Consider the following 117,660-nt stretch of genomic DNA (forward strand, 5'->3'; position numbering starts at 1 on the left):
GTGGGGAATCAAACCCGGTTCTCCAGATCAGAGTCCATCACTCCAAACCACCACTCTTAACCATGCTGGCTGTGGGGGGGGGGGGGGAAGCTTTGCGGGAAATAGCCTTACATAGGGCTTGGAGACTGCTGATAAGAGAGGTTGAATTTCCTTATTGCAGAGAAGCTGGTCAATTTTGCGTATGGAAGATCCCTGCCTGTAACATGGGTGACTTTTTACAATGCATATAATTCAATTTAGCTTGAAAATAGGGAGTTCCTTACTAAGGCAGGAATTTACTAAGACCATGTAACTCAGTATTGTCTATCTATTTTGACTGGCAGCAACTCTCTGGGGACCAGCAGATAGCAGCAAACAAAAGTCTTTCACCAACACCTGCAACCCAAGATTCTTTTAAACAGACATCCCAAGGATAGAATCTGGAATCTTTGATATATATTTTGTTTACTTTATTTATATCTCACTTTTCTCCTCAGTGGGGACCGAAAGTGACTTACATTGTTCTCTTCTCCTCCATTTTATCCTCACAATAACCCTGTGAGGTGGGTTAGGCTGAGAGTGTGTGACTGGCCTAAGGCCACCCAGTGAGCTTCCCTGGCACAAGTGAGGATTCGAACCTAGGTCTCCCAGATCCTAGTCCGACATTTTAACCACTACACCACACTAGCTCTTTACCATATGTTATACCACTGAATATATCCACCTCTCCAGGTTGATAAGGACAGGCATAACTAATTGCTATTTAATTATTTTTAAACCTATACTGTTACAACCCATAACAAATATTTATATCATATCAATGTAGAAACAACTCAGGCTTCCAGTCATTATTAAAGATTAACCTTAATTAACAAAAGTGCTCAATTAGGGGTGAGTCAGACAAATGAAGATTAAAAAGGAATACAAAACTATTCAATGAACTAGCCTGGCAGAACTAATAGCAATTTGGAACAAGAAACAATTACAAGGGGCATTCTGGCTTAGATCAGCTTCTTTTCCTCCACTTTTAGCTCTTTTAACCAATGCTGCAAAACCTGCTGGTGAGAAAAGAGCCATTTCCACAATCCAGAACGCGTTTCAGTTGGTTTAGGAGAGGGAAAATCAACTAGCATCCATTCTGCTGAAGAATGGTGCTACTTGCATTTTCCTGAGGCAGTTACAAGGTAAACTCAAAGGGAGGTAGAATGTCTCACTTGGGATTAATTTAAAAGCACGCTTTCTTCCCCGGTGATAAAGGACTTTTGCTTTGTGTGTGTTTTCAATCACTTGGCTACAGTCATATTCTCGGATTCCGCTCCCCTCTCAAACACTTATCCAGGTTGTTCCCAGAATATTGTGCCCACTAACTCAGCTGTAAATTCTACAAGCGTGCATGAAAATAATGCTAGACTTCATTGTTCAACACCCTCCCACAAAAATGTGGAATGTAAACTGCCCACTCCTGAATATTTGTTTGAGAGACTTGGGCTACTATGAACAATTCTTACGTGGTCACAGTGCAGCAAACTCATAATGACTGCATTCACATATCGCTGCAGTAATGTTGTGCCATAGCAATCTTCATAACTTGGCTATTTGTGCAGACAAGCCGATCCAGTTGTGAATGATTGCTGTAGTGTAAAGACAGCACAGTAACTGATGATGTGTGGCTGCAGTTAATGTCATAAAGGGAAAATAGCATCAGACTCAGATCTAAGGGAAGTCATTCCAGTTTGACCTCAGTTGTCAATCTGTAACATGACAATAGTAGGTATACTGATCTTACCAAAATCCCTTGATTTCAGTTTTCTTTGGCATGTCTAGTTCTGCGCTGGACCAGGCTATTACCAGAGTTACCTCTGAATGGAGCCTGCCACATATGCAAGAGAATGAGATGGGAATGGTGGTGAGATCCTGAGGTGGAAGAATTGTATAGGGGTCTATAAAATTAAGCATGATATGGACAGATTGGACACGGAGAAACTTTTCTCCCTCTCTCGTAATACCAGAATGCGGGGTCATCTGCTGAAGCTGGAGGGTGAGAGATTCAAAACAGATAAAAGGAAGTATTCTTTCACACAACGCATAGTTAAATTGTGGAACTCCCTGCTCCAGGATGTCGTGATGACTGCCAACTTGGAAGGCTTTAAGAGGGGAGTGGACATGTTCATGGAGGAGAGGGCAACTAGTTAAAATGGATACTAGTCATGATGCATACCTATTCTCTCCAGGGTCAGAGGAGCATGCCTATTATATTAGGTGCTTTGGAACACAGGCAGGACAATGCTGCTGCAGTTGTCTTGTTTGTGGGCACCTGGTTGGGCCACTGTGTGAACAGACTGCTGGACTTGATGGACTTTGGTCTGATCCAGCATGGCCTTTCTTATGTTCTTAAAAATGGACTGTGCCATGTGAGACTAGAAATGAAGGGTCATATTTTGGAAGGTTCTCCTGCAATATTAGAATCTGTAACAGAAAAACAGCACAGAATGCAAACTGAAGGAGGCAGAAGCTTTTTCCATGCAGAGCTTGTTCTCTACTTGAATGGAGATTTTTATGAAAAGGAGCATTCAAAACTGGGATCCACTAGTTGCAGCTGGAGGTGGCGCAGGTCCTTCCGCCATCTCATTCTCTTGCATGTGTAAGCCAAACCACAGAATCAGGCTGTTACTTGAGTTTAAATCCCACTGAACTCACTGGGGCCTCTTCATAGAATAGGCATAAAAGCAGCCCTTACAATGCTATAGATATTAAAATATATACGTCTAACAACTATTTTACATTGTACATAGTAAAAATAAACATGAATCCAGCGGCACGTTGAGGCAGGGTTGCCATATGCCTACTGGCAGGTAGGAGGAAGAAAACTTTTTTTAAAAAAATTGCTGGCTGTGGTGGTGTGATATCACTTCTGGGTAGGGTTGCCAGGTCCCTCTTTGCTACCGACAGGTTTTTGGGGCGGAGCCTGAGGGCGGGGTTTGGGGAGGGACTTCAGTGCCATAGAGTCCATTTGCCAAAGCGGCCATTTTCTCCAGGTGAACTGATCTCTTCCTGACAGAAGTCGGTTTCAGGTAGCCGGCTCAGGGTTGACTTAGCCTTCCCTCCTTCCGAGGTCGGCAAAATGAGTACCCAGCTTGCTGGAGGTAAAGTGTAGATGACTGGGGAAGGCAACGGCAGACCGCCTCATAAACATAGTTCCTCCTAGTAAACATCGTGATGTGACGTCACCCCATGGGTCAGTAATGACCCAGTAACTGCACAGGGGACTACCTTTACCTTTTAGAAATATGGACTTAGAAGAGCACCAGAAATGAAGCTATCAGGTAAGCAGCAGAAAAGTTAATAAAATTAACACTTTAAAAATGCTTAGAGCAGATCTTTGTGTGATCGTTTGCTCCGGGAAATGTAACTCTTCAGCAGCCAGTGAGCTACTTGTTGGAGGCCCTTACCGAATGGATATACACTGCAGGCAGTGTATACGATGCTCTGAGTCTCAAAGGCTGGTGTTGGGAGTAAATTTTTCTAAGCTTTTAAGGTGCCACTGGGTTTCTGCTTTGTTTCCACCCTGGAAGAGGTGTCTGGGCGTTCAGTGTGGGTCCCTGTTATAAAAAGTGTGGTCCACTGCTCTATGGTGGCGTACTGCCGCTTATGGTGGAATAAACTGCACTAATTGTAAGGGGTCACAAGATTCCTGTTTAATATTTGCTGTAATAAGTTAGTATGGCTATTCCTCTGGAATTATCAGGAAAGATACTCTCTCTCGGATATATGATGCCCTTCCCTAATTTTACATATTAACCTTGGGGTACTGTATTACAATATGTGTGTGTGTGTGTGTATTCAGTGCCGTCAAGTCGCTTCCAACTCATGGCGACCCTATGAATCAATGTCCTCCAAAACATCCTATCTTTAACAGCCTTGTTCAGGTCTTGCAAACTGAGGGCTGTGGCTTCCTTGTTGGAGTCAATCCATCTTTTGTTGGGTCTTCCTCTTTTCCTGCTGCCCTCAACTTTTCCTAGCATGATTGCCTTTTCCAGTGACTCTTGCCTTCTCATAATGTGACCAAAGTCAGACTCAGTTTAGTCATTTTAGCTTTTAGGGTCAGTTCAGGCTTGATTTGATCTATAACCCACTGTTGTTGTTGTGTGTGTGCGCACGCGCGTTTTGGCAGTCCACTGTATCCCTATCACTCTCCTACCAACAATACATTTCGAAGGCATCTATTTTCTTCCCGTCAGCTTTTTTCATTGCCCAGCTTTCACACCCATACATAGCAACTGGGAACACTATGGCATGAATTAACTTGATCTTGGTTGCCAGTGACACATATACATATTACAACATGTATATGGGTCACTGGCAACCAAGATCAAGTGAATTCATGCCATAGCGTTCCCTGTACCATAGTATTCCCTGTTAATTCATGCCATAGTATTCAGTTTATATATATATATGTGTGTGTGTGTGTGTGTGTATACACATACACACATAATTTATATATATATATATATATATAATAAAATATATAAAAATTCATTATAATGTACATATACATATAATATATTGTAATGTGTATATATTGTAATATACATATTACAATATGTATATGGGTCACTGACAACCAAGATCAAGTTAATTCATGCCATAGTATTCCCTGTTTATTTATATATATAAATATATATTCAATATAAAATATATATTTTATATTATAATATATAATATATACACACATCTCTCTCTCACTCTCTCACCCGGCCCGCGGCCGCAGGCAGCAGCTCGGGGTCGCGTGAGGTATTCCTGGCCCCGCCCACACCGCAGCAGCTGCCGCCGCCTCCGCCGCTCTGATCCGCTCTGCGGGCCAAGCTCGGCGAGGCCGGGGGGGGGGGGGAAGGGGTTGGGGGGCGGAGCCAAGCGCGCGGGGCGTGTCCTGAGCGCCCGCCTGTGCAGCGCGAAGCCCCGGGCCGGACGAATTCCACCTGCAGCCATTTGTCAGAGGCTTCGGCGGCGGCGGCGGCCAGGCGGCGACGCGACCGGAGCCCCGCGCGCGCGCGAGAGAGAGAGAGAGCGGCCACGGCAGCCGAGCGCCTCGCTCTGCCCGGGGGGGACGCACCAATGAGCGGCGACGCCAGCGGCGAAGGCGGGATGGAGGAGGGTAAAAAAAACAACCACAAAGACGGAAAAATAAACTTGAAACGCCTCCGCAAAGCCCCTGGAGCGTTTGCTGCCTCCTCCCCCGAGGCGCGGGGCCGAAAGCGGGTGAACCTGGTCATGTTGTTGCAGGATGGATGAGCGGGTGGCGCGCTTCCGCCGGGTGGCTGGTGCTGAGCGGCTCCAGGGAAGCAGCTCCTCTCCGGAGGGGTGGCCGGATGGCCGCTTCTTTGTTCTTGCTGGGACTTGGGAGAACCTCCCTCCCCCCCCTCCTCCTCCGCCCCTTTCCAGTTTTGCTGGGCTCCCCCTCGGATGCTGCTTTACCTGGCCAGGATTGCACCTGGCCTGCCTCTCTCTCGGGTTCTCTCTATAGGCAGCATCTGCCATTTATGCACGGAAGGTTTGGCCTTGGCTTTGTCGCTCTCGGGATGCACATTTCCCCTCACCCAAATCCTCAAAACTCTGCATGGGGGGCTTATTGATGAGTTTTGAGAATCTGGATGGGGGAAATGCGCATCTAGAGAGCAGCAAGTCCAAGGCAAAACCTTCCATGCATATATGGCCTATAGTTTCTCCTCCTTTTTTATAAGTAGACCAGCAAGGTGAGTTGGGACAGGCGTTTTCTTCCCTTGCACTCTCAGAGGGAAGCAGGGGTGAGTCAAGGATCTTTCCCTTCCAGTGAAGTGACTAATGTCCCCCCCCCCCTGTTTTGGTATGCTTATCAGTTATGAGCACTGGCAGTGCATTTAGGTCCCTTGCTTGGGGGGGGGGCGGGGAATGCCCTTATTTATACATATAGTCACAACAACAACATAAAGCCTTTGGTGCATTTCCACTCTGTTTCTAATGATTTTTACAAGGGGATGTGTGGCCTCAAACCAATTGCAGCAGCAATAAAACAGTGGCACTTTAAAGACTAACAGAATTTATCCCAGCATAAAGCATTACGCTATAATAAACGTTGTTAGTCTTTAAGGTGCCACTGGACTCCTATTTTTGTTGCTATAGCCTAATGCAGCGATTCCTCTGAAATTCTCATTTGGATTTGTCAGTGTCCTCTAAGCGCTTAAAAAAGGAACCAAGGTGATGTGCGTAGGAAAATAGTGTTATTGAGGCAAAGCTCCAGAGGATGGTAAACAAGATGTCTTTGGAGTATCTGTTGCTTTATTTTAATTTTTTTTAAAGCCTGGCTGCTCTGAATTTTTTGTTCTTGAGCTGCAGCAAAGTCCATGGGAGCAGCAGTACCTCCCTACACTTACTTGCAAGCAAATCCCTTTGAGCTTGGTAGGCCTTACTTCTGGATAAATGTGTAGCGTGCGGTTCCATGGTTACTGAAATCAGACTCGTAAATATGACTGACTCAGAATAAATTATTGTGTGGGGCAGAATGAAAATTCAAACGGGCTTCTTCCTGAGCTTAGTCAGGCACTCTAACCCCTACATCACCCTGGCTCTACTTGACTTTGCCATTGACTTTCTTTGCTTTCTACATCTACCATCTTTGCAAGCCTTCACACTAACATAAGGGTTTTTCTGTTTATAGTATTTATATTGTGCTTCATAACCCAAGGTCTCAAGGTGACCCAGTTTAATGCATGAAACTACAATAAAATCTGTGGAATAGTTAAAATAAAAACTGGTCACAAGACAAATATGATGGGATTATATCCAAGCAGGGCCCATTCTTTGTAAAACAAAACAAACCTTCCTTTAAGACATTTATATGATGCCCAAGGTGGCTTCCAATTTTCATATGAAAACAATATGAAAACAATCAACAAACAATTATAACTGCCAGCAGTAAACTATTTAAATATTTTAAAAAGCAGCAGTAAAATGATAGTGACAGTAAACAATGGATCAGCAAACATTTTTTAAAAAAACCCTGCAGTAGTATAGAAATGGTTTTAAAAACCCAGTAAGCAGCGGTGAAAGATGTTAAAAGGAAAAATAGATTTTAGGGTTTTGAATTTTTCTTCTGTGGAAATTATGAACATGTTCATCATTTGTGATCTGCAGCTTGAAAAGTTCATATGTTGGTATCTCTTATTTCATGTTCAACATTTGTATTTTGGGTTGTTGTGAGACCAAAGAGCTGTAGCAGTTAGTTAAAGCATCAGTGTAGGCTGTAATCCTGTGTACACTTAAATGGGAATAAGATCATGTAAACATCCTTACTGTTGTGCTACATACAGCACATGCACAGAAGTTTTTTAAATGAGAGGCCTTCACACCAGAGTCTAAAGAGCTACTTAGGTGAATGAAAAGAATTTATTCTAATTGGACTATAATTTCTGTCGTTCCCACTCAATTAGAGGGTGACTGACTAAATACTAAAAGCAATTAAAACCACATATTCACATACTTTCAAATTAAATTTACAAATCATAAAAGCATTGGATAGAAAGTTAAATAACTGTAGTTTAAATGCAGTTTAAAATTAGTGAAAATTAAAATTAGCTGGTATTCATCAGGAGTTAAAGCAGCATAGCTACAACGTAGATTAAAACTAGCACGAACATCAACAGATAAAGACAAAATCATCACCAGAGAAGTGGGGGTGGGGGGTGAGGGTAGACAGGGCATAAAAGGAGAGAGGTCTCCTAAATGCTTGGCCAAATAAATCTCCCAGCACCAAATTGATGGAAAATCTGATGTTGGGCAAGCAGCAATCCAGAGTCTGGGTACCCCAGTGAAAAGACCCTGCTTCTAGTCACTGCATGCCTTACCCCTGAAAATGGAGGAAGATGCATGAGATGATGATCTCATTGGATAGGCAGGAACATATGTATGTATGTTGTGATCAGTATAAAAGTAATGTTGTTAATTGGTTCTTGTTGGTTATCCGGGCTGTGTAACCGTGGTCTTGGAATTTTCTTTCCTGACGTTTCGCCAGCAACTGTGGCAGGCATCTTCAGAGTAGTAACACTGAAGGACAGTCAGGAAAGAAAATTCCAAGACCACGGTTACACAGCCCGGATAACCAACAAGAACCAATGAACTCTGACCGTGAAAGCCTTCGACAATAATGTTGTTAATGTTTGCTGTAATTCTGTGTACCCACTATGAATGTAGAAGGTTCATTTCCTGGCACAACGTTTCTTTGATATTTCACAGTTGGGTCACATGCATCAGTTGGTGGTGGTCTACTTGATGGTAGCCTTCCTGGACAGAGAATCTGAAATTGATATTTTATAAAAAAAAATTATACACTTCAGTTCCAGTCTGGCTCTGATGGTGACTGAGGTACTGCTGCTAGTACTCTTAGTTGACTAGATTAACCGGGCAGTAATATCTCACCTACAAAATGTGTTTCCACTTGGGAGCACATTTTAAAAAAGAAAGAAAACAACTTTCTCTGAAAGGGTGATTGACAGTGCAATTCTGTACATAGTTACTTCAGCCTAATCCCATTAAAATCAATTGGTTTAGACTGGAGTAACTCTACACAGGATTGCACTGCACAGATCTTCAGTGAAACATACTAACTACTAGGCAGATGGCACATTAATCACTGTTGCCCTGTATTTCAGTGCTGCCTTGTGTATCTATTTTTACCTGGAAAAAAAATTGAATGTTCTATACTGGCCATGTGCATACTGGCCATATGAAAAATGTATGTGTGTAATCAAAAGTGCTGCATTTTAGCTGGGATTCAGCTAGAAATTAATTTGTGTTGGAGATGGCCCTTCTCTACTTCGTTTTCTCGTGATGGCGAAGGAAAGCAATGTCTTTGAAACAACGAAGAAAAAGAAGGCAGTCAAACACTGATTATTTTGTGGGAGGAAGGGTTGGTTCTCTCTAGCTGCTCTGGTATAAATTGCCTACAGAAGTGTCTGGTCATGAACGTGTCTGAACTGGTGAGATCCAGTGTGGTATAATGCAGCTTCCTTACATGGGTCAGGAACCTCAGATGGGTCTTATAGCCCAACTGCAGGGTCACAAACCATTGTGTATCTACCATAAATTTTAGCCGCTTTTCGGAGGATCTGTAGCTAGTGCGCTTGTAGAGAGCAAAGGTGCCATACGCCCTGCCTCTCTTCGCACTCAGGCTGAGAGAAGCAGCAAGATGGCAAAGTGAAGTCACTCAGTGATAGAGGCATTTCTCCATGGTATGATACACCTTCTGGCTCTTAGTTTGTGTTTCCTGTCTTTGGCTTTCTTTGTGTGTTGCCCATAGCCCAGGCCTTGATTTCAGAGAGGTAATAACTCTGACACTCCTCATCCTGTCATGTAACTGATGTCATGTGACTGTGTCACAAAACTTCCTATCATAGGCTTGCAGCTTAATGGGTCTCATGCTTTTCTTGGAATTAAAGGTCTCTCTCATTCTGTCTATCTCCCTCAGGCTTTTCTACATCTCAGGGTTGTTTTGATCATGAAACAGCAGCAACATTTAATGCTAATCTGAGCTCCTGAGTGAAGAAGTGGAATAGGATGTAATAAAAAAGAGGGTCTACTGCTGAGAACTTCCTAATGGAATTAAGTAGACCTTGCAAGAGTGTTCCTTGTAGGGGAATTTTACAGTAGCCTAAAAGTTATGTTATCAAACTTACATTAGGTAACTGTATCTGTGCAGGAATTTAATATCTCTTCCTGGAAGGTCAATCTTGCGAGGTGCTAAGCATTTCACTCTATTCAAGGATACCTTTAACTTCAGCACAAGAGTTTAAATTGTGCACTGAGTCTGATAGGAGACCTTTCATGAGACAAGTTATATTTTATTCACACAAAGCTTGTGCTTGAAGCTTGTACTTAAGGGCAAATGTGGATCAGGTTATAGAAGTGACCTTTTCCATGAAAGCTTAATATAGATACCAGCAAAACAGGGATTTGCTCCATCTCTTCCTAGAGAGATGCTACTGTTGTCTGAAATTCACTTATCTGTCTTTAAAGGACAAATTGGTGGCTATGGAAGCTCCTGGCTCTTTATTTTCCTCTTTTCACCCCCAACCCCCATCATTTTAATTCTGAATGCTCAATGGAAATAACTTCCTAGATTGTAGTAAGTGTGGATTTATAGGGTGTTGCACATGTGAATGAAAATTAGCAGGTAGTGGCTTCCGTTTGGTGACTATGGGAAGGAGAACTTGGACTGTTGCACTAATTAGCCACTGATTCTCCACTGAGAAACTGCTACTGTGGACAGATTATAGAGCACTGTGAGCACTCTGGACTACAGACGTCTCTGAATGTGATGCTTCTAAAGTAGGAATCAGCAACTGGAGAGGCAGGGCCAAAACCACCTGCCTGAGCCAACGCTTCCAGTTTCCAATCCCGAAGCAAGAGATGAGGGTTGGGTCTTCTGTCAGGATTTGTTACTTTGGTGAATAGTTGGGACTGTCTCTTCATCCTCTATCCGTGCCTTCCTGTTAAGCTACTTGCTGACCCAGGTCCTACGGAAACTACATTTTTTCTGGATGGAACTGTGGTTACTACTTACCATGAATGTCGGATCCAAATAAGCTGAAAGACAGGCATGCACACCTGAATCCCTCTTCTTTTTACAGGTTATGTGAGATTGCAAAAACAGGATGGGTTTGGGCTTATCAAATCCTGATGGTGGTCTGTATTTGGCTTTGTGAATTGGCCATCTCTCCCTTATTATGTATGGCGTAAGATGTTTTATTAGTATAAATTGATCAGTTAGGGGAGGAGCTGTGGCTCAGTGGTAGAGCATCTGCTTGGCATGCAGAAGGTCCCAGGTTCAGTCCCTGGCATCTCCAGTTAAAGGGACTAGGCAAGTAGGTGATGTGAAAGACCTCTGCCTGAGACCCTGGAGAGCTGCTGCTGGTCTGACAATACCGACTTTGATGGACCAAGGGTCTGATTCAGTGTAAGGCAGCTTCATGTGTTCATCAGTGGACAAGGAAGCCTGTGAAAGAAATCAGGGATTGTGTCTTATTTTCTCAAGGTAAATAAATCCTACTTGATTTCATGTTTTCTAAGCATTGTGGCAATGGTTAGTAAAATAGTGTTCAGTAAGCCTTATGATGAATGACAAATTAACATCTTATACTTCATTAAACCAACTTGTCAATTAAACTTCTAAAGTAGCTTTCATATTAATGCATTATGAACATTATTTCGCACTAACTCATTTTTTTCATGCTTATTAGACAAGCTATATTTTACGTGCCAGGATTTTCCCCCCTGCCTGAATTAATTTAAGCTAAATTCTTCCCTTTGCACCGGATTTGTGTCTCAATCAAAGTTTGCATTGTGCATGACATACAGTAAACTCCAGTATAGCATGTAAGACTTTTGTTCTTCCATGTTCCAGAAAAGATTCCTTCTAAATATCTTGTGGGTGGAAAACAAATACTGTATTTTTCGCTCCATAGCACACACCTGACCATAACACGCGCCCCCCCCAGCTGGCCATCAGGGCGGAGAAAGCCGGTGCGCCCTGCCCGCCTCCCAGCTGGGAGGCGGGCGGGGAAAGCTGGCTCGCTGTTCCAGCGCGTCCAGCCGGCTCTGTGCTGGGAGGCGGGCAGGGAAAGCCGGCTCGCTGTTCCAGTGCGCCCAGCCGGCTCTGTGCGCCCGGGGTGCACAGAATCGGCTGGGCGCGCTGGAACGACGCAAGCCGGCTCTGTTAGCCCCTCCCGCCTCTCAGCTGGGAGGTGGGCGGGGAAAGCCGGCTCGCTGTTCCAGCGTGCCCAGCCAACACTGTGCACCCCCGCCCGCCTCCCAGGTGGGAGGTGGGTGGGGCGCACAGAACCAGCTGGGCGCGCTGGAACGGGGTGCACAGAGCCGGCTCGCATCATTCCAGCGCGCCCAGCCGGCTCTGTGCGCACATTCGCTCCATAACACGCACAGACATTTCCCCTCACTTTTGAGGAGGAAAAAAGTGCGTGTCATGGAGCGAAAAATACGGTAATAACAGCCAGAATAAAGCTGAGGGGTTCCCATCCTTGTTGAGCCTGTGGGTACTTTTGAAATTTTGAGAATAGATAATGGGCAATGGGGGTAAAAGGTTACCGTGGGGGCTGAATCCAGTCACAAAACACTGGGAGCTTCTACAGATATTTGGAGGTTGCAAGCCAAGTGTCCTTCTAAGATGGAGGCAGCTTTTTCAGAATGGGTACTCCCTGCAGACACAAAGCTGATTCCTCCTGGGCTTTTCTGAAGCACCTTCTGCTTCAGTACAGTGGAGGAAAGCCATAATTGGCTCTTTGCTTTTGGAAAGATGCTAGGGGGCACCAGACATGACATTCATAGGTACCATGGTGCCCACAAGCCCCATGTTAGAGATCACTGGGCTAGATGAACTCCACAGACCATATGTTGCCCACCTCAATCTAGAAGAAAAAGAAGAAGAGTTGGTTTTTATATGCCAACTTTCTCTACCACTCAAGGGAGAATCAAACCGGCTTACAATCACCTTCCCCTCCCCTCCCCACAACAGACACCCTGTGAGGTAGGTGGGGCTGAGAGAGCTGTGACTAGCCCAAGGTCACCCAGGTGGCTTCATGTGTAGGAGTGGGGAAACCAACCCAGTTCACCAGATTAGCATCCGCCACTTATGTGGAGGAGTGGGGAGTCAAACCCGGTTCTCTAGATTAGAGTCCACCTCTCCAAACCACCATTCTTAACCACTACACCACACTGGCTCTCCAGCACTGGAAACTGATGCTACTGTTTTTTTAAAAAGGCAATACTTTTGACAGTAGGCATACTTACATAATAAGATTTTTAAAGCACAGAAATAATGTGTTGTGAAAACAGAATGCATACAGAGATCATAAAATTATACCTTTTTATTAGTACAAACCCAAAATCACAAAGTATGCAAGTTTTTGAGTTTATAAGAACTATACCTCAGACTGGATATGAAATGAAAGAAAAGGAATGAGGAAAAAATATTGCTGGATGTGATGGAAGCCCCAGTCTGCAGTTGTCAATTTTTAAAATGGAATGGATGAGGCATTTCACAGATTGAATTAAGTTAGATTGATGGACGAAGATCTTGGTTTGTAGCAAAGTATGCTGGAACGAAGAAATAATGGCCACTGCCCTTTCGAAAATGAGAATGCCATTGCTTGTTTACATTTATCACTGATTTGGAACTCATAAGCCTCTTGTAAGGAGAAGAACAAGAGTTCAGAAAATGTGATTAATAGATTACACCAATGAAAACTTTTATAGATGTTAACATTTATATTTTTGCTAAATAAATAAAATTAAATTAAATGGGGGAGTAATTTCCAAGGACCCTGTATGTCATTTAAAAAGCTCTCAATTCTACATACTCATCAACCTTGCCAATTCACAAATCTTAGACTGCAATTCTTTCAAATGATGGAATATTAGCTTTATGCTACTTAATGGTTTGTCACTAATATTTCTGTTTTGAGTACCATCCAAAACTAAATGCTTATTCATGAACAGCTTCTCTCAGATGACCAACAATGCCATCATAAGCAGAGTTTTATCCTTCTAAGTCCATTGCAGTCAGTTAGCTTAGAAGGGTGTAACTGTACTTAGGGTGGAACTGTAAGTAATATGTTAATTGAGTTAAGAAGCAAGTTATCTTTAAGCAGCATTTGGAAAACATATAACATTAGTTTTCCAAAATACCTCCATCTTTGGGACTTCTGCATTAAACGCGTATGTAGGAAATCTGTTTTATGCTGGTAACATCTCCAGCACTTATCTCTTCTATTTTATGTTTTGCTTAATTAACTTGTGCACAGTTTTGAAACAGACGTACAAAATGTTGTGCTTTTTTAAATGTTAACTGAAATGCAGACTGGTGGACCTCTTGTTGTTGTTTTTAAAAAGTTGCCTGACCTGAATCGATATATCTATTTCCCCCCCTCTGCAGTTAGCATTACAATGGGCTCCCTTGAAACCATCAAGATCTAATATTAAATAATTTATTGTTATATTTTCTTGTTGGTCATTAAAGTTTCAAAAGGAATCATTGTTTTATTTATCCATTGGTGTTGTTTAATATACCGTTTTATAATGACAGTAGTGAAAACATGGAAACGATTCGTTTGCCGTTTGCTATCTCTGGTTGGCTCAAGCATGTTCCCTCTTACATTTGTCTTGGTATCTAATTGTTTCATCTTCAGGTAACTCTTTTCCCATTGATTTTCTTGCTGAAGAATCTCAACCCATCTGCCGCAACGCTTTTGTGTATTTAGGGGAGTTATGGGAAAGCTATAGGGTGCCAAGATTCTTGGCCTTACTGTTGTTACATATGACTGTGAAGACACTGTTACTTCATGGAAAGATATACAGTGGTGGGCAAGTTGTGTTGAAGACCATGATTGTTCTTCTCATTCAGGAACTCATGAGAAACATGAGATTCTCTGCAACATAATTTTTAAATGATTTTAAGTGAAGATTCAGAGTGATTTTTCACCTCGGCTTTGCCTTCCTGGTGCATGATGTGTTTGTGCAAGTAATGACAGCTCTTTGAATATCCCATTGATCAGGAGGAAAATGGGACAAAATATTTAAAATAAATTAAATATTATAAAATAATTAATAATTATTTTATAATATAAAATATTATAAATAAATTAATAATACATAGCATCTTTGTTTGTGAAAATATTATATTGAACTCCTGGTTCACAGTATTATGGCTGCTCCCAGGACTCTAGCACAATTTATTTTTTAAAAAAATCTTGGTTACAGAAGCCTTCAGACTATATTGATACTGCGAAGCTGAGCAGTATTTTCAGTTTTTCCTTGAGCAATTTCTGTGTTATGATTTGTAAGTTATGAAGTATGAGCAGCATGAAATTTCATTATTCAATGGATATTTAAAGATTGATCAACGTTTATTTAAACTCATTAGTAAGTGGCAAAGTATAATAATCTCAGCAGAAATTGTTTGTTTATCTTGCAATTTTACAATTTCCTTCTAGGATCTTAGGTTCCCCCCACCCTAAATTTCTAAAAAATGAAAGGCTGATAAGTGTTTGATGATGGTACATTGTGAAAGTGCGGGTATGGTTCAATGTGGTCATAAGATCTTGATCACATACAGCAAGAATAGCCACAATTGAGCTCTAATTATTTGAAAGCGTAGAAGGATTAGGGTTCCCATCTTCTCAGTAATGGTGGGCAATTGCCAGCCAGTTGACCAAACTGCCCACTGACCCTCAGCTGGTCAGCAGGTGGAAGCAGTCCAGCTGAAGGGGAGCTTCAATGACACACTTACCCAGAAGCGCCGGCATCATGCTGGTGACACTCTAGCACGCTCCTCCAAAAACTCTATGATTTCCATAGAGTTTTTTGGGGAAAGTACTAGAGCATCGCCAGTGCTTCAGGGTAAACCTGGAAGTGAGGCCATCACACTGGGTGCATGGATTGCTGCGCCCAGCCCCACCCCCTTCAAGCTCCCGCTGGTTGCCAAGAGGGCTACCTGGGGACCCTAAGAAGGATATTTAATGTTTGGATGAGTTATTGTTACTCTTGACTCCCTGGAATCAGGGAGTCTTTTGAAATGTTCCATTTGAGATAAGCTGGTCAAATTTGCTCTTACCCCTTGTATGCTTAGGTATGATCACCTCTGAAAAGCTCTCCATTAGCAAATTCACCCAAAAGCATTTCAGTAAAAGTGACCACTTTCCTGCACTTCTATGACAGGAGAGACTTCAGTAAGATGAGATTCAGCTTGCCTTAATTGTTCTAAAGGAGATACACTGGACTTTCATTTTCCCATACTCAGGATGAGCTGATAAATTGGAATTCTTGCATAACTTAGCTATCAACTGCAAATAACCTATGTAATGTACTTTTGTTTTGAATATTTGCAGCAATTTAATATTTTGGGATTGCAAACGCTAGTCATTACTGTTAATCCTTACACTAGTGTTTAGAAGCTTTCTGCTAGCACAGAAATCTTGTAAGTTTGCAGTAAAAATAAATGAAATATTACAGGAGTTTTACCCCAAAATAGGAAACTAGTAGCTTACATTCTGAATAAAATAATAATTAAAGTAAATTATAAATTAAAATTCTTTGTGTCTCTTCCCTTTTTATTTGTCATCTTTAAAATGTCTTGTTTCCTGCTGTGTTCAATTAAAGAGATATGATCACTTAGGTTCAGAACTCTGAGTGGACATAGAAGAGAACTTGTTTTCATGGTGTTGCTTTTGAGCAGTTCTGTTCCTATAGACTTTTGCAGAGCTTCTTAAAAGCTTGCCTAAGGATTTCATAGTGCTGAGAAATTCTGGTGCCAGTATGATAAATAATACCAAAGTTCAAATCACAGATACATGGTAGAGGGAAAAGGTGGAATGAAAAATTGCAGTAACTCTTGCTTTGTTCAAATAAACTATTACAGTGCCATTCTAAGCAGAGTTACATTCTTCAAAGTCCATGAAGTCTGTGGGTTAGAAAGGTTTTATTAGGATTTTATTGATTTATTTTTATTTATCTAAAACATTTCAAACCACCTCTTTACCCAGCTGAGGGTCACCAAGGTGGCATACAATAAAACATTAAAATAAGTTAACATATACACTTTTTTTTTGCAGTCAAGTCACAGCCGACTTATTGAGACCCCATGGGGTTTTCAAAGCGAGAGACATTCAGAGGTTGTTTGCCCTTGCTTGCCATTGTGTTGTGACTTCCTTAGTGGTCTCCCATGCCAAGACTAACCAGGGCTGACGCTGCTTAGCTTCCGAGATCCAACGAGGTTGAGCTGGCTTGGGCTATCCAGGTCAAGGCACACACACATATAGATCAATTAAAACAAAACACATAGCCACATGGAAGGAAAGAAGGGTCAATGAGAATGCCAGACAAAATGGAAAAGTCTTCATCCACTGGCAGAAGACAATTATAGAATGGGACAGACAAATCTCCCTAGAGAGGGAATTTTATAGTTTTGGTGCCACCTGTCTAGCCTCAGATGGCAGAGACATCTGAAGTAAGCCCCCAGAAAATGAGTATCAAGATTGGATAGGATCATAGGGGGTTGCACTGTTATGGTGGCGACTTTCAGTTCCTCTCTCTGTCAGGCTCAATGTAGCACTAAAATCCCCAATGTTTTAATTTTTATACACGTAGTTTGCAGAGTGCATGTACATTCAGTGCATACATTTGTATTCATTGTGATCATTCATCCCAAACCTCCAATTTCATCTTTCTTCCACAGCAACTTTTTTCACTATTGGATTGCTAGATTTTATGGGCTCGAAGAAGAGATCTCCAGTATATATAATTATTGAAGGAATGGCTGTGTACCACTTTCTTTCCCAGAAGCTTTACCGTTTAGTTTTAAAAACATGATTTGGAGCACAGTGCTTGATTACTAAGTCTTTCATCAGCTATGGGTTATGTCCCAAACTGGGTCACCAGAAAGATAAAATGATCTCGAAGTAAGATATAGCCCTAGGATATGAAGATGGGACCCCCCACACATGTTGCCCAAGGGTGCCATGGTGCCCACCTATCACTTTCCTGGTGCCTACCAAGTGTTTGCAGAAAGTGGGTAGGGCCTGGTGGGTCTCTTGCCCAGCACAGCTTCTGATTGTCCATCAGAAACCCACTTTGTAGATTAAAATAAAGTTGCTTTGGCAGCCGATGCCACCACAATGTTGGTTTTATTCTCACTAATATTTCCCCGTGTATTTTTAAAATTACACCTCTCTTCCCCTGCACTTCCTCTGGAGGTGTGTGTGGCTCCACCTCCCATTTCAGCCATTTTGTGGTTGGCTGTGCCTCCCACAGCATCCGTTTTGTGGTTGCCCCCATCACCCTGTGTCCGATTTCCAAAGGTGCCCACAGGCTCAAACAGGTTGGGGATCCCTGATCAGAAGGGTACAGGGCTTTTCAGTCGTCTCTTCCTACAGCTCAACCCTGGGAAAACGTCCCTCCTACATGAATGGTAAGGATGGCTGCTTAAGTTGGTGGTGCACCAGAAAACGTTCTACTGTACCGGGGCTCCAAAACATACAAAAAAACATGGGGTGTGCAGTGCCTTATGAGTCCATCCCTACTGATGTGGCTACCACCAATGAGCACATGGATATGAAATTTAGAGCGGAGTTTGGATGCTGTGAGAATGAACTCAGAGATAGAAATACCGGACTAGGGTAGAACAATTCCCTTCGTTTCCAGTTTAAATGCCAAAATACTCTCTGCCTGATCTGCCTCTTGGGTGCCCCCCCCCCCCGTGGCACCATGTGGTGGGTGGAAACAGCCATGATTGGTGGTATACTCTGTAAAGTTGAGTAATACAAGGGCATGGCTATGTGCTAAATACTATACCTGTGTCCTCAGAGGGGGGAGAGACTTTCTGCAGTTGTGCCCCAAGAGATATTAGGAATGGCTGGAAAGGGGGAATGAACAGAATACCCTCTTCTCTTTTGCATGTGCAGGTGCTTTGGGACTCTTCAGATCCTGGCCACAGTTTAAAAAATAAAACATTTTTTTCTGGGCTACATGAGATTGCCGTGGTTTATATACTGATTTTTGAGTCCAGTTTTGTTTTTGAAATGTTGACATCCACACAGTTAAAGCATTCCTTAGCTGCCATACCGGTTTTTGCTTGTGTTGGCTTGGACCCCATATGGTGACAGAAGGCAGATAATGTAATCTAGTGCAGATCTATGTCAACTGCTGAATCGAATTCCTGATCACCACTAGTCCGGCCAAGTGGATACTGTGTGGGCCCCAGTGGCTCCCTGGGAATTCGACCAGAACAACTCCATTATTCATTCGTTTAGAATATTTCTGTGCCATTTCTTTAGAGTTCTGGTCAAAGCAGTTTACAATTAAAAACAGAAGTATTTAAATACAAGCCATTACAAAATGTACAAGTAAGTTGTTTGCCACGCAGAGGCTATACGCGACTGTGTAGAAAAGTAGAGCTTCTGTTTATGGTGAAGAGCTGCTTGGTTGAGCAGGCAGTCACCAAAATCTGAAGAAAATAGCATCTCTCATGAGCATGGTGGTTGTATGAGTCAGTATTTGGAAGTATTTCCCACAATTTCTATTGGCTCAAGTCCAAGTAAATGTATTTAGGGCAGAGCTATATTTAGTACAATTGTGAAGTAGACTACAGGATCTTGAATTTAGTGACTCTCCCACACCAATGAGGCCGATTCAAATATACACTAATAGGACATGGTGCTATTCTGGACTCTACTATCTCATGTAGCCTGTGAGAGTCTGTGCATTTGAATGTTGTCATTTAAAAAACAAAACTTCTTCCCCCATGGAAAGCTAGCACATCAGGGCAAAGCTCAGGGCTTGACTATGAAGCCTCCAAGAATGCTTTATCAAGGAGGAGAATGATGTGGGGAAGAAAGGGAAACCTTTCCTCCCAAGTAGACGTCCTACCTGAGAACTGTTTTTAGACACACACACACACCATGGGGGTATGATATGGGGACTTGCAAGTTTTTCCCTGCAGGAGTAAAAGCAGTGTGTTTGCATGGGGGCTTTTTTCAGTGAAAAAATGGTGGGGAAGGAAATAGCTGAGGTTTCCCTCTCTCCCCTCACCATTGTCTTTCTCACAAACCAATGCCAGCGGCTGCATTTGTAAAAGAAAAAACAGAGTAATAGAACTTTTACACATCCTGAATAATGCACTTTCAATACACTTTGCAGCTGGATTTTACTGTGTGAAATGGCAAAAGCCACTTGCAAAAGATCGTTAAAGTGCATTGAAAGTGGATTTTTCACACAACGCATAGTTAAATTGTGGAACTCCCTGCCCCAAAATGGTGATGGCTGCCAACTTGGAAGGCTTTAAGAGGGGAGTGGACATGTTCATGGAGGAAAGGGGTATTCATGGCTACTAGTTAAAATGGATACTAGTCATGATGCATACCTATTCTCTCCAGGATCAGAGGAGCATGCCTATTATATTAGGTGCTGAGGAACACAGGCAGGACAATGCTGCTGCAGTTGTCTTGTTTGGGGGCTTCCTGGAGGCACCTTGTTGGCCACTTTGTGAACAGACTGCTGGACTTGATGGGCCTTGGTCTGATCCAGCAGGGCTTTTCTTATGTTCTTAAAGTGCATTATTCAGGATGTATGAGAGCACTGAAAGTAAACATGGAAGAAACTTTCAGAGGGTAGCCATGTTAGTCTGCAGAAGAACAGTTAGATTTGAGTCCATCAGCACCTTAGACATCAACAAGAATTTCAGAGTGTAAGCTTTGAGAAACTGGAATGTGTCTTTGAGCGTTTAGTATGAAGTCCTTGGTTTCCATTTAATGGGAACCCTCTCTTAACTTGGCAGAACATTTAAATCCTTACCCGAATCCTGGAGTAATGGAGTGCAGATAAGTGTTTCTGGGTGTTCTATCTCGGCATGTTTGGAATTGACTCTTGTTGTGTCACAGCATTCTCAACACACAGGGACAACCTAAGCACCTGTGTGCTATAATTAACACAATTTTCATTTTGCTTTTGCATTTGTGACTTAGCAGGTACAGCAAATGGTTTTACTACAGTGAATCATATTTACTCCAAATCTGGACTGACCATTATTTCTGTGGAGCCCATTCACAGAGTGATGATTACATACAATCAGTACGAAAAGTGAATTCTCTGTCATCCATAAATAATGATATAATATAGAGCATGGGTTTGTTTTTGAACACGGTGCACAGCGTGATGGCAATGAAGCAGTGTCCCTTGTAGGTGCGTAAAATCATTATGGCTTGTTTCTAAAATTTAATTTGCTACAGCGGGAGTTCTGTTCGGTCTATTTTGGCTGTTACAGTGACTAATAAGTGTTGCTGGATGAAAATGTTTTGAGAGGCTTTGGATTTGAGAAATGGTAATACCACTGTGGATATTGATTTGTTACCATTTGCTTTTTTTTTTTTTTTTTGCATTGGATCGCTGTGTATTTGAGCAAACTGTGCAGGGTTTGTCTATTATAGTGAGAGGTAGTCTGTCCTATGCCAAGTTAGTAAATCTTCCTGAGATCATGTTTTCTATTTTCACTGCTGAACAGACAACATAAGCTTTTTGCAGAACAGATCTCTCTCTCTCTCTCCCCCCTCTCTCTCTCACACACACATGCTGATGTTAATATACTAGAATTGGTCACCCCACCCCATACCTTTGATTTCAAAATGACATGCCTGCATTATGGATCCTGTTGATTTCCATGAAAGCTGATTCAGGTCCTTTCTGTAAGCTATTTTGTGCCATCAATAATCCATAATCTCAGATTTAGAGCACTTCCATTGGGTGATATTAAATGCTGCTACGAGCTCAAAGTCATGTTCCAGAAATCTGGGTTTGTCCTAAGATGCACTTAGACCAAATTCACACTGTGGCACGTCAAGTGCATTTCAGCCTCCTCCCACCGTTGGTGTGCATGCGTGAAAAACAGAAAGGCGCTTTTATACGCATGTGATGTGCATCAGATTTATGACCTGCAGAGAACAGGCAGTTTTTAATGTGCTTGTGGGTTTCTGAGTTGATCGGTGTCTGACCAGGAAGGTTAATTTCAACCGTCTTACACTTTACAATGCATGTGCAGTTTAGGTCTTAGTGTGCATATTCTGCAGGGCAGTCACATATGACTGCTCTGGTGTATTGAGAGTGTAAGTTAAAGCAGATAAGGCAGAGTTTGGCACGAGTTTTGGCAAAAAGCCCAGCTTTGCAACTCCGTCTATGTGTGCAGTGGTGCAGTAAATGTATATACAACCATGTGAGGCCAATCAATGCTTGGATCCCCTTGCCCCACATTCTCAATGCGCTAAATTAATTAGGTCTGGTTCTCGCCATCCTCAGAATAAAGGCTTTAGACAGTAGTAGTTCTAGAAGGAAACAAGCATTGCTATTTCAGAGCATCACATCCCTGAAGTCCAGACGTGTAGGTGCTTCAGCTTGTACCTGTTGGTGTCACTCTACACTCTACCCACCAGGGTCATCTAGTCCAGCCCCCTGCACAATGCAGGAAATTAACAACTACCTCCCCCCACACATCCCCAGTGACCCCAACCCTCCCCCTGCCATGCAGGATCTCACAATCAAAGCACTCCCGACAGATGGCCATCCAGCCTCTGCTTAAAAACCTCCAAAGACGGGGACTCCACCACCCTCCGAGGCAGTGCATCCCACCATCGAACCTCCCTCACCATCAGAAAGTTCTTCCTAATGTTTAGGTGGAATCGCTTTTCTATTAGTTTAAATCCATTACTCCGTGTCCTAGATCTGTAGGATTCTTCCTGCTGTGGCTGTGGGGAATATGGCCCATTCGCCTTGTTGGCAGCACAGTTGTATGTTCTGCTTCTCATGTTCTATGAGCCTCGTGTATTCATGTTACTGGGCTGGGATGTTTAAATGGATTTTTTGGGGGAAAGTTCTATGCAGAATATCTAACAATATTAAGGAGCGCCTCTAATGTAGGCCATCATGGTGGAAAGTAGCTATATATGTATATACATATTTCTTTTTTAGGTTTAATAATATTAAATTTGTATAATCATTTATTTTTTAGATGTTATAATTGATGATATGGTAATTGATATAAGGCAATAACTATTGCGTTTTGCATGGTTGTTAATTTTGCTGGAGGGGGGAGGATAATTATATATAGCCCCTGCTTGGTTTAAACGATTTATTTACTTGTAAGATTTAAAGATTAATGCTAGATAATACAGATTAATGTATCTCCACTCATAGATGAAGACCCTGTTTTAGGCATTGAGCATTGACTATATATGGCGTGTGTGTGGTATGTTGTATGTGTTGTTTTTATGTTGTTTGAAAAATAAAAATAATAAAAAAAGAAAAGTTCTATGCAGAATAGTTAGCAAGCACCTTCTGCATTTGAGCTTTCTTATAGTGGTTTAGATATTACAGAAATCCCTTCATGGAGATTTCTGCATTGTGCAAATTACATAGCATAAAATTGTGGGGTTTTCATACTTATTCCCAGCGTGGTTAAGAGTGGCAGACTGTAATCTGGATTTGATTCCCCTCTCCTCCACTTGCAGCCTGCTGGGTGACCTTGGGCTAGTCACAGTTCTCTCCGAACTCTCTCAGCCCCATTTACTTCACAAGGTGTCTGTTGTGGGGAGGGGAAGGGAAAGTGACCGAAAGCCCCTTTGAGACCCCATAAAGGCAGAGAAAGACACCGAAAGGCAGAGAAAGACACTTGCTGCGAAGACACCGAAAGCGCCTTTGATCGTTGATTGTTGCAATTGTGTCGTTTGTTTGGGCAAAACACGGTAAAATCATAAAACGACATTAGCCATTAATAATTTTAAAACTAGCCAGAGCATGAAACAGCATTCGGCATTCATTTTTGGAAGAGGGTGGGGTTTGAGGTTTTATTTTGTTTGTTTTCAGTTGGGATTTTCTCCCCCATTGTGCTTTGTAAGCTGCCTTGAGCCGCAAGGAAAGGCAAGATATAAGCATTTAAAGGAAGAAAGGAAGATAGACAGACAGACAGACAGACAGACCTAAAAGAGTAGTCATAAAACAGTCCTCAGGCTAGAAGCAGCCTGAACTTTTTAAAAAGATTAAAAACCCTTAGTTAAACTCCTGGGTAACAAGTAATGATAACATGAGCCTGTCGTGCTGCAATGGGACTTTGGTCCCTGGGGCTGAAAGGTTTGTTTATTGTGGTTCCACCCTTTCTCCATTAGCTCTGGGCAGGATGCATAGTTTTCCATCACCCTTTTATCCTAACAAAAGCTCTGTGAGGTGTAGAACATGCTGAAAGGCCCGACCCTCCGTGCGCTTTTCATAGCAGAGTTGTGTGTTTCCAATCTGGGCCTTTCCTCATACTCACACTGACTACTACACCACACAGGATTTCAGCTGTTGGCTCCAAAGTTTTTGTGTCCAGCTTTGGATGGCTCATAGGATCAGGCTACTAGGCAATGACTAATGCTGAGTATAGGAACTTTATGATTAGGGTTGCCAGCTCCTGGTTGGGAAATACCTGGATATTTTGGGGGTGGAGCCTGAGGAGGGTGGGGTTTAGGGAGGGGAGGAACTTCAGTGCCATAGAGTCCAATTGCTAAAGTGGCCATTTTCTCCAGGTGAACTGATCTCTTGTTGGCTGGAGATCTCCAGCTATACCTGGAGGTTGGGAACCCTATTTAGGATAGAATCAGGTGATGGAACACATATAACCGAACCATGTATATATTCTAGACTCTCTACTTTACAGTATGATTGTTCAGTCTGAAATCCCTTTGTCGGTTTCCGGTTGTGTTACATTTCCTGGCATTTAGTTGCAGCTGTAATTTAAAAAATAAACCCACAAGAGGAGCATTGAGAAAATTAAGAATTACTAAACCTCTGAAAAATTCCAGGATGTAAATGACTTTGTGACTCCATTGGCAGCTTGGGAAAAAAATTAGGTGTGACAACCCAGATTTGTCTTTGTAAAAACTCCCTATTTTGCAAATTGTATTGCACTTCAGTAACAGCGTAATAGGGCTGTGAAGTTTTAGGTGAGAATAGATGAGAAAACAACTATATCATTATTTAAATGTCTGTTTTCAAGCCCATCATTTTTCAAAGATCTGGTATGAAAAGCAAAAATGTAATTTTAAATAAAGGGTCAGTGCAATAAAGCTCTCAATAGATAAGCATAATCATGTTCTCGTCTTGGCATAACATGCTGAACCTGCTAAAGTTCTGACTGCTTTAAGTCCAGCAATTCTTGTCACCCTATATTTACTGTGCATTCCTTTCTAATTTAGCCCTGCCCATAAAAGTTAGACTTAACTTTAAAAATTACAACGCTTCTCTAAGATGCTTGGAATTTGGAAAGTCATTAGGAAAGGGACAACCTGAAGAGATTGCTTCTCTGTGTGTCCTTTGCTATTTGAACTTGGTACATGGATATGTTCCCCACTGATTAGGGTGGTGGTGGTATTGGAACATATGAGTATGGGTGGTCTCTTTGGTGGGTGGTATTTAATTTGTTCAGAACTTTATCATTCACAAACAGCCTCTTGAGTTCTATAACCAGCAGAGATGCTTGAGGACTTGTATCATGGGTCCCTTGCAAAGTGGTCTCCATGGCAGATGAATTACGGAAACTTCAAAACAGTCCTTAAAGGCCTTTTCAGATTAAGCACATTTCAGAGGTATGGTGTCAAGGTAACAAATGCATGGATAAGTGTGCCAGTGGTCAAAATGCATACAGATGCATGCATTTATAGAGAGGAGAAATTTCCCTGCTAGCTCCTCCTGTCCTTTATCATGAACACATGAGGCTTCCTTATACTAGCTGGGTTCACACATTACTTTGAACACTCTTAAATCCATGAACAGTGTGCACTTGATTTTTCTTTGGATGTGAGCTGAATAATTCTTAAGTTATAGTGAAAGCATGAACAGTTTGAAAGTGTAATTTAAACCCCACATTTATCCAGGTACTGGTCCCCAGTTTGATTTTTAAAGAGTATGTGCAATGCATTCTCTTTCTTACAAAGCAGACATATGTATGTGCATGCAGGATTTATACGTGTTCACTGTAACATATGAACAGGGTTACTGACTAAGCCCATATCAAGGGTAATATTGTCTATTGGCGGTGGCTTTCCAGGGTCTCAGGCAGAGATCTTTCATATCACTTACTAGCTTATAATTTAATTGGAGATGCCAGGTATTGAATTTAGGACCTTCTGCATGCAAAGCAGATGCTCTAACAAATCTGTGCACTGTGACTAGGCTCAGATTCAGTTCAGGCACCTCTCTTAATTAAACTAAGTTCCATGTTAATCCTCGCTGCAGTTAACTGGATTTACAAGCATGTGCTTTTCAGACTGGAAATATGGAAAGTGGTATTCCCTTTTTAGCATTCCAGATTTCCTTAAGAGAGAGTCACTCTGTGATTTCATCTGAGAACTTGTCACAACATTCAGTATCTATCTGAGCTTAACGAGACCATTCTTCAATGCAACAGTCATGTGCACACTCACACACTACCATCACCAGCAGCAGCATCCTTTCTTTACTTTTTAACATATGAGAGAAACAATTGTTCATCTTCGTGGCTTCTGTGCAGTCCCGCATGGGAATGCGCTTGCGCAGGCCAGCCACGGAGAACTGACTAGGAGCTTCAGAGCGCCTGGAGCGCTCCCCCTCCCCTCCGTCCCAGGCCAAGAGTAAGAGAACTAGCTTTGTTTCAGAGCGTCTTTTCTGTTACCTCAGAGAAAATTTCTCTTCAGGATTTTATTTCTTTTTTGCCAATATGATCGAAAGGCTGCATAGGAAGCCGTTTTACTGTGGCACTAGGGGCTCTGGCCCCCATGACGTGCATGGATGATGCTCCATGGGAAGCCTGCTAGTCTACAGCACTAGGGGGTCAGTCCCCCATGACGTGCAGAGAGGAGGTCTCGAGGTCGAGCAGTTCCAAGGAGGTGGGAACGCCTACTCCTCCGGGTGTTAAAGCCTCGATGCTGGCTCGCCTCTGTCGCACCAATACAACAGCCACCGGGCTCTTGTCGACGTCATACACCGATTCCTACTCGGTGCTGAGACCAGCGGGTTTGAGTTGCCTCCATGCCGACCGTCTATTGCTGCCGAGGCGGCATCTGTTCAGAGAAGGGGAGGAGTCTCGGCATTGCAGCCCCCCAACCTGCTTCCCTCGACGTCAGAAATCTCCGTCGCTGGTGGGGTAAGCAAGCTTGGGCTGAAATATTGTGCAGCATGTGGGGAAGGCTTCTCAGCCATGTTCCGTTACCCCCCTTTATGTTCCCAGAGCCTCTTGGGGCTCCTACTGGAATGCATGCACCCCCAGGGGTGTATAGACACTCATCCTCTCTATGACAAGTGTCTTCCCACCGACCTCGAAGTCGATTTACATGGCCACCTCAGCATCAAGGAGGGAGGGCTCATGGGACATTCCATCTCATATGCAACCCATGAGAGTTCCTGCCTGTCTCACCCACGGGGTTGTTCAGCTGTATTTAAAACAGTTAATCTGGATGGCATAGGCTTGGAAGATTCGATATTCTCCTGCAGATTCGAACTCGGATCTGACAAGGAGTTGTGGTATGCGAAGCCTATGTGGTATACATTTGGCTTACTTCTTTTTATAGCCAAGCTTTCACCTAGAAGGTGGAAAATCTATATAAAGCTGAAAGGAGGATGCTGGATTCCTCTTACAGTATCCCTCACCTAGTTGATGGTTGCTGAGACACTTCTATCTCAATATGGGTCAGGTTCCCATTTTTTTCTGGGGGTTGGTGGGGCTACCCCTTTGACTCTGGGCAGGAGCACTGAATCTCCCATTAAGGGAAGAATACTTTTCAGTGTTAGGGCTGTAATTAGCCTAAGCAACTTATGTACATTTTCTGATAAGTCCTGTGCATTCTGCGTTTACCCTGTGCATACTGCGTTTACCCAACATCAGGGGAAAATTTCCTCAACTCACAGGTTGTTTGACCTCCCGAGGACTTTTCAGGTGGCATGACTGCAGATTAATAAATGCTAACTCCGGGATATGTTAGTGCTAGGTGCTGAGTGGGGCTCTTAACCATCCAAGGCACTAGGTTCCCTCCATATTGAGTTAATTGCTGCTGAGGTCTTTATATTGCACTGCAAATGAACCCCTTTATTTAAGAACACACAAGTTTTTACTCTAAGTATTTTTCTCTTTGATAAGGGAAAATGTTGATAAGGGACCCTGACAGGGCCTCAGACTCCTTAATATGGATCCACAGGTGCCCAGTTTTCAGGAAACTTCCCTTTTCAAAAGTCCTTCCTCTATTGCTTGGGAGGCCTTTTTGGTTGTAGTCCTGTACCTAAGGACAATTATGTTAATTGGCCCTAGCATGTTACAGGCTTGTTGCACTTGTTTTCCTGCCATCAGCAGGTGGTGCTGTAGATCCGTAATTGGATTATTAGCTATTGGACAATTAATTTTACCAGTCCTGCCGTTTTGCCTGTCGGTTGCGTCCTAATCCCTGTGGGTCATTGAGTTTGCTAGTTGTTCTTCTGTAATCCCAATTGCTACCTACTCAAAGAATAGCATTCTCGGCAGCTATTTTGAATGATTTTTCTCCAAACCCTTAGTGACTCAATGGCTGGTGGCCTTTCGGTCTCTGGTAGCTGCACGATTTATCTACAAGTGTAGATCAGTTCTTAAAAAGAATCTTTTTGATCACCATAGTTACTGCACTGGATCCTAGGGTATCTACCTTGTGGCTTCAAAATAAAATGAAGTAATATTAAAATTAAACAAACAAACTCACTAATGGGTTTCAGCTTGGTTCTAAGACTGGCAAATATACCCCTCTGTGTTAATTGTGGATCATCAGCCTAAGACCATTAGACCTCTGGTAGCTGACTTTACAAAACAAGGGTTTTCAAGAAGACATTAAAAACCATACCCCCCCCCCAAAAAAAAAATGTTTCCAGTTGTTGTCCCCTAGTACAATTGAGATTATTGCATACTCCTTTGGTTCCTGCTCCCTCCCAAACTAGTGGTACAGATCCTGTCTGACAGGGCAACTGTTACGCTGATACCACCTGAAGACATAGTCTTCCTATATCCAGAACTGTGCTGTATTCACTCCAGTACTAAGGTTCTCGCAAGCACTTGTTCAAAGGTGTTTACCTAAATATTTCCCTTCATGAGATCACATTCTTCTGGAAGTCAGGACGATCCAGTACCATTTTGTACCTTTTTTCTGCCGCTGCTATGAGGGCATACAGCATGGCAACATAAATATCTATAGCATGAAGGAGGGTTCCCTGTCCTGCTGTCCCAGGTTCTTCCAGTTGCGGCAAAGGACCAAACAACACATTTTCTTCCCGGTAGTCCAGGTGGTGGGAGAAGTCTACTCTTACAGATTTCCTGAGCAGACAGGTTTCATCAACCCACAAGTAGTCCCTCACTCTATGTTCCCTGCTTTCCCTTTTTAGGGAATACGGTTTTTCCCTGGTTGGTAGAGTCCTATTATCTCAAGTGCTGATGCAAAATGTCCCTACTTTCTCCGAGACACTGGCTGCCATGAGGCCTTCAGGGAGATTTTCCAGTTCCACTGGTCATGTTTCTTTTGATGCTGCGTTTTTGTTCCCTGGCTCTACAGACCCAGGACACCAGTGATGCTCTTAGGTCCCTATTGGCCACAATGTTTTCTGTTTCCCAATCTGTAGATTACTTCTGATGGGGTTTTGGGGTACTTTCTCAAGAAGACAGCCCCTTCTGTGCCACAATGTCCCTTCACTACATTGGGTGGCATGGTCATCTCAACCATCGATTGGGACCAACCTAGAGTTACAATGTTGTGAATAGCATTATTCATATTGCACGTATGATCATCTTATGCTGCCAAGTGGGCTTAATTTTTTGGATGATCGAGGTCAGACAGTTTGCAACCTCTTACTTCACCTTTATGTGGGGTGTCATTACTCATGCTTATTAAATTATACTGCCCTGGCTGTTATTCCTGTCAAGCACATCTGACGGTCATCTCAGCCCTCTGTTCCTGATTAATTCTTATTCAATATTTGTAGCACCAGTTTGCTAATGGTTTTGAGGGGCTTGGCTAGTCTATTTTTTCCATATGCTAATACCCCTATTATTCATTGCAGTTTAGATAGTATAGTGTCAGTTATACATAAAACTTTTGGTATAATGGCAACGTCTAACCTGTTTTTTTCTTTTATCCACTAAGGTGGTGTTCTGGTTGCTATCATTTTAACCAAAATGAGGGGGGAGTTATTGCTCTGTTTTCACTTTCCATCTGGTTAAGGTAGTATTACCTAACCTGGAGTTCGACCTAGGGTAAGGTCCCATTGCCTAACCTGTTTTCTTCCAAATCCTCAGTCGCTAACTGGGCAATCTCTTCATGCACTCAGTGCCAGAGGACCATGTCTTCAGGTTCATTACAGCACATAAACAACCTATTGGTTTGGTGCATGGAAGGTTTGAAGCAACAGCTTCTTTGGAAATCGCTTCTGGTTGGGTGGACGCTGCAAGACTTTGTGTTTATAGCAATGCTGAATTAAACTGTCCACTCCAGGTGGAGGCCCCTTGCAACAGGGCTCACTCCTTTTTCACTGCTTTCCTTGCCACGATGGATCCCCAAGACTTCTGTAAAGTGGCAACCTGGTCCTTCTGTCCAGATTCCTCCGGCATTGCCCTGTAGATGTGGATTCCAGGGGGGAAGCAGCTGTTGGGAGAGTTGTCTTTTAATTTGGTGACAAGCCCACCCCCACCTCCATGGTAAGTGAGCTTGCTATTCTCCCATGCGGGACTGCACTAAAGCCACGAAGATGAAAAACAGTGTTGCACTTACCTGTAACTGTTGTTCATCGAGTGGTCTTCTGTGCAGGCACGCATCCCTCCCTCCTTTCCCTGCTGTGTGCTACTGTTTAGTGGCTATTGTGTTCTTCCATGGCGGCGAAGGGAGAACTGAGGAAGGAGCGCTCCTCCCCCCTCTGTCACATGACCATTGGGTGGGAAGCCGGCTCACTCTTGGCCTGGGACGGAGGGGAGGGGGAGCGCTCCAGGCACTCTGAAGCTCCTAAAAGCTTTCTAGTCAGTTCTCTGCGGCTGGCCTGCGCAAGCGCAGTCCCATGCGTGTCTACACAGAAGACCACTCGATGAACAACAGTTACAGGTAAGTGCAACACTGTTTTTCCATTGGGATAAGCTTGAGATAGTTTCTTAGTCCATGGAATGCACAATCCTTAGGTCCCAGTTGAGAGATGTGTTTAACGTGCAGCTATTGCACATGAGGGAAATAACCCAAACATCACCCCCAAATTTCTGTTATTTTTTCATAGTGTGTTTTGCCACAGTAGTTGTTCCTATTAAAATTAGCTACTGGAGCGCAATAGAATTGACAGCTGTAGGCGCTATAGCTGCAGGAGTGGAAATAAGCATTTGCTCAGTGACTCGTTTGGACAGCTTTAAAGTCAGGTCTCTCTTAGTGACTGAAAACATTATAAAAGGCAGCCAGCACAAGTGCATGGGGTATGATGCTCATGGACAAGCTTACCTGGCTTTTAATTTTTTTTAACATAGAGAAATATCAGTGCACAATAGCGTTGTAATCTATTTGCATTTTTGCTTACTCGTTTACAGCCGAAACTTGCAACCAACGGGAAGCGCTGCAGAGGAAGAAGAATGCAATCTTAGTGGATGGGGTAATTTTAAATGGCCCGGTAGCAGATTCCAAAGCAGGAGAAAAATTTGTGGAGGAGGCCAGTAAGATCATCATGGAGGAGGTGATCAAGAAAGCCGCTGATGTAACAGAAAAGGTAGAAATCTCCGTTGAAATATTTTCTATATATAATTAGTAGTAGCCTTGATGCTTCCATTTTATTGTACTAAACTGGTAGCTACTTTGCTTTTTGTATGTGCACTTCCTCCAACAAACGGATCTTTTAAAAATGTGATTTGATCATTTATAACGGTGTGTAGGTGAGAGAGTTGCTGCTGGGAGCTGTGGACAAGCCGCAATCCTAAAGAGACTTTCCTGGGTGTAAGCCATGGGACCTACTTCCCAGTAGACCTGCTGCCAAAGTGAACTTGTTTCAATGTTTGGTTTTTTTATAATTTTTTTATTATTTTTATAACAAAACATATAAACACAATAAAAAAACAAAAAAACAAAAAATATAAAATACACATACATAAGGGGGAAAAAAGAAAAAATTACATGTTCAGCGCACTACTTATCCACTAATACAATATTCAATTCACTGTATAAATCCCATCGTGCCCTGAATCCAAATCCCACCCCCCCACCACAGTGCCCTTCACCATTGGACTTCCGATGGAGTGTTATGACATTACAAAAGAAAATATATATTATTATATCATATTTAACATATTATACTATAATTCGTTAACTATACTTTTAAAATCCGTTTTTGCCGCTTTATCCCAATATGCGGTGGCCTTGGACCATGTACATTTAAATTCCTCCATATCTTTACCATGTAAAAAAGCTGTAATTTTGGCCAACCGCATATACATCCATAATTTTTCTCTCCACTCTTTAAATGAAGGTTTATTTGTTTGCTTCCATTTTTTTGCAATTATAATTCTTGCTGCAGCAAAACTATATTGACATATGACTCTGTCACCTTTATCTAAATCTTTTTTTGGAATACCCAGTAAACAAAAGGCGGGATCTCTCTTAATTTTTAATTTAATCAAGTTATTAGTTTCATTCAAAACTAATCTCCAAAACCTCCTTATTTTTTTACAAAACCACCAGACGTGCATAAATGTACCTATTTCCGTACCACATTTCCAACATAAAGCTTCATCTTCTTTCTTCATTTTACTTAATAATACTGGGGTTATATGCCATCTATAAAACATTTTATATAAATTCTCTCTTATTTCATTTGAAATGGTAAACTTGAACTCCTTTTTCCATAACTTTTCCCATATTTCCAAATCTATATTATAACCTAAATCTCTCATCCATTTCAACATCACTGACTTAATCCTTTCTTGTTCTAAATTTGCTTCTATAAGTAATTTATAAACCCTACCTATCAATCCTTTATTACCCTTAGATAATATAATCTCAAATTTCGATTTGGTTTGGTTAAAACCCAACTTATTGTCTTTATTAAAAACATCCCTTAATTTATAATACATAAACCAGTCTTTAATCTGGAGTTCTTCTCGTGATTTCAATGCCCAAATCCCATCTTTATATTCTATCATTTCTCTATAATTATTACAATCCAAATTTAAATGTACACCTCTTCTCATAAATGCTTCTATGGGATTAATCCAGCCGGGAGTTTTACTTTCAAAAACAACCTTATATTTATTCCATATTTGTAATAAATTTTTCCTAATAATATGAGAATTAAATTCTTTATTTACCTTCTCCTTTTCATACCACAAGTAAGCATGCCACCCAAATCTCAACTTAAATCCTTCTAATTCTAATAATTTCGGATTCTCTAAGAGAATCCAATTTTTGATCCAAGTGAAGCATGCTGCTTGATAATACATTTTCAAGTCTGTTTCAATGTTTGAAGATGCTTAATCCACTTCTGAATAATTTGCAGTGCATTCCTGAGGTGGGGGGGACGAAAGTTCTCTGGAGGTGGCGCCACCTCTTATCACGGAATAAGGCGCAGTTCCGTCGGCGCCTGGGAGCCGCGGAGTGGCACTCCTCCGATGCCACAGTCTCTCCGGGACCTAAATCCTGGAAGAGAAATGCGACGCCAGCGTGAGGGGGGCCTTCCCAGGGGCGGAGCTGACAGAAGTCTGCTTCCAAAGCCCCTCCAGCCTGGGAACACCCCCTCCAGTAACAGTGTTGCTGTTTTTCTTGGCGCTGCATCGCTGTTTTCAGTGGGGCTTCCCCCCCCCATTTTTGGATTTTTAGTTTTAGAAAGGGGGTTCTAAGCCTTGCAGCAGCCGGGAAACTCTTTGGAGGTGCTGCCGCAGTGCCTTGGCCACGCTGTCCCCGGCTGCTGCAAGGCTCAGGAATGAGCTCTTAGAGAGGAGGAATTCAGAATTATAAAGTGTGACTTCAGAATCTTCAGTTTGAATACTTTAATTCATATCCATTTTGGTTTTAATTGAAACAACAAATCAAAGCAGTTTATGCTGGAATGTTCTAGAAGATTCTGGAACGTTAAAAATAACCAGAATTAATTTTATTTACATCAATATTAAAAAAAATTGCATGTATTTTACAGGGGATATTGCAAGCCCTATAGGTAATTTCATGGTGATTTATGCTTTGTTGTCATTAATTTTTTCTCTTAATCCAAAGTTTCATAACTGACATTTTTCATAACTAGGTGTGTGAATGGCAGCCTCCTGAAAAACTGAAAACACTGCTTGATCTGGATTTGAAAGACACTGGAGAGACCCATCAGAGACTCTTACAACTTTGCCAGGATGTTATACGATTCAGCGTCAAAACCAGTATGAATCTTATCCCTGTATTGGTGGTTTTCTTTCCTTTGATTCTATGAAGGGTCTTCAAGTAGTTGGGTGGGATGGTATCTTATTGTTCTTATTGTTATCTTTGAGAAACAAGATGACAAATTGTGTGTTCTGTTGGGTTGGATGCAGCACTAAATTTCCACTTGCACTAGAGCTTATGTGCAAGTGCCAACACACACACACACAAAAACTGCAGTAGCCACTTGCATTAAGAAAGACTTATTGTATTCCCTTTCGCATTTTTCTTGCACAAAATCATCCAATTTCTGGGCACTATAATACATAAGGAACCAGAGGAACCATTTAGATAATGTAAAACCCAGTACTTACAGTGCATTACTGAGCTTTAAGGGAAAAGCCCTTAGGAGGCCAAGAACGCTCTGCGCTGGCGTTAGGGCCTCCCGCACCAGTATCAAGGCTACTTACGCTGGCATTAGTGGCCCCAACGCCGGTGGGGAAGCCTGGACGCCGGTCTCCGGGTGCTGCCATGGCAGTACTGCCCCAGGACGCTGATGGGGCCTTCCGCCACCAACGTAAAGGCCTGCGCTGGTGCTCCGGGAGGCGTTCCTGGGGTTGGCTGGGGGAGGAGCTGCCGTTAGGCAGCCTCCTGTCCCTTTCATCCCAGGTACGCTGGTGGTGAGAAGAGCAAGCATCGCGTTTCTCTATGGGGAGAAGAGCCCCATTTAAAATTTAAAAAGGCTTTTAAAGGCTTTTTTTTTAGTTTTTGGCACCGGGGAAACAAGTTAGGATGCGCCACAGCAGCGCCTCCTCCCCCACCGTTCCCCCATGCCAAACGTGCAGGAATGCAGTGTTAGTGTTGCACAAGATCATGTGCAAGTGAAACTGTGCTAAGTAGAAGTGTGCAGTTGGCTAAAGTTGAACCGAAAAAACCTGAAAAATATTGGGGGAGGGGTTACTGGAAAAAAAACGGCAGCAATTAAAGGGAGCCAAAAAAGCGATCCCAAATATTGGTGATTTTTTCAGCATGATTCTGGGCTACAGTGGGAATAAGCATCCTCCCCACTGTTTTCCTGATCTGAAAAGGTGGTTCTAAATGTGGATTTGAGCCCAGGTCTCGCCAGTCCTAGGTCGACATTCTGAGTACTAAACCATAGTGATTAACTTATGCATCTCTTTCCTGGAGTTATAACATATCATTTACGTTAACTAGAACTCTGTCTCATTTTCTTTAATTTACAGATCATCCAAGATTTTTTAATCAATTGTATGCTGGTATTGATTACTACTCTTTAGTGGCCCGTTTCATTACAGAAGCATTAAATCCAAGTGTGTAAGTGCTTTTTGTTTTTTAAATCAATTTGTGGAGGCTGGATTGCTATTTCATTGGGGCACGTCCTATTTACATCAGGTTAACATCTAAATTAACATGGATGCTGCTGCATATTTTCCAGTCTTCAGGCAAATTTTAGCTTGCCTATCCCTGAGAAATAATCTCTATGGGTACTTAGGTAAAGATACAGAGAGAACCTTTTTGTCTTAAACCTGATATGTCAGTAATGTTCTGTGTTAATAAAATGTCTTTGATTCCGCTTTGGGCCCGGTTGAATGACTCCAACTGTCTCTCTCTAACACTGCTTTCTGCTCCAGCAACTGAGATTTTTTCCTATTGAATATCTGTGCGTAAAATCCAATGCACAGAGGCCTGAGAAGCACAACTGACAGGAATGCCATTGAGGAATGCTAGTACCTTTGGGAGAGTAACAGCATCAAAAGACCTGTGAGGGGTTTTCTTTTTAATATGTCCAGGGCACAGTGCTAAAATAGCAACTGATTTTCTGGATTTGTAGGACTGTGATATAAAGGCTGATAATGTGGAGCTCTCTTAAGTCGATCATGTGAAAGACCTTTGTTGTGTGGGTCCTTGTGTATTAAGGACCCCTAAAAATGTCTAGGGACCTGGTGGAGACATTCAGGCCTTGGGTCACACGGCATATATTCTGTGTCACTCCCTAGATCCCCTCCAATTTTTCTCCCCCTCCCAATTTATTATAAATTGTGGGATGGAGTAGCCTGCAGCTATCCAGGATAGTGTCTGTGATCAGGGAATAGATCCATCATAAAATCACAACATTGTTAGATTCCTCTTATTTATAGAGCCATTTGTGCTGCCTACTCTGCTTTCCTTTCATTCTGTTTCCCTTGTTGCACTTTGTCAAAACGTTGCTTAGATGGTTGCCTTTTATTTCCTGTTTATTCAGGTATACTTATGAAGTTTCTCCAGTGTTTTTGTTAGTGGAAGAAGCAGTCCTAAAGAAAATGATTGAATTCATAGGGTGGGAAGAAGGTGACGGCATATTTAATCCAGGTAAGAACATGTTTTTAACATTCCATTTTAGTTTAAGAGGATGTCTCACAACACATACCAGTAGTATGTACTGGAGTAAAACCTTGGTTGATACAATACTGGCCCTTTTGTTGTGTGTGTACAACCTCTGTTGTGCTTTAATTGAAGTACTTTTCCCAGTTAAGCAACTTCATTGTGTGTGCTTTTCCTAAACATATTCTCGCAAAACGTTTTCAGTAAAGATACTATTGAACACTCAAAATAATCAAAAGCTCAGATCTGTTCTTTATGTTTTTAGTTTGCAGAAAGCCATACTTATAAATACCTCCTTGCAAGTAGTTATCACGTACAGCTGCAGCTTGAAGCAAATTTTTCCCCAAGTGATCCTTTCCTATTGTTGTGATATGTAGTATAGACTTTTGAGCCAAAACGTTGATTACCTCTACAATTACATTTTGTAAACCTGAAATATTAATAGATATGCATATTATATGTGGTCTTTTTTGTTTTTGTTTTTTCAGGTGGCTCTGTTTCTAATATGTATGCTATGAATTTGGCTAGATACAAATACTGTCCTGACATAAAGGAAAAGGGGCTTTCAGGGATGCCAAGACTGGTCTTGTTCACATCAGAAGAGGTAATAATTAATTTTCTATTGGTATTTTAGAAAAACGTAACAATATTGACAAAATAAAGTAATCTCTTTTGTGCTTGAAGAAGCTTTCTTCTCCTCAATTTTAGTGGCTATTGAATCGATAATAAAAGATGGCTTTTCTTTCTTTGAAAAAAAAGTCATGGTAAAAGCCACAAACTTGTTTTTAATTGTTTGTCAAGGGGGAACAGGCCACTTGAGAAACAAATGGAAACATTTTTATTAGAATGAGTTGTTTTATGTTGCTGAAAAGGTGCACTTTGGAGTTTAAATACCACCATCAAAATACAATCTGTTTGCACTTTATCCACATTTTTTTCATGGTAGAGCAGTTTTTAACTATCTGCTTCAATACCCATGGTAATCATCAAGAGCAACTCTTTTTTACCTCTTATTGTCAGTAAATTTGGAAGACTTAAACTTTGTAGTGTGGTTAAAATTACTGTAAAACAATGACTATACAATTATTCTATTACAAATTGCTAGTTACAAATGATAACTTTTACTTATTAGTTTAACTTCTATTAATACTGAGAGACACTGTGTTCATGGGGTCATAGAAACAGAAGTGACTTTACAGCATAGTTCAGCCTATTGCTAAAGTTAGGAACAACTAAACTCTGAAATGTATTCGTATCCTAAAGAAAACCTTTTATGAAAACACACCTATTCAGGTGTGTGTATCCTCGAATGGCTGCCTAAGGGTTCCAGTTCAGACTACTGGGGTGTGAAACTCAACTGCATATTGGAACCAGTGGTATTTAATGTATCCATTGTTTATGTAGTGTTTTGTTGGTGGTGGAAAGTACTGTCAAGTCGCAGTCAACTTACAGCAACCCTGTAGGGTTTTCAAGACAAGAGACGAACAGAGGTGGTTTGCCATTGCCTGCCTCCACATAGCAACCCTGGATTTCCATGGTGGTCTCCCATCCATGTACTAATCAAGGCCAACCCTACTTAGCATCTGAGATCTTACAAAATTGAGCTAGCCTGGACCATCCAGATCAGGAAAGTTGCTTCGTTAAAAAAGGGGAGTGGCTTGTTCCCAGTTAAGAGCAATGGTCAGGATTTCTTTCTTTTCACTGACAACATAAAATTGCAGGCTCAAAATAAAGTTGAGTTCTGTTATTTGCAAGATAAATCGATTGTGAATTATTGTATACCAAGACTAAGATCATGGTTTTTGGCCACAATAATTGGCCACCAGATTGACCAAGTGGCTTCTTTTAAATATTTGAACATATATTTTTTGGTCAACAAGTGTTGAGAAGCCTGCTCATTCAGAAGCTTTTGTGAATACTTAAGAAACATTATGTTATAGTCTATGGAATCATAGACTATAGAGGCAGACATAACTTCAAAGCATGATTCAGCCTAAAGCAAAAGTTAGGAGCAACCAATCTTTAAAAATGTATGCTTATTCCTAATGAAAGCATTTTATCAAGACACTCTCATCAACACAGTCTGCAACTTAGAAGCAGAAGGGGCATCCATGACACATGCCACCTTGAAATTTTTTGAAGTCGGCATTTCCTTTCTAACTTGCGTGTGGTGATGGACCATACTGAAGTCAGTGTGGTGTACTGGCTAAGAGTGTCAGGCCAGTATCTGGAAGACCGTGATGTGTCTGATGTGGGCAGGGGAAGGGAAGGCAATTGTAAGCTGGTTTGATACTTCCTTAAGTGGTAGAGAAAGTCGGCATATAAAAACCAACTCTTCTTCTTCTTCTTCTTCTTCTTCTTCTTCTTCTTTTACCATTAAAACGGAGTGAATCCATAATAACAGGAACACAAAGTTTAAAAGTATCTTTTGGATAGCATTAAAGTTATCTGGGAGAGTAATTTTTGAGTCAAGAGTCTACTTTGTATAATTTACAGAGGCAATTAAAAAAAAATTACTTTGGAGTGACTTGTGAAAATATTCCCACCTGTCATATATCCCATGGAAGAACTCTCTAAACTTTCAACATTGATTGGGCAAAACTTCCCCAGAACTCATTAATGTCTCAATTAATGAAGTAATTTCCGGTACAAAGTATATTTGTGGTTACATGGCAGTGAGTGCAGGGTGGGAGGAAATGGAACCAAGCACCTGCGTACGTACATTGCATCTGTGTTCAAGACCCCATGTTCAAGACTCTACTTCTCCCTTTCCCCAAAAATACATGGTTTGTGAATAAAGCAATGATTCAGTAGTCTGCCTTCGTTTCTCAACATGTAGATTTTTGCTGATATGTTATTTTTTGAACCGGAAGGGGTTTGACATTTTCGATGGAACCTAATAGGTGACCGTTAGTGTACTAATAAGGAGGTATTTTGTGAGAGTGACTTGCAATTCAAATAAAACTCCACTGCCAGAATCCAACTCTCTAGTGAATGGTATGTTGCCGCTCTGCAGACACATTTTGAATTAGTGATGTATTTCAGTATAACAGAAGATTGATTATCTACCTATGTATGTTATTATTCCCGTTACATTCTGAATGAATAAATTCTAAAGGCTTTGTGAATGTGTCATGTTAGAACAGATTGGCTGATGGTACCTGATAGTATATTCCGAGCATTAAGATTAAAAAATGAGGAAACAAACCTTTCTTGTCAAAGGGGGAGGGGGGACTCCTTTTGAGGTGATGCATCTCATCCAAAAATAAAAAGCACGACAGGCTTGAATACCCTTAATATATTCATGCCCACACATTATAATGCTGTAGATATTTCATAATTATGTTTCTCTGTAACTGCATTTGTGTGAACTCTCTGGAAGAAAACTGAATTAATTAACCACCTGGTTTCACCTGCTGTAATGCAAAGGAACAATTTAAGGCATTTTCAGGGTTGTTGGCAAGTATATTAATTTAACTCTTAAATAACATTGAGTATTCTCCTCTTCTTTTCTTGAGAAGAATATTTGAATTTTCTACTGAAGTCAGTCCGTTCATATGGCTTCTTTTGACAGGCACTGAGAATTCAGGAGCATCTTCTCTGTTAAATTGCACAGAGCTTTTCAGGATTGACTCCGAAGACAGAGATAAACATTAGAAACTTATCAGAAAATGAAAAGTTGCCAGCTGATTTCATGCATTACATTATTCAGATGCCGTTTTTAGGTGTAGCTGAATGTAACCTGAACATCTGAAATTGCTGCAGATGGGTCTAATCAACAGGTTGCACTTTGCCACACAGGATCACCCACTGAACCAAGCTGCTTTTGTACATATGAAAACATAGCATATTGATCATATGGATTTTTCTCCTGTATACTCCAGAACCTATCAAGAGACCTATCATTGTTAGCAATCCAGGCGCATTACACATTTGCATCCTGGACAGCCAGTGTGGTGTAGTGGTTAAGAGCGGTGGATTGGAGCAGTGGCCTCTGATCTGGAGAACCGAGTTTGATTCCCCACTCCTCCACATGTGCGACAGAGGCTACTCTGGTGAACTGGATTTGTTTCCCCACTCCTACACACGAAGCCAGCTGGGTGACCTTGGGCTAGTCACACACACTCTCTCAGCTCCACCTACCTCACAGGGTATTTATTGTGGGAAGGGAAGGTGATTGTAAGCCAGTTTGATCCTTCCTTAAGTGGTAGAGAAAGTCGGCATATAAAAACCAACTCTTCTGTGACTTTTTAGCAGAGGGATCTCTGCTAATAAGTGTATGGTACATTTCTGATATTACAGTTCCATATTCTTATTTTTCAATATGCAAAAATGGCTACAAGTGCCCGCACTTATGTCTTTCAGTTATCATGTATGGTTAGGGACATATCTTCTGTGTGGGCATGTTTTCAGTTGGAGCCCACACCTTTGCACAGTGTGAAAAACAGACGTTCCTCCCCATAGCTCTTCAAACCTTGCCTAAGTAGAAGGTGAGCTGGTTTTTGTTACTTGTTGTATCCAGAACAACAGCCACACATATCAGTAATAAGAAATATGTGACTCGGTGATGAAGGTGCTACTGTGAACCTGGAGGAATTACTGAGAACTCGGGTAGGCTTGAGCATCAGAAACAGCAACAAAAAAAAAGGCTAATGCGATCTTGGGATGCATCAACAGAGGCATAACATCCAAATCGCAAGATTTCATAGTCCCTCTGTACACTGCATTGGTCAGGCCGTACCTGGAGTGTTGTGTGCAGTTCTGGAGGCCCCACTTCAAAAAGGATGTGGACAGAATCGAACGGGTGCAGAGGAGGGTGACGAGGATGATCAGGGGCCTGGAGACCAAGCCCTATGAGGAAAGGCTGAGGGAGTTGGGAAAGTTTAGTCTGGAGAAGAGGAGGTTGAGGGGGGACAAGATTGCTCTCTTTAAGTATTTGAAGGGCTGTCACTTAAACAAATCAGTGGGTTTTAGAACAAATCAAGCCTGAGCTGACCCTAGAAGCTAAAATGACTAAACTGAAGCTGTCGTACTTTGGTCACATTATGAAAGACAAGAGTCACTGTAAAAGACAGTCATACTAGGAAAAGTTGAAGGCAGCAGGAAAAGAGGAAGACCCAACAAGAGATGGATTGACTCTATAAAGAAAGCCATGGCCCTCAGTTTGCAAGATCTGAGCAAGGTTGTTAAGGATAGGACACTTTGGAGGACATTGATTCATAGGGTCGCCATGAGTCAGAAACGACTTGACGGCACTTAACACACGCACACAATTAGAGGAGGGCAGGGAGCTGTTCCTGTTGGCAGCAGAGGATAGGATTCGCAATAATGGGTTTAAATTGCAGGCAGAAAGGTACTGGCTGGATATTAGGAATTTTTTTTTTTTTTACAGTAAGGGTTATTTGACAATGGAATCAGCGACCTAGGAAGGTGGTGAGTAGGGCTGTTGAAAATTTTTTTTGGTAAAATTCGGATTTGGCAAAATTCAGCCCGTTTTTATTCAGGAAATGCCGAAGTCCGAACTCCCCCTTTTTGGATTCATGGAATTTGGCTTGAAATTTGGTGTTCCCAAATAAATTCGGTTGAATAAAGCCCTTTAAAGCACATCTGTGGCTCCGGGGGGTGGGCCTTGTGGGAGGTAGAGGTCCCAAACTTTCAGGGTAGCTTGGAGGGACCCTACTTGCAAGAACCCCCAAGTTTGGTGCAGATTGGGTCAGGGGGTCCCCCATGTTATGGGGTCTGGAAGGGGTCCCCCATCTGCCCATTGGAATGAATGGGAGCCGGCAGTCCTTAATGTGCATCTAGAGACTGGCAAATCCAAGGCAAAACCTCCCATTGTTTCTGGGGCAGCCAAAGAGAAACTCACCGACCCACACTGACCTCCAGGCGAAGGTGGCAACCAGTGAAAACAGCAACAATCACACTCGCAAAGAGGAGATCAAGCCCCCCTCACTAGGACAGGTCACCCTCCCCTTTGGCTACCCCCCCACACACAGTAGAAGCCAGTCCGTGGCTTCTAAGAGCCGATGTAACTATGCCAAAAGTGCACCCAACAACGCTCAAAGCATAAGTAAACAGCGTAACTAGCATGGGTAACGTATCTTTTCATTTCAACACAGCCAAAGTGCATCTTATAAGACTACTAGCGTAAGTGCGACCTGCGCAAATTGCGTAACTTCAGTATTGATAGATTTCATGCTGCTAGATTCAAATCTTCCACAGCAACAATCACACTCGCAAAGAGGAGATCAAGCCCCCCCCCAACCAGGACAGGTCATTCCCCCCTTTGGCTTCCCCCCCCCACACACACACACAGTAGAAGCAAGTCCATGGCTTCTAAGAGCCAATGTAACTACGCCGAAAGTGCATCCAACAACGCTCAAAGCGTAAGTAAACAGCTTAACTAGCGTGGGTAACGTATCTTTTCATTTCAACACAGCCAAAGTACATCTTATAACGCTACTAGCGACTAGCGTAGGTGCGTATCTTCAGGATTGATAGATTTCACTCGCAAAGAGGCAATCAGCCCCCCCCCCCAGCAGAACAGCCCCTCACTGGCAGTCTTTAAGCAGAGGCTAGACCAGCACTTGTCAGAGATGCTCTAGGCGGATCCTGCACTAAGCAGGGGATTTGACAAGAGGAACTGTGTGGCCCCTTCCAACTGTTTGATTCTATTATTCTAAACCAGGTTTATTAGAGAGGAATCCTACACTACATCAGCTTATATAATAAGTGGTTTGGAGAAGGCACGAGGAATGCACTGGGGAAAGATTGCCCTAATTGCAGGACAAAGGGGCAGTACTTGGGAATTGAAACAGACAGAGGTGGGGGGCCAGGTATACGTTTGGGAAATTTGTGAGCTTATATATATTGAAACTGGGAATAATGTTTCCAGAAGAAGGGAGGTTCCCAGGGTCAAAATTCAAATGTGGGCAAAGATGGAAACAGAATGGAGATGGCTGAACCAGATATGAGGATGGATTCTTGGTGCAGTAATTGGACATGGCAATAGCAGACAGTCTGTACTTCCAGAAGGCCCATGGATAAGTTTTGGAAGTCCTTGATTAATCATCTGAATGTCATTTATGGGTGAGAGGTTTCCTAGCCTGGAACTTCCTGATGCTGCCTTTTCTTTCAGCTGGTATGATTGATTCAGGAGTGATCTCGCTTTGTTCCTTCCATCTCTGTGTTTTGTTCTTTGTTGGCCTGAGCCTGGTTTGTAGCTTTTAATGCAAAACATAGAGGAACAAAAGTCTTGGGCACCAAGTTAGAGAAGACAGGGACAAAACTGAGGCTATGTGGTAACATTTTAAATAGCATAAAGGTTATATGTGTAGTGACTTCTCCACAGTTCATCCACCTGATATTCATTCCTGACCTATAAAGATATGTATTTGCATCTATTTCCCGGTTAGCTCCTTGGACAAGTTTTCAAAATGGGAATAAGGGATGTATAATAACAGATGTTTCCTAGTGGCTGAAAAATGTAAGATTAAATCAGCCTTCAGCCAATGCTTTCATGTGGAAATGTGAAGAATTTTCTTTCTTGATCACACCAAGATCCATTTGTTATAGCAACCACCAGCAAGGTGCCTTTGGAAGGTCACAAGCAAGGGATGATGCTGAAGTCCATCCCCTGACAATTGTCCCCACTAAGTGTATGGTGCTCAGAAGTATCGTACATATTTATGTGGGTTCCGTTTAGCTATCATGGTTAATATCTGTTGGAGACAACTTTATGCTTAGACTGCAGCATTTTTCCAGGTTGGATTACTGGAATGGTATCCTAGATGTTCAGCTCATTCTCATTCATTTAGCATCAGAAAGCATTGTGTAGATGCGTAAACCCAATGCAACGCTTCCAATTTTAGGAAGTCTGTCAGTGAGCATGCAACATCAGGACAGTAGCAGCCATCTTATCTCAGGAAAATACCTAACATTTTTAACCAGTGGGTGAGCGGATTATTTATTAATTATTTCAACTTACTACCCAGCTCTCCCTGGCCGAGGCCGGGCTCAGAGCAGCTAATAAGCCAATCATGAGCTGTTGTTCTAGGCCACTTCTGATATTTCTTTTCCCCATTCTTAATTGTTATTGGAGTCCCCAAGACAATAAGTGGAATATAAATTTTGGAATAAGACTTGAACAGTAGGGAAAACTAGTAGGAAGTATGATGTGCCATTGAACAAATGGTTTAACAAGTGGTTTAACTAGTGTATTCAGCATTTTTATGTTTGTTTCTGTAGCTCGACCACTCTGTTTAGCAATAACTTAGACTTGGGATACCTATTTTATGCCACAGTGAAGACCTCATGTTTGAAAAGCAGCTCCATCTTCCCTCTTCAGAGAGGAGGATTCCTCTGTTTTGCTATTCTGACATTGCAGTCAGGCTCCTGAGGACTTGTTTCTGATCAGGATTTGTAACATTTGACTCAGGAAACCATCTCTAATGAAATGTCCATTGTTAACTGCCTGCTTAATGTACTTTTTCACATCTCTTGCATTTACTTAGTGTCATTACTCCGTGAAGAAGGCAGCGTCTTTCCTGGGAATTGGCACACAGAATGTTTACTTCATCAAAAGCGATGAAAGGTAAGAGCAAAAGCCACTCAAGTGATCTGATTGTTTTTAAAATGCAGTAGTGCTGTAAGAGAGTAACCTATTTAAAACATAACTGAAAAGTTTTAAATCTGTGTCCCATAGAGGTAAGATGATACCTGAGGAACTGGAGAAACAAGTCCAGCGGGCCAGGAAAGAGGTGAGAGGGGGAGAGAGATTGAGAGGGAGCAAGAGTCCGCATTCATGTGCGCGCCTGTGCAAGGTGTACAGTTGTGGATTTGTATGAGGAAATGTATGGGGCAGTCCATATATATATATATTCAAATGTTTTTCTAGGTGCACCTTGTTTACTGCTTTTCCAGTAGGGTAACTGAGTTCAGTGATTGCTGCGAAAACAGAGATGCATGTTTAATTGAATCTGTTACTATTTAATGTGCCACAAGACTAATTTTTAATTTGACTACGAATTGCGGAGCGAGGTATGACTATCAGTCAATTAGGTTTCTACAATTTCATTTTGTTATTATTCAAAATGAGAATGTGGCCCTGGAATGTTTTCAGTTCGTCTCCTCTGTCTTTTAACAGCCAATGTGATGTAGTGGTTAGAGTGTCAGACTGGGATGTGGGAGATCCAGGATCCAGTCCCTACTCTGCCAGGGAAACCTGCTGGGTAACTTTGGGCCAGTCACAAAACTCTCAGCCTAACCTACCTCCCAGGAGAGTTGTGAGAATAAAATGGAGGAGAGGAGAACAATGTCAGCTGCCCATCGGGGAGAAATGTGGGATATACATGAAGTAAATAAGCTACTGTATGTTTAGTGATTTTATAGTGATCTTATGCCAATAAAGGACTGACTGACTGACCGACCGAATGAAGTAAATAAATAGATAAATTTAATTTTTTTAAAAAAAAAAATCTAGATAGTGACAAATTACTCTTGTACTATAATTAGGCTTGCCCTCTTCCTAGAATTACAACTCAACTCCAGGACACCGAGATCAGTTCCCCTGACAGGGTTGCCAACCTCCAGGTACTGGCTGGAGATCTCCTGATATTACAACTGATCTCCAGCCGACAGAGATCTGTTCACCTGGAGAAAATGGCCATTTTGACAATTGGACTCTATGGCATTGACGTCCCTCCCCAAACCCCGCCCTCCTCAGGCTCCGCCCCAAAAACCTCCCACCGATGGTGAAGAGGGACCTGGCAACCCTATCCCCTAAAGAAAATGGCTGGTTCGGAGGGTGGACTTTTTAGCATTATACCCTGCCCTTCCCAGGCTCCACCCACAAATCGCCAGGAATTTCCCAAACTGGAATTGACCACCCTAGCAACGATCCTAAGCCTATTGCCTTAGAAGGAAATATTATTCCAATTACTAAGATTATACCTATCGCTAAAGCCAAAATTGAGAAATATATTGCGGTGTACCACATTTTATGAAAGAGTACACTACTGATGGTATATACTTCATGGCAATAGCAGTTTGTCACTTCAATCATTTGGAACAGATAGGAGAAACGGGGAGTGAAAATAGAACTAGCCCATTCATGAACAATAGATGAGCCCTGTGTGGGGTGAAACAGTTGTTTGCAAGACAAGAGTAGCGTTCTCATAATCCAAAAAGGCCTTGGATAAAATCTTGTTTTATGTTAATGAAAGTGTTTTGTGGCTAAAACAGTACTTCTGTTCTACGCTCTTTTTAAAAATCATTGTCATTGAAATATAGATACACTTGTCTGTTCTTTTGGTTTCATTTCCTTGAAATGGATACTGTAAGCATTTGAAAGGTTCTCTTATCTCACTTCAATGTAAGTATTCTTCCAAAATGCCGTTTTATAATTTTCAGCAATTTGTTTATACAGATTGCATTACAGGTTTATATGTTTGCTGCATGCTTGGTAGAGATGAACCTGTTTATGCGTTTATTCCAGTTTCTAGCTGGTGCGGTTCAACACATTACAGGAAAATATGGGCATCCATATTTCCACAGCTTTGAAATAACAGTTTTGTAATGCTTGAAAGGGAACTGTATGTATGGAAACATATGGGAAACAGGTGCCTCGGATCTTCTGCCCATCTGTGGCAGGTGTTTGGATACATATATCTGCCTCTTCAAACAGTACAGTCTTTTTAAAAATGTACATTATGTGAGAATGTCTTCTCTTTGGTTACTTTTATGCACCGAAAAGAGATACTTTTAAAAACAATTGGAAGGAGCCCCATGCAGAAGCATGCTTCTGTTGGCTTCACTGCAGCATTTCTTTGGAAACTGTTGTGTCTCTGCTTGTAAATTTGGTTGGGATGCAGCTATATCATGCATATCTTCATGAATTAGAAAGAATAGAAGTCTTTAACTGGGGATTTATTTATTTTTACTGTGATGTGATGCTCTAGTGTGCATACAGAGCTCCTGCACATAGAAGCCTTTCTCATTGATTTCAGTCGAGGAACAGCTTTATGTGCACATCTCTGTCTGCATGAAGCTGCATTCTCCAGTGAAGTCAACTTTATCCACAAGAAATCATTGGACTGAAACAAAGTATGTTTTTGTATTAAATGGATACTCATACAGGCTTTTGTTTTGCCACAAATTTACATGATTTACTCAACTGTTGTGAGTGAAAAGACGATATGATCATATTACTTTATGTAGAAATCATGCAGTGCAATACAAAGGGTTACTAGACTCCAGGTGGTGGCTGGAGATCTCCTGCTATTACAACTGATCTCCAAGCGATAGAGATATGTTCCCCTGGAGAAAATGGCCGCTTTGGCAATTGGACATTGAAGTCCCTCCCCTCTCTAAACCCTGCCCTCCTCAGGGTCCATCCCCAAAATCTCCAGGTATTTCCCTACCCAGAGTTGGCAACCCTAGCAATGCAGTGCATTTTTCCCCGTGATACATTCCGATAGAAGGTTTTAAAAATATTTCCGTATGGCAACCATTTCAACTAGCTTTTGTATAGTATGGTAAAGTTTAAAAAAGGCCATTTTTAAAATTTAGTTGTCATCCTCCCCTTTTATCCAAGTGTAGTGGGATTTGTCAGGCTATTCCATTGTCAGTAGGACATGTTACTTTGTATGGTGTTTTGATATTTTAAGTTAATAACAGGAATGCATTTTACGTTAATAACAGGAAAGGCACTTTAATCAATACTTTGGTGTAATAAAAACTTACAGCTGTTGTGCTGCGAGGAAATCTTGTTTTACTTAGTATTTGTCTTCAGGCTGCTAGGGAGAGAGTGTTTCTCGCAAGTTTATTTTGTAGCGAGAGAAATTTTATAGCCAGACATGAATATTAAAGATAGATATGTTGTTATTCCTGTAACTTCAGTATACCTATGAACATAAATGGCCATTTTTTCCTGCTAAAATATAGCTAGGTATAACTAAACGAATGTGACGTGTTAAACCTGGCTAAGAAACAGCACTTTGAGGCAGCTGGGGTTTGTGCTGTAGCAAAAATAAATCCAACTTTTTGTCCTAAATTTAACACTTTGTGTGGAAAGCTGCGTCTAGCAAAAATAATAGCGGCTTTCATGGATGTGTCGATAAAAGTCTTAGACGTGGTTTAGAATGTGTGACTGGCCCAAGATTATCCAGCAAACTTCCATGGTGTGAGTGTGGATTTGAACCTGGGTTTCCCAGGTCCTAATCCAAAACCTTAACCACTACCCCATGCTGGCTTAGACGGGTATAATTCTGCTTGCAATTTGCACTGTCATTTCTGCACACCATGGAAGGTTTCAGGCAAAATCAAAAGAGGACATATACTTTACGTGCAGGTCTCCACCACATCCTGTCGCTACCCTGCTACTAGCGCAGGCAGTCTTCCAGCAGTTGCAGCCAGTACATCTGACGTGTCACCCAGCAAGTTAGGACAATTAGAACAACGGCAACGTCAGTCACACTCGCACCAGTCTTAGCACGTGCCATTGAGACTTCCCAGGCTTCCTTTCCAACTGCAGTTTTAAATGCTACGTCATCACACCGCTGCTCCTGGAAGTCCTCAGGAATTTGGATGGCAGCAGACTGATCAGAAAGTGGTGAAACCCCTCAAAGCCTTGCTGCACAGGGTGGTCTTCGGACTATAGGATTGTACTACCGGTTGCCGACACATCTTTTTTCTTGTCACTGCTTGGGACTGGGCTCTTGCTTTCTCAAGACTGCAGTTAACCGTGATCACTAGGGTTGCCAACCTCCAGGTGCTAGCTGGAGATCTCCTTCTATTACAACTGATCTCCAGCCGATAGAGATCAGTTCACCTGGAGAAAATGGCTGCTTTGGCAATTGGACTTTATGGCATTGAAGTCCTTCCCCTCTCCAAACCTTGCCCTTCTCAGGCTCCGCTCCCAAAATCTCCAGGTGTTTTTCAACCTGGAGCTCCAGGTATTTTCCAACCTGGCAACCTTAGTGATCACACTTTGCTGGGCTAGTCATGCATCACCTCTCCCTGAAGTTGACACATGCTGGTCACTTCAGGTTACAGGGTTTTGCCATCTACACCAGCTGGAGCGATTAAGTTACACCTATAAACTTTAGACCCAGGGGTTTGTCCGCTTTGTGGGTTCACTGTTTTCTGCTATTAAATGGAAAGCTGCCTTATAGACTTCTTTTCTTTCCGGCTTGGCAGATAAGCAGCGATCATTCATACACTGCTGTTCCCTTGTATGTTAAACGGGCAATAAAATGTTATGGAAATACAAATTATGTAATGCAGGTTGGGTCTCCTAAGGATGAGGAAATTCTTCCTCCCACGGGTAACCTGCTGAATGAACTAATTAGCTTTAGAATCAACAGCAATGTTTGTATTAGCATTATTCCCCTATCTCATGCCTGAAAACATAATTTGGGAGGGATAAATAAATGTAGCTATGTTGTGGAAAGACATGGTTATTGCAAATAAGTTGTGGTCTCTCATCTGTTCCACATGATGATCTCTCCAGCTAAGGAAGGCCTAGTAGGAATATCACTCTGTCTTTAAGGTATGACGTGAACTGGTCCGTGTGTGTGTGTGAAGTGCCGTCAAGTCACAGCCGACTTATGGCGACCCCTTTTTTTCATGGCAAGAGACTAACAGAGGTGGTTTGCCAGTGCCTTCCTCTGCACAGCAACCCTGGTATTCCTTGGTGGTCCCCCATTCAAATACTAACCAGGGCTGACCCTGCTTAGCTTCTGAGATCTGACAAGATCAGGCTAGCCTGGGCCATCCAGGTCAGGGCGAACTGGTCCATAGGCAAAGCTTAAAATTGCCCTGGAATCACAAATGGGTGGCTGGGCCACAACACCGCTTAAAAGCAGCACACTTAAACTTCCTCCCCTTCGCTTAGTATGGGTGTGTGTTTGCGCGCTGGTGCTACGGTCTGAATTTTCCAGTTCAGTTGCCAAAATGTCTCAGGCTGTCCTTGGGGGGAAAAAATCCAGTCAGAATTTAATCAGTTTCCTTTCAGCATGTGTGTGAAGATCTCAGCACCCAGAACCTGTAGTACTGCAAGAGCGTTTCAATTGACAGGTGGTTGACATCCCATGGCTCAAGTAACAATTGTGTTTCAAACAGAGTACACTTCAAGGCATATGGCATATGCTCTGTATTTTTCTGCTGAGAATGTAAAATGTAGACTTCGTTAGTCGTGTCCAAGATTCCCAGACCTTGCTTTACTGAGTATGTCACAATTACTGGAAAATTTGAACAGTGCAAACTCACTCTCTTTTGTTTTGGATAATTCTACAGGGAGCCGCGCCGTTTTTTGTCAGTGCCACATCTGGCACCACAGTATTGGGAGCGTTCGATCCTCTGGATGAAATAGCTGACATATGTGGAAGACATGACCTTTGGCTGCATGTGGATGTAAGTTTAGTTTTAATAAAATTTATTCTTATGCTACACTTTGTCCAACCTTCTCTTAGCAGGGAAATTGTTTTCATACAGATGGAAAATAAAGAGAATTGAACAAGCACTTCCAGGATCATAAGCCGCTATACACAGTTTTGAGAATTCGGATGGGGAAAATGTACATCTAAAGAAGAGCAAATCCAAGGAAAAATCTCCCATGCATAAATGACCTTTATAATTTCTACTAATGGGGTTCGGGAAACCTATTTTTTATTAGGTTTTCATCCTCTCTTCCTCTAGGTGTAGTATCCTCTGGGTTCTGGTGTGTAGGATTAAGCTTATCTGTCGAGTTACTACACAGGAGACTCTGTCAGCTTCAGGAACAGGCTTCATTGCTTCACACACACTTGGAACTTCACAGCTACACACACGGAACTAGAACTAAGTGAGACCCCTCGCATACAGATGTCAATGGAGGAAACAGGAACTAGCTTGTGACGGCTCACTTAAAGGCATATACATGCATTCTTCACACTAGGTATCCCAGCACAGTATTTTTGCTTTGAAATGGGTATGGCTGATAGATCTATCTATACATTTTTCTCTCACCATTTCCTCTGAGGAGCTCAGGGTAGAGCACATCATTCTCCCCTCCATCTTTTCTTTTGTCCATAAAACAACCCTGTAGAATAGATTAGATTGAGAGAGAAAGTAACTGGCCAAAGGTTGGCCTGTGAGCTTTATGGCCGGATGGGGATTTGAACCTGTATTTCTTAAGTTTGCTACATCATGCTGGCTGTCATAGATACTGGTTCCCTCCGAGGTAGTGACTTTACTCAGCTAAACATGGAAGTGAAAGGACCCAATCCTTGCTCTGTTAGCACTGCACCACACACATACCCCTTTTGTTAGATTAGAGCTTGTTTGTATGGTTTTAAATACCTGGGATTTTGTTAAAGTTATTACTGAAATATTAATACTTATCCCATCCTTCTTCCAAGGTATACAGGACAGCATACATGGTTTCCTCTCTCCCCGTTTTATCCTCACAGCAACCCTATGAAATAGATTAGACTGAGAGAGACAGAAATTGGCTTGAGGTCACACAGAGAGCTTCATACCTGAGCAGGGATTTGAACCTGAATCTGGTCGATCCATTATAACCACTCTTCCACATTTGCTCTTATTTGGGCTTTGACAGTGCTGAACCTTTGTTTTATTATTCCTTTCAGAAGCTTAGAGCTGTCCTAAAAGCTCTTCATAAAAGAATACTTTTGGGGAGTTGCAAAGTGATCTAAGCCAGGGTTCCCCAATGTGGTGCCTGTGAGCATCATGGTGCCCATGGGCACCTTTCCTGGTGCTCACCAAGTATTTTTAGAAATTGGATGGGATCAGGCAGGACTTTTATCTAGCTGGGCTTCTAATTGGCTACTGGAGATTTGATTGGCTGTGCAAATTAAAATAAAGTTGCTTGAGCCGCAGCTGCTGCCACAACACAAGGCTCTTCACTGTATGACTGAAGATAAGCTGTGTATGCAAGAAAATATATTTAAACAATGTGTTCATTTTAAAAGGCATCCTGTTACACTGAGCTTCTGCCTGAAAGTTGAAGAGTTACTATTATGCATGACCTTACTTCCTGAGGTTTTGTGATTGGCTGCATCCCTTGTGGCAGCCATTTGGGGGTTGCCCCCACCATCCTGTATCAGAATTCCAAAGGTGCCCACATGCTCAAAAATTTTGGGGACCCAGAATTGCTTTCCCCTCCCATCTCAAACTGATGCTGCAAAAACGGAACCATTTGTTAAGTAGGGGTGTCCCTTGCATGCAGCTATTTCGATGCTGAAGGTGGAGATCTTTGGTTTGGTGTCAGTTCTCTTTATAGCAAAGTAGAGTCAACCCTCACTCTTATAACGGCAGTATATGTAGTGATAGTTCCATGGCCTCTCATGTTTTTTGAATAAACACTATTCTGGAAGGCTGAAGTCTAGAAATTGTTGATTTCTCCAATCCCATATGGAGATTGTTGGCATTTATCCTGTGCTCATCTGTGAGATTGCTCTAGATTTGTGTTGTTCTTCAGAAATGCAGTGCTTTTTCAGGTGTGGGTGGGAAATTCATTCATATCCATGCTTGTTTAACATTGGAATGATCTAAACTGACCCCTTGTCTATGACTTGCAGAAATGTATTTATGACAAACGACTGAGTGGTTTTAGTGTTGTCTGAACAATATTCCCACAGAACTTATTTTAAAAAAAACCAAACTAAGGAGTATTAATATAAAAGATAGTTTTGTTACCTTAGTTCCCTTCTGTTTGGTAGGCTTTGCAATTTTTCTGTCTTCTTGTGGGTGGGCTATTACACATAATATGTGAATTGGCTCATTGTTATAAGCCCCTTGTGATCAGTTGATTGCTTGGCAGTAACTCTAAGTCTCTTCATTTCGTCTGCTTAAATTTTTCAGAGAAGCTAAAAATAAATGGCTTCCCTAGTATTCCCTAGTATTGTGTTTCAGGTCTGCTACTGATGTAGCTGTCATAGGGATGCTATTTGCATACTGTTGGAAGAGGAAGTACCAGCAACAACCATAGGTAGAAGGATTTCTCTCTGGCGGTTGGCCTATGTAATATCTTTATGTATTTAAGTATGTGGAAAATGCCTTGCAGGTATGCAGTGATCTCAGGTGGATGGATGCACAATTCTGCAATTGCTGCAATTTATTACTCTCCCTTGTTCAAGTCCTTTGAGAAAAGGCTATATATAAAATGTGCTAAATTTGTAATTGCTTGGGACAGATTCAGATCACCAAATATAGGGTGTTATTTATGACCTAAACTCGGAGCAAAATGTCAGGATGGTGTATTAATTCTCTATGAAATCTACTTTGTGGAGCCCATATATTTTATTGGTTAGCAAGAATACTAACTGGCCATTTTGGATGGTGCTAATATGTCAGAATATCCATGCTTGTCATTTTGCCCATGAGCCCAAAGAAAGTTGCTAGCTTTGGACGTATTCTGGGAGTCTCCCAGAAAAAATGAGAACCACGCTCCCAAATTTGGCTGTTTGTTTCACATTAGTAGGTGAAACTCATGCTCTTCTTTTCCAGCCACTCCTTGCCCTTCCTATTTCATAGCTGTCTGATCTCCAGAGTTCTCTTGCCTACCAAACCCCCTTCATATCAACAGCAGGCAGCCCTCTGTGGCCCTGCTTAGGGCCCTTTGTGAGCTTTCCCCCTAGCTTGTGTTCCTCTTTTCCTGAGGTGGCATCTCTTTTTTGTTGTTGCTGTTGTTCAGCCTTCACCCATCTTCTTTCAGGCTTCTGGCCTCTGGGCACTCTTCCCCTGCCCCTTTATGTAAACTATACACATTCTCATCCTTAGAACCTGTGTGAGATTTTCTCCCTATTCCTGCAACTACTTCTTTCCTCAGGAGTCTCTTTCCCCCACTGTTCTTTCTCCAAGATGTCTACTTCCTTCACAGATCTTTGCAGCTCAACCAATTATCTACCAATTCCCCCTTTTCATCCACCATCCTGTGTGTCTTACTCTCTGCTCACCTAGCTTCTTAGACCTTGCTGTCTTGCTTCTGTCTCCCAGAAGTTATATCCCTAAGCCTTTTCATTCCTTTCATATAGGTTTGTGCATAGAGATTTATCAGTGTTCCGTTGCTGACAGCTTCTCCTTGTGTAGCTAGAATGCTTGTAAATACTCTGTGGCAGTATAGCAGTATGGCTAGGTATGGAATTTATGGGCAGTAGGACATTGCTAGCTTTTAACATATATGTTGTGTGCTCATGCCCGCATGAATGTTTATAAGATGAAGCCAGTGGTTTGTCTGAATTTATTGTAGTCCTTCAATTGACAGTAATAGAAGGTTACAAAGAGTAATGGAAGGATTTCTTTCTGCACAAATACAGGAATCTAATAAGGGGATGATAAAATAAAATTTACATAATTCACTTGGAGGCTACTCTGTGATTATGAGTAATCTCCATTTTATTTAAAGAAATATCTGTGAGTTTATTCAGCTTGTCATAGATCCAGTGTCACATACTCATTGCTAGCTTAGTTTTTGCCCATTATGTGCACACGATGAAAGGGCTATCATAACTGAACACTTGGACAACTCAGCTATCATAATTATGGTCACCCTATGAGATACCTTCATATGTGAATCGACCAGTTAAGATGCTAATTTTTAAGTCCTGAATACTTATCGGCCCTGTCAACCAACCTAAATGCCACTGCGCAACCTAAATGCCACTCCAACCTAAATGCCAAGCAACATGATGAGCTGGAGAGTCATCCTCTGTTTATATTGCTGCAATAGTACCTATGCCTTAATTCTACAAGATGGAGTCACAGTCTGTATCTGTGCAGTTTATTGACTCCCTGTATTCCTCCCCAACCCCTTACAACATTTCTAAAATTTTCAGTGCACATTGTTAGTTGAAGGGTCCTTTCATATGAATTGTATACATTGCACAATTAAAACTAGCTACTTATCATGGCAGCCCTAATAGACCGAACTCATCAGAGCTTGGAAGCTAAGCTGGGTCAGTACTTGGATGGAAGTCCACCAAGGAAGACTGGGGCTGCTGTGCAGAGCAAGGCAATGGCAGACCACCTCTGCTCACTTCTTGCCTTGAAAACCCCATGAGGTGGAACTTAATGGGGATCACCATGAGCTTATTGTGACTCGATGGCATACTTTACCTGTCTTATAGTGGCATCATAGATTTGATGGTTTATTTGATTGTTGGAGCAGCATTTGTGGCTGTGGTGCAGAGCCCTGGCCAAGGGAGTTCACTTGTGTCATGGGACACTCCCTTCTGCCAGTGGTGACAAAGGGACAGCGTTTATTTTTCTGTAGCATGGTATAGTGGTTAAGAGGGGCTGTTTGGAGCGGTGGACTCTAATCTGGAGAACTGGGTTAGATTCCCCACTACTCCACATGAGTGGTGGACGCTAATCTAATGAACCGGGTTGGTTTCCCCATTCCTCCACATGAAGCCAGCTGGGTGACCTTGGGCTAGTCACAGCTCCCTTAGAGCTTTCTCAGCCCCACCTACCTTACAGGGTGTCTGTTGTGGGGAGGGGGAAGGGAAGGTGATTGTAAGCTGGTTTGATTCTTCCTTAAGTGGTAGAGAAAGTCAGCATATAAAAACCAACTCTTTCTCTTCCTCCTCCTCCTCCTCCTATATTGCTAAATCCCAGCTAGTATACACGTGTATTCTTTGGATGGCATGGTCAGCAGAATCATCAGGGAGTCATCAGTACCCATTGCCCTGGGGAAACATTTAAAATCATCTATACAATGATTAAAATGTACATTGCTAGACTCATTTTCTACCTGTCACTCAATATCTACACAGGCATCCTGGGGAGGCTCAGCACTGCTGTCAAGGAAGCATCGCAAGCTTTTGCATGGTGTCCACAGGTAGATAACATTTAATCTGGAAGGCTTGCTCGTTTTTATTAATTTATGTATTTATTTTACTTACTGATTTCATTGATAGTTCGCTGGTCCTGCTGAGACTCCAGGCAGATGGGACAATCTTCTTAAAAAATGCAATAAAAACAGTATTGTACATACAACAAATGAGCCAATGAAATGGGATTATGAAATTGAAGAACAATGCAATAAACTGATAAATTGAAACATAAGCCAACCAAATGTAAACACTTCAAAGTTGTTTTTAATTAATTGAATACAAGTTGAAAGGCAATGAGGAAATATTAAGTTTATCATATGGATGTTTCAGCTACCCAACACTGTCTACAAGATAATTATCTGTTTTCTTCTAGAGCCGATTCTGTGGCATGGAATCCTCATAAGATGCTAATGGCAGGGATCCAGTGCTGTGCTCTTCTGGTGAAAGACAGTTCTGTAAGTTTTTCCCCCTCATTTTCCATAATGAAATTGGGATTTTCCAATGCTGTACTCTGAAAGTACAGAATGCAACTTGGTGCTGCTTCTTCATAATATTTTCAATGCAGAGTTTCACATAGCAGAAAATATTGACTCTGTATGAGATTTTGACAAGAAATAGATCATGTCTGATCTGTGTGGATTTTAAAACAAGCTGTAGGGTAATGTTCAGTTATAGGTTTTGTGCTCATTGTTAGGGATGACTATTTGAATCTTTTTTTTTAATGGAAGCATTCCCTTCTTCAATGCCCATTGGTGATCCAAAGTCACTTGAAAACAGTAGCAAGGTTTCAGTTGTTCTTGGATCACAATTAAATTACATACATACATAGAGGGGGATAGAGATATATGAAAATGCAGATATATATCTATAGATACAGGTATATATCTGAGTCTGCATTTTCTTTTGAAAGTATAAAGATATAGATGTTATATTTGGTGACCTGCTAAAAAACTGTCTATACTTTTTTGAATTTGTGGGTCTAGTTTATTAGGTGATTTTATTTTATATAGGCTAGAAAATGTTGCAAGGCATGTTTTGAATGTCATAGAGCTAACAAAGGAGAAATGTAATGTTCTCAGCTGGCGGGGGAGTGTTTAACTTTATTGGAATGGGAAAGCATTTGGACTACAGAGACAGGGAAATGGAGAGATTAGTAAACCAACTGTAAAAGCACAGATCAATCACAGGAACTGTTGGGTGTCCTCTGTGTTGACACGATGCACGGGGAAAAATGCATAATAGCTCCCTCACTTCCCAATTAAAATAAACCTTTTCCTTGTATGAACCCTGTCACCCCAATCTTTAGTTAAAGGGCCTGTCTTTCTTCTTAGTAAAAGAAGCCGTTATACTTTGGATAGATTTTTTTAAAATTCAAGCAGAAATGTTTTGTTTCTGAAAATGACCAAAATCTTAATCTGACATGTGAGGATCATAAGAATATAAGAACATAAGAAAGGCCCTGCTGGATCAGACCAAGGCCCATCAAGTCCAGAGGTCTGTTCACACAGTGGCCAACCTGGTGCCTCTAGGAAGCCACAAACAAGACAACTGCAGCAGCACCATCCTGCCTGCATTCCACCGCACTCAAAACAATAGGCATGCTCCTCCGATACTAGAGAGAACAGGCACGCAGCATGACTAGCAGCAGCACCATCCTGCCTGTGTTCCACCGCACCCAAAATAATAGGCATGCTCCTCTGATACTAGAGAGAATAGGTATGCAGCATGACTAGTATCCATTCTAACTAATAGCCATGAATACCCCTTTCCTCCATGAATATGTCCACTCCCCTCTTAAAGCCCTCCAAGCTGGCAGCCATCACCACATCCTAGGGCAGGGAGTTCCACAATTTAACTATGTGTTGTGTGAAAAAATACTTCCTTTTATCTGTTTTGAATCTCTCAGTATAGCTGTGTTTTTTTTCCTAATATGTAAATGTTCCAGATACACAGAAATGTGATTACAAGCTAATTGTCAACCAGTTGTCGTGGCACAGTGGTACAGTGAACAAGATGTTCTAATTGACACTTGTGCAATTATTTACTTCAGAGTTTGGATGCTCCATGTATGCAGTCCATTATTCAGATGGATTGTTCCTTAGCATTGCAGCTCCTCGTTGCCTAGTTTTCTGGGAATACCTCTGACTCAGTAAGCTTTGGCTGGCATCCCAAGAAAATTTTTAAAGGGGATATCTTGCTGTAAAAAAAAAAGGAAAAAGGAAAAAGATTTCTTTGTGGTACAGCAGTGTCAGAAATATCATTAGAAAATCTGTTCCCCCTCCCCAGAAAGTAATGGTTATAGAGGCAAGTGACACGTCAGCAGCACTAGCCCTGGAAGAATAAGAGCATCTGTGTGGGGCATTAAAGTTACATTTCCCCCCAGCTACATCTAGTTAGGAAACTGCCTCTTTGCAGGCATCTGATCTGGCCATGCTGATCCAAGCTTTGGTAACCTCGAGGCTAGATTACTTCTACATAGACCTGCCCTTGAAGCTGATCTGAAAACTTCACCTGGTGTCAAATGCAGCAGCTCATCTGTTATCTGGGACTAGTCAATAGGATCATATTAGAAGAAGAAGAGGAGAAGGAGGCGGCAGAGGAGTTGGTTTTTATATGCCAACTTTCTCTACCGCTTAAGGAAGAATCAAACCGGCTTACAATCACTTTCGCTTCCCCTCCCCAAAACAGACACCCTGTGAGGTAGGTGGGGCTGAGAGAGCTCTGAGTCTGGCCCAAGGTCACCCAGCTGGCTTCATGAGTAGAAGGGGGGAAACAAATCCAGTTCACCAGATTAGCGTCCGCTTCTCATGTGGAGGAGTGCGGAATCAAACCCGGTTCTCCACATCAGAGTCCACCGCTCCAAACTACCGTTCTTAACCATTACACCTCGCTGGCTCCTCTTCTGAGGTCCCTTCACTGGCTGATGAATAATTTCCAGGTCCATTTCAAAGTGTTGGTGATCGCCATTAAAGACCTTTATGACCTGCGGTCCACAAGCTGGAAGATTGCCTCTCCCCTCCCTGTTCTCACATGGCAGTTCCAATAATTCCAGCAAGGCCTGTTATCAGCCCCCGCCCCCAATTGTCTAAGACATATTCTACCCTGTTCCCGATTCAAGTATATTCAGTGGCTGCCCCATACCTCTGGAATTGCCTCTTAGAAAAGGTCAAGAGGGCTCCTAACCTTCTGGCTTTCGGATAAACCTCCAAAACAGAGATAGGGAGAGTTCTTGGGGGCAGCCTGAGCCTGAACAAAGAGGGAGGATCTTGCTGGTAGAGCATAAATTGTTTTAGTTTTTTTTAAAAAATATTGGTTTTATTAAATTGCTTATGTTGTTTTACATTGTGGTTACCCACCTTGGGTCCCAGGTGAACTAAAAAAAAAAAAGAAAGACAAGGGAAGTTGTATTGATGTCTGCCCTTTTCCCCTGTAAGTAGCCGCTTGAAAGGGAATTGTGCAGATGCTGTTTCTCATTATAATCAGTGTGATAATCTGATCAGCATTCCAACACAATTCTTTTTCAGGTGGCCACAGTGGTTGTGTTGGCATGGTTAGCACCACTGAACTGTTTGGGGAGCTAGTCTTATAAATGGCTGATCATGGAGAGCTGTGCCCACGCACACTGCCCAGCAGCCCGTTTGGCTTCCTCTTATCAGTTTTCAATATAAGAACATAAGAAAAACCATGCTGGATCAGACCAAGGTCCATCAAATCCAGCAGTCTGTTCACACAGTGGCCAACCAGGTGCCTCTAGGAAGCCCACAAACAAGATGACTGCCACATCATTGTCCTTCCTGTGTTCCACAACACGTAAGATAATAGGCATGCTCCTCTGATCCTGGAGAGAATAGGTATGCATCATGACTGTTGTTCATTTTTACTAGTAGCTATGAATAGCCCTCTCCTCCATGAACATGTCCACTCTCTTCTTAAAGCCTTCCAACTTGGCAGCCATCACCACATCCTGGGGCAGGGAGTTCCACAATTTAACTATGTGTTGTGTGAAGAAATACTTAGAAATATAATTGTCACTGGGTCAAATCCTGCAGACCTGTTCTGTTAGCAGAGGCTGTTACCTCCAGTGGAAGGTTCCTTTCGCCTGAAAAGAGTGCCTATGCAAGCAGAAAGGATCTGCAGGGTCCAACACTTTGTATCCATACTGGGACTTTTTATTCTCATTGCCGTATAAGGTGTACTACGCTCCCTCAATAATATATATATGTATTGAAATAACATACATATTGAAAAGGTCAGAGAAACTAATAGGAGGACTCTGTTCCAACTTCCCAGGAGCCATATAAGGACATAAGATGGGAAACTTGGCTCCTGTTTGATACAAAATTTATTCTGTAAATAATGTTAGATAGCTCATGTCAGATTCACCTGTTTCTCCTTTGACATATTTTTCCTCTGACAGAGTTATCTATGCTGCAGTGTAATGCAGATTAAACTCTGTACCTGTAGTTACAGAAATATGGACACTTTCATTAAGGGTATTGTCAGCCTCTTTGCGCCAGTTCTTCTATCAGCCAGGCAAGAGATGCAGAAAGAAGTGGCATGAAATACTGAGCTTATTTTCTGTCAGCTCAACCTGGCATCTTATAGTCAATTTAGAAATAGATTGTGTTCTCCATATGAGATGATACATGGTGATCTTTTGAACTGCTGTGTGCTTCTGTAACCTTCATGCTCTGGAAGAAATGGCACAGAGTGTCTTTAACCTGAGCGCTCAGCAGACCAATTATATCTCTGAGAGCATTTGATGGAATTGAATCAGGAATGTCTTTTCTTCCCATCCTGTGTTTGACTTCTCAACTGAGTACCTACCACTAGTTGCCATTCCCTTTCCCCTATTCCATTCTTCCCTCTAATCCAGAACAGATTGGTCAAAGTAAATAAGTATAATTATCGTAGTTTGACCTTCCTTGATACTAAATTTTAATTTATTAGATGGGGACTACAAAGAGCTTTGGTACTTCTCATCCTTGCATTGTTCAAGGGCTTCTACATAGCCATTGTCATTTTCTCATTTTATAACTTTGAACTGAGCGACCTACTCAGCTGTAACAATAAAAAAGTCTTGTGGCCACTCAAAGACCAGTGCATTCATTGTGGCGTAAGCAGCTGTGAGCTTTATCAAATGCATGAAGTGTCATGCTCAGCTGGAAGATAAATACTCTTATTACAAAATGAGGCCAGAAGATCCAGCATTTCAAGATGGTACATTACATTATAAAATACCGATGAGAGGACCACACTGGAAAGGAATTACAATCCAAAGGTCTCCAGTAGGTTTTCACATTTTAATTACACAAAAATTACACATAACCAGAACTGGTGTAGTATGGGGTGAAGATGTGAGCTATGACCCTGGAAGTCCTTTTATCATGTTTCAGATCATCCATGAATTAAATCCTGTCACGATTGCCCTCCACAGTGCCCCAGGGGGCAGGAGTGCACGGTTCCCCCTTTTATTCACTCTCATCATCAGATGCTGTGAGTCCTTTATTTACTCTTCTTTACATGGTCACCTAGAGTGCTGTCCCTTTCATTTGGCTTTACAGTTTGGGTTTACAGGTTTGGACCCTGTCTGCTGGCCTCTCCTGACTAGGGTTGCCAGGTCCCTCTTGCCACTGGTGGGAGGTTTTTGCGGCAGGGCCTGAGGAGGGCGGGGTTTGGAGAGGGGAGGGACTTCAATGCCATAGAGTCAAATTGCCAAAGTGGCCATTTTCTCCAGGTGAACTGATTTCTATCGGCTAGAGATCAGTTGTAATAGCAGGAGATCTCCAGGTACTACCAGGAGGTTGGCAACCCTACTCCTGACCCAGGGAGCAACACTCGCCATTGTTGCTCTCTGCTGCCTGATCCCCTTGGTCTCCAGTCCCAAGGCCTATCCGTTCCTTAAGAGCTGTCTCTGCTACTCTCTTGAACGAGCTGCCTGAAAATAAGTCTTCCCTTGGCAGCTTCCTTTCCTTGCAGTCCTTCCTCTCCTCTCTAAGTTGGGCCTGCCTTTTTATGAGGCTCCAGCCTGGGGAAGAGGAAACTGCCCAACCTGCTGCAGCCCCACCTCCACACTGGCTGTTTTAAAACTCAGGGCCCATGTACAGCTCTTGTGGTCCTCCTCCCTCACAATTAGGTTGCCCAGGAAAGTTTTCCTAGCTTCAGGCCCAGGTCTTTATCTACCATAGAAGGAAAATACTCTACCATATAGTGAGGGCAGCAGGAAAAGAGGAAGACCCAACATGAGATGGATTGACTCAATAAGGGAAGCCACAGCCCTCAATTTGCAAGATCTGAGCAAGGCTGTCAGAGATAGGACATTTGGGAGGACATTGATTCATAGGGTCGCCATGAGTCGGAAGTGACTTGACGACACTTAACACACACACACACAGAGTGAGCTGTATTCTGCCAGTTTTTCCAGTGAAAACTATGCCATGGGTCAAGGGACCCATGCTGACAAAAACCAAATGGGATGGTGGCTATAGTGAAGACCGGAATAGGAAGAGATTGAATGGAAAAGCTGGTAGAATTCAACCTAGTCTTTATTTATGTATGATTTAGGAGATTTCTATGCAATCTCATCAGAATGCGGCTCAAGGCAGATTATAATTAAAGTAGTAAATTAACACTATCAAAACAATAAGCCATTAAAACAAGAAATGGGCCCTACAAAGCATAAAACTATCCATAAAACAGACCTCAGCAAACCATTAAAAATGCTGGAAAGATAGAAGCCTGGGTAATTAAAAGCCTGGGTAAAAAGATAGGTTTTGTTCTGGTGACTTAAAAGACAGTAAAGTAGGTACCAGGTGGGTCTCAAGGGGGAAAGGATCCCAAAGGAGAGCTGCCACAATAATCTGCCACCCTCCTCACCTCTGAGGTGCTTGAGCACTGATGAACATTTTGAACATTCAGCCAGCACTGTGGGTTAAGCCCAACAACGTTCTTCCACTAAGGGACAGGAGCAGTTTCCAACTTGGCGGAAGGGAGCCATTGGATCCAACCCTATATGAACAAGTATTATTAACATAGCCAGCCTCAGGTTGGTGACCACATTGCACAGTTTCAGCAGTGTGATTTGTGCATTTTTTTGTCAGTATGTCAGAAGTGGCAGAATATTTTGGCATTGATGTTTTGGTGTTGAAAACGTTTGTCCGCATCAGCAAAGAAGTATCTCAATGCATGGCGCTCTCTAACGTTACATATTTCAATTTGTTTAGGAATTTTAGCGGCCTCATAGCAGACCACTGGGTGATCAAAGAAGTGACATTGCTAAACAAAATTGTTGAAATCATGAGGTGGTCTTAGAAGTCAAGGATTTTGAAAATGTAATTTGTGTGGTGTAATAGACTGCTTCTGAATCTTCAGGATCTAGGACAAACTCTTCTATAATTATGTGTAGCCATGAGTTCTAGAAACTTCAAAGAAAATGAAAATTGAGACTGACAGGATTCGAACAACAAAATTCAAGAAAAATGCATAGTTGGTGCCAGCAACCCATAGATTTTACGTTCCCTGACCCTATTGACCCCTCTTCACTCTAGCAGCCTTAGTTTTGATTGCTGAATTGTAACCTTGTGCCTCACACTCTTTCAAAATTCTCTTTACACATGTATCATATGACTTTGCTCTTCTTGAAATCCATTTTCAAGACACATTCGTTTTGGTTTAATATTCCAGGGCTCATCACCAATCTGATGTTTTGTAATGGCATTTTCTATGGAATTAATTTTGGAAGTAAAAAAGTCTATGAATCACTGAGTGAAATAATTTCATTTTAGAACGGGAATTATTGTGTCATAAAATGGTTTCTCTGCTGTCTGGTTTTAAATGCAAAGACTTTTCAAAAGAGATCAAAGTTGATGCTTTCCTATGTGTGTCTTTATGATGTGGAATGTGCAAGTTATATGATAACATTTAGAGCTGGACATGAATACAATGAAACGTTTCATTGCCTGGTAGGGCTTGTGCCAGTAGAATAACCTTGCAAATGCATTTGACTCCAGAAACCGCTGACCTTTTGGGAGGGGAGACTTAATGTAAGCTAGAAACTGCTTCAGTAATAATCTACTAAAAATTGTAATGGGGTGAATATGAAATATGAACTCCCCAATTTCCCCTACAGGCCTTTCTGTGTTGCCTTTCTTAGTGTCCAATTTGTGACCATTAGTTTGTCCTGTGCACATGGGCAGATCCTAAACATGAATTTCAAATTCAGGACACAGCAGGAGATCGCTGAGATACCACTATAACCTCTGGCCAACTCCCACCTTTTCCTAGGTTTGGCCCAGCCCTGGGGTGTTGTTAGGGGGGTGACCAGGGGTGCCCGGGCACCTCTAAATTTCCGGGGAGCCCCTCCCTAAGTCCCCCATGGCCCTGTCTCCATAGATAGTGGCAATGGAGGCTCCTCCCTGTGATGTCACTGGATCTTCCCTATGATGTCATAGGAGTGCCTCTGGCCCAGCCCCTCCCCAGGAAATTGGAAAGTCTATGCTCCTGTTTCCGGCAAAGATTGGGACTTCTCTAAGACCTTCTCTAGCAAGCCCTACCCGTCACCAAGTTACCCTTCTTCCTCCTCCTCCTCATAAGAACATAAGAAAAGCCCTGCTGGATCAGACCAAGGCCCATCAAGTCCAGAAGTCTGTTCACAGGGTGAACCAGGTGCCTCTAGTAAGCCCCCAAGCAAGACGACTGCAGCAGCACCATCCTGCCTGTGTTCCACAGCACCTAAGATAATAGGCATGCTCCTCTGATCCTGGAGAGAATAGGTATGCATCATTACTAGTATCCATTTTAGCTAGTAGCCATGAATACCCCTTTCCTCCTATTCCTCTGGGTCAAATTTGGTTTAAAAATGGGCAAAGTGACAGAGAGAGGGTTATGAGAGGGTTTTGTGTATGTGTGAGTGTGTGTGTGTGTGTGTGTGTGTGTGTGTGTGTGTGAGGATACTTTGGAAAAGCTTGTAAACAGAATCTCAAAAACACATGGAACTGTCAGTAAGACAAATAGCAAAAGCACGTTGGGTGGAAGGGAGCCAAAGATTCTCTTCTGCTGTTGTGCATGCTTGGGAGCCTTTTTCCTTCACTCACACACACTATTCTGAAGTTCAGTGCCGGTCACACTTTAAACACGAGTTGGGGGGGGGGGTTTCCTCTAACCCAACTCGCGTTTAACATATCCTCTAATCAGACCCTAATCACCATTTGTCATTTTCCAGCACTGCATACTGGGCTCATCCAGAGGGCAAGATTCTTAGTCTTGTTTTTCCATCTATAGGGCAGACAAAAAATCTCATCTTTGAATGCATCTGATTTGCACAGATTGAATGTGCTGGAAAAACAATTCTGTAGGCATGCTCAGAATTAAAATTAACTTCCTTTAGATCTCTTTTGTTAAACAAAATTACACATCTAATGAGAGTAGACAAATGTTAGCCTCCAAAAATACTGAGTCATACAATTTTTCGTGAAGCTACCGTTCAATCTCCCATCACTTCCTAAGTTGGTTTTTGGAGTGGATGATCTTATTGTTCAGCCAACATCTTTTTAACCAAGTGTGCTATTTTGAAACTGTGGCTTCTGGTAATACTAGCTTTTAAGGGCTATGCATATATAATCACTGGCTGTGTTGTACTCCTCAATGCCAGCGATGCGTTTTTTTGCTCATAATGAAAATATTAAAAGCTTCTAAAGCGGTTTCACTTTGTGTTGTATCTAAAACAGGGCTTGCTTAAGAGATGCTACTCTGCCAAGGCTTCATACCTTTTCCAGCAAGACAAGTTCTATGACGTCAGCTACGACACAGGTGACAAATCGATCCAGTGTAGCAGAAGAGCAGATGCCTTCAAATTCTGGATGACGTGGAAAGCTCTGGGAACAGCTGGTTTGGAGGAGAGAGTAAACCGAGCCCTTGCACTAGCCAGGTACTGCCCTTTAACTCTGGAAGTTGCCGTGTGTGTGTTAAGTGCCATCAAGTCGCTTCTGACTAATGGCGACCCTATGGATCAATGTCCTCCAAAACGTCCTACCTTTGACAGTCTTGCTTAGGTCTTGCAAATTGAGGGCCGTGGCTTCCATTATTGAGTCAATCCATCTCTTGTTGGGTCTTCCTCTTTTCCTGCTGCCTTCAACTTTTCCTAGCATGACTGTCTTTTCTAATGACTCTTGTCTTCTCATAATGTGACCAAAATACGATAGCCTCAGTTTAGTCATTTTAGCTTCTAGGGTCAGTTCAGGCTTGATTTGATCTATAACCCTCTTATTTGCTTTTTTGGCAGTTGCCATACTATGTCTAGAAACCGTGAAATAACACCAAGTGAATTAATGACTTGTTATGGAGAGCCAGCATGGTGTAGTGGTTAAGAGTGGTGGACTCTAATCTGGAGAACTGGGTTTGTTTCCGCACTCCTACACATGAAGCCTGCTGGGGGACCTTGGGCTAGTCACAGTTCTCTCCTCTCAGCCCCACCTACCTCTCAAGGTGTCTGTTGTGGAGAGAGGAAGGGAAGGCAATTAATTGTAAGCCGGTTTGAGTTTCCTTAAAGGTAGAGAAAATTGGGATATAAAAACCAACTCCTTCTAATATTGCTCTACTGAAATGCTCAGGAGAAAAATGGGAGATATAAATATTTTGAAGAAAGAAAGAAGAAATATTAAGCTCTAGCTACTTCACTTTTTGCCCAAGATGCAAGCATATGTGGAAGAAAATTACATGTCTATTCTTTTTGGATCCTATGGTTTTTCTGTTGACATATCTGAAAGATATTTCTAAAGAATCTAGGACATCACCATATTGTGCCAGCCAGATTTTTTGTACATGCCGGATAATTCCACATTATTTGGAGCAGAACAGTTTTCTTACTGTTGAAAACTTTAATGAATAAAATGTGGGATTTAGCAGATTATATCTAAACTAACCGGGTCTCATGAAGGTGAGCCTCTAAAGCCACTTTGGTGAAAAATGGATATTACCGCAATATAGGAGACAACAGAATTTTACCAAAAGTTCCTCTTCTGCAAGCTTAAGGGTATTTCCTTTTTCACTTGGGGACAATTTTTGCCAGTCCCCCTTTCCAGTGCTGCTTATCATGTTGCTCATGGTACTATTCCTAACGATAACCCAGCTACCAGGAATCACTCTTTGGGGAGCACAGTGGGGGGTTATAGGAGAGGGAGGCAAGGAAGATTCTTTCTGCCAGTTGATCTCCAGAAGTGATCCTTTGTTTCATTGGTGTCATTCCATTCAGTAGTCCCCACTTAACAATTTCACAGAGATGTTCCTATTTAGATAATGTGGCAGATGGGCAGAGGTCCTACCTTTTTCTGTCAGTCACCAATCCCCTGTATGCCTGTTTGGAGTGAGTGCACAGCAACTAACAACCAGTCAGGGCGGGATCCTGTCTTAGAGCCTGGCTTTGAGTGTAAGCAGTTAAAATAGTTCATGGTTTGTGATGGTGGTTGTACCTCCAGAGGAGTAGGCTAGAAGAAATCCTGTCTCAGGGACTTTGTATGTCTCAAAGCCTGGTTTTCTGGGGAAAGCTGGTCAAAGATTTGGAGATTTCAGAAGGAGCTCACAATTGTACTGTGACAATACTAAGGTGGTGGAAAGGCCATAGATTCGGGAATAAAAGTGTGGCTGCTCTCTGCACTCCTGAATTGTCTCCTGAAAACATATAACAGTGATAGCCCAGCAAATGCTGTGTGTTATACTTATATGTAGTTTCAAGCCTCTTTATTGAACAACCTTATTTCATCCAAGGAAGTGAATAAAAGTTACTTTCCCCCTGTTTACCTCAAGCCTCATCTGGACTTACTGTTTTCAGAAGCCACTCCGGACCTGTCTGTCAGGTGGAGGTTGGGATGGAGACCATATTGGTCAAACAACACAGCATGCTTCCTCTTTTTGAATGGCATTTAAAAGGCCAACCTTTGCTGATAAAATACACTTGACTTCCTTTAAGCATATGGAAGGATTACACTGAAAGAACAGGCTTGGAAAGAATGTTACCCCTCTGAGACAAAACTAGATCTCTAGAGGCAAACATGCTGGAGTGCTGGAGAGAAACCCCCAGTCATGCTGAGTCCCTGAGTAAAATGGGTGGTCTGTTATTATTTTACTTTATTATTCTGTCTGTATATGGCGTAGAGTACTGCAGTACTGCAGTCCAAGCTCTGCTCACGACCTGAGTTTGATCCCAACGGAAGTTGGTTTCAGGTAGCTGGCTCAAGGTTGACTCAGCCTTCCATCCTTCCGAGGTTGGTAAAATGAGTACCCAGTTTGCTGGGGGTAAAGGGAAGAGACTGGGGAAGGCACTGGCAAACCACCCCGTAAACAAAGTCTGCCTAGTAAACATCAAGATGTGACGTCACCCCATGGGTCAAGAATGACCCGGTGCTTGCACAGGGGACCTTTACCTTTATATGGCGTTTATTACTTGAATCACCTCTCAGTAAAAGAACTGTTCCTCATCAAGGTTCACTTTGCTAAGAATATACAGTTTAATTATCCTGTTCAGGATCAATACATCCCTTTGATGTCTTAGGATTTAGCCGGTTTTGTAGCTAAGTTAAAGTGGCCCTGTTTTCCAGAGAACAAAATTGCCTTCATCTGATAATGACCGGGAGTGATATTCAGCACACTACTTCTAGCTAGCTGGAGTATTAGGCACTCGGACTTTGTAGCTGAGGCATCAGTTTCTCTAGGCAATAATCCAGGTTTGCTAACTATTTGGCTAACTGCACAGCATGTTTTCTCGTACGTTACAGTAAGGTTAACTCTGATGCTGCACAGATAATATTTCAGGGGTTCCTGAATATAGCCGTGTCTGTATTCTGGTGGTAGCCTACTGACCTTATAACTTAAGGGCGAGACTTTTTCCTCCCGCTGCCAAGCAAAGGTTGTACTCAGGTTGCATTTCGCTTCAGCTGTTGTACATTCACCATTTATCTGTCTGCTTCCTGCTTGCTGGGAATATTGCATTTTCCTGTCTTTGTATTAGATTACAACTGATCCCAACCCCTTTATTTATTTATTTATTTGTTTGTTTGTTTATTGTTTGCTTGCTGGGGCTCACCCGTATTTTAAAATAATTGCAATAGAGCCCTCAGCTGATTCCTTAGGAAATGTAATGTATGCGTTGCTCTGGCATTGTCACAATCATATTGTTAATTTTTGCTCCACTGATGTTCCAAGGCACTGTTTGCCCCCGTCCTTGTGTCACAGCACCACCAATGTGCACTCCTTAGATTACCCTTGGATAATCTCTCATCCTTTCTTTGTCTGTAAAATGTGAATAATAGTGACTTACCACATAGAGTGCTTTGAAGAGGAAGGAATAAAGAACTTTAAAGTACTCCTCACTTTAAGATCAGTAATTGTATTCTACAAGAGCTGAAATGATAATCTTTTATTACAGGAACTCATTCATCCGTTCCAAGAACGTTGGTGCTCGTGGCAACTGTTTGCCATGGAGATCTGGTTGCATGGAAAGAAGTCACATGTGCAAGACTTGATTGACACTCTCTGGGCTCTGACATAAATACTCTCCAGTGTTCTGTTTAGTACAAATTCCTAGACAAAATTCAGTCTTGGCAAAATGTCATGGGGTACATGGGCAGTATGTGTAGGTGCGGACCAATGAAAAGAAACCAAGTTTCGTTTTGAATTCATACCCTTATTTTTGTAAATTCCTTGACTTCCTCTCCTGCTTAGGGTGTGTAATACGGGCCAGATGACAAAAGTCACTGGAAAAGTGGAAGTGCGCCCACCCTGGTTTGTTCAGACATAAACATTTTATTCCCAGGATTATGCTCAGGGAAAACTGTTCTGGGCGCTTACAGAAAAGCAGGCAATATACAGTGCTGACTGGCTGGTATCTGTACCATCAATGTCACCATTGCCCTCCCCAGAGCAGTTAAAACTGTTTGAAAATTGTACTTCATTATATAAAAAGCAGACACATTTAACTGAATACTCATACATGCTTCTTTTAAAAATAAAAAATAGACTGACTGAAATATGGCTAGACAGACAACTGAATAAGCATCCAAATCACTGGTATGCACAGTTGTGATTTGCATTGCAAAGGCAGGGAAGCTGGATTTCCTCTGTGATGGGTGAATGTCCTGCATCTCCTGGTATTATGGTGCTTTTGTAGGCAGCCTTAATTAACACAAAACTAGGTAGCACACAGGAATGCTGCCATGACTGACAGATCAAATAGCAATAGCACAGTGGATCAGAAAGAATGTCATTTCTTTTAATAGCACACAGTTTCAAGAAACCATTGCCTGACATTTGTTTGATTCCACTTTCACGGATGCACCAATGAGAGCTTCATCAGATACACAACCTCTCTCCCTTCTGACTCTTCCCCTTCCTGTGCTTCACCAAATGTAACTTAAATAATTATTTTCTGTTGCCCCAGAAGGTTGGACCAGAACCAACGGGTTGAAATTAAATTTAAAAAGTTTCCGTCTAGACATTAGGAAGAATTTTCTAACAGTTAGAGCGGTTCCTCAGTGGAACAGGCTTCCTCGGGAGGTTGTAAGCTCTCCTTCCCTGAAGGTTTTTAAGCAGAGGCTAGATGGCCATCTGTCAACAATGCTGATTCTATGACCTTAAGCAGATGATGAGAGGGAAGGCATCTTGGCCATCTTCTGGGCAAGGAGTAGGGGTCACTGGGGGTGTTAAATGTCCTGCATTTAATTTAAGAAGGATGTTGACAAGTTGGAGCAAGTCCAGAGGAGGGCAACCAGAATGGTCAAAGGTCTGGAATACATGCCCTATGAGGAGAGACTTAAGGAGCTAGGTTTGTTTAGTCTGGAGAAGAGAAGGTTAAGGGGTGACATGATAGCCATGTTTAAATATTTGAAGGGATGCCATGTTGATGAGGGAACTAGCTTGTTCTCTGTTGCTCCAGAGACTAGGACACGGAGTAATGGATTTAAACTAAGAGGAAAGCGATTCCTCCTAAACATTAGGAAGAACTTTCTAATGGTGAGGGCTGTTCGACGGTGGAAGGCGCTGCCTCGGAGGGTGGTGGAGTCCCCATCTTTGGAGGTCTTTAAGCAGAGGGTGGATGGCTATCTGTCGGGAGTGCTTTGATTGTGGGATCCTTCATGGCCGGGGGTTGGACTGGATGGCCCTTGTGGTCTCTTCCAACCTTGTGAACTTTCCTGTAATGGATTAGAACCTCCGGTGACCCTCCCAGCATACTTAAACTCTTTGACTATTCTCAGATACTGTAATTTTTTTTGGCTGCCAGATTAAATGCCGTACCATCACCTGAACTAAAATAAAAGGCCACTTTGCTGGAGCCCCTTTTCCAGAACGTTGGTGCTTTCGTAACATGGGAAGACAAGTACCTTGGCTTACTCTTAGTCCTTGAATGTCCTTTATTTGGTGGAAAGAGAGAGAGATGGATAACTCCGTTGTTAGAGGAGGATGAGTTTATGAGTGATGATCAAAGCATTTCCTTTCTTTGGGATAAGGATCCAAATGTTTCTAAATCCTTGGCCTGTTATCTTTTAGTAATTCAGCACAAAATAAAAATTAAGAACCTTTTCTAATTAGGATGCACTTAGAAGGGAAAAGGGAGCTTAAAATGTATGTGTGTGTTTATATTAGTGTGGTTAGGCTAAAGGCTTTGGCCAATAAAGTCGTACCATTAAAGGTGGAAGGAGAGGACCATGGGCAATTCACATACTTTTATCCAATTCACTCACTCCAGTATTCTAGTCATGCAGCCATAGTATGTACAGTGTACTCCTTAACAGAGTTACACCCTTCCATTGAAGGCTTAGAAAAGTATTACTCTGCTTGCAATTGCACTGTTAAAATAAGAAAACGCCATTCAGAGGCTGCTGACAGTTCAAGTTTAATCCAAATGTTTGTTCTTTTTTATGTTTCTCTTTCCAGTTTTTGTTGTAGAAAATATGCCTACTGACACTTCGGATGTTGATGCAGGGTTTTCATCATCACTTTGTTACTAAAGTTCTTGTGGTTCATATGCATTGTTAGAATTTCTTGACTGTCAAATCATGGTTGGAGACTAAACCTCAATATTTAGGCTATCTATTATTTTGTTTACTATAAACAAGGAAACAAGGAAAGAATGGTAGAAATTAGAACTGTGAATCCATTAAATAAACATTAATTGATTACCTACATGAAATTGATGAAATCCTGCATACATTTGCTTGTGAATAAGAAAAAAAGTATTGTTTCCTTGGGTTTTTTGAAAGATGCATGCAGACACCATCTTGAGATAAGCATTCATCTTTCTGTGTATAAGATGGGGGAGGATGCTTCTTCTAATAAGGTGGCCGCCACCAATGAATTTCTATGTCCTTAAAGTAAAACTTTGTTTTCCCCACAAATCTGCTGCCAGTATCAAAAGATTTTAAACAACTGATTACATCAATTAATAAATCAAATTAATTCATTCAATTATGCTGATTAATCTACTGTCATAGGCACACTTATCTAGAACTAAGCTCCATTCGGCAAATTGTTATGTAGTTTGGGGAAGGGAGTAAAAGATTATATTACGTGGATTTTCCATTTGTGGCTGGGTTTTTTTTGGTTTCCCTGTTGAGGCTACCAATATAGTACAGTGCCAGTGGGGCTTCCACATGGCAGGTTTTCCCTGACTCTAGCCCCTTTCATTGTGATGATTTAAGGTGAAAGGCATATCTCAGCAATGAAACATTATAGAGACTTTTTTTTGTTAAATGAAAGTGTGAAGTCGGAGAACCTGATAGATCGCTTATTATAATGTCATAATGCTGTAACAATGTCAATTGCCGATTGAAAAAAAAAACACTGAGAAAACATGGGAGATGCCTGCTGCAGGAGGCCAGATCAGGGAAATGGACTTCAGGGTGGGCAGGACTGGGGAGGTCTTATCGACATAGGTAACATCTCTGACTTTTCTATAGTAATTCCCAAATCAATGCCACAAAGCAGTTTTAGGAAAGAAATGATTGCTAAGTCTATTGCCTTAAGTGGTTTTTTTAAAGTTATTAAAAATAAATACATAGGTCCACCTTTTCCCAAGACTTTGGGGCTTCCTCATTGGCTAGAATGCTGGGAACAGGTTTAGTTCTTAATGAGTAATTTTCTCAAATCTTGTATGTGTGCTTTTATTTGTATTTCTGTAAGTTGGGAAAGGCCTGGAAAATCCATTTGGAGCCTACCTCTCTCAAACCCTCTCCTTATTATGGTCTGGATATTAAATTAAAAAAAAATGTTCTGCATTTCATTTAGGATACTATGGATAAATCATTGTTTGTGTAAGAAGTCCCTTTTCACATGTCTCTTTTTGATCCTCATCCTTCCCAACCTAACAGAGAGTCATTTCAAGCAAACAAATCATCTCTAGATCTTGGGCTGATACGTCAGAAAGTTTTGTGTTGGTTGGAGAAGTGATAGGGGAAACTAATTCTACTTTTCACTAAAAAGTAAATGTGTAGTTTTTAGATATGGATGTGTAAATATGTATGGTCAAGGGTTAGTAGAAAATTCTCATTGTCTATTTTTAAGATTGTATTTACACTACCATCTCACATTTGGAAGTTTCTGATAAATGATGCAAAATTAAAAATTTAATGCCTGCAGTTTTTGTTATGCTTAATTACAGATATCTAGTGGATGAAATTAAGAAGAGAGAAGGGTTCCAGCTGCTGCTGGAGGTAGGTTGGTACCAAATGCCCAACATTGTGTGCCCACATTTTAACAAGCATTCTGGAGCTGATAATTCAAAGAATGCTAAGAGCAATGTAATGTAGACAGCCTGCTCCCTTTGACTTTTGAAGAGCAAAGCTTTAGAACATAATCAATCACCTAATACTATATATTACTTGATACAGAAGCAGATGGGCTACCCTCCTCTTGCCACAGCTAGGGTTGGAAACTGCAATATGTTAATTTTTTTTCTTTTGGATTTTTTTAAAATAAGAAATTACTACTTATCCTTAAATATTTTCACATGCTTTAGTTCTGCATGAGAGACAACAAAGTACAGAAAGCTTTGGGCTTTCAGAGAACATTTTCCCCGGATACTTTAGAGTCTAGCACAAGAATCACTGTGAAAGCCCTTGGTGAATTGTTTATGGATGTCATCTAAAGTGCCATCTGCATGAGATAAAGGCTGGCCAGGTCAGAAGGGTTCATCTGGCATCTGTTTCCAGGGTGAGACAGATTGCTGAAAAAGTGTAAGTTGGAGTCTGTCCCCAGGGGATCCGGTCCATAGAAGAATGGAAGCAGCTGACTAAGGAGGACAAACCAGCCTGCCTGGATGTACTTTGTGATGAATTCAAATTCTGCTGCAAGGTAATCCGAATGTCATGGATATATAAGGCTTCCTTACCTGTAGAGAGACATGTCTATACATTAGTCAACCTACAGTAAAATCCTAAACAAAGCTACAGCTTTCTAAGGCCATTAAAGTCACTGGAGGGTATAACTCTGTTTAGTATTGCAAAGCCAGCTAGCATTTGGTCTCCATGTTCTCAGGTGTAAGTCATACCTTTGCATACAAACCGATGTTCTGCTAGTTCATCATTTTATCTGGATGTGCTGAGGTTTGAATTTGAAGCATTTGCATGAAAATCATGTGTCCTCCCTTACTTCAGTTCTGTGCCAAGGCAGGCCAAATTTTGCAATCTTGCTTCAATTTGGGGTGGGGGGTTGTTAACAATAACATATAGAACTGACTAGACCCTGCAACTTTGTATAAGATATCTAACTATTTGCCAAGGTAGTTTAGAATCCAATTAAGACTAAGAAAAAAATCTTCAGGAACAGGAAAAAATAGAAAATCCTATTGTACACCAAGTCTCCTGTGCCTCAGAACCCAAAGGAACAAGATCTATAGCAACGTATGTCAACAATTTACCTATGGTTTCGTAGTATGTGCCCAAGCTTTCAGTTGTTCAGGTCACCAAGAAATATTTAGGAAAAGAAAGTTTATGGTAACATCATGGTACAGTGTTCATTCTACCTTGATGGCATCTCTTTTGGGTTGACGTCACAATGCTGTAGCCTAGATCAATGTAATGACTTCACCATGAACTATGGTACCAGATCAGCAATGGGCACTAGGGCTGTTGAAAAAAAAAAATCGGTAAAATTCGGATTCGGCAAAGTTCGGCCCGTTTTTATTTGGGAAATGCCGAAGTCCGAACTCCCCCACTTCGGGTCCGTGCAATTCAGCATGAGATCCGGAGTTCGGGGAAAAATTCGGCCGAATAAAGCCATTAAAAACACAATCGTGCCTTTCCGTGGCTCCGGGGGGGACATTTTTGGGGGTAGAGGTCCGAAACTTTCAGCGTAGCTTGAGGGGACCCTTCTTGCAGGAACCCCCAAGTTTTGTGAAGATTGGGTCAGGGGGGGCTGAGATATGGGCCCTGAAAGGGGTCCTTAATGTGCATCTCTGACAATGGGGGTTTGCAATTAGCAGAGCTTGCCACCCACTCCCGAAGCTCCCAGCCCCGACAAACAGCTGAGCTGGGGGGAGCAAGGGCAGGGCAGGTGCGAAGAAGTTTGCAAACCATGCAAAGCAACAGGTTTGCAACCATGCAAACCATGCAAAGCAACACGTTTGCAACCATGCAAAGCAACACGTGACTCCTGGGAGTTTGCAAACCATGGAAAGGGACAGAGGCACGCTAAAGGAGCAGGAGGGGGTGGAATTTCCCCTTTTGCATCGGACTCGGGACCAGGCAAATGCATTCTTTAAGTCACAATTTGAAAACCACTTTTGAGCAAGCATCAAAATAGACCTAACCGATCTTATGAATGAGGGAAAACCTGAGGACACACAATTGAAGCCCCTCCCTCAAACCAGGGAGAGAGAGACTCGAGGGGGCACACACCCCCAGGCAGAACGGGCGAAAGCCCCCTTTGGCTTCCCCCCACCCACCCACACACACAGACGCTGCTTTCCCCCCCCACACACACACAGGAGAAAAATTATAGAGAAAAGCCCCAAAACGGGTCTTACTGTGGATGTCTTCTGTTCCATCTTCTTCGCACCTGCCCCGCCCTTGCTCCCCACAGCTCAGCTGTTTGTCGGGGCTGGGAGCTTTGGGCGTGGACGGCAAGCTCTGCTAATTGCAAACCCCCTTTGTCAGAGAAGCACATTAAGGAGGGAGGACGAAATGGCTCGAATGTGCACACGCACCCCCCCCCCCCAAGGGAGATCTCTCTCATACACAAACAGATTCTCTCTCTTTCTCTCCCCGGGCCGCGCAGCAGCTGGGCTCATGCACTCAATCGCGACTGATTGGCCAGAAGAAGACCCAGCTTTGCCACCGATTGGCCGCGGGAGAATGCTGCTTACTAACTGACAGTTATGCTGCTGCGCCGAACACTGAATTTGCTGAATTTATTCGCCGAACACCCCGAACTCGCTGAATTCGGCTCCTCGTTTTCCCGCCTTTTTTGAGTTCGGTTCCATCCGAACTAAAAACCGCCGAATCAGGGGAAATTCGGCTGTTTTTTGGTTCGGGACGAACCGAATCGACAGCCCTAATGGGCACAAGAAGGGATAGCAGTCAATAACATATAGACGTTAGGGCCACATTATTGGTCTGTTCCATCTACATCTGATTGACTCTAGTAAGGCAGTCGCATGATTTGTCTTCCTTCCAAGATTATTGTTTTCTTTCACATAGATGTTGAGCATACTTGTGGATGGTCATTTATCAGGAAATGCAAAATCTGAAAATGTCAATAGTTTGAGGTTTTGGGGGGATAATGTTAAAACTCCATGTTTTTACTAGCATTTACAACAGCCTCATTTTGGCAGATGCCAAACTTGCCTTGGCATTAGGCGTCAAGGACGAAGTGTCTGCACAAATGCATAAATGCAGTCCGTGTTATTTGAGTTTCCTGCCCATCTCTTTCCCCACCAAAAGTTCAGAGATACAGACTATACTGTCAAGGGAAGAGGCTTCCCTTATTAATGCAGGATACATGTGAAAATGGTCAGCTTTGAGGGAGACATTCTCAACAAATGTTGATCTGGAACTTTTCAGGCAAACGAACTCCTGAAATCCTTGGGTTTTTAGAGACCATTCGGCAAATGACTGATCTTTTAAAATTAAAAATGAGTGCGTTGCAAGTTCTTTCAGAAACTCAGAATACAGAGGTAGGAAGTAAATTGTGAAGATTCTGCAGTTTTAAGCAGCACAATCGTACTTGCTTTTAAATTAGAGCAGACGTGGGCACACACATGAGGAGAGACTCAGGAACGTGGGACAGGAAATGAGGCATCATATATGAGTAAAAATGAGATGGAGAGGATCAAGGATAGTTGAAGAAATCAGAGAATATATGAAGTATAAATAGGAAGAACCACAGCTGTATATTTACATGCCGTTCATATTTACATGGCTTTTATGAAAACTGCCAAGGACATCTGAAACATAATGGACTTCGTGGGCATCTGATTTTTTTGAATGGGAAAACCCCCTTCCAAGATTGAGAGGCTCAAAGGAAAGATTCTTTGAATCTCAGAAAAAATACTTGAAGGGACTGGGGATACCTCTGTTCACAATGTTTGTGGGTTCTCAGTGCTTTGAATTGGAAATCTGGGAATCCACAGTACGGGAGTAGCTCTCTCTGCTGCTCCAGATCAGAACACTTAACGGAGGTAACAAACCAGTGATGGCATTTCTGAATGTGGCAGTTCTTTTAGGTACTTCCTGTTTTATTCTCGTCCTTTGCTATCATTGCTTCTCAGGAAAAAAATGTCTGGAAGCACTCTTAAGGAAACAAGACAACCACTCTGTGATAGCTAGTAGGGATATCCCAGCTGCTGTATACCAAGTGTCATTTGATTGCTTGATTATGTGAAGCTTTCCTCTTGTGACCGGCTGCCCTTGCTAAGGAATAATTTGAAGCGAGAAGGAAAAAACAGCCAGTGATAGCAATACATCCTATTAGTTCCACTCCACGTAGCCATCAGGTGATTGTTGCCGTCTGTCCTGTTAAAGAAAAACAACCACCTCGTGGCAGCGATGGAAGACAATGGTGTGAATTGGATTTGAAGGAAGAACCAAAAGTATTCACTACCTAAGGGATGCTGCCCAAGTCTAAAGGGCTCCATGGCTGTCTGCACGGAGTGGTGGGTCATTCAGTGCCACCTTCTTTTGCCCCTAAAAAAACTGGATACAAACGATCTGCTTTCGACAAAAAGAACTCTGTACCTACACAGCCCTGCTTGCGCCGGAGAAAGAGCTTAACTTCATCTATTTTGGAGCAGCAGCAGGTGGCTTGCTTGCTGATCTCTCCCTGCTGACAACTGTATTCTTGATGATTAAACTGTATTTAAGGCATTCTTTGAAGGCAGGCAGAAAATGATATGAATACTACGAGTGCCCTTTCATGAAAGAATTTGGCACAACTGGTAGTTTCTACCCAATTGTGGGAGGAAGATTAGAAGTGTAATTGAGGTAGTATTCCCATTTGGGGGGAAATGACAAGTGTGCTATAGCTATTTTCACTCCCCACCCCCAATTCCCACTTTGATCCTTTGGGGGGGAGGGGTTAACCAGAAGGTTTTGGGGGAAACGGTGCACATTTTGGGAGAATATGTGTTATAATTATCATTGTTAACATTATCTCCTTTATTGGTAGGTAGGTACAGATTTATTGTATATAGCCAAAGGCCATTACAGTCAAGTAGACACTATCACATCAGATTCAACAAGAAAACAGTTAAAATCAAGTACAAAAATAAATTTAAATCAAACACAAATATTGTCTGGTTTAACTGCAATGCTGGCTTGAATTTTCCTGGCTGCTAGGGAAAAAAGAGACATATTGTAAATAACAGCAGAGTCAGTATCAGACAGGAGAAAAGCAACCTTCTCCAGGTCACTAAGACAGCTAATCTTGGATAAAAATGAGACAATATTGAATTTGTTTGTGATTATTTTTGGAATAAAAACCCTATCACAACAGCACAGAATTCTAAGTAGAAGGGTGGAGAAATCTAAATTAAGTGAAATGTGTTGACCCCCCCCCTACACACACACACACACACGCGCGCACACACACACACACACACACATGCTTTGGACTGCAGTCTTTTTTTATATTGCCTTTTTATTTGAGCTTTCCTCACCTTTGAGCAATTGGGTGATGGGTGTGTTAAAAATAAAATAGGACATTCTTCAAGGTGTAAATACAGAAGGAAATGTTTTTGTTTTCAGAGTACAAATGGCCACATTTTCTTTTGTCACCCATGGCATTGCCTAGTACTAATGATTTGCTTCACACCAGGTAAATAGAAATTGCCATTTACCAAGAGATAACTTGCAAAAGCGTGCCGGTCACCACCTAATATGACAGTCATCTGCAATGCCCTGTCACACTGTGGTGAGAATTTTACCACTCCTTGCCTGTGGATGTAAATGTGCAAGATGTTTTTTTTTCCTCACCTCTTTGTGAGAATTTTACCACCCTCTTTTCTCTGAGTGCACACATGGGCCATTTGTTTCCCACTCTGTAAAACAGAACTAATACGCAGGCAGCTTCAGATTTGTTTATTTATTTGTTACATTTATGTTACTTATCGTCTTCCTTTCTCACTGAGACTCAGGGTGGATTATACAGCGTTAAGTCAATGCGTAAGTCAACAGGATGAGACATCCAATCAACAGTGCAAAAGAGTTTAGGTTGCAGAAATCTGAAAACAAGCAGAAATCCAAAATAGCCGCAGCAAGCCATAAGCATTTATATGTGTCATGTTAAACAATGCAGAAGTTACATAGCAGGAGTATACTTACAGCAACAGACAGTATTTTGGTTACTGTTTTTCAATATTAAATAAGACTGAAAATTTCTCCAACACAACTTGATGCATCTATGAATGAGGTAGAATTTGAATACAGGCCATGCTAATTTTTTTAGCTGTAGACTGACCAATTCTCTTCCTATAGCTTGACAATTTCTCAATCTCCCCCCCCCCCCTTCTAGCCGGAATATGCAAATATTTGCTTCTGGTACATTCCACCTCGCTTGAGAAACATGGAGAAAGGACCTGAATTCTGGGAACAGCTCCATCGGGTGAGTACTACATGGTATTTATAGAGTTGCCAGTTCATTTCTGATAGGACACCCGTGCCTTCTGCAGCTGCAAGACAAATGTAAATTCAGCAAGTGTCCTGACTGCTAAACCTTTCTGTCACTCAACATGCTCTTACAGGCACTGTAGCCTAGGCAGGGGAAGTAAGTTTGGCGACCCTAGTGAGGAACAGGTAAGGATACTGATTTATGCACCCTTTTATGTGCATTGAAATAAAACCTCCCTGAAAACTGCTTCTGTATATGCTCGCAAAACTAATCCATCATCAGAGGGCTGTTTTGATCCAAAGATAGGCATTCCAAGGATTTTAACGTTTACTACTATTTCAATTTAGACAAGGCTAATTAAGTTTTCCTCTTAATATAATAGATGCAGACATTATACAAGCCTTCCGCTCGCTATCAAAGCTGCTAACAGATGGCAGAACTGAGGGAAGATGAACAACGTTGTCTGTATCCGTTGTCTAGACGGAGCATTCATTACCTGTGTTTAGACATTTAACATTGTCCTTGGGACTTGCTTTGCATGATCAATGGATAATATACTCAAAAAGGGTGCTTAAGAATACATTTCTAATGTTAAGCTTACCTTTAAAAGGGATTAGAATCAGAATGGGGTAATTATCAGTAGAGTCTTTTCCCCAGTCTGTTGGAAAAAGCCAGTACTTGGGGATAAAGAATAAACAAAACAAAAAGGTCTAATAAGGGCTTCATTAAGAGGAAAACTGTAGACATTGTTAATAAATATCTTCAAAAAGAGAGGGCCGGGGCACTGCTTGCGCTGCTCCTAGTGGCCTGTTTGGGCCATCCTTCCTCCTGCAGTTCTAATCTTAGACATAAACCCTAGATATAGCAGCTAAAGTAAATGTGCGTACATCTGGTAGCCTGATCTTGTGATCTGTTGGGGTGGGGCTGGTTTGCAGCATCTAAGTCGTGATTAGGAAAGCTGTTTGAGTGAGTGAGTGAGTGAGTGAGTGAGTGAATAAAAGGCAGACAGACTGAGAAAAATTCACCCCACATCTCCCTGGCCTGAAACTTCCCACCGGAGTCTCTGCTATTGTTAGAAAGCTCAGCTACCCGCCAATCTTTTTCTCTTATAATGTGCTAAATAGCCCTGACTTGGATGGCCCAAGCTAGCCCAATCTTGTCAGATCTCAGAAGCTAAGCAGTGTCAGCCCTGGTTAGGACTTGGATGGGAGACCACCAAGGAAGTCAGGGGCTATGGCAAACCAGTTCTGTTCATCTCTTGCCTTGAAAACCCTACAGATTGGCATAAATTGGCTGCAACCTGGTACCACTTCCCACTGCCAATGTGCTAAATGGAAACAGAACCTTCCAATCCAAGGCGAATGTTGGGTTTTGAGGTGAGGGGTGGGGAAGAAGGCAAATGCATGCCCTATTCCAGCGTAGTGTTGTGGTTAAGAGCTGTGGTTTGGAGCGGTGGACTCTGATCTAGAGAACCGGGTTTGATTCCCCACTCCTCCACATGAGTGGCGAAGTGGATTTGTTTCCCCACTCCTATACATGAAGCCAGCTGGGTGACCTTGGGCTAGTCACAGCTCTTTAGAGCTGTCTCAGCCCCACCTACCTCACAGGGTGTGTGTTGTGGGGAGGGGAAGGGAAGGTGATTGTAAGCCTGTTTGATTCTTCCTCAAGTGGTAGAGAAAGTCGGCATATAAAAACCAACTCTTCTTCTTCCTGCTTACAGTCAGAACAATGGGAGAAGGATTTTAAAAAAAGCCCATGAGTTTGCTGCTAGGTATGATGGGACACAAGTCATCTGGCCTTCCCATCTCATGTACAACTGGCCATGTGCAAGGAAGGAAAGGCAAGTTCACCCAGTGCTTAACTTATTTAATGAAGGATGTTATAATAGCATTAACCTTACTTGAGATGACAGTTACGTGAGGGTTTCTCCAATTGGTGTAAATCACCATTTTGCCCAGATCATCAGAGGTTTGGAAAATGGTTTAGGTGAAGGTTAAAGCCCCTTCTCCCCATATGCCTTAATCCCAATTTCAATCAGGTACCACATGCATGGGAACCAAGGGGAAGCTGCAAATCATGTGTGACCAAAAGATAAAGTGGGGAACTCAGAAAAAACATGTGTAAACCGTAATGTGAATCAGCCCTTAGCTAACAAACATATAGAAGAAATCAGAAAAAAGGAGGTTTAAGATGTTAAGAAATATAAAGTGAAGGTATTAATTCCTGAAAGGACCTATTCTGGAGGAATGAAAAAGATATGCTACATATCATTGTAGTTGGTTTGGGGGGGGGGAATCCCAGATAAGTCATTCTAGATATTAAATTTCCTCCTAACTTTACTTTTGAAATTTTAGTCTGTTTCTGCCCTTGAAACCTAAGTGGTTGGAACCTTGTAACCATATGGAAATCTCCATTTTTTTTTCAAGATGGAAGGTTTCTTAAGGTTACATCACATCCATAAGTTTATTTTATGTCTCTTCATTTATGAAGTGAATGCGTGGGCACTCAGGATTTTCGAAGTTCAGAAATATCATTCTGGTGATGGCAGGCTGCCGGTCTGTTTTGCTCTTTGGCCTCGGAGCTGGCAGATGGTAACTAGGGACCTTTCATCTTAGCTGTGAAAATTAAAAAATGGCTACGTGGAAGATCTTTGAAAGATTTTGTTTTGCTATAAAAAAACCCAGAGATCCTTTAATGATCTACTCTGAAAAGATAAAGGAACACCTTTTTTTTTAGCCTGTGAGCTGAAGTCATATAAAAAAGAAACAGGAGGTGTATCTGTCTTATCCCATGCTTAGGTCTTGAGGAGGTCTTGAATTTTTTTTAACCTTATTCAAGTACAATTGGATTAAGTTAGACATGTGAAATGTAATTTTGTCCTCCTTTTGTTCATGAGGCGGTTTTAAATATTTCATGAAGCTGCTTGATTGTTTGTGGTGGTCAAAGTCACAGTCTCATGAATGAATAATGAATGTTAGATTTGTCTGTTAGTACTTGTGGGTTTAAAAAAAACTTTAACAGTAAATACTTTGTTGGTTTTCCCCCCTATAAACTTCCAAGTCTGTTGTGATTCTGCATTATCAGATGCCCTCTGTGGACATTATGTTGCATTCCATTCAAGTGCCGTGTGACCCAAACAAGTGTGTTTCAGAAGTGTAGGGTTGCCTGCCTCCAGGTGAGGTCTAGAGACATTTCAGAATTACAACTCATCTGCAGACTACAGAGATCAGTTCCCTTGGAGAAAAAGGTTGATTTGCAGGGTGAACTCTATTGTATTATACCCTACTGAGGTCCCTCCACTCCCCAGCTCAGACCCCACCCTTCCCAGGCTCCAGCCCCAAATCTTCAGGAATTTCCCAACCCAGAGATGGCAACCCTACAGGAGCATGAGTTGTTCAGTTGCCAAATCGTGTGAGTTGGGCTGCACATAGATTTTCCATGTGGGTACAGCTTCCATTCACACAAACCATTCAGCCTGATTTTTCAGAGTTTTGGTTCGTGTGAATGAAAGCTGTAAGCATACAGAAAACCCACAGATGCCCAATTAACCCAATATGGTGACTGCATAATTTGTTCTCCCGAAACAAGCAACTGTCAGAGCCATTGTGGTGGTTAAGAGCAGTGGTTTGGAGCGGTGGACTCTAATCTGAAGAACATGAGTGGCGGAGGCTAATCTGGTGAAATGGGCAAGTTACAGCTCTCTTAGAGCTCTCTCAGCCCCACTTACCTCACGGTGTCTGCTGTGGGGAGGGGAAGGGAAGGTGATTGTAGGCCGGTTTGATTCTTCCTTAAGTGGTAGAGAAAGTCAGCATATAAAAACCAACTCTTCTCCTACTTCACTCTACATGAATAGCATTAGGGATGTGTGTTAGAAAAAAGCCTTATCAGTATTTTCAGATTTATTCACCTCCCCCCAAAATATCCAGGATTTTTTGGGACAACAAAAAAAATGGGTTCCAAAAAATCCCAGCAATATTTGGGGTTAACCAGGAATTTCAGGAGCTGGCATTTGCATGCTCCCAGGACTGCCCTCCCCCCAGGACTTGGTATTGGCTTGCCAGGCTACCTTAGGTAGGATTCTCTCATTTTGAAGTGTTTTGAAAAAGCTTATTCTTTGCTGGAGTTGGTTTGTGTCAGGTTTGCAGTTTTTGTGAATTCTTGCATTTTATGTTGAGATTCTCGTATTGTTTGTTGAGATTCTTGTGATGTACTTAGTTTCAGATTCTTGGGTGTTACAGTTTTAGATTCTCAGGTGTTACATTTTTTGCAGCTTTTTTCCTCCATAGGAAACAATGGAGGATGGCTGGGGCACCTTGTTCAGGGGCATAGAATTAAATGCTGTGGTCCAATTCACTTGAAATTTGGGGATTATTTAAAGGCTCCCTCTCTTTGAGGGAAAATAGAGTTGTCAAAAATATCCTAAGAAATTTTAAAACAAAACCGTAAGGTGTTTGGGTTTTTTTTTGCCATAAAGTTGCAGCCCATTTATGGCAATCCCGTAGGGTTTTCAAGGCAAGAGATGTTCAAAGGTAATATACCATTGCCTGCCTCTGCGTAGAGACCTTAGTATTCCTTGGTGGTCTCCCATCCAAATACTGACCAGGGCTGACCCTGCACAGCTTCTGAGATCTGTCAAGGTCAGGCTAGTCTGGGCTATACACACATTCAAACCTTTAAGCAAAATGCATAGAATGATTGTGCAAGTAACTGGGAAAATTAGAAGGTAGTCTTAGTCTCAGAACCCTGATATGCTACTACAGAATACACAAGACTTGTATAATGTGTGCAGAGTAGTCTGGTGAATCTTGCAAACAGGCACATACGGAACTTCTTTCTCCTAACCTTTCACTTCCATACTTGGCAGGCAGTGAAAGAATGTACCATTGGGGGGCACCAGCGCAATGGGAATATATTTGTGCTTCCAATTAGTGTACCATTGTTAATGTCTTCTAGGTGCAATCATGCAAATCTGCATCTTTGGAGAGAGAAAAACTGCCAGATCTTTTTTTTTTTTTAAATTAAGAACATCAGCATTTTTCCCCCTGCTGTATTTACAGGCTGGTTTATTTTTCTGAGGAGCTAACATGCTCCCAGGGAATATTTTTCCGTTTATCCTCCTGCAGACTGTCTGCTCTCCTTTAAAAAAAAAGAAAAAAAAAGTAAAACTCTTATCTGGAGTATTATATTACCTTTAAAGGTTTTCAAATCTTAAAGTCAAATATTTTAGAAGAAAAACTCTGTTTCTTTGATCTTGCTTCCTAGTAAAGGTGCTTAGAATTTCAGTGATAGGATACAAATATATGGTAGAGTTTGTTGGAAGCAGGTTATCAGGGGAAATACATTTCTTAAAGACATTGGTTGATAGGGATATTTGGGTCTTTCAATAATTGGTGGATTTCAGGGTGCAAGAAAGCCTGCCTGTCCAGAATGTTAGTAAAATTGGTAGGATTATATTTGGGAATAAGTATTCTATGCTAGAAAAGTTTTTTTAAAAAATTTATAGGATGTACAGGCAAGATTTTAAAAGATTTTTAAAGTTGTACAGAATATGTTGGTAATAATCAGGGCAGTAATTTACAAGCTGTGTACAAGGAAGAACTAGTGTGCCATGAGAGACCTGTTGCGACTGCAGAACAAGCAGCAGGGATCCGGTGAGCAACAAGTGTGCATTCATAGAGTAGTCTGCCTGTTGTATCTCTGTATGAGTCTGCATACTTGCCTTGCCTCCCTCTAGCCTTTTGTGGCTGTGGACATAATTGCTGCAACTTTATTGAGAGTGGTTGGATCATTCAGACACTCTCGATGTTCCAATGCAGCAAAGTTGCCCACCCTGAGAGGAGGATGCTTGTTTGTCTGTGTGTGAGTTACCAGTCTGGGCTTTGATCCTTCCTAGAACAGTGTCACTGGCATTTGCAGAATATAGGAGATATATTCTACTGATACAAGGGGGATGTGTTAGTTCTAAAATCTAAAAGCAACCTTCTGGGGTTGTTAGAGTAAAGCAGCCACCTGATTTTCATTCGGGAAAGAAATGTGCATCTGTTGTCAGAAGCTTGGGAAGCACCAAGATATCCCAGCCATCCTATTAGGACAGACGATGAAGTTTGAATTGTTTATGTTTGGGGTGCTTAAAAAAAAAAGAATAGTGCAATCATTCTTGGAAAGAAGAACTCTGAATACTCAAGTTATCTCCCAACGTATTTGTTAAAGTAGTCTGTTGTCCACACAATCATTAGCATTCTGTTTGAAGTTTCAATATGTTACTACAACTGTATGTGTACCAGATTTCAATTTATTTATTTTTTGTCTCACCCTTCTGGTAGGAGCTCAGGGTGTCATACGTTGCCTTCCCACCTCCACCCCATTTTATCCTCCTAACTACTCTAAGGGCATTTATGCTTGGTAATTAGCAGCACGTTCCAGGCTGAAGTGCCCTGCATATTTTTTTATTTCTTTATGCTGAACCGTCATTCTAGACATCACTGCGAAACCGGTGCATACCTGCTTCGCATTTCTTAAGAGCCCCTTTAACATGACCTTTTGTATTTGCTCCGCCCCTGCATCGAAGCATTCACTGAAGGAAGCATGCAGAATCCCAGCCAGCTTAGCTATGCAAACGACTATTGCTAATGGTTATGCAAACGAATGGAAAAAGGAGCAGGCGACTGGGGGCGGTCAAATTTGTTTGACTTTTTCCTCTTGCATCGGGGCCATGAATAGTCATAAGAACATAAGAAAGGCCCTGCTGGATCAGACCAAGGCCCATCAAGTCCAGCAGTCTGTTCACACAGTGGCCAACCAGGTGCCTCTAGGAAGCCCCCAAATAAGACGACTGAAGCAGCACCATCCTGCCTGTGTTCCACCGCACCCAATATAATAGGCATGCTCCTCTGATACTAGAGCAAATAGGTATGCATCATGACTAGTATCCATTCTAGTAGCCATGAAGACACCTTTCCTCTATGAATATGTCCACTCCCCTCTTAAAGCCCTCCAAGCTGGAAGCCATCACCACATCCTGGGGCAGGGAGTTCCACAATTTAACTATGCGTTGTACGAAAAAATACTTCCTTTTATCTGTTTTGAATCTCTCACCCTCCAGCTTCAGCAGATGACCCCATGTTCTAGTATTATGGGAGAGGGAGAAAAACGTCTCCCTGTCCACTCTCTCTAAACCATGCATAATTTTATAGACCTCTATCATGTCTCCCCTTAACCACCTTCTTTCCAAGCTAAACAGCCCTAAGCATCTTAACCGCTCCCCATAGGACAGTTGCTCTAGTCTCCTAATCATTTTGGTTGCTTTAGTCACTTTAAAGGTTGGATTTAAAAAATCAGCATTGAGTGAGGAGCAGGATCAACCCTGCATACATGGCCTAAGAGGTAGGTGAAGCTGAGAGATGATAAGCAGGCTGTATAGGTTAGGTACATAAGGAGGACACCCTTTCAAGACCTTTAGAAAAAAGATCCCAAAGCAAAACAAAACTTTTAATCCAGTTATGGAAAAGTTTGTTGCCTCTCTTTTTCCCTATCCAACTTTCCTCCTGGTCAAGAATCTCCTTCAATAAGGAACCTTTTTTGCATTAGTAAGGGTTCTGTGACACTCTGGAGTTTGCACACTTATAAGCTGAAGTCAGATTTTAAAATCTTTATTTATCCAACACATTTTATGAACTTTTTACTTAAAGAAACTAAACCGTGTGTAGTAAAAAAAAAAAAAAAAAAGATAGCTTTATGATCCCAAGAAATCTTACATATCTAATTGTATGTGATATTTGAAAACTTCTGTTGTTTTGAACCCTCACAACAGGCAGTCTTTCTAGGGGTCCGATTGAAAAGATTAAAATGCAATATCAATCCTACTCTAGTTAAGCTATGAAAAGACTTACCAGCATTTGTGCAGTTCTTTAATTCACTCACTAGATGGAGATCAAAAGCAGCCTAAGCAGTATTCCTCTCCTCTCCTTGGTCACCACTGATTCAACAGAAAATGAAAACACATGATATTGGTTACTTTGCCAAGCATTTAAACTTCTTTCCACTCCCAGAAAGATTAATTGTTTTGGGAGATTAAGGCAGAAAGGGAAGGTTTTGAGTGATCCTGAACTGCTGAATTGTTACTACAATTATAGTGTTATTTATTTTTTCTGGTATGCAGGGAATGTTTCTCTCCTGATTGTGAGAAGCCAACCATAAAATGGCTCATAGCTGTGGAACAGAATTTGATTAATGGCAACATTCTGATCTACGGCAGCATGGCCAAACTCTCCCTTTGAAATCATGTGGAACTTCTGGCCAGTTTGGTTTGTATTTTTGCCCTGTTCCATCCAAGCCAGTGTTTGAAATGTTGGGAAGAAGAAAGCTTTGCACAATCTGGATAGAGAAGTTAGTAGTGGCGGCAGCAGCAGCAACCTGAGACCCCAAATTTAAGGACCCCCAGAAATGCATCATAGATTTCTGGGAGCATGAAAATGAAGGTGAAGCTGAAAGAGAACTGGGGAGGACAAAGGAAATGGTGCTTGAGAACATGGTGGGAGCAGAAAGCAGAGGGACGGTGGTCAGAGGAAGGGTGGGGCTGGATATGTGGGCAGCTCTCAGCTGCACAAAGTTCCTTGGGTCACTTTGGAATAGTGCAGCGTCTGTGAGAAAGGAGTGTTTTGTCTTTTGTGTAGAAACCCAGCTCCAGGAGGAGGGAAAGTTTGTATTAAAACAGATGTTAAGGAGCTGATTTCGAAGAATGAAAAATAGAGGTGGTTTTTTAAAAAAAAAATTTCACAAGAGCTCATAATGGTTCCAGAACATTTTCTTTTGGCATCTCAAATGCCATTTGAACAAAATAAATGTTCAATTAAATAGCATTAACAAGGAGTAGTTGGTGTGCTAAAAGTGTAGCTAGTTTGCAAGGGAACGAGAGCAAAATAAAGCTGAGGTAAACAGCTAGGCAATCTGTTGGAGAAAGTAAAAGGTTTTCCTGCTGGAAATAGAAACTTTGCATGCGTTGAATGAGCTGCGTCGGACTGAAAACCATCAAATGTGACACATTTCCTATACATAAAGTCCTTTCAAATTGAGAAAAATGTGTGATTTGTATATCACATGCTGCTTAAGACATGCATTGTTTATATGCTGTGGTGGGATATACGTTTTTCAGTAAGTAAATAAATAAGCTGCAGACGGTCATGGTCGCCAGCATGGGTAACTAAGAAAGGAGACTTTGAGTCAGTAGTGCGGTTTGACAGGTCCTGACCTTAAAATCAGTAAAGGAATAATATTATTATACCAGTAGCTTAGCAGTGGAGGTCTCATAATAAAACACAGAAACATAATGCCTTTGATTACTATATTTCATTCAGCAGAGCATCACTGTAGCATTAGCGAAGCCCGTTTCCCCATAATTCTCTGCCTCTAACTCTTTCAAGCAGTATTATTTTATTTGCACGTTAAGTAATTCAGTGTTGTACTGTTGACACTGCAGCTTCATAGGAGAATATCTATTTTGTCCCCTAGCTGAGAAAAAATACCGTATTTTCCGGCGTATAAGGCGACTGGGCGTATAAGACGATCCCCCATTTTTAGAATTAAAATACAGAGTTTGGGAATGTCCCAAGGAAGGTGTCACCCCGCCCACCGCCCCCCAGCGGGGGGAAAAGGGCCCCTTCCCTCTGGCCCTTGCCCTGCCTGGAGAAAGAGAAGTCCTGATCCAGCAAGGGCAGCCCCCCGGCTGGAGAGGGGGTGGGGGGCTTCTCTTGGCGTCACCTCCGCCCAGGCCGGATTTCGGCTCTTTCTGCAAGCGGTGGGAGCGCCCGAAGAGGCGGCCGCACGGCGCTCCGGGTCTTCGGAGGGGTGGTCGCGCCGGGGCTTGGGGGTGCTTGTTGCGCGAGGGGCAGCCGGGGAGAGGGGGGGCGGAGGAGCCGGCGCGAGAGGGCGTGGAGAGCCGGAGCGCGGGGATGGCGTGCCTCGGGAGGCAGGCGAGCTGAAGCCAAAGGCGCGTGAGGGGCCCCGAGGGGAGGGGAAGCAAAGCCCTCCCCCAAATAAAACACGGGAGGGGAGGGACGGGAAGGGAGGAGGGAATACGCACGCAAGCCCCACGCGCTTACGCGGGAGTCAGCGGGCGCGCCTGAACTCCACGGGGCTGGGACGGCGCTCCGGAGCGGAGCCCAGAACATGGGGGTGGGGGGGCAGACCCCAACTCTTCCTGCGGGAGCTGCGCGCGCCCCGCCGAGCACGCTTGCCAAAGTCCGGCTGGAGTTGAGGAGGGGGGGGCGAGGGCTGCCTGCGCGTCCCCCTGCCGCCCCGTCCCTTTGCGGTGCCCCGCCGCACGGCTACCCATCCCGGCCAGTCAGCGGGGCGAGGGGCGACCCCTCTAGCTCCCCCTCTGCCGGTCTCGGGGGCGCGCACTCACCGGGCGGGCTGCTGCTGGGGTGGCATCGCCGGCCGGGCACTTGGCGGCAGCTGCTGCTGCCCCTCGAGCAAGGCCTCGTCTTCTTTCCTCTCCCTCCCTGGAGGCGAGGCAGGGAGAGAGCCTCCCCGGGCAGCGGGAGCCCCGCAGCCAGAGACGCCGGCTGTAGCCGAGGCTCAGCCCCGGGCTCCGGCGGGAGGGCGGGAGCCCGAAGCGGCGGGACGTGGCTCTCGGGGGGAATCGGCGAGAGGAGAAGGGAGCGGGGAAGAAGAGGGGGACGGGGGCGAGAGTAAGGGCCCTCGAGAAGGGCGAGGCTAAAGGCGAGGGGAGAACTGAGCCGACGGCCCGCGGAGGGCGGGGCTAAAGGGGGGTTTAGAGGGGAGGGAAGCCCATAAAGGCGGAAGCTGAAGCGGAGGCTGGGGAGGAAAGACGATACCCGGCGTATAAGACGACCCCCCAGTTTGGAGAAGATTTTCCTGGGTTAAAAAGTCATCTTATACGCCGGAAAATACGGTAGTGACTATCTCTGGAATTTAGCAAGAAAATCTGCACAATTCTATTCTACCTAATAATTTATGCCCAGGAGGAAAGAAGTAGTTTCACTCTATTTGTTAAAATAAGTATATCCTGTTTTTTAGTTCCCTCCAAGTGGCTTATCTCTTCATAAAAATCAGTTCATAAAAATATTAAAATGACTCCTAAATGGCTCACATTGTCTTTCATGGAGGTTTAAACAGCCTGGGAAAGAAGCAATACTGAGCTGCTGCTCGTCACCATCTTGAAAACTTGCCCGTACGAATGCATGCTGGGTTGTCAGTGGACACTGTGCATTGTACAAAAATAACAATGCTGCTTGGCCTCAAATAGTTTGTCATAACTGAAGTGCGTAAGCTTCACTGACCCTGATTTATTAGAAGGGAGCAAATCATCGTTTGTGATTTGGGATATTGCCGCACATTAGAGTTTTATGTTGAAATTGTTCAAGACTTTCTATTCCTTGGCTCCATCATCAACCAATAGGGAGACTGTAGCCAAGAAATCAGAAGGAGATTGAGACTGGGAAGGGCAGCCATAAAGGAGCTAGAAAAGATTCTTAACTATAAGGATGTATCATTGGCAACCAAGATCAAGTTAATTCATGCCATAGTATTCCCTATTACTATTTATGGGTGTGAAAGAAGAAAGCTTATAGGAAGAAAGTAGATTCCTTTGAAATATGGTAAGGGAGGAGAGTGTTACAGGTACCGTGGACTGCCAAAACAAATCAGTGGGTTACAGATCAAATCAAGCCTGAACTGACCCTAGAAGCTAAATGACTAAACTAAGGCAAGAGTCATTTGAGAAGGCAAGAGTTACTGGAAAAGACAATCAAGCTAGGAAAAGTTGAAGGCAGCAGGAAGAAGACCCAAGCGATGGAGTGACTCTATAAAGGAAGCCACAGCCCTCAGTTTGCAAGACCTGAGCAAGGTTGTTAAAGATAGGATGTTTTGGAGAACATTGTTTCATAGGGTTGCCATAGAGCTGTAGAAACCCCTCTGACAACAACCATGCCTTTGTGTTCAAGGTGAAACTCCATCCACAACATTCAGTCAATAATGGCTGCTTCAGCCATGCAAGTCTTGACTGATAGTTTTAATATTCATAATTTCCTTTCCTCATTTTCAAGTGTTGCGGTCGGTAAGTGGCAAACACGTCCAAATCTACTCTTATAACAGGGTAAACCTCAGACAAAGGCTGCTGTGGATCTTACTGCCCATATCTTGAACTTTCCACATTTCAGTTTGTGTTGCTAATTCGTTGTCATAGTAATAAAAATGTATCAGTGGAAGCCTTGTCAATTGGGAAAATTCAAGGAAAAGCTCAATGTACACATTAAAGTAAATAAATGGCAGAACTCAAGCTGTGGTGAAAAGGCATTCCATTAAGTTGATTTATTGAATATTATTAGATTTAATTATTAAAAGTACAGTAATTACACTCCATGTTCTGGTAACGAATATTGGCACATGGCTCACGTGTGCATTGAATTTAATTAGTGTTAATTGAATGCATTAAATAATAGAAGGATTAACATCTGTTACAAAGCCAAACACATAGATTTATAGCTCTTTGAATAAAAATTGGCCTCTAGGATAGCTGGTCAATAAATCTTATCAATGACCTTCTTTTAATTGGCATCTGAATCTGTAAGTGTGGAGTTCAGTTGTCTGATTTCTTTTTCTTTTGCTTGTTTGAAAAAATAAGCTGGCACCTTTCTAGCATAGCTATTGATTACTTGCCCAGTCTTTCAATCTACCAACAGTCAGATTTGTCAAGAGATTGTATGGAACTGGTTAAGTACAGAAAAAAGGCTTGGTACCAGCATAAAGAAGTCTTGCTAGCAGGTGTCTGCACCAGTAGCTTTGATGCGAGTATCACAAATAATTTGTTCTTAAATTTACTACAAATTGCTTATGTCATCTGCACCTCACCAGCTCCCATTAGTGTTCCACTAATAAGTTTAGTGTGACTTTTAATACCATTTTAATGAAGTACTGTCTCTTCAATGCATTGCAGTGTACTAAATAGACATCACGGGAACTGTAGTTTCTATTGCCTAGAGTAATCTCAAATGCATTGTGTATGGATGGAACCACTTGGGAACACGATATGGGCTGGAGCTTCCGCCTATCTAGTGTTCATTCTACTTTTATTCCAGGGACCTTTGCATTGTGAACATAGTTCTCCTTTCTTCTATGTTATGCTCACAAAAGCCCTATGAGGAAGGTTAGCCTGTTACACTTTCAAATAAACTTAGCAGAATAAGTTCAGTGTTGAAATCTTTAAAGCCCAGGGATAGACAGATGGGATCTGACACTGATGACCCATCTAAAGAGGTGGATTTGACTGACAGAAGTTAATGCCACCCTATACAATGTGCCCCTGTTTTAGGAAGGTTATGCTGTTGCAAGCGCATTGAAATGCGCCATGTTGAAGAAACTTAGTGCACAGCAGGAAAAAACGTTTGGTTTTGGGTAGCAAAATTTCAAAAATTCTGTCAGCTCAGTATGTGCAGGGCAGATGTGATACAACTATCATTATGCAAATTGTGTTCACATATTCTAAACACTAGTTATGGTTAGAATGGACCTTAGCTGTGAGTTCAGAAAGCAGCTAGGGGATATGTGCCCTAGTATATATTCTTAGGTTGCAGTTTATTTTGTGTATAAATGCCTATGATTTAAATGTTTCTATAAAGTGACTGTATGAAAAAGACCATCCAAAACCCAAAAACTTGCACTCTGGATATATTTTTTTAAAAAACATTTTATTAAAAATTTAAACATTACATACAAACATTACATACAGATTAAAACTTCTTCCAAGGAAGTCAGTGAACAATTATGAATAAGCCAGTAAATAATCAAAAATATTAATTTATACTATCAATTTTACTTAGTAATAGACTGGTCTAAATTGCATATAACTCTTGCACTCTGGTTATTGTGACATCTCCATGCCTTATTTTATAGGGTACCGATAACAGCACTGTTCAAATCAAAATGTTCAGTCAAACTTCCATACTGGTCTTTTCTGTATCTCTGCCTTTCACCGTCAAAGTCATTTGCTGAAAGCAGTAAAAATAAAAAGTGTCTTTCTACATTAGAATCCAAGTCTGTAAGTTAATATGCTACGTGGTAAATTCTTAATTCTGCTTAAAATACGAACAATTAATCAGTGGCAAACCCTTATTGCTTTTTCAGTTTTTAATTATAATATTTGGATTAGGATGTTCACACATAACAAAGGACACCACCACTCTTGTATTTTTAGGGCAGCATTAATTGTAAAAATTTTATAGGAATAGCTGTAAAATATTTAATGAGAACCATATAACTGCATTTAATAAAATTGTTTATTGGCAATATAGCTATAAAGTGACTTAGAATTCCATCTGGTGAACAGCTTTTACTTTTTAGGTTTTTTTTTGAAAAGAATACTTCATAAAAATGGTCTTGTGCTTTGGGATAAATATCTATTAATTGAGGGACAGTTCCCAACATGATGCTTGGTCCTCGCAGGATGACTTCTTAAGATACACATGTGAAAACAATATATCGGAATTATCCTCATAACTGATCCAGGGACAATCATAAAATAATGCTAGATGGAATTTGGAATCTGACATGGGCTTGTCCTAGGAAACTATAGACTATTTCTTCCACAAGTTTTTGACATGCATGTGTGGCTGGAGTCACTTCCTAGAGTAGTCTTATGAACTCTGCATGTGTAACAAACAGTCCATACTCGTATTGGGATCCCATGCTTAACAACTCTGGGATGAATTATATGAAGTCATGTTAGCAAATACCACAGCCAGGGCATCACCTAAAAGACAGGTTTATAACATTTAACATTTGGATACTCAAAGGGAATCTGGTCTGTAATGACTGGGATCCACCAGAACATTTCCACAGAGTTCAGGTTTTCTGCAAAAGGCTTTCTTGCCTTCTCCTCCCACTGTAGTGCAAAATCCCCCTACCACAAAAATGCTGCTTTTAGAGGCCAGGGGACACCCAAGGAATAGCTTTTGAGGTGACATTGCTTTTGAGGGGAAAGTCATACTTCATGGCGGAAATTCTGCTGACCACAGAAATGATCTGGTGCATCCGATCCTCTGACTTTTGCAGACTTTTGCGGTCTACTTGAAATAGCCTTCAAATATCTCCATGTGTAGCATGCAATGCTGCATGAATCATTCTTTTGTGGGGAGAATTTTTATGCCACCACCAGGAATGTCTTGCAACCTGGAAACTCTCTTTGTTGCGGTGACTCACTCAACATTTGTCGTGAGAAACAGCCACCATATAGGGATTTTTGAGCAGCTGCTTCCCTGTGACAATTGTATTCTGTAAGCCAGCCCTTGGAAACACTGGACAAGATTTGATTTGTTATGGAAAGAAATATGGGGAGGAGAAAAAATAGATGGGCAGGAAGTATTAGGGAAGCTCTGATCCTGCTGTGATATCTGTCAAGAAAAAGAAGGGGACTCTCAACATATTCAAGAAACCAAGAACAAAGGAGAACCCAGTAAGGACAGAAAAATGTGACAAATTGTGTGTAGAAGAGTATTACACAACTGTATTACACAACCTGAGAAGAGTATTACACAACTGATAGAATTTTGATCAATACAAAAACAAAACAAAAACCTCCCAAAGTCCTATTAGTATCATACAGACAGTGATGTTCCGATAGGGCCAATTTCCAAATTATGGAATATCCAGGTTGGGTCCAAAGCCTCCATCCTGTGTAACAATTCCACACATGCCCCTTAGTATCTAGATGCATGGTGACTAATTCAGATTGCAGCTGCAAGATGCATGAAGAAAAGGGTTTAGCTTCCCCACCAGTTGGGAAAACCCACATAGGTCCTTTGGGGGAAACCCAATGCAGAAGCTCATGAGTTTTCATGTGGATAATCTCCAGTGGGCGAAAGAGTGTCCCCGTCAAACTGTTTGAGGTGAGGAAAATAGCACCGGGGGGATGTTGAACCCCCTTTTCCATTGGCATCACAGTTGCTGTCTTAATCAACACACACATGAGAATTAAGGAACTTGCGTGTGACTGGTACATAAGACACTGTATGGGGTTCTTGGCCCTATCCTGTGTATTATGGAAATCAGCTCTGGACTCACATTTGGAAATTAGCCATATGCAGGGAGCTTTGGAGCCAGGTTCTTATCTATACTTGGGCTCCTACAAACTTTGTTACAGAACACCCTTTTGCTAATGCATAAAAACAGAACTGAAGAGGAATGTGATATTTGATCCTCCTAAGAAAGAGATTAACATAAGTGGAGGGCTTTTTGAAATAGGTTCCTTTCCCTTTTATTAATGAGTTCAAATGGCCCGTTAGTATATTGCTGGTTCTTCAACTTAGTTTTGAGCATCCTACAGTTTCTCTGAAGGTCACTGCAATCATTTCAAGCTCAACTATATACCTTTCTGTTGAGATTTGCCTAAACATTAATGTTTCCCTTTATCTTTAAAACAGAAGAGCAAACCCATCATTATGACTCTTTAATTGATACAGTAGTACAAATTTGGAGGATGCTACACATGTCTTTTCTGCCAGATGCTGCCTCGGGCAATGGCAATCATCTCTGTGAATAGTAGGGAAACTTCCCAAATGTCTCAAGGGACATTTATTTTTCTACAGCAGAACCGTGCCACTTTTTAAAATAGCAAGTCATCAAATAATGTGTCATTTCCCATTGAATGTACATGTCTAAGTTGTACTGTGATTTTTGTTCCCCTAGAGGAAAAGAACAAAAGATTATCCTGATGCATATAAAACTGTAAAAGGATTTTAAAACAAACTTTAGCGATGACATGCTGCGGTTTGGTTCCTCTCTGTGGAAAAAAAAAATTCACACTGCGGTGGAAAAACGCCGTTCACTAAACGATATGTTAACATCATGCTCTCAAATGAATTATCTGGTCCTGTGTAAAAAAGAATAGATACTGAAGTTGTGGAACTTTCAGGATTTCACTTGAAAATTTATGCTGCGTTTCTTTTAGTACGTTGGTGATGATGGCTATTGATTTGTATAACAACTTTGGTTGTTGTGGAAGCGAATGGGCAGAGAGCACCCATGTATACCTCTCCCCTGATTCTGAGGATAAAAATCAAACGATAAATAAATAAATAATGCGCTGTTTTAGAAGAGCTGCTGTTTATTTATTTAGGCGGTTCACAAAGCATACTCACATAAATGACAAAATCATAAAAGCGATGTGTTTATGCATACGCATGACAATTAAAATAATGCAATTTTCCTCAATGTTAATAGCCACCCCACCCCCACCGAAATTTATACAAGCATCTCAGACACAGCTCAGCAAAAAAAAAACTTGTCAAAACAGCGCCATCTTATTATAAGCCCTGCTTTTTGAAACTGTTCTTACTCACTCCAGGCCTTATAGGTAAGGATAGACTAGAAATTGACATCAGATAAATGCACAACATATCCCACAGCATGTTTTATGTACCGTCAGGCCTACACATCCCTGTGCACATTATGATTAATGTGCACTGTCTGTCCTTAATAGACAAATTGAGATTTGAACCACAGCATTCCAGTGTTTGTTTTTGCTTATTTTTTAAAAAAACCCACCTTGGATACATGCATGCCAAATTACACTGTGATGACTGCATATGTAGGTAGCCCGCTAAGGATGGCATACATCTCAGGGCCACGGATCTCCAGATGATGGCCCTCAAAGAAGAATTAGTCTGATTGGGCATCAAGTTCATAGCTGAGGAACCAGAGGAGTGACATGAAGGCAAACACAGGCCTCCCTTTCTCCCCGTTAATAATATCCAGTTGCTGTGAGGAATGTGGAAGTGGTTGCGATTATTTTGACAAATGCATTTATCTCTCTATTTTATTGTATGATACGGCACAAGGGAAACGCTGGTGCAGTCATGCACAGCAATAATTTATTGGTGGTTTAGGGATGCGGGCCCAGAACAAATTCTAGACAAAAGCAAAACATGTTTGGGTTTTTACAGACTGCCTTGGCAACCGGACCAAGGCTGCAATCGGGAGTGCCAACATTTGGTCTTTCGTTTGCCCGAGTCGTGGTGACAGCTGAATGGTGACCTGGGTTTGCTTTTAATTACCGCCAAGAAGAAAAAAGGCCCTTGCATTCATCTGCAAGCAATTTCACAACACAAGCCATATAGTTGTGATGATTGAACTAGCTGCATGATTTAGAAAAAAGTAACCCAGTCTATAATCATGACATGATGGTCTGTTTGGGGGATAGGAGTAAGTTTTAGAACTGAGGCAAAAAACACCTCACTGAAATGAAGAATAAAGTTGCAGGGATGCTTCACGTACGTATGAGCACTCCCGCACTTTCTCGTCTAAGATTTTTTACCATGAGGATTTAAAAGGGTCATGCTTCAGAGAAGCTAGGAGCCCCTCAGTGCTAAAGTGCACCTTAAGTTGTAACTTACAGGGGCATTTTTCACGGTAGATTATGCTTCTGTTTTGCCACGGACTAAAAAAACACACGATTTAAATGTTTTTTTCGTGGCCGCGATTTATCCCCGTCAATTATCTGTAGTTTTGGTTTTTCATGGGAACAAAGTACGCTGTATTTGACAACGGTTTGGTCTGTCCCTTTTGCAGGAGGCCTCCCCTTCCAACAGGCTCATTGTTTATGCCTGCCCCCAGCTCCGCCCCAACTCCGCCCAGCAGATTACCTCGTGCAGTTCACCAGCCCCAGCGCAAAAAACAAGCACCAGTCCCTCAGACCCTGGAGAGCCACTGTCGGTCTGAGTAGACAAATACTGACTTTGATGGCCCAAGGGTCTGATTCAGTAGAAGATAGCTTAAGGTGTTCATGTGAAAGTCACTTGCCCGTTCAGCGTCCCAGTAGCCCATTCATATTTGCATGTGGATTTTTGGTAGGAAAGCTAGTACATTTTGCATGGATTAAGAATATACCTACCTAATTCTGAAGGTTTTCAAACAGGTATTGTGGAACATTCTAATTATCATCTTCCTTCATTGTTCCTAATCTTTCCTAAGATCTCTTTAACACCAGTTTTATAACCTGTCGTCTTTTTTCCTCTGTTCTCTCCCCCTACCCACATTAGAATTCAGGAGAAAATTCTGGTTGCTCATTACATTCAGAATTGGCATTCGTTCACGCTTGTGTCATGTTGTGATCTTTAATTAATATTTGCAGTGTGTCAGCTTGTAGTAAAATGCTAAATAAAAAGTTAGACTTTTATTGCAAAGACCAGCAGGAATGAGCAGCGGCAGATGAAAGTGAAAAGATGCCAACTTTTTGCATCCCAAAATTGATTTTATGCCAATGAATTTCTGCATATCACATGCTAAAATAGTAAGAAGGGGTGGAGAACTACAGTGTGATAGATTAGACAATATATTGAGTAATTTTTATGACGTTTATATTGAAATTAACTGCTGGGGCTTTATCAAGCCAAATGTATCTTGTAAATGCTGCCAGAGAGAAATAACGTTATTAAGTAAAAGGAGGCAGCGTCGTCTTTCTTGAGTAGCTCAAGCGGCTGAGTCTGCCAATGGCTTTTTGAGACCCGGTGAACGAGTGCAAAATCAAAGTCAGTGGTACATTTGCTCATTTCAAAGAAGCACCTCAGAGCAGGTTGAGGGAACGCTGTGTTTTTGGAGCTTATATTGCAAGTCTTCATTTACTCCATAAGTCCTTGTCAGGCCAAGGTTCCCGGCACAGCCCTCGAAGACCTTGAGTCTGCCACTCGGGGATGAATTTCTGTGCTGTGGTTTCAAGAGAGCTACATAACAAATCCTAAATGTGTTTATTTAAGTGGAGCACATGGGCAAGGAAGCGTGCTTGGATCGCAGACTGTGTAATTCAGGGCTGGGTTTTTAAGAAAGAGCGATGCTAGGGCTGATGCCTACCTGTTAGCCGTGGCCAGGGCTTCCCACATACAGCATCTAGCAGCTTTCATCATCATTATTCTTCAATGCAGAACAGTTCGTGTTAGCAGTTCTGCAGCACTGCACCTTTCGTGGCAGATATTGACATCTGGATGTGAATCTAATGTATAATGCACATACTCAGAAACATTCTGAACACATGAAGCTGCCTTATACTGAATCAGACCCTTGGTGCATCAAAGTCAGTATTGTCTACTCAGACCAGCAGCGACTCCCCAGGGTCTCAGGCAGGGGTCTTTCACACCACCTACCTGTTACGCCAAGCACAGAGGGAGTCTCTTTTTATTTGGGGAAATTAGCTGGAGACTAAATAGAGCTTTGCAAGAGGCTGGTGTGGGGATCTTTCTAAACCAATTCTGCCCCTAGGTGAGTGAGCCAAATGGAGAGCAACCCAATAATGAAGAGGCCTTTATCAATTTTAAGGGTTTTATTAAAAGTAATCAAATAGGGTTAAAACACACAAACAATTCCCAACACACACAGAGCTAAGAAAGTAAAGGGTTGAGATACCCAAGCGGTTCATAGTCACCTTTCCTGCAGAACGAGGTCTCAGAATGGACTTCCCCTCCAGGAGCAGGGCTCACATCTCGTGTTCTGGATCCAAAATGAGAAGCCACTGACATATGCCAGGGCTCTCTGTTTTATAGTCAAATTCTGCCCCTGGGGCAGACTGATTCACAGGGCATGTGAGCAGTGGGTCACAAAGGTAAGATTGCTTCATGAGTGGTGAAAGATTATGGGTGAAAAGGATTGATGGCTGTTAAGTATCGATTGATTGCGATATTGACAGCTGGCCGGGAGTTAGGAGGAGGAGAAGGGGAAGGAGAGAATGGGAAAATGGGATTAGCATGTAGTCAGACTATCCCAGAGAAGGAATGCAAAGTGAGGAAGGGGAACTGTCATTGTTCAGAGTCCAAGGTCGTTAGGCAGATCTTGATAGGCTGGCCATCTTCTTGGTTATGCAAAGTTGTCCAAGAAGGCAGTTCCAGGGGCGAGTCAGTGCCAGGGAGGCTCAGGAGCAGATTTTGGAGTTCTCTGTTCTGCTCTTCATTCACCTCCAAGATGGAGTCCCGGCCCACTTCCCTTCTCCGGGTCCAGGTGAGTGGCCATTCGCAGGTCCCTGCTGGCTCCGTACAGTGACGTCCGGTGGGGTGTCTGGGGTGCTCCTGTGCCTTGGAGCGTGGTGCTACGCCTCCCCTGCCATTCAGCAACAGTCCCAATGTACAGACACGAGAGTCCAAGGGTGTCCATATTACAGGGGGTATAGAAGGGTATCATTACATACCTGCCTAGTCCCTTTAACTGGAGATGCTGGGGATTGAACCTGGGACCTTCTGCATGCCAAGCAGAGGCTCTACCACAGAGCAACGGCCCCTTCCATTACTTGGTTTCTTCCAGGTTTAATTCTAGCAGTGACAACTGTGCTGAAATACAGCCTGGATTAAACCCTGGAGATACGATTTGTGAAAGAAAGAAACAAAGAACAAATGCTATCCTTTTCTATATGACAGCCAGTCAGTGGGCTTAGAAGGGTGTAACTTTGCTTAGGACGACTCTGTTTAGGGGGCTGTCAGATGAGATGTGTGACTGGATCTCCCTAGTGATTTCGGAAGAGTAGTTTCAGATGTCTTTGGCCTCTCTTCAGATAAGGGCCATACATTAAAGGGAACAGAGAGTGTTTAACTCCTTTCACCCGCACAAGATTGTTAATTGAAAATGGGGTCTCCACATCTGGCTGTGAGACATCTGCTGAAGGGGAAACAAGAGGAGTGAGTAAGTTGTAGTACATAGTTTTTGCAAAAAAAATCTACTTTTCTAGATCTAAGGTCATAGGCCAACAAGAAATATTAGTTGCACACTGTGCCCAACATGACTAGTGATAAAATTGGTGTTGCTTTTATAATGTAAACGGGGGAAGGGATCAAGAAGAGGGTTAGATATTGGTTTTCATTGTCACACACTTAAATTTAAAGTAGCACTGCTGGTTTTGAAGATTGATGATACCAGAGAGTAGAATCTAGCTCCTGTGGTTTTTACTTTTTAAAGTGATTCTTTTCACCCAATATTCATGGGATGCTTTCTCTGCTTAGTACATTAGCTAATAAAAAAAGCATACACACACGCACACAAATCCAATTACAAAATAAGCAGTGTACCAGAAAAATATAGATCCCAATCTTGATGTTGAGGTATTGCTCATTGCAATGTTTCATTCTTACCAAATGACAAGGCAATTACAGAGTAAAAAGAATCGGAGCTCATAAGAATCCAGCTGTTTTGCTGGCTTACTAAAGGGGTACATTTAGGAGGGAAGGCAGCATAGTATAGCCTGATCTCAGATCTTGGAAGCTAAGCATGGTCAGTACTTGGAAGGGAGACCCCCAAGGAAGGCTCTGCAGAGGAAGGCAATGGCAAACCACCTCTGATTCTTATTTAATGATGATTAAAATGATTAGGGGACCAGAGCAAGTGCCCTATGAGGAGCGGTTAAAACGCTTAGGGCTGTTTAGCTTGGAGAGAAGGTGGTTAAGGGGAGACATGATAAATGTCTATAAAATTATGCATGGTTTGGAGAGAGTGGACAGGGAGAGGTTTTTCTCCCTCTCCCATAATACTAGAAAACAGGGTCATCTGCTGAAGCTGTAGGGTGAGAGATTCAAAACAGATAAAAGGAAGTATTTTTTCACACAACGCATAGTTAAATTGTGGAACTCCCTGCCCCAAAATGTGGTGATGGTTTCCAACTTGGAAGGCTTTAAGAGGGGAGTGGACATGTTCATGGAGGAAAGGGGTATTCACGGGTACTAGTTAAAATGGATACTAGTCATGATGCATACCTATTCTCTCCAGGATCAGAGGAGCATGCCTATTATCTTAGGTGCTGTGGAACACAGACAGGATGGTGCTGCTGCAGTCATCTTGTTTGAGGGCTTCCTAAAGGCAACTGGTTGGCCACTGTGTGAACAGACTGCTGGACTTGATGGGCCTTGGTCTGATCCAGCAGAGCTTTTCTTATGTTCTGTCTTGCCTTGAAATCCCCTTGCTAGGGTTGCCAAAAATCGGTTGCGACTTGGCGGCACATTACACACACACACAAAAGTGTATGTATTAATTATGGCTCACCTGTTGCATCTTCAGTGTTGACTACTAAGAAAGCATCAGAATTTTAGAATACACCAAAGTAACTCATTACATTTGAATAGGCTTAAATGTTGCTTAGTAAGTTAGGGCAAGATCTCCCCTATGCCCTACCTGGCAGGTGCAGCCCTTTGATGTATGCAGGTGTCTATATGTGGGAATAAGACCAATGAAGAGATCTGTAGGAAAGAATTCTGCATATGAGAACGGTAGAAAGGAATTCATTGGGCACTAGATTGGGGGCTAAGAGTTGTATCATATGATCCTCTAAGTTTAATCCTATGGGTTTCTTCTGCTAAATTTTCCTTCAAGAAAGTGTTCCTCCAATGGGAAATAAGTTTTTCTTCCTGGTGGAAAAAGGCTTCCTTTGTTGAAGGAAGTCTTTCTCCATTGGAAAGAAGACTTAGAGGACTTTGAAGACTTCTTTCTATTGGATGAAGACTTGGTGAAAAGGGCTCATAGGATCCAATGCCAAGAAATCTAATACATTTGGTTGGATTCAACCACCGTTTCCACTGGTTCAAAGAGGAGGAGGGGGTTCCCTCTTTGACTACCAAAAAGACTGCTGGGGATCATGAGTCTTGCAAGGACAAATCCAACTTAGATGAGGGCTGGCATCAGTAAAATTAAATGAGACTGGATCCAAATTAGTGTTTACAAATTCTCAGTGAGTTTCCCATTCATCACACATATATAAGATTTGTTACGTTGTGTTTCTTTCTCCCCCCCCTTCTCTTTGGGGAAGAAAATTGCATCATGACTCTCACACTTACCAACTCTTCTCTATGCAACATGTTCTTCTAAATGTATGTCCTTCCCTCCCATCCCATTTTAGGTTGCACCCATCATTAAAGAGAGAATGATGAAAAAAGGCAGCATGATGATTGGATACCAACCTCATTGCGGCAAAGCGAACTTCTTTCGCCAAGTAATTATCAGCCCCCAAGTGAGCCGTGAAGACATGGACTTCCTGCTCGACGAGATAGAATCCCTTGGCCAAGACTTGTAACTGGTATTCCACAACACAAGGGACTCCTTGTGTGTGTACAGAGTTTACAGATTAAACCGGAGGATAATGGTACTAGACCATGGAGCCCATAGATCAATGCATAAATAACTGTAAACCACAGTCTGAAACAATGTTTGGGGAAAGGGACAGGAGGGAAGAGATGCTTTTGAAATAAATATTCTGTGTTCAATGTTGGCAGGTGTTAAGTTGATAATTGATGTTAAGATGGGCCAAATGTTAACCAGTGACAAATTGTTATAAGTTATTTGAAGTCAATGGGGTTTCCATTGCTACAAAAGGCCTGAGCTTGGGTTAATGCGTATTAAAAAAATGTTAGTGTGGTGCTGGCTAAAATGTAGAGACTCAGGGTCAGTGGTGATGCAACAGTTTGTGGACTGGAGTGCTCACTTGTCTACCAGCTTTTCTCCAAAAACACCCATAATGTCTTTGGAGATCAAAATGTTGCAGTTGATTCATAAGCCTTTTTTTACTTTTTTTGAAAAATGTGATTTATGAGTGGTGGACCCTAATGTGGTGATCTGGGTTGGTTTCCCCACTCCTACACATGAAGCCAGCTGGGTGACCTTGGGCTAATCACAGCTCTCTTAGAGCTCTCTCAGCCCCACCTACCTCACAGGGTGTCTGTTGTGGGGAGGGGAAGGTGATTGTAAGCTGGTTTTATTCTTCCTTAAGTGGTAGAGAAAGTCAGCCTGTAAAAACCAACTTTTTCTTTTTCTTCTTCTTTATGATCGATTATTCACATTAAATCTACATTGTAAATGCGTAAGCAAGGTATTAAGCATTTTAGAAATATTCAAACTAAAAAATTGACATATACATGTGTGTGTGTTGGTGTGTGTGTGTATACATATATATATATTTCTCATAGAGTTGTATTTTTTTAATGCTGTGTGGCTATTTAAAGATTATTGTAATGATTCAACGAATGGTATGTTTCTAAAAATGTAAAAACTATCAAATTTCACAGGAGCAGAATGTATCTTTGGGAGGATATGGAATGGTAATGATCATGCGTGTAGTAAATTGAAATTTGCTCATAATATTCAAATCGAGATATAGTTTATAAGGCAACTAACTATTTTTGTGATTTTGAAAGACCCATAATGGGTTATCCTATTTTATTTTATTTTATTGATGTTATGGTCTGTTTTAGAAAATAAATTTGTTGTTCATGATCTCGCATTACCGTTCTATCTGTACACTGAATTTGAAAGTTAAATTTGTAATATGGTATAATAGAGCTCTATATTTTTTTATCCTCTACCCTCAGGTTATTTAATATCCATTACATAACAGCCTCAAAATTGTAGGAGTCCTTTTTTTTAGTGGCATATTGAAGCCTAAACACTTGTTTTTAGTTGAATATTGGAATAAAAAGCGAGCGACAAGTTAATAAGACTTTTAATTTTTTAAAATCTACAACTCTTCCTCTTACACATTGTACAGTTCTCTCAAAATAGCCTGTTCACAAATTGCCCCTGCCTCCTAACCCAGCACAACCACACTTCATCTCTCGGGGAGCTGTTTGCTGTTTTCAGAGAAATGAAAACCTACAATGAATCAAAGTTCAAACTACATTCTTGCCTTCTCTTCCCAAGACAGCGGACTCACTTCTGAAGTACAGTGATTTTGTGACCTTGACAAATATTGTAGATAGGGGCGAGGGGGGGGGGGAGAGTCTTCATGCAACGAAGGGGACAAATGAGCTATGGAGAGGAGAAGATCTGACATTCATGTGAGCAGCCATGCAGAGACGTCAGATTCTGGTAATAGGGAGACAGTCATATTGATCGATCGATTGATTGATTTAGAACATTTTTATGCCACCTTTCCTCCCACTCATGGTCTCTCAAAGACACTGGATTGCCATGTTTGCCTATTACAGTGTCAAATAGTTTATTTCTTCATTATTTGGTGAAGTGAATATTTGCATAAGTAAAAACAGGATATGTAAGAATTATGGGAATTCGTCTTCAAATACTGTGATTGGTGCATTGTTTAAAAAATCTATTGTGCATGAAGATAGTGGGTTGGATTCAGCCAACTTTCCCACTCCATCACCCCCAATTTTCCACCCTGCTGCATATTCTGTTCCCCATGATTTTGGCCCAATCAGATCTCGTGATCCTTAGCATAACATTTGGGGGTGGGTTTGGCTTTTTTTTTTTTTAATAGCAGAAAAGGTGGTTGGATCCAACCTATTCTCTTTCTAAAGAAATTACAGAAGAGTACTTTGTTCTTGTCATTGGAAACTCATGGGGAGTCTATTGAAAGAGTCCCAGAGTTTTGTCTCAGGGAAGAAGACATGGGTTTGTATGCTTGAAAAAGCCCTGCTTAAACGCCTCTCTCTCACTGCAGGATTGCAATTTATTTTCATTTCTATCCTTAAGCGATACACCAAAATGCTCTCTAAACAACCTGAGTCTGACAGGGCAAAGCTGTAGAAGCTCAGTTGATCCTTTGCCTGCCAAGGCTTGTCCGAAAAGCTTCCATGATCAGAACACCGGATGGTCCACTAAGAAGGGGAATAAAGCAGATATCCTGTACACATATGTATGCTATAGCCCAGGGCTCTCACAGGTCAAACACTTCTTAGAGTAAACATGCCTTTTTCTTTCCTTGAATGCTACAGCAGAACAACCAAGAGACTGAGCTGCTCAACAGTCTGAATATCACTTCTGCCATGAACCCACTTAGTGGCTCGAGCAAGCCAGGCTTGGATTGTTGTAACAATCATAATGCACCTACTAATAGTGTTTGGTGAGTTTTCAGCTAAGTTCACCTAGTGACCAAAGGGATATGGACATATGAAGGGGCCTTGCACCGAGTCAAACCATTGGTCTTTCAAGGTCCGCATTGTGACTGGCATTCAAGGTCTTCCAAATCGCCTTCTGTCTGTGTACAAAATGCCATCGAGTCGAGCCGACTTCTGGTGGCCCCGTAGGGTTTTCAAGGTAAGAGACTAACAGGAGGTTTGTCATTGCTTTCCTCTGCATAGAGATTCTGGAATTCTTTAGTGGTCTCTCATCCAAATAATAACCTTGGCCATCCCTGTTTAGCTTCTGAGATCTGACAAAATTGCGCTAGGTCAAAGCAAAAATCATCTGCTATTCAATACTTTTTAAACTGGGGATGCCAGAGATTGAACCTGGGACCTTCTGCATGAAATAGAGATACTCTACCATAGCCTCTGTCTTCTACCAGGCTACTGAATCTAAGTAGTTCATCTACCACCTATAGGGGTAAGCATTCAGAATCAAAACTAGGGCTGCATTTGTCATATGTACCGTAGTCAGCATTGTGCAATGGTTAGGGTGTCAAACTCTGACATGGGATTCCCAGGTTCAAATCACCACTCAGCTGTAAAGCTCACTGTGTAGACTGGCCAGTCACATGAACGCACACAGCCTAATCTGTCTCACAGGGTTGTCGTGATGATCCAGTGGAAAAGGACCATGTAAACGAAACTGAGTGCCTTGAAGGAAGGATGGAATAGAAAAAGGTGATTGATTCCCAGGACATGGTTCAATTGTACTTACTGCCAAAAGCTGCCTAGGAGACCTTACAGTTCGAAGGAACTTCATGACCATGTGTGATTTAACATCTCCTGCAATGTTGCAGAGGATAATGGAAAGCAAGGCTAGGCTGCTCCTCAGCATCATCTGTGTTGATGGAAGGGACCGAAGGGCACACCTCTGGGACTGCATGTTGCTTTGTGGGTGCCCTTTATTAATAGTATCTCCCTGAGCAATTGATTGGGTTTCTTTTGCCGTTAGGCCAGATCTGATTATCACAGAATAATTCAGCATGAGAATATATTGCTGAGAAGTTATAAAAGGAACATGTGAATGGCCCCTGTTAATGAAAATGCACTGTACATATTCTGTTGTAATTGAGGCTACCTAATCAGCTTGAAGCCATAGTGTGCCCAACTTTTCGGCTTGTGACCTTCATCTTCAATTCTGTCCCCGATTTCCAATCAGGATAGTTTCAACCATTTTTTTTCATCCACATTGGATTTGAATTAGACTGATTATATACATGAAGAACACATGGAGTATTCTATGTGGTTTTGAATGGCATCTGTAATGTTATCCTTAGTAGTAGTATTATAGAGTTGTGCATTGATATTTTGGGATTACATTATAAAATTGTTATTTAGTATATACTTGCCGGCCTCATGATGCTGTTATTTCTTTACTGTAAGTTTTGCAGCATCGGTTGTGTATTTTGTATCAGCTTTGTAGGAACACAGATGTTCTTTGTGAGCTGATGTTCCCATTCACTGCAATGGAGAAGGCATTCTTCATCCCTTAGCAGTTCTTTCCCTTGAACTGAATGGGAAAGCAATCATGAACAGAGATGATTAACCTGTGTGCTCTTGTAATACTCCTATGTCTCTTAACATAACTCTTTTTTGCTTGAGCTAACTATATATCTTCATCTCTGTGGCAAGCTTCAATCTACATTGTATGGGTTAATCAGTAAGGGACTGAAAGGTGGATGATCCAGCCATTACCCAAGAGTTAGACTAAATAATTAGGAGAATGGATAAACGGAATAGTTTTCAGTCTCACTGGCTGCTTGCGTAATAGTTTACACTACATACAATTTTGATTCTTGAAGCACCATGACACACTAAATGTGTCCATCCATCAGCTGAGACCAGACTGTTTCTCTCTTGCTTTTCCCTATGGGCTTGAAATAATTTAATCACTTAATATTAGGACAATCCACACAGGTTATCAAAGCTGCTAGCAATTATCAGTTTTCCAGCATATTTGCAACTGCAGATTGGCCAGCAGTTTATGACAAATATTATTACTTTATTCTGAAATATTGTAGTTGCATGAATAATTTAATTGTACATATTCACTATGTCATGATTAAGCATGCTAATTGCAGGTTGGATGCACTTGGATCTACTCCAGTTGGCAAATGCGCTGTGAACCTTGCGGGGGGGGGGGAATTACAATGGAAAGCCCCCGCCCCCATTTTTAAATTAAATAAAAGCTTACAAAAGGATATGCATTTGTTTCAAATACTAAATAATCCATTATACAAGTTCTATAACTGCAAAATAATTAATAATGAATGATATTAAAATTCTGAGGGGATAAGGGTCACTAACACAATAAGAGAATTACGGAAATTATTGAAATAACACCTTTATTTTTAAACCGTATGAAAATTAGGTATAACATTAATAGATAAAATGTTGAAAAATTGTTTTTGACACTATTGATGAGGAGTTCCGGGTGCTGAAGGGACAATACAAAATAAAGTTTTGGCTGAGTTCTCTTATTTCAGTAGGAGGTGGATTAGATCCTTCAGTGCCACAGTGGTGGCCATTTTCAGCTCATTAAACCATATTACAAATAATAGAAACGAGTTAGGAATCCAGTAGCACCTTAAAGACTAACAAAATTTCTGGCAGGGTATGAGCTCATACCCTATCAGAAATTTTGTTAGTCTTTAAGGTGCTACTGGACTCCTACTCGTTTCTACTGCTAGTGACAGACTAACACTGCTACTCATCATCATATTACAAATAGAGCGTCCTATTTTTGTGTTATTTATGTGTTGTGTTAAAAATATTTATAGCCTGTATATCAACAGATACACTCCACAAGACAACTGACAAACCAAATGCCCGTTCACCAGTTTCTTTCTGCCAAATGTTTTCTGCTAGAGATCCCCTAATTCTGGGAGGTCCATGCCTAGTGTTTGTTCCATGAAGGTTCTTGGATTAGTTTGCCAAAGGAAGGACATCAAGCATCTTCTCTGGCAAGGTTGAGGAACTTATGTTCCACTAAACCATTGGTAGCTACCTTGCTGCTTGATGACTTTTTATAACCAAGACGTGCAATTCTGGAGTTTTCCACTGGGTATAAAGGAAGAGCCACCATGAGATGGATTGACTATAAAGGAAGCCATGGCCCCAGGGCTGGATTAAGACCTTTAGAAGCCCTAAGCACTTTAAAGATTTTGGTACCCCCATATATATGTAAAAAACAACAATTAATATTAAAATATTTAATAATTTTTTAAAAAATTAAAAATAATATATTGAGCTTAGTGTGATTAGTGTGATTATTTTCAGTTCCCACTTTTCCTTCATCATGTTTTTTTTAAAAGGATAAGAGTAAAAATTGTGATGTTCAGTTGTTGTTTTGAGTCACTGTACGTATGTAATTTTTTTTTCATTGGGGGGGGGCTTTTTGTGGACTCTGGTTCATCTGCACCATTTGAAGTTTTGCACCATATGGTCCATGGTAAATCCAGCAATGGAAAATTTCTGTGGTGCCCCCCTTCCCTTGATGCGCTAAACACGTGCTTATTTTGCTTAATGGTTAATCCAGCCCTGCATGGCCCTCAGTTTGCAAGATCTGAGCAGGGCTGTTACCGATAGGACATTTGAGAGGACTTTGATTCATAGGGTCGCCATGAGTGGAAGCGACTTGATGGCGCTTCACACACATACACATGTGGTTGATTTTGTATGCTATTCCTGTACCTTTTCAGATTCAAAATTATAATATTTTATTAAGGCGTGATCATTTTATGAAGTCCTGGGTTTTTACCCTTACTTTTGAAGAAGTATGGTATAAGAATTAATAATGCCAAATATTTTTAATTGAAATGTAAACAATGCATGGCAATTAAAATCAGCTAATATGCATAAAAAGTACAGAACAGGCCTCAGCAGATAAACCAACTCCAGTAACCATTCAGATAATATTGATAGCAACAGAGAAGCAAAAAACCCAACAGCATTCAATCAGTGAAACTAGCCAAGAGCCCCAAAGCTATCCTTTGATGCCTCCAGCATAGCGTAGTGGTTAAAGTGTTGGACTAGGATCTGGGAAACCCAGGTTCGAATCCCCACTGCCGTGGAAATTTGCTTGGGCCATTCACACACTCTCAGACTAACCCACCTCACAGGGTTGTTTTGGGATAAAATAGAGGAGAGGGAAATGATGTAAGCCACTTTGGGTCCCCATTGGGGAGAAAGGCGAGATATAAGTAAGTAAATAAGTAAATAAATCCACACATCACTGGTTTCGAGAACCTTTTGTATTACCACTTGGTAATGTCTGTGAAGAGAAACCTGTTTCCATTCATTAATTGTGTGCCTTAAGGCAAATGTTAAGTTTAATAACTAAGGAGAAAATTAATCAAGCAAGACTTTCATAAAGTGCCCCCACTCCCCGCTTCTAGTTGCCCTGTATGTGTTTCGTCCTTTTTGTAAGTAGAAGTTATTGACAATATCATGTTGTGGTTAATACCCACCTACTGGAAATGAATACCACTTAGAATATTTCATTATGAGACTGATTCCAAAACAACAAGAACAAACAAACACTGTCAATTTAATGAAAGTACGGTGTACAGCTCACAGTGCATGTAATTTCTTCTTCATTACTTCTGGCTGTCAATTAACATAGTCATTAAAACAGAATTCATATGAGAAACATGGCAAAAAATGGAATTACAAATGTACGCAGATTGTCAGCGTTTCATTTAATCTGATCCTGCAAAATAATTACTAGGAAAGTTTGTGGCTTTGCATGCAGGTAAGGATGCTGGAGGAGCAACGATAAATCCACTCCAATAATTAATGCAGTAATTACATGGAATCCTATTTAGAAGAGAAATTGAGCCCAATCCATTTTTAAAAACTATTTCCAAAATGCACAGCCGGCCTATTCATATATTCAGAGGCAACTTTCATCAACAACAAAAGTCCCCAAGCAAAGACGCTGCATGGGAACAGTACATCCATGGTTTGGAGCAGTTCACCAATGTGGTTTTGCATCCATTTCCAAAAATTTAACATCCACAAGCACACTTCTGTTTGGAAAAGAAGTTTCCATTGTATCAGAGCAAGCACAGAAGAGGCCCTGCTGTTTGCATACTCTCCTCCTCAGGAGACAAGTTAAAGAGACAATAACTGTAATGCAAAATCAAGTGCCTATGGCAGGGGTCGGCAAACTCATTAGTCAAAAGAGCCAAATATCAACAGTACAACGATTGAGATTTCTTTTGAGAGCCAAATTTCTTAAACTTAAACTATATAGGTAGGTACACCGTTTATTAAATTGATAAACTTTAATTAAAGTTTTAAGTCTTAATTAAACTATAGGTACACTGAATAAAACTTGATATCATACTTAATAATGATCTTTTTTATTGATAAAAAATAAATTGTAAGTCCCTGCCATTTCCCCCTCCCCGTCCGGAGTCCTCGTCTGGAGGCCTGGTCTACCGCCATAAAAGCCTATTGGTAGACCTGGCCTCCGGCTGAGTCCCATTGGGAGGCCAGGTCTACCCATTGGCTTTCTTGGCAGTAGACCTGGCCTCCAGAGGCCCATAGAAGCCAATGGGTAGACCTGGCCTCTGAAGGGGGACTTTTTCCCCTCCTTGGAGTCCAGGTCTACCGTCAAGAAAGCCAGTGGGTAGACATGGCCTCTGAGGAGGGAAAAAAGTAAGTAAGGTATCCATAAAATGAAATCATGACAATGACTGACAAACAATGTGAACAATGTGACCAAACTTCTAGATTCACAGACGCAGTAAACACATGAGAACATAAGAAAGGCCGTGCTGGATCAGACCAAGGCCCTTCAAGTCCAGCAGTCTGTTCCCACAGTGGCCAACCAGGTGCCTCCAGGAAGCCCACCAGCAAGACCAGTGTAGCATCATTGTCCTGCCTGCATTCCATAGCACCTGATAGGCCTGCTCCTCTGATCCTGGAGAGAACAGGCATGCATCATGACTAGTATCCATTTTGATTAGTAGCCATGGATAGCCCTCTCCTCCAAGAACAGGTCCACTCCCCTCTTAAAGCCCTCCAAGTTGGCAGCCATCACTACCTCCTAGGGCAGGGAGTCCCACCATTTAACCACGTGTTGTGTGAAGAAATACTTCCTTTTATACTCCCACCCTCCAGCTTCAGCAGACGACCCCGAGTTGTAGCATTACATGTGTCCTGGGTCGGGGGGCCCACCCCATGCCCCGGGGCTTTCCCGCTACCCTCCACTTACCAGACAAGCCCCTGCGCTGGCTCCAAAGTGTGCCTCTTCTCGGCTTACAGGGATCCGCAGGCCCAGAAGACGACAAGGGAACGGAGTCAGCATCGCAGAAGACGGGGCGCCACAGCCCAGCGCCGCTGCCGGGGACGCGCCGCCAAAGGAAGCCCGCCCCGCCCAACAGCTGATAGGCGGGCCCGGGCCAGGAACCACCCAGCCGCCTGCCCAGCAATCACACGGCTAGAGGGGAGGAGAGGCTTTAGCCTCCCAACCATTGAGGGTAAGGGAAAGGGGGACCCGGTCATTCTCCACGGCGGGGGGGGGGGCGGGAAACAGCGCACCCGCTCGCCTGCTCTCTTGCGCTCACTCTCGCTCTCTCTCAGGCGCACCGGCTCTGTAGCCTGGCTGCCGGCACGAGCGGGTGCGAGAGCAGGGGCTCCGAACCAAGTTCGGAGAGCCGCACTCAAGGGGCCAAAGAGCCGCATGCGGCTCTCGAGCCACAGTTTGCTGACCCCTGGCCTATGGCTCAGTGGTAGAGCATCTGCTTGGTATGCAGAAGGTCCTAGGTTCAACCTATGGAAACAATAGAGTTTTGGCTGAATTTGCTAGAGTGTCCACATCGCTTCAGGGTAAACCCTGAATTGACGTAGGCATGTCACACATGCGCACATGCACGGGGTGCCTGCCGGTCCTCAGCTGGTCGGCGGGCAGCCTTGTGGATTGGCGGTAGTTTACCCACCACCACCTGGCACTTGGCAACCCTACACATGGAGCCCCAGTTACAATTATGGTGCTAGCTAATCGCAGAAGGGTAATTTTTTTAATTATAAAAAGTAACTGTCTATGGATAGCCCCTTAAATGAAAGATGAGAAATTTGCACCCAGCATCAGATTGTGTGCGAAGTTAGAGGGAAAGGGGGGTTAACTAGTACAGAATCACAAAACACACAGAGCTTTGCAAGGAAGACAATGAAAATCCATGCCCAAAGCTTCACATTTCTGCCTTTTGCACTGAGGCAGGAAGAAAGTTCTCATCCTGTTTAAATTAAGTTTGCAAAGTTCTTCAAACCCCTGACTCTTATTTGCTTTGTATTATAAGACATAGTTATTAAAAAAAACCCACTGTGACTGACATGCTAATTAAAGGCAACTAACAGAAAGGTTTGGAAGTCACCAATAGGATAACCAAGCATGCAATTGAGTTAATTAGAAAGTATGCAAAGAGAAAGCATTACCTTCTTTTTCAAGGCCGAAAGAGCTTACAGGGTTGTTCCGAGCAGTGACTTAATATACTTAGTTCATTGCTGCAACACTTACCTTGTGATGCCAACGGTTTGACAGTAATCCATTTGTAATCAGCTACCACCAGATATGCACCTCTGAAAAATGCACAATGATTTTCAAATATGCCTATAAATATTGGTATATCTGCCAACATATTGCTTTTCTTATAGAAGGGATTAGCTGCATTATTATCTGAGAACCAAACAGAAAAAAACAACTCTAAGCCAATCCAAACAACACAGCTGGAGCATAGCATTGCTATCTTTTTGAGTGTGTCCTGCATAGCTTACATTTATTTATTTAAAATATTTCTAACCTTACCTTCTCTCCTTAGTCTCAAGGAAGGCTTCTCACCCAGGAAGGGGTCACAGGGAATGGGGGCAGTGATGGGCAGTCGTTTGCAAGCATCCAAAGACTGAGGAGTTTTTATGTGTCTACAGTTTATCCTCCCCTACCCCCACCAGTTCAACATGTGTAGGAGGCTTAGAGATGAGGAATTTGCCACCAGTAGTAAGCTGATGACACCTTGACCTGGTTTATCTGATTGCAAAGGTCTTGCTGTGTTAGTCTGTTGCAGCAAAATAAAAGTCCAACAGCACCTTGTAGTCTAAGAACGTACCTGGAGTCTAAGAACGCATAGTTAAATTGTGGAACTCCCTGCCCCAGGATGTGGTGACGGCTATCAACTTGGAAGGCTTTAAGAGGGAAGTGGACATGTTCATGGAGAGGGGTATTCATGGCTACTAGTAAAAACAGATACTAGTCATGATGCATACCTATTCTCTCCAGGATCAGAGAAGCATGCCTATTATATTAGGTGCTGTGGAACACATGCAGGACAATGCTGCTGCAGTTGTCTTGTTTGTGGGCTTCCTAGAGGCCCCTGGTTGGGCCACTGTGTGATCAGACTGCTGGACTTGATGGACCTCGGCCTGATCCAGTATGGCCTTTCTTATGACGTTTGCATTACATTGTTTACCTGACCCTCATGTTGCAGTTTCCATGTCCGCACATGAGGTCAATGAAGCTCAGTCCAACCAAGACTAACACAACTGATCGGAAAAACTTGTAATCTCAAGCTTGGGGTGGGGGGTGGAGGACTGCCACTCCTCTGGTTGACAGGGCTCACCATCTTATGTGATCACTCAACTGGTCCTCAAAGTCTACCAAGTACACGTTGCTGTACCCAAATCTTCATCTTATTAACGCCTTTGAAATCATTGATTTGAATTTGGACAGGAACGAATCAAAACCTAATTGTAATGAAGGGGAAGGGGTCACGATGTGATTGTGTCTCTGGGGTTTTGGCAACTCTTTGAGACAAACCACCTTGGGACTGCATTTCTCTTTGAAGCTCTCCTGGGCAACTTTCCCCACTAAAAAGTCTACTGCGACTACTATAAAAAAGCCTTGAAAACTGGAATGATCACCAAGACATTTTCAGTTTATGGTAGGATCAGCTTTTCTGCACTGGAAATAGAGCTATCTGTAGATTCCCCTACACAGATACCTCCAAGGGGATTGAGATGCTTACGTGTATGCAAATTCTTCATGGCTGAAACACACAGCTGGAACCCTCCCCCCTCCCCAATCAATGTTTAAATACAGCTTGGCCACTCAGGCTATTCTTGGACTTTAAGGGACAGTTCTGAAATATCCCTGCAACAAAGTATCTGAAATGTTGCCATAAGCTGTTTGAACAGCTGGAAGGAAATTAAATGTGAACGCAGCCTGAGCATTATTCTCTGTGGAAACCCTTATATATTTTTGGTATGGATAAAGTCTTTAAATTAAAATCACACATTTGCTTCATCTAAAACATTTTATTTATATAAAAATATTGTAAGTGCTTGAAACATTTGGAAAAAGCAAGATAATATGTTCACGTTCCTATTTTCATACATGTTGTACAATGGCAGTGTTTCACTGAGGAATTAACATTTCCCTTTATATATATGAGTACAAAATGTTGTCAGGACTTGTCAGGAGCTGTTGGATTCTCTAACTCTTTGCCACATCATGGTCATTTATGCATGGGTACTTGGACTCACGTTTGCCCTTGGTCTGACTTGGTTGTTCCTTGGAGTTCTGCAGGAGTTTTCCGTTCATTAGAAATGACCTCGCTGCCAGCCCTCACAATGTCCAGGTCTTCCCATTCCTCTGTTAACCTGACTCTTTCCTCTCCCTAGAGCTCAGCCTGACTGAAATCGCTATGCAGAAGGCAGAGCAGAAACAGAAGCTGGCTTTCTCTCACTGCCAATCACAAAGCAACATGTAAAGAGGCGGGAATTCAAATACTTCCTGGTTTTTTTAGCTCTTTCTGAGCAAAAGAAAGGCTTTTTAAAACTGAGGGTTGGATTTCTCTTCCCCCCCTCTCTTTCAGATTGCTCCATTTTTTTGTTTTTTTGTTCTTAAAAAGCTTTTTCATGCAGCAATTGGGTTTGGGGGGAATCTTCTCTCTCAGTGAGCACTGCGAAGTAAGCCAATTACAATGCAGCATTTAAAAGGGCGGGACTTGAGTCTTGAGACTGCTGGTGCAGAGATTCCCAACTGGAAAGTGTGGGTTTAGCGAGTAACAAACCTCAGGTAACACTCCCATGCATAAATGACCCATGAGAAACATCAAGCACAACATAATCCCAAAGTGAAGGTCCAAGGTATACCACACTACAAATTTAAATCAATTTCAATCTTGCTGGACTTTCACAGCTGTCTGCTAAGGAACTCTGGGAATTGTAGTTCTATGACAAGCAACTTTTTTTTTTTTAAGTCTCAATGTCCTAAGTGAAGAAGTGAGCTGGGACTCACAAAAGCACATACCCTGCCCGAAATTTTGTTATTCTTTAAGGAGCTACTGGACTCGTGCTCTACTGCTACAGACAGACTAACATGGCTACGCATCGTGACCTACTTTCATAAAACTATGATCACCAAAGCTCCAGAGGGAAGGCATGACAGTCAAACAGGTTTTAAAATTACCAATTTAGATTTTAAGGGTACATACACCCCCCTTTCCAGTTGGTGGTGAGGTTTCTTTT

At 42.1% G+C, this 117,660-nt stretch overlaps 1 protein-coding gene across 1 annotated transcript; it reads left to right on the forward strand.

The window, feature by feature from the left end:
- The first annotated feature begins 5,086 nt into the window (after positions 1 to 5,086).
- GADL1 (glutamate decarboxylase like 1) lies at positions 5,087 to 104,331 on the forward strand. Its single transcript, XM_056857596.1, has 15 exons — positions 5,087 to 5,131; positions 31,136 to 31,311; positions 33,832 to 33,958; positions 35,180 to 35,270; positions 36,199 to 36,305; positions 36,806 to 36,921; positions 44,831 to 44,910; positions 45,022 to 45,076; positions 50,613 to 50,729; positions 56,093 to 56,157; positions 56,526 to 56,607; positions 65,878 to 66,077; positions 73,797 to 73,848; positions 80,144 to 80,233; positions 104,112 to 104,331. The coding sequence occupies exons 1-15, from the start codon at positions 5,092 to 5,094 to the stop codon at positions 104,283 to 104,285; spliced, it is 1,572 nt and encodes a 523-aa protein (XP_056713574.1). The 5' UTR covers positions 5,087 to 5,091; the 3' UTR covers positions 104,286 to 104,331.
- Positions 104,332 to 117,660: the final 13,329 nt, after the last annotated feature.

The sequence above is a fragment of the Euleptes europaea genome, chromosome 11 (assembly GCF_029931775.1).
Source record: "Euleptes europaea isolate rEulEur1 chromosome 11, rEulEur1.hap1, whole genome shotgun sequence".
NCBI classification, from domain to species: domain Eukaryota; kingdom Metazoa; phylum Chordata; class Lepidosauria; order Squamata; family Sphaerodactylidae; genus Euleptes; species Euleptes europaea.

Bases quoted from the DNA above. Each gene is read 5' to 3' on its own strand.
- GADL1 (XM_056857596.1), top strand. From the start codon at position 5,092: ATGAGCGGCGACGCCAGCGGCGAAGGCGGGATGGAGGAGG. The intron at 31,312-33,831 runs GTAGAAATCTCC...TTTCATAACTAG, and splicing joins CCGCTGATGTAACAGAAAAG to GTGTGTGAATGGCAGCCTCC. The intron at 56,158-56,525 runs GTAGATAACATT...GTTTTCTTCTAG, and splicing joins CTTTTGCATGGTGTCCACAG to AGCCGATTCTGTGGCATGGA.